At 52.1% G+C, this 106,348-nt stretch overlaps 2 protein-coding genes across 11 annotated transcripts; one reads left to right on the plus strand and one right to left on the minus strand.

The window, feature by feature from the left end:
- Positions 1–6,037: 6,037 nt before the first annotated feature.
- Positions 6,038–50,787, minus strand: VRK3 (VRK serine/threonine kinase 3). 9 transcript variants are annotated; one of them, XR_011646396.1, is made up of 15 exons: positions 50,616–50,768; positions 42,145–42,284; positions 37,641–37,787; positions 36,220–36,414; positions 32,638–32,702; positions 30,025–30,091; positions 28,948–29,032; positions 28,550–28,655; positions 24,839–24,931; positions 23,588–23,720; positions 20,852–20,972; positions 16,674–16,732; positions 8,802–8,969; positions 7,569–7,665; positions 6,038–6,513 (listed from the first exon to the last, which is right to left on the minus strand). XR_011646396.1 is itself a non-coding variant. In XM_058280662.2 (14 exons), the coding sequence occupies exons 2-14, from the start codon at positions 42,281–42,283 to the stop codon at positions 6,451–6,453; spliced, it is 1,479 nt and encodes a 492-aa protein (XP_058136645.1). In that variant the 5' UTR covers positions 42,284–42,313; positions 50,616–50,787; the 3' UTR covers positions 6,301–6,450. The 9 variants fall into 9 exon arrangements, 8 of the variants coding, with proteins under 8 accessions (XP_058136645.1, XP_058136644.1, XP_058136646.1 ...); XM_058280662.2 differs by lacking the exon at positions 16,674–16,732 and having other exon boundaries at positions 6,301–6,513; positions 42,145–42,313; positions 50,616–50,787; XM_058280661.2 differs by lacking the exon at positions 16,674–16,732 and having other exon boundaries at positions 6,301–6,513; positions 50,616–50,753.
- Positions 50,788–51,364: 577 nt separating this feature from the next.
- Positions 51,365–70,135, plus strand: ZNF473 (zinc finger protein 473). Of its 2 annotated transcripts, none has more exons than XM_071209401.1 (6): positions 51,365–51,481; positions 54,859–55,062; positions 57,763–57,889; positions 63,418–63,507; positions 65,889–68,280; positions 68,954–70,135. In XM_071209401.1, the coding sequence occupies exons 3-6, from the start codon at positions 57,790–57,792 to the stop codon at positions 68,979–68,981; spliced, it is 2,610 nt and encodes an 869-aa protein (XP_071065502.1). In that variant the 5' UTR covers positions 51,365–51,481; positions 54,859–55,062; positions 57,763–57,789; the 3' UTR covers positions 68,982–70,135. The 2 variants fall into 2 exon arrangements, with proteins under 2 accessions (XP_071065502.1, XP_004457800.1); XM_004457743.4 differs by having other exon boundaries at positions 51,375–51,481; positions 65,889–66,014.
- Positions 70,136–106,348: the final 36,213 nt, after the last annotated feature.

Here is a 106,348-nt window from a genome sequence, read left to right on the forward strand (position 1 = left end):
AACGGGAAACGCGCTCTCCTCCCGTGCTGCTCCGCAGCCATGCAGGGCATTACTTGTGCTCCCCAAGGGCGATTCGGGCCTCTGGCCTCGAGGAGGTGGACGGGAGGCCCCGGGAGAGCCGCCGTGGGGTCCTGCCCCGGGCAGGGGGCGCCTGGCATCTCGAGCCTGTCCAGCTGGGTCCAGCCAGGCCCCGGGTGGCGCTGGGACTCTGCGGTGGCCAGGATGGACCCCGTCTTGTCGCCTGGAGTGTCCCTCCAGCAGAGAGGCAGGCCACCAACAAACCCAAGGGCAGACGAAGGGCAAACGCTGAAAGATGGGGGCGGGGCGTTCTCAGCAGCGCGTGCAGCCCGTGCAAAGGCCCTGTGGCAGGCGGGAGAGAGCCGGGGTGGGGAGAGCCAGCGTGAGCCTGGGTGGGTGCAGGGGCCAGCCGTGACACACTCTGTCCTCCAGGTGTCTGCAGAAAGGAACGGGCTGTGGACTTTAAAAACAGACATGATTCCTTAAGGACGGATTCTATAATCTGTCAAAGCTGTAGCCTCCAGGCATCCCACGGCGCGTCTACAGAGCAGTGGGCCCACGCGGACCCAGGAGAGGCGCTGCCCACCTCAGGGGCTCAGAAGGAGACCCACCCCCTTCCGCTCCACCTGGCAGATCCGGGAACCTGCCGGAACCGCCCGCCCAGGGCTCTGTGTCCCCTGGGCCTGACGTCCACTGACACCGTTCCCAGGCCCCTGCGCTGGCCGCGGTCACGCTCCTCCGGTGCCCGCTGGGCGAAGCTGCCCTGCTGGAGGGCGCGAGGCCACGCTGACGCCATGAGGACGGAGCCACAGTCCAGAAAGGAAGTGAAAACCAGGAGACACACGGAGAAAAGTGAGAGGATCCCACCCAAAACGGCAGCCCTGCTCCACTCGCAGGACAATCAGGAGATCAGCGCTGGGGGGCGGCTGTGGCCCAGGGGTTGAGTGCCTGCTCCCCATGTACGAGGTCCCAGGTTCAATCCCCGGTACCTCCTAAAAAAAAAAAAGGAAATCATCATTAAAGTAGTTTAATCGAACTGCACAGCATGTTCACATGTTGTTTGTTTGTTTGTTTCTAATCCTCCAGGACTCTGGAAAATTTGGTTCTGCTTTTTGTTATTTTCCCTTTGTTGTTTAAGGGCAAAAGCAACAAGACAAAAATAGTGGGCTCAAGTTAATAGCATAATCATAAAAATATTGTCTCATCAATTGTGACTAAAGGTACCGCACTCACGCAAGGTGTAGGGTATGTGGGAACTCTATTTTCTGCATGATTTTTCTGTAAACCTACAACCGCTCTAAAAAAAAAATATTACAAATGGAAATACAAGTAACCCAAGTAAAATAAGGGCGAAGCGTCCGAATGGACATGGCTCCAATGATACACAAATGGCCAACACGCCCGTGAAAGGTGCTCAGCCTCGCCCATCACCAGGGAAACGCAAAGCCAAGCCAGCACGAGGTGCCGCCTGCCCCTGCGCCGGGCCGGCTTTCCACTGCTGGACGGGCCAGCGCGCGGACACCGAGCCCCTCGGGAAGCGGCTTGGTCCGCATGTGGACGACTGTGCCACAGCGTGCTGTCTGCGGCTAAGGAACTCACGGCCTGGAATGATATCAAAAAGGTCTAGGGAAGTGGACTTGGCCCAGTGGTTAGGGCATCCATCTACCACATGGGAGGTCCGCGGTTCAAACCCCGGGCCTCCTTGACCCGTGTGGAGCTGGCCATGCGCAGTGCTGATGCGCGCAAGGAGTGCCCTGCCACGCAGGGGTGTCCTAGGGGAACCCCACGCACAAGGAGTGCGCCCCGTAAGGAGAGCCGCCCAGTGCGAAATAAAGTGCAGCCTGCCCAGGAGTGGTGCTGCACACATGCAGAGCTGACACAACAAGATGATGCAACAAAAAGAGACAAAAATTACCGGTGCCACTGACAAGAATGCAAGGGGACACAGAAGAACATACAGTGAATGGACACAGAGAGCAGACAACGGCGGGGGGAAGGGGAGAGAAATAAAAATAAATAAATGAATCTTAAAAAAAAAAGTCTGTGCTTCTTAGTGAGCAAGAGCTGGCAAGGGCACAACAAGAAACCGTCACCGCGTCTGGCGCAGGGGACCCTGTAGCACCTATCATGGAGACAGCGTGGTCCCCACGGCCTTCGCAAACAGCCCTGGGATTATTCGGCTTAGCACAAGCAGCCGAGCATTTGGAAGCTTGCTCCTGGTGGGCTCGTGGGACGTCCCTGCATTCGGAATGAAAGCGCTTTCCACACGTCAGGTGAACTGTGGCTCTTGGCGTAATGCTGCCTCCCTCCAGAGTAACGACAGGGAAGTGATGTGGCTCAAGTGATGAGCCACATATGCCTACCATATGGGGGGACCCAGGTTCGATGCCTGGGGCCTCCTGGTGAAAAAGAAGACGAGAAAGTGTGCCCGTGTGGCAAGCCAGTGCCCGCGTGGTGAGCCAGTGCCTGCTCGAGTGAGTCACGCAGCAAGATGACAATGCAACAAAAGAGAGACAAGGGGAGAGTGAAAGTGAAGTGCAGCAGAGACCAGGAACTGAGGTGGCACAATTGACAGGGAATCTCTCTCCCCATCACAGGTCTCTAAGATTGAATCCCCGTGAATCCTAGAGGACAGAAAATGAGAAGACAAAAAAGAGTAACTACAGTCTTCCTGTCCCCAAGATGATGGCTATGGACCTTAGCAGAATCTTTTTTTTTTAAAAGATTTATTTATTTATTTAATTCCCCCCCCTCCCCTGGTTGTCTGTTCTTGGTGTCTGTTTGCTGCGTCTTGTTTCTTTGTCCGCTTCTGTTGTTGTCAGTGGCACGGGAAGTGTGGGCGGCACCATTCCTGGGCAGGCTGCACTTTCTTTTCACGCTGGGCGGCTTTCCTCATGGGCGCACTCCTTGCGCGTGGGGCTCCCCCACGCGGGGGACACCCTTGCGTGGCACAGCACTCCTTGCGCGCATCAGCACTGCGCATGGCCAGCTCCACACGGGTCAAGGAGGCCCAGGGTTTGAACCGTGGACCTCCCATGTGGTAGACGGACGCCCTAACCACTGGGCCAAAGTCCGTTTCCCTCTTTTTTTTTTTTTTAAGATTTGTTTTATTTATTTCTCCCCACCCCCTAGTTGTTTGTACTTGCTGTGTGTTGTCTTTAGGAGGCACCAGGAACTGAACCCAGGACCTCTGATGTGGGAGGGAGGAACCTAATTGCTTGAGTCACCTCTGTTGCCTGCTTTGTTGTGTTTCTCATTGTTTTTTCTTGTGTCTCTTGTTGCGTCAGCTCGCCATGCCTGCCTGTAGCTTCAGCTCATTTTTCTTTAAGAGGCACCGGGAACCTCTGCTCCCTGCTTACTGAATCTCTCGTTATGTTTTTCCTTCTTGTGTCTCTTGTTGTGTCAGCTTTCTATGCCTGTCTGTCGTGCCAGCTCGCTGTCTTCTTTAGGAGGCACTGGGAACTGAACCATGGACCTCCCATGTGGTGGGGGAGCTCAGTTGCCTGAGCCACTTCTGCTTCCCCTTAGCAGAACCTTGGAAAGCCCCGAGGTCCAAAGAGCCCTCTGTGCACCATGCAAGAGATTCATTGCCAAGTCCTAAAGAAGAACCTGCTGCAAACGCTGAGAATCGTGGTGAAACTAAAGCCATATGCAAAGACTATGTGCTGAAACATCATTCTTCTCTGGCCCAGGTCTCACCAACTCAGGGTGGCTAAAGCAGCACTAGAGGCCAAGTCCAAAGGGAAGGGGGTTCCAAGCAAGAAGCCTGCAGTGGGGAGGAAAGAAGGGAAGAAGGAAAGAAGGCTGTTGGTGTTAGGAAGACTTTGGGAAAGAGGCTGCAGTTACGAAGACGCCAGCAGAAAAGAACCCTACCACAGAAGACAAGACGCCTGCTGCTTCAATTGCTCATTCCGTAAGTCAAGTCACCTTGCACAGCTTATTTGGAATAAAGACCAGATCAAAGGGGCAGTAAGAAAAAAAAACACAAAAAACCACGAGGAACCACTTGTCATCCACAAGGATGGTTAGGATAAAAAAGACAACAACAAGTGTCGGTGAGGATGGGGAGAGATCAGAAGCCTCACGGGCGGCGGGTGGGAATGTGAAACTGCGCAGCCACTCCGGAAAACAGTCTGGCAGTTGCTCGCTCAGAAGGTTTAACACTGAGTTACCCTATGATCCAGCAGTTCTACTCTTCCATATCTATGCAAGAGAAATGAAACCATATTTTTGCAACAGAACAAAACAGAACAAACCTCGTACCCAGATGTTCCCAGCAGGTGGAGACACCTGCATTTATGACAGCTCAGAGGTGCCCTGCAGGCCCAAATACATTTCTTAAGACCCCACCACCCTCACCACTAATATCTCTTTAAGCCAGGATTTCACGTGGGGGCAAGCGGAGGTGTGCAGGGAGGAGGTGGGCTCCGGCCATCTCCAGCCATGTGGCGGTCGCTGAGCCACAGGCACCCTGCGCTCAAATCCTTCATCCAGTGCCGAGTGTCGGGGTGGGAGGGGAACGCAGGAGGCGTAAGGGCTAGGGTTTAGGAGTTGGGAAAACCGGCTTCAGCAGCGTGCGGAAATGGCCCGCGCTCTTCCTACTCCGGCCCCAGCATGGAATTCTTCAAGTGCCTGAGCTGGGCTGGACCTGGTGGGCTTTGCTCACCCAGGGATGAGGGTGCACGTGGGGCCCCTGGCACCTCTGCAGCGGGAGGGGGCGGGCTGCAAGGTGGGCCTGTCCTCTTGGCGGATCTGGGGCCTGAAGGGCCGCTGTCTTCCCTAATCTTTTAGACTGGAGACCCGGGGTCAGCAGCTCCGGGCCGGGTTTCTCCCTGGGGAACCTGCGCCCCGGGTGGGGTGGGCACACCCACGCTCAGCCAGGAAACGCCCACCACGGGCTGATCCTGCAGCTTCTCCCACGGGAAACACCCTCCTGGGCGGCCCCAGGGAGTCGAAAGGCTCTGCAGTGCCCCTGTAGAGCCCACCTGCCCCTCCCACCCAGCCTGCTTCTCCACCCTTAAGACAAAATCCGGGAGGCGTGTTGAGCTGCCTTTCTTAGGCCTTAGTAATGCAAGCTGATTGCGATTTCCTGGGATGGCGGTTATCTCCTCCAGCCTTGAGGGGGGGACCAAGGGCTGCAGAAGGCTGGGAAGTCACACTGTCCCATCACCCAGGCTGACACTGTGGGTGGCGGCACGTCATTCCCGGGAGAGGGCCGGCCTTCCTTGGTCCAGGGGGCAGCCAGTGCAGAGGGTCCTCGCCTGCAGCGGGCAGGGTGCCGGTGCTCCCTGAGGCGGGGGCAGCAGCCGAGGCGGGGTGGTGAGTGCTTGGCGCGGCTCATTCTTAACTGGATGAAGCTGCTGCCGCCCCGGGAACTCCCCCGTGGTGTCAGCCCCCTCTGCCCAACCCCGGCCCTGCAGCCTCGCCCCGGTGCCCGCCAGTCTGCCTCTGGAGTCCCCGCAGGCCCCTCCCGCCACTCGCTCTGTCCCTGCGCCCCGCAGGGCTCGGCCGGCCTACGGTGTGGACCGCGGCCCGGCCTCCTCCAGTGCCGTCTCCCGCCTATGCCCGCCGGGGAGCCCCGGGCCGCCCCCGCAGGCGCCGTGTCTCTTGGGAGCGCCCGGCGCCATACCCGAGGTGACAGCTGAGCTGGAGGACCTCGAGGACCTCGCGTGCCCGCGCTCCCCGGGCGCTCAGGAAGCACCTGCAGAATATTGCTGAAGAAAGGGAAGGGCAGATGCGGCGGAGAGGAAGGGAGCAGGAGAGGAGGGCAGCAGTGACGGTGCGGTGAGTGGAGGCCGGCCCGGGCGGATGAGGTTGACGCGGGAGGAAAGGGTGCCTGGCGGGAGGAAAGGGTGCCTGGCGGGAGGAAAGGGTGCCTGGCGGGAGGAAAGGGTGCCTGGCAGGAGGAAAGGGTGCCTGGTGGGAGGAAAGCTCGATGGATGAATGGGTGGTGGGCGCCTGGGGAAAAGGAGCTGAAGTTTTCCCATGGGAACTTGCTTAGACCCTAGACTCCCCCAACTCAAATAAAACAATTTATTACCAAGACAGAGTGGTGGCAAGGCAGGGAGGGTGTCCGTGAGCCCGAAGCCTTCCCGTGGCAGCCCCGGCAGCGGGCCGAGGGGACCCCGCAGAGGACAGGGCGCCGGCGGGAGGGGGAGGGGCGGGGTGCCATCGCAAGGGGCGGGGCATCGGGGAGGGGAGGGGCATCAGTATAAGGGGCGGGGTGTCAGTATAAGGGGCGGGGCGTCGGGGAGGGGAGGGGCATCAGTATAAGGGGCGGGGTGTCAGTATAAGGGGCGGGGCATCAGGGAGGGGCTTCACATTTCCGGGGCGTGGCCGCCAGCTCTCGGCGCCCCTCTGGGCTGCGGAGGGCTGCCTGAAGCAGTGGCAGAACTGCACATTCAAGGGATCTCTCTAGAAGCTCATCTGTGATTAAACAGCAGGCCTGAAGTCACATTTCTTCTTTTTTCCGGTTTCAACTGTGAGCTGAAAGTTCTAGAAGACAGTAAAAATGGCTGTCAGTGTTGCATTCATTCAAGGAGCACCCGTGAAGCCCCTACTCTGTGCCAGGCAGGACCGCGGTCCTGGGGACACCACCACGAATGAGAGAGGCGAGGAGCCTTGCTGCGCTTACAGCTCGGTGGAGAGGCGGGTGGAAGGACGAAAACGAAACAAACGCTTCCCAGCCGGGCCCAGGGCCGGGCAGGACAGCGGGTGCTGAGGCGCGGGTGGGCAGGAGGGCAGCTCTTCCCTGGGATGGGCAGGGAAGGCGGAGAGCTGCGTGAGGAGCCAGCCGTGCAAGAATGAAGGGAGAAACCGTTCCAGCTGGTGGGAGCAGCAAGTGCAAAGGCCCTGAGGTGGGCTCGAGCTTCCAGAATGTGAGTGGAGGACAGGGGGCGCTGAGTGATCGGGGCTGCGGGGGGAGGGGGACAGGCACGCCCTGTGGCCAAGGCAGAGGCAAAGGAAGGGCTCAGGGAGCTCCTCCACAGCAGCTCGACCACGTGTGCGGCTCGCTGGGTTCCCGGCGGGGGAAGCTGGCTGCTGAGTGGCCCCCCAGGTTATGCAGGTCTGAAGCCAGGATGACCTGGTGTTATGAACCGAATGACAGGAACCCTCCGTGAGCAGGACAAGGGGCCCATCGGCGTCCGGGGCCCCAGTTTGCTGGGAGTGGGGTCTGTAGGAGGCTGGCCTTTGGGCATGGTGGGGGGCAGGCGAGGCAGCCAGCGGTGTGACAGAGGCCAGCCACTGTCCCCGAGGGCCACCGGCCTTGGAAGAGGCACTGCCTGCCGGTGCCTGGACCTGGGACTTCTGCCTCCAGAGCTGAGGCGGCGCTGGGCGAGGGGTGGTCTGGGTGTCCGAAGGCCCGGGGATGGACAGGCCAGCAGGTGACCGTGTCCTGTGGCGGTGGCTGAAGCCCTTGTAATCACAACACGCCCACGACGGGAAGCCACGAAGTTGCCTGAGAGGTGCCTGGAGGCGAGTGGAAGGAGCCAGGTGCACAAGGACAAACACTGATTCCGCGTACCCGAATCTTAGGAAAACAAACTCACAGGGACAGAAAGGAGGTCACAGGGCGCCGCGGCGAGGGCCGAGGCGGAGGCACTGCTTGCGGGGTGCAGGGTCTCCATGTGGGGCGGTGAAGAAGTTCTGGTAAAGGAAGGTGGTGATGGCAGCACGGCATTAGAGTGTCATTCATGCCACCGAAGCAGGCACTTAAAAATGTTCCGCTCTCTACACGTCACCACGACTAAAGAGAAAAATAATGAGGCGCTTGGCCCGGGGTTGCAGCCTCGGCACGAGTGACGTTTTGGGCAGGACGACCCTGTTGTGGAGCCCCCAGGGCCCGGCAGGAGGCTCGGCAGCATCTCCGGCCTCCTCCCGCCAGTCGGCGACGAGCCCCGGCGGCGACACCTGCACTGTCCCTGGGCATCGCCGGGCTCGCCCCGGTTCGGAAGCACTGACTGGACAGCACTGAGCTTGGATTCCAGCCCCCGCGGAGAGAACTGACAGCTCCACGGAGAGAGGAGGGGCTGGGAGGCTCATCTTGAAAGTCCACCTGAGCAGCCCCCTCAAAGCGGACCGTCCAGTCCACGTAGTGACCCTCACCTGCCTGCGCGCTCTTGCCCAGGGCCGGGCGGCGCCCACTGGCAGAGCCTGGACGAGAGCTACCTGGCCACTGCTACCAAAATCACACACCCGCGCTCCCTCTGGCGTCAGGCCCCAGGTGCGGGTGCGCGGGCGCTGTGCCTGAGCCTGCAGGCGTTTGAGACGTTACTTGTGAGACCAGCCCCCAGGGCACCTGCACGTGGCCCTGCGTGGGGAGACGCAGCCTTCACCCCCCCCCCCCGACGGAGGCCTGAGCTGCTGCAGCCAAGGAGGACGGTGCTGTAGCCGCCCGGAAAGCGCTGGAAGATACAGGCCAAGAAGACAGCAGGGGGCAGCACGGTGTCCGGTGGGCCAAGTTTCACGTAAAATGGGGGGGTGGACAACGTGAAGGGAAGCAAAGACCACAGGTGGAGGGCGGAGGGAGGAGAGGGGGCAGGGGACAGAGAATTCAGTCATGCCTGCAGCTTCCCCTTGGGATGCTCTAGCTACAAGGGCTGGTAAGTTCCCCTTTTTCTTCAAGCCCGCCAGCTGGCCTTCTGCTACGTGCAACCCCCTGGGACTGGAAAACTCTGGCAAACTGGGAAAACCCAGCAGCTCACCGGGAAGCTGGCCCCTGGTGTGGACAGCACACAGCATCTGTGACGGGGGCGCTGGGCGGGGCTGGGGCTGGGACTCACCGGCTGCCCTCGCGGACCTCTACGGCACCAGCTGCAGGTCCACTGGGTCGTAGGCCGACCCCCGCAGCGCCTGCAGCCGCGCTTCCAGACTGCTCCGCAGCGTGGCGTAGGGCGGCTTCTCGTCGTACTTGAGGGCCATCGCCACCGCCAGGAACTCCTGCAGGGTCCCTGTGGTGAGACCCCCCCACCAAGGGAGAGGCCTGAGTGGGGCCCCTAGCCCTGAGCCTGGGGTGTGCCGGGAGCATCCAGGCGGGGTGTGGGTCCCGTGGCACAGGGCGCCCCATGCCCGCCAGCTGCGCCATGCCACACCACGCCACGCCACCTCACTCAGATTCCCGTCAGCACCTCTCCTCCACCCCTTCCCCTGCGTTCTCTCTCTGCCTTTTATTTAATGGGGGTTTCTCGTAGAAAATGTTGGGGCTTGCTTTTATTTTATACACTCGGTCAGTCCCTGTCTTTTAATTGGGGTATTTAGGCCAAGTGGGATATTCAAAGTGGTTACTGCTATAATTGGAGTCATCGTATTTGTACCTATGTTCTATTCCCTGCCCTTGTTCTCAGTTACTTCTCTTTTTCTTTTTTATCTTCCACTCTCGTCCTGTCTTCTCTGGTTTCAACTGAGCATATAGTTTGTCTCTTTTCTCTCCTCTCTTAACGCATCAATTACACTGTTTAAAGTGCCTTTCGAGCTTGCCCTGGAGGCGGCAGTATGCTCCCAGCTGAGGCCACTCTCCAGCAGCACGCTCCTGCTTCCCCGTCACCCGCGCCCCCGTCCTCCCTCCCCCGTGGGCACCCCGCTGTTGATCCTCCCTTACCCACAGCTAGCCAAAGGACTGTTCTTTTCAACAATGAAGCATCATTTCGAACAAAATGCTATTTGTTGCACTTAATTTTTAAAAATTTGGACATATCAAACAGGCAAAAGTAGCACGGTCTCCAGAACACCCTGTAGCCATGGCCCAGTGGCCATGACAACTAACTCACCAATCTGGCTTCGTCTACACCCCTGCCATTTCCCGCTCCTGCATCATCTGAAAGCAGATCCCAGCTGATTAAGTCCTTTTACCTGTAACTAGTAGCGTGCACCAGCAAACTTTTCCTATAAAGTGCCAGAAAGTAGTATCTCTGACGTGGGGGCCACAGTCTGTGCAGCAACCACTCAGCTCCGCACGGGGCGCGCAGAAGCAGCCCCAGGCGGCACGTGAATGCGTGGGCTGCGTGCCAGTAAAACTTTGTTTGTGGATATGCTGCGAATGGAATGTCAGGTCAAGTTTCACGGGTCGTGAAATAGTATTCTTTTAATTCTTTGCCCCAACCATTTACAAGCGTAAAACAACTCTTCACTCGGCACCTGGACCGAACAGGCAGGTGCATCTGTCCCAAGGTTGTGTTTTGCTGACACCTGCTTTAAAAAATAAAGGATCTTCCCCCCAATAAACACAATGCCATCGGCACACTTTACAAAGCACCGATTACGGCATGAGTAGCCCCAGTGACGAGCGTCCCCTTGTGGGACGTGGAAGCACGTTTAACAAGCGGCTGTGGCAGAAGCCGGCGCACTGGGACAGTTTGAAGCATTTTTTGTGGGCCCAGAAAAGACCATGTTCAGGAGCCGATCCGCTCCTGTGGGCGTGGGACCCTTTGCCTGGGCTGGATTCGGAGGGCGGGGGGCTTTGACTGGACGGCTTCAGGGAGGCGTGCCCCAGGGCAGGTCTCTGTCCTCTTGCTGGAATTCTTTATAGAGAGGACTGCAAGCAGCAGACACACAGACCGAAAGGAGGCAGATTCAGAGAAGCCCCGAGAGAGGCCCCGGAGGCCAGAGGCTGGAATCAGCGGAGCACAGAGGCCCGGAGTCCCCGAGAGCCTACAAGAGAGGAGGCCCGGAGGAGGTGGCGGAGAGATGAGCCACATGCCTGCTCGCCCACAGCTGGGCTCGGGGAGAAGGCAGGCAGAAGCGCGTGCCGTGCCGAGGAGCGGGAGTCCAGGATGGCCGGCGGCCGGCCTTCAGGGACGGCGTCTCTGAGGATGCCTTGACTTGGACGTCTCCACGGCCTCAGAAGGCTGGGTTTTTAACCTGATCAATCCCCATCATAAAACCAACCCAGCCGCTGCGTGCGGAGATGAGATCAGCCAGACTTCTCCAAAGAGTCATCTACATCTGTTGCCTCCCAGTCATTCCCCAGCAGGGCCTGGCCCAGAGGGGACCCTCGGTGAGTATTTATTGATAGAATGAGTAGACAAGCACAGGACAGACCATGAAGCTTGTGGACTGGAGGTTGGAAGGGAGTGCCCAGAAAACAGAGTCACACGTGCTGCGGGGCAAGAAGGCGTCCTTGAGGACAAGGCGCAGACAGCATCTCTGGAAGCTTCTGGCTTCTGCAGATTGATGTGGAAGGCAAGAGCTGGGAGAGACCCTGCCTACAGGCAGGAAAACACGGGGCTCGAAAATGTGCCAAGGAAACATGCTGGGAAAAGAAAGTTGCAGGCAAAGCAAAGCAAAAGCCAGAAAAAGAAAGAAAAACCAATTATGTGGAAAATCCAGGCATCTGCCCCCAGCACAACAAATGTTTTTCTGACATCTTTAACCAAAGAGAGACTTTTGGAAGCCAAACACTCAGGACCAAGACTGTGGACTGACTTGAATATGACCCAGCACACGTCTAAGAAGGAATTAAGTAGACTGGCTAGACAGATCCAAAGGTGGCCATATGGTTCAAATCAAAAGGCTGGCAGGCTGGGAAGCAGATGTGGCTCAACTGATAGGGTGTCCGCCTACCATATGGGAGGTCCAGGGTTCAAACCCCCGGCCTCCTGACCTGTGTGGAGCTGGCCCATGCTCAGTGCTGCCGCGCGCAAGGAGTGCTGTGCCACGCAGGGGAGCCCCATGCATAAGAAGTGCGCCCTGCAAGGAGAGCCGCCCTCACGAAAGACGCAGCCCGCCCAGGAGTGGCACCGTACACACGGAGAGCTGACGCAGCAAGATGACGCAACAAAAAGAGACACAGATTCCCGGTGCTGCCTGACAAAGAATGCAAGCAGTCACAGAACACACGGCGAATGAACACACAGACAATGGCAGAGGCAGGGGGAGAAATAAATTAAAAAAAAAAAAAAAAAAAAGGCTGGCAGGCCATTCTGGATTTCTGCCTCAGTGGACTCACATCGGACAGTCCCCTGTACGAAGAGTGTTTGAGGGGAAGCAGACTTGGCCCAGTGGTTAGGGCGTCCGTCTACCACATGGGAGGTCCGCGGTTCAAACCCCGGGCCTCCTTGACCCGTGTGGAGCTGGCCATGCGCAGCGCTGATGCGCACAAGGAGTGCCCTGCCATGCAGGGGTGTCCCCTGCATAGGGGAGCTCCATGTGCAAGGAGTGCGCCCCGTAAGGAGAGCCACCAGCGCGAAAGTGCAGCCTGCCCAGGAGTGGCGCCGCCCACACGGAGAGCGACACAGCAAGATGATGCAACAAAAAGAAACACAGATTCCTGAGCCGCTGACAATAGAAGTGGACAAAGAAGACGCAGCAAATAGACACAGAGAACAGACAACCGGGGTGGAGGGAAAGGGGAGAGAAATAAATACATTTAAAAAAAGAAAAAAAAAGAGTGTTTGAGGATGAATGGATTTTCTGTTCCCCGCTAGGCATAACAGAAGAAGAGGACTTTCGTTTGCTTCCTCTGGAAACCCCTGTGCACCTGACTCCTGACTCAGAACACTCTTGAAGGTGTTTAAACCAAGTCCACGTCCTCGGTGGACCTGTGGAGGAAAGCATTCACAAGCAGGAGGGGGAGCAGATGGAGCTCAGTGCAGCACCTCCTTCTCGGGTGTGAGGTCTTGGGTTTGGTCCCCAGTACCTCCTAAACAAACAAAACAAAAGAGACGAGAAAACCAACTCCCGTGGGGGGCAGATGGAGCTCGTGGTTGAGCGCCTGCTCTCCACGTACGAGGTACGAGGTCCTGGGCTCCATCCCCGCACTGCCTTAAGAAGGGGGGGTAGAAGGTGACATTTCAAAAGGCCCAAGAACACTCTGTGCAGAGGCTGTCTGCCAACCTGGGGAGTCAGATGCCAGAATGGGAAAAAACGGCCATATGGAGATACTGAACATCAGTTGTTTGAGAGCGCGTCTGCTTAGCTGAGAATCACAACTAGCCTGAAGCACTGAAGAAAGGAGTTTCTTCCAGAGAAGTCTGTGCTCCTCAGGACTCAGGGGGATGACGGGCAGCTTAAGACTGCAGCTGCAGGTGAAGTGCTGAACTGGGGAGACACGTTTTTGCGGCAAGAGGCAGCCCTGAGGGGCCCTGCTGGCGCCCCCTCCCTGCCTGGGTACAACCGGCCACGCTGCTCACCCCTGTAAACTCTTCTAGACCCCTGAACCACAGGAGAAGCAGCAGAGAGTGCTGGAATTTCCTTGGACTTAGCACCAGAAAAGCCAGGGTCCAAATCCCAGTTCCACCACGTAAGTCACTGTGGGATGCTGCATAATTCATCTTTCCTCTCTAGCTGCAGTTTTCTTAAATTTGAAATGGGAATCATGCTACCTCCCTTTCAGGGTTGTGAGAATTAGTGAAGAGTGTGTGGTGTCTGTTAGCCCCATTTAGCAAAATAACCCCCCGAGACCCCGCCAGTGCCGGCAGGTCTCCCCTGCCCTGATAACAGATGGCCCCAAACCCCCACCTCTGTCCCTAAGCCAAAAGGCTGTACTAGGCACCTGTGCAATCATAAATGATACTTGTTTTATGTTAACCAAACTGGGCAGGAAGAAAAAAAATCTTAAAGTCTTGAAAGGAAAACATGGAAGTCATTCAGTGGGCCCGAAACAACAGCTGTGGACATCAATCATGGTTATCCTCATTTCGCTCTTACTTTCCTCACCCCTAAATCAATCCTTTTACCCATTATAACACCATTCCTGATAGTACTGCTGCTGCTGCTTTTTAGTCCTTGCCTCTTTCAGCTTCTCGTCCGATTCATAGGCCGAATCGTACAATCAACAGCTCAGAAATATGCGAGCAGCGTCTTCTTGCTACATGAACACAAATACCAACTTCTTTGGGACCCGAAATGAGAACCCGCTGGACAGGATGGAGGGCAACCCTTCGCCACCCCGACAGCAGGAAGCAGCGAGGCTGAGTCGACGTCCTGAATCCCCTCGCCCTGCCGTTCTGCCCCGTGCTCCCATTACTCAGGTCCATCATCATATATATATATATATATAAAACATATATATATATATATATATATATATTATATATATATATAACATCGAAGAGGTAGAAATGTGCGTTTGCCCCTTGCGAGGTTTGCAAGGTCAGAGGGCTGCGGCTGCATGCTGGTCGGTGCAGCAAGCCGCCTAGTGTGGAGGACTGCATATTTCCCCCAAGGATGAGCCACATCCCAGGGGGCATGGAGCAGGGAAGGACCTCACCCCTTCCAGGCCAGCAGACCTTCGCATTCCAAGCACACCCTACCTCCTGGCCCACGGCCCTCAAGCCGTGCACGAGAAGTCACTGTTACAGCCCCCTGCCAACCACAGGCTGTGCTCTACTCGAAGCCCCCCCCCACCGACTAACACTTGCCCACCTACTGCTGTGCCGGGTAAAGTCCTACCCGCTACCTTCCGCCAGCGGGCTGAAGTCTGAGCTTCAGAGCCCTCCATCGGCAGAGCTGCCCAGTAAGCTTCCTGCCTGCCTCAGCAGTCTCTGTGTCGCAGCGAGCGCCCTTCTTCTCTAACAGTGTCCTCAGTAAATGGTCACAGTTATAGAGTGTCCTGGCACAGAAGACGGTGGATGGACATTTGGTACATTATATATTAACACTGAATTGGTTTTCTTTTCTTTCCCAACCTATCTAATTAATAAATCCATAGTATTAAAAAAAAGAAAAGCCAGCCCCCAGCTGGTGTCTTGCTCCCAGCACCTTTTAGCAAACTACACCATACACCTGGAGCTCGTGCCCTGGGCCCAGCTCCCTGCACAGTGAATTCTTTGGACAACCCCGAGGGAGGTGCTGCTACTGCCCCATTTTACAAACGGGGAAGCTGAGGCCGAGGCACAGCTACCCACTGAAGGCCCCCCGGCGCGCACAGGCAGGTCTGTCTGACTGCAGACCCTGAGGTGGGATCCCTGGCCCGCAAGAGTTGGCCCCACGCTGCCCGGACGCCACTCCTGGTGAGCAGCTAGGGGTCGTGCAACTCCAAAACCCCTACTGCTGAGGAAGCTCCTGAGGCGGGAGCACGGCCCGACCTGGGCAGCAGAGCTGCGAGCGGAACGGAGGGATGTGCTGTGATTTGAAACGAGCCCGTACAGGCTGGAGGGGACAGGCCAACTATCTGTTTCTGTTTCTACCTCGGACTCACAGAGCAACTGCAGAAGCTCTGCAGAAGCGACCAGAAGGGAGGGAGGGAGGGAGCCTAAGTGTCCACTAAGAGGGGACTGGCTTTAAAAATTACAGTTTATCCAAACCATGGAATATTGTGCAGCTGGAACGAAAAGCTGGGTGGATCTATGAGCCCCCATGAACTGTGAAATGGAGAAGCAAGACAGCGAACAAAGTGTCCGCAGGGTGGGCCCATCCTGATGACCAGGTCAGGGCCAGCCGGGAGCGCTACGTGTGCGTGTGTGGGAGCTCATCGACAGCACAGAGCTGGACGCCCCGGGGGAGGCTGCAAGGGGTTCCGGTAGCTCTTCCCAGCCCTTGTGACTGTCCCGTGGCCAGGGGACCTTGCTGCCCCCCATCAGGTGGAGCCTGGTTCCCAGCTCTTGAGGCTGCGGCTGGCTTGAGCCCTCGAGTGCGGCGGAGGTGCTGCCCTGGGCCTCCCCAGCCCCACTGCAGAGGCCCTGCGGCCTCCACTCCAGCGCCCTTGGAAGGCCCCCCAGAGCGCCAGGCGGAGAAGCCCAGGTCCCACTGGAGGGCGCTGAGGCTTCCCAGACCCCCCAGGACTGGCCAGCGCACTGCTGTCCTGGTCGAGCCCCAGGCGGCAGCACCAGCACACAGGGGCAGCAGAACCACCAACCAGACCCGGTTCAAACTGCTGAGCCAAAGAATCGGCAACTGATGGAAGGGCTGCTTGTTTAAGCCTCTAGGCTTTGGGCTGGCTTGTTACGAAGCAGTTTGGTGACTAATACAAAGACTCATCATTGTATTAACAGGGACTTTCACTTTTTCTGTTCTACATTTTGGTTTGGTTCTAATTCTTTTATAAGCAAATATTATGTTGGTATATAAAATAAAGCCCAATAAAGAAAAAAACAGAGTAAAGAATTTATAATTTCAGGAAGTTGGAAACAATCTAAATGTTTATCAGTGAGGAATTAGCTAAATTAATTATGGTATATTCCTATGATGGAACAGCCTACAGATGACAGACCACTGTTTATCAAACAGTTTTGGACTGAGATCTACCTCGGGAACCCATTATACATTATAACTCGCCACCTGTACACATACATATGAATATGAATCTGCAGCACTGAAACAAACCTTTTACAAAGAATCTCCATCACTCTATGTAAGGCACTTGTAGTTTGTCCATTTTTATTTTTAAAATCCCATTGTTGACCCACTAAATTGATTTTGTGCCTAATGGGTTGCAACCACAGTTTAAAAAATAGTGATGAAAATTCTGTAATACTAGTGCTGACCCAGAAAATCTCCTAAACTCTTCGTAGATGAAAAAAAAGACAAGTTGACACCAATATAGAAAATAGGACCCCATTGAAAAAGCAAATGTGGCTTTTTGTTAGTGTTGGTCAGAGCCACTTCTGAATGTTCTGGAAGGTTTGTGCCTTTCTACCACGGGCACATGTTACATATGCACTTTGCAACCCCGAGCTGGACCCGAGCCAGCCTGGTGCCCCCGGGCCCTCCGGACGTACCTGAGGGCCTGCTCCGGCCAGCGCACTGTCTCAGGAGGGACTCTGGGTTGTCCAGGGACCTGACAGGACAGGGGCAGGTGGGAAAGGTCTTTCAGGTAAGGGACCTCGGCCTTCATAACCAGGCTCGTATGTATACGTGTGAGTTTATACACGCGCGCCCCCCTGCACCACCCAGGGAGAGCAGAAGCCAGTCCTCTGCCTCTCTGGCCTGGGCCACCCCGGCCCAGCAGTCCCCACACCCTAGCCCGTCCCCAGCCCCTCTCCTCCCCACCCCACTGTCCCCACAGCTCAAGACCCAGCACAGGCTCCTCCTCTCCCCGTGGCCCCTGGCCTCCTCCCTCGCGTCTCCCCTCCAGCCTGTCCCCACCCAGAGCTGACCCACCCCTCCCTGCTCACAGCCCCTGGTACCCCTCACTGCCCTTGGGGTCAAGATGTGCGTGGCCTGGCACATACCTCGGCCCCGTGCCCCCACCGCCCGCCTCCCCAGTAGGAAAGGCCGGGTCTGAGCCCTGTCTGTCCCCAGGGGTCTACACCCTGGGCGCTCCCTCCGCCCTGGGCTGCTATCCCGTGGCCTCCCTGCCTTCTGGGCTGGGACCACATCGGACGCATGCCTGTGTCTTCCCCAGCTCTGGGCCTCGCACGCCAGGAAGCCATGGGGCCTCAACTTTTCTTCTTTTATTCATTCCCTGTGTCCTGGGCTGGAAAGTTCAAACATGATAAATAATTGTTGGGTGGAGAGAAAAGGGCACGTGCACCAGTCCCAAGGCCAAGGAGGAAGACGCCCTAGGCCAGCGGGTCATGTACCAACAGTGCTCCAGGGTGGCCCCTGGTTACTGCTCGAGTCACTCTGGAGGCCGGGCCAGCGAGCCCAGGAGGAAAACCCGTCAGCAGACAGCAGCCCCCGGCGGGCGTCCTATGGGCCGGGTCCTGGGGCTCGGGGGGGACGCTGTTCCCAGGGGGTTCAGAATCACTGGTATTAGAGTGACGATCTTGCCCCATTTTATTTACTGGGCACCAGCTCGGCTCACTTGTGAAGGGGGAGGAGGGGGCGTGAGGAGGAGCCCTGTCTATATCAGGAGGAGGGGGGACAGGGAGTGGCCAGGAGGGTGTCCTGTCTGTGAGAACGGGCCGCCGCAGGCACCTGAGCTGACCTGAGCCCCGGTCCCCAGCACGTGCCAGTGGAGGGCACAGGGACTGGCACACAGATGCCCTCGGGAAACAGGCTCCGGATGGACAGGTGGACGGAGAGGGCCTGCCTGCAACGACTGGGCTCAGGCGGCTCCTCCTGTGCCCAGCCACACGCCTTCTTCCTGCTCCCACCGTGCCCTGGGCCAAAGGGCCGTGCCCGCCCAGGAGCCCAGGCTGGGCCCTGTGCTCATTCCCGGGAGCCGGGAGCCGGGAGCAGGGCTGAGGCGGCGGACGCGGTCAGGAAGGCACCGGGGCAGCCTGCTCCCTGCCGCCCAGCACCACCTCTCCCTTTAAGGCAGAACACCCAGGAGTCATGGCCACAGGCTGGACACAGGTGTCCCTGGCCCGCTGCAGGCTGTCCGGGAAGGGCTGCACGTGCTCCCCTCACCACGGCTGGGAGGCGGCAGCGGCAGAGCGGCCTCCTCAGACCCGGAGAAGGAAGCTGAGCTCTGGAGGGGGCGTGAGGAGCCAAGGCGCTCCCCTGCCCTTGGCCTCTGTAGCAGTGTGATTTTTTTGTGATATTCGATTATGTTTGTAAACTGCTCTGTTTCTCTGAGTGTGACACCCTTCGACTGCATTAGATTTAGCTGAGATGCCTTGGATTAAATTATGTACGACTAGGGCTTTGATTTGATCATGTCGTTAGGGCGATTCAGTTTGAGTCCCCACCCCCTTGGTGGGCTCTATAAATGGAGACTTAATCAAGGAGACACACAGTAGACAGGAGAAGAGACGGGAATAGAGAGAGCCCCACAGACACAGCAGGGGAGAGAGCTTTGATCCCGTGGCCTCGGGGAGACCTGAGCTGTTCGCCTGATGGTTTGCAGCTGAAGAGACCAGAGCAGCTGAGTCCCAGGCCGGCCTGCAGCTGGGATTGAAGAACTGGGCCCAAGGAGCCTGAGAGGAGAGGAGGGCTGGACCCCTGAAGGCATCACCCGCCGTCCTGCTTCACACGTGGCAGCAGACTATGGTGAGGAAGTACCCCTTACGGTACCTTGAGTTGGACTCTTTATGGCCTGGTAACGGTAAGTTTCACCCCAAATAAATACCCTTTATAAAAGCCAACAGGCTCCTGGTGCTGTGCATCAGCACCCCTTTGGCTGAGTGGCACAGCCTCCTTCCGGCGTTGGGATTGTTGGTGAGAGACAAGTGGGTGCCATCTTGTTTGGGCCACGGGGGGGTCTCCCTGTAAAAGCAGCTTAGTCCTGTCCTCACCAACACAGCAGAAGCCGCTTCTCTGCAGCCCTGGCTGCTAAGGGGAGGCTCCCTCCCTTCGCCTGGCTTCCTCCTAAAGGAGCCTCACACGCACGGCCACCAGCGGAAGCAGTTGTGAAAACCAGTTCCACGGACACAGGGATGGGGCGCGGCACAGCAGGCCCTGGTGATGGGGAGTCTGACCCGATGGGCCGGTGTCTCCCCACTGGCCTGTCAGCTTCCCCCGGGCAGGGCTGGCTGTTCCATTCCAGAAGGCCTGGCCCGTGGCAGGTGCTCCATAAGTAATTGCCGAGGGAAGGAGGGCTGTGTCTAGGCACCACCACCCAATCACAGCACCTCCCCCCGCCCGGGAAGCACTGGAGTCGACATGGATAGGGTCTCTCCTCCAGGGCTGATGGCCTAAGCAGCCCGTGCCTCGATGACAAGTGCAGGGACCCAGCACTCACCAGTGTGAGATAAACTAAGGACAGCCTCGAGCAGGGTGGGCCAGCCAGGCAGGCAAGAGGGACGGGGACTCGCCCTCCGCTGAGGCTGCCTGGGGCGAGGAAAGGGCTCCCTGAGGGAGGGGCGGTTAAGTTGGAGTCTGGAGGCTTGAGATGAGAGCGCCACATGCAAATTACACACAGGCAGCACACCAGACACTTTTTGAGAACGCAGATCATCTATAATAGCCTGATGTGGAGACAGCAGTCAGAAGTTGCCAACTAGAGGCACACTGTGGCACAAGTTCAAAACCACAGTGTTGAGGGAAGCGGATTTGGCTCAATGGATAGAGCGTCCACCTACCACACAGGAGGTCCAGAGTTCAAACCTAGGGCTCCTGACCCATGTGGTGAGCTGGCCCACACGCAGTGCTGATGCGTGCAAGGAGTGCCCTGCCACGCAGAGGTGTACCCCACGTAGGGGAGCCCCACACACAGGGAGTGCACCCAGTAAGGAGAGCTGCCCCGTGCCAAAAAGAGTGCAGCCTGCCCAGGAGTGGCACTGCACACAGAGAGCTGACGCGGCAAGACGACGCAATGAAGAGACACAATAATACAGTGCCACTGACAATAATACAGACACAGAAGAACACACAGCAAATGAACACAGAGAGCAGACAACTGGGATGGGGGGAAGGGGAGAGAAATAAATAAAAACAAATCTTAAAAAAAAACAAAAAACCACAGCATTGAGCAGAGAGCTGGAAACAGGTGAGACTTTTATTTTATTTTATTTATCATACCCTCCACCACTGCCTAATCATCAGACACAAATACATCCCACAGACAAAGCAGAAGAACTTAGAGAAAATATGCTAGGCAGGTACTCCTGGTTGAGGGAAGGAGGATGGGGGAGAAAGGGGAAAGGAAATGAAACCAGAGGCTTCACGTGAGCCAGTGACTTGGCACTGAGAAGGAAGGACTTGATGCTGTTCGCTGGAAAATGCTGGCAAACATGGTGAGGGGGACCCGAAGGCACCTAGTGCTTTAGAGGTGGAGCTGAGGGAGGGTTGCTCGAGTGTCTGTGAAGAGCCTGTGCTGGCCCCTGAGCTAAGCGCTGGGCCCCCCAAGACCCCCAAATCCTCCCACAGCCCCAGGAGGTGGCTGACAGGACCCGTTTTGCAGAGCGAGTTTCAGCTGCTCACCCGGCCCTCGCAGGTATCCAGTGCCCACATTCTAGACTGCAGGGTGGTGCCCGAGGGCCCCAGGGGCCGGCAGCCCTTCCAGCGCACTCCCCTCTTCCTGGCCCGTCTGGTCTGCGCTCCCACCCCACCTGCCAGCCCCCAGACTCACTTCTGCTTCAGCCTCATGATATCCTCGGTGTTGGGAAGGCAGTTTGTCCACGGCAGGAACCCGTAGAGCCACTTCACCATGCAGTAGCTCAGGGTCTGGAGGTCACTGCGGCGGGAGGGCCCTGGGAGAGGCGGGAAGAGGCTCCGCTCACTGGCACGTCCACCCCCTCCTCTCTCTAACAGCCATCCATCCCAACCTGGGCTGCCTTGCCCATTCTTTTTTTTTTAGAGGTACCAAGGCCAGGGATTGAACCCAGGACCTTGCACGCTGGATGCTGGCACTTAACCACTGAGCCACATCAGCTCCCCTGAGTAGACTGTTTCATTTGGTTGCTTGTTCTTTGCTTCTGTTTCTGTTTCTAGGAGGCACCAGGGACTGAACCCGGGACCCACCCCCCCATTGTGGGAAGCAGGTGCTCAACTGCTTGAGCCACATCTGTTCCCCTCATTCACTTTTTTTTTAAAGGTCAATTCATCTTATTTTTGAAAAGAATTTATTTATGTATTCCCCCCTTGCCGCTTGCTTGCTGTCTGCTTTCTGTGTCCATTTGCTTGCATGTTCTTCAGGGTCTGCCTGTCTCCCTTTGTTGTGTCACCTTGCTGCGTCAGCTCTCTGTGGCATGCAGGAGAGCCTGCCTTCACAAGGAAGCGAACCCAGGGCCTCTGATACAGTAGACAGGAGCCCAATCGGTCGAGCCACAGCCGCTTCCCCCCCTCAATCACTTTTTTTAAAAAAAGATCTTATTATCCCCCCCCCCCTCGTAGTTTGCACTTGCTGTCTGTTCATCTTCCTTGTTTCTTTAGGAAGCACCAAGAACTGAACCTGGGGCCTCCAATGTGGGAGGGAGGTGCCTAATTTGCCTAGTTGCTTAAGCCACCTCTGTTCTCTGTTTTGCTGTCTCTCATTGTGTCATCTTGTTGCACCAGCTTGCTGTCTTTTTAGGAGGCACTGGGAACTGAACCAGGACCTCCCGTGTGGTAGGGGGGAACCCAATTGCTTGAGCCACATCCACTTCTCCCGCATTCACTTTTCACTCACCTGCTCTTACTTTCTCACTTCCTCAATTACTTAGTCACTCTCAAACCCCATCACCCACTCTTTCACTAACTCCTCTCTCATTTATTCAGTGGGTATTCAGTGCCTTGGCCCACATTCAGAAAATCCAGGCAAGGGCTTGGCTGGGTCTCTGGACTGCCTGGCAGGGAAGATGGTTAAAAGTGCAGGGCTACCTGAGGTGAAAAGGAGACAGAGCTGCCCACGAGGAACCCAAAAGGATGGGCTGGACCTGGCCTTGGTGGAGGAGAGTGAAGGAGACCGAGAGGCTTTATTTTCCCTAAGCCTCCTAGCAACATAATTCAGACATGCCTTACATAAGCACTCAACAAACTCTGAGGGCTGATGCTACACCTGCCTAGTGACACTGGAGACAGGCACCATCATCCCTGGCAGGAGGGGCTCCGTCAGGTGGGAGACACAAGCTGGCACATTGGAAAGAAGGGCCGAGACCTCCTTAGAAATCCACCTTGGACCCTACTCCCATCCCGCAGCCTTTCCCTGGATGATCTCCTCTCCCAGGGCTTCAGCTAACAACTCATGAGACACCCCCGAGAGCTGGGCCTCGAGTCCAGACTTCCCTCCCGTGCTCCAGACAGGACAGCCAGCCGTCTCCTCGGCAGCCCCCCCCCCCCATGCCTGTGTGAACCAGACCCCCAAGACCTGCCTCGAGGAGGGGGAGCTGTCCTTGGTGCCGACTCCAGCCTGTCTGTGGCCTGCGGCTGCCCTTGGTGCTGACCACGCGCCCCCCCTCTGTCCCTGGTGCTGACCCACCCACCGCCCGAGCCCTGCCGCTGCCCTTGGTGCTGACCACCCACCCCCTGAGCCCTGCCGCTGCCCTTGGTGCTGACCACCCACCCCCTGAGCCCTGCCGCTGCCCTTGGTGCTGACCACCCACCGCCTGAGCCCTGCCGCTGCCCTTGGTGCTGACCACCCACCGCCTGAGCCCTGCCGCTGCCCTTGGTGCTGACCACCCACCCCCTGAGCCCTGCCGCTGCCCTTGGTGCTGACCACCCACCGCCTGAGCACTGCCGCTGCCCTTGGTGCTGACCACCCACCCCCTGAGCCCTGCCGCTGCCCTTGGTGCTGACCACCCGCCCCCTGAGCCCTGCCGCTGCCCTTGGTGCTGACCACCCATCGCCTGAGCCCTGCCGCTGCCCTTGGTGCTGACCACCCGCCCCCTGAGCACTGCCGCTGCCCTTGGTGCTGAACACCCACCCCCTGAGCCCTGCCGCTGCCCTTGGTGCTGACCACCCACCCCCTGAGCACTGCCGCTGCCCTTGGTGCTGACCACCCACCCCCTGAGCCCTGCCGCTGCCCTTGGTGCTGACCACCCGCCCCCTGAGCCCTGCCGCTGCCCTTGGTGCTGACCACCCATCGCCTGAGCCCTGCCGCTGCCCTTGGTGCTGACCACCCATCGCCTGAGCCCTGCCGCTGCCCTTGGTGCTGACCACCCGCCCCCTGAGCACTGCCGCTGCCCTTGGTGCTGACCACCCACCCCCTGAGCACTGCCGCTGCCCTTGGTGCTGAACCTCCAGGCGCTCTGCGCGCCGGGGACTGAGCGGCTACCGGTGGTTCTGAATCCCCAGCACACGGCCCCCAGCGTCTCCCGCCTCTGGCCATCGGGGTTCCTGCCCGAGGCACACGTCTTCTACGCCCTGAGCTCCTCCTCCGGCCTCTTACCACATCCCTTGTGCAGGTCCATGCTAATGAACTCGAGGTCCCCCTCATGTGGGCTCCTGCTGCCTTCGACATAGGCCACGTGCCTGCCACCTGGGCAATAGCGGAAGGCGAAGCCATAGCCCACCAGCGTCACCTGTGGGCGAGGGGAGAGCCGTAGGGTTTGGGGGTTAGGAGCCTGGACTCTGGAGTTCGTGATTTTCACTTGTGGATGCAACTTGAAACAAGCCATCCGTTATGGACGATGTATTTTTAAGTTATAAAACTAAAGCATGCATCTGGCAACAAGGTCAAATGGTATAGACAGCCTGGGTTCAAATGCCAGCTTTGACTTCTAGCACTGTACAACCGTGGAATTTACAAACTGTGTCTCCAGTTTCTCTATTTAAAAAATGAAAATAATAGTCCTCACTTCACCAGGTTAAGAGGCTTAAATGAGTTTAAATAAAAGGTGAAGGGCTTATCTGCCAGACAAGTCAAGCTAACTGCTTCTCTTTAAGGGCTGCAGACTATCCCAACACAGGGGTACTGACAGCTGTTGATTCTGTCTGTGCAGGACCTCTAACCCTTATTCTGTTCTCAGGTCCAGGACTGTTCTCTGAGAGCCCCCTCCCCAACTTTTAGTCCATGCGATTTAGGTGGGGCTCACCACTGTTTCCACTGGAGCTGCTAAGGTGAGGGATTTGAGCCTGAGTTTGCTGGTGGTGATTCTGTCAGCAGGAGGGGCCTGCCTGAAAATGAGCAAGGCAGAACCAGCAGGAAGAGCCTAAAGCCTCTCATCAGCTTCCCGATTGTGGGGTTTGATTCCCTGGCTCTAGTCATGCCCGACACCAGCAAAGTCCTGGAGTTCTCCATGCCATGAACCAGTAAAGTGCATCCTCTCCCCCCGCCCCCCATGCCACACTAATCTGGTTTCTGTCATTTGCAACTGCAACAGTCTTGACTAATACAGGGTTAACCTCAAAACGCTATTTAACCAGTACCTACCGGGAGTATACTTTTAAGGTGTTTTCCATTATACTGTTACAATCACTGTGGTCAGGAGCATCCTGTACCTACATCTTTGCACATTCCTATGTATGTATGGCTAGGATACTTTCCTCAAGGAGGAGTCTTTTCTTGTTTATTCAAAAGAGCTCTTTATATAGAATGGATATCAATTCTGAGTCTGCAAGCACTGTGAAATGAATTGAGGCTTTGGATAGATGGTAACCGGAGCCCCGAGCCCTGGGGCGGGGAGGATCTAGCTTTTACCTGGGCCAGGTCCTCTGGATTCACAAAGATATTCTTGGCTGTCACATTTCCATGAACATATTCGTTTTCATGGAGGAACTCCAGGGCATCCAGCTGTGGGAAGAAGCAAGCAAGCGCCTCCGTGAGTAGCTGGACTAACAGAAACAGGCGCTGCCGCAAAGCCTAGTGCAGGAAGCCCGCCCTGAGGCTTGGAACCGCGCAGGACCGCCTGTGGGGGCGGCAGGGCGCAGCATCGGGAATGGCACCCCATGCGTGTCCTCTACCAGGCTTTTACAAAGAACCAGCAATAAGCTAGTATTTGGTTTCTCTTTACCTCCTTATCTTAGTCCATCACGATCTCAGGGGGTTATTTATTGCCCCCTCCCCAAATGAAAACCCAATACCCGCGTACATCAGAGAGTTCCTCTATTTCTCCCAGTGAACAGGAATAGAGTTCAGCAATTTCTATTATTCTCTCTGGTTCTGACTTTCCCACTGAGCTCCAGACTCATAAATTAAGCCTCTATCTTGTTATCTAAAAGACATTTCAAACCTAAAACGGTCAAGTCAGAATTTCAGGTTTTCACCCCCAAACTTGTTCTTCTCTTAGTCTTTCCCGTCTCAGCAGCCGGCTCAACGCTCACAGCCACTTAAACCAGGAGGCGCCCTTGTTGCCTCTTTCCTCCCCCAGCCCAGATCCAACCCATCCCCCGAGACTCGCCAGTCCCGCTGCCTGGGAATAGCTCACGGCCCTGCCCTGTCCAGGCCACCGTCACCCCTCCCTCCACCCTCGGCGCCCTGTGGCCCATCCTTCACCAGGTAGCCCAAGGGGCCTTTCGGGTATCTCTCAGATGTCACCAGCACAGGAGACCCCTCCACTCACCCTGTGACGATCAGCTTGCACTGAGGGTCTCTGTAAGGATTTGCATTCCTGGTTAATTTTACCTCTTGCCAGTTATCTTTACCCTGCCTACCACTGCCTGCAAGTATTTTGATATCATAAAACCTGGGGAGGCTGAGCCAGGCACACAGACTCCCCCAGGGTGGAGTCCCCATGTTCATTTTGCTTCAGCAGGGCCTTCCCATGTGGCTCGACAGAAGTCAAGCCTCAAGCCTCTCGAGTGAGGTTTTGCGTTTGCTTGTCAAGTATCTGGGACCAGCTTATATGTTAACTTCTCAGCTTAGGGGGATCCTACACCACCCAGGTGGCACACATTTGAACCCCAAACTCACAAGAAGGCAGGTTTGTATTGACAAAGTCCCCCAGACTTTGTATTGACAAAGGACCCCAGAAATGGTCCTATCCTTTCCTGCTTTTGCGGCACTTCTCAACAGCCCCAGCTTCAAGCAGGGTCTCTGCCCCTCTTCTCACATTGGCCCAGGGGCTCGTCTCTGGGGTCCACAGCTTTCAGTCCCAGCTGGAAGGCACCTGCTCCTCCTGGTTCACTCTTCATTTAGGGACCCTGGGGACCCCCTCATTGTCTTGCCCCTAAATTATCTGTTGCTATAGACATACCCAGTGGCAAAGGGGCAGGATGGAGGCAGCTTGCTCTCAAATAATTCAGAAAAATCATAGATAATAAGCGGGGTAAATGTTAACAAAGGTGAACATGGGAAATTTGTACTTTTCTTGCAACTTCTGTGCCAGCCTGATATGACTTCCAAATGAAGTTTTGCTGTATCCTATCCAGCAGCTCTAGGTGCCTTGTGGAAGGTTTCCCGAGCCACTGATGCTGCTCTATGGTCATGGATGGAAATCTCCCACAGAGGGCAGTGAGAAAGCTGCGGAGCACTGGGCAGAGGTGGGGATTCCTCCGCCTACTCTCACCATTATCTTGGGGGGAGGGGGGTGACTTGTTTTTGCCAACAGCTTGGGGGACAGGGTCCTTTCCCTGCTATAAACCTGCCCTCTGCCTGGGACCCCGTCACTGTCCCTGGCAATGCTCCCTCCACAGGAGGTGGCGGAGGCAGTGACTGCGTGGGAAGCATGGAGTGAGCAGAGGTCTTTGCTCCTTTCCCAGCTTGGCATTTTCTCACTGTGACCTTGGGTGACTCCACCTCTCCAAGACAAATTCAGGAAAAGACCCCGACTCGCCAGGGGCTGTTGGGCTGGAGGAGCCCTGGGTGCTGGCCTGGCAGAGAGCAGGTGCTTGGCAGCACTGTTCACATCTGGGTTACCCCCTCCCTTGGCCCCAGGGCGCAGCTGACCACCAGGTTCTGCTTGTCCCACGCCTGCAAACTGTCCTGTCCTCTCCCCCGCCCCTCCTCAGGTCTCACCCTCGCCCCAGCCTCCTCCCAGCCTCCGTGCTCTCTCCCCCAGCCCATGTCCCACATGGCCCCCCAGAGTTGACCTGCCCCTCCCCCGCCCCAGCCCTCCCGCGGCCCCAGCACCCCCAACCCGACAAAGTCCCAGCCTCTCAGCCTGGCAGTCAAGGCCTCCTGCGATCTGGCCCTGCCGACATCCCCAGACCAAGGCACCTCTGGCTCCTTCCCCACACGGGTCATGCTCCATGCCGAGCACCTAAAATGCCACTCCCTTGGTGCTTCTGTCCCTCCTCCGTTTTCAATAGTGTCCTCCTGTTCTCCAGCACAGCACAGCATGGGACATTTCTGTTCAGACCGCTGTTCAGTTTGTGCGACTGCTTGGTTGAAACTCACCACCTCCCACCAGACGGGATGCTCTGAGACCCAGAAACTGTCTGTGCTGCTTGGGGGAGCCCTGGCCCAGGACAGGGTCTGGCACCCATCAGGAGCCTGGGAAGTATTTAAGGAATGGGGGGAAGGACGGCATGCCTTCAGCTCCTGCCTATACAAGCCTCTGCCCATGCCTCAGCCTAGAAGATTCTCTCCCTAGTACCCCCCACTCCCCCCACAGGTCTTGGCTTAGCGATTGCCTCCACTCTACCCCTGAGATTCAGGCTGGGGCGACTCCTCCAGCCCCCACGGCCTCCTGAACGCCCCCACAGTATGCTCATCCCTCTGCTTCTGGTGGCCTGCTTTTCACCTGCCCGTGTCTGTCTGGAACGGATTTGGCCTCCAGAAAGAGTTCTGGCCTTTGTCCTGGCTCGTGCGGGGGGATGGGGGGGAGGCTCTCAGTCTCTGGAATTTGCCAGTCAAAGTGTCCTGGCTCTTCCTGAGGCCCCCACCACCCAGGACAGCTGATGCTGACACGGGCCAGCCGGGGGCCCCTGCAGTCTTGGGGGAGGCACGCCAGGTGACCAGGGGCTTGGGGTTTTGAGTCACATCACATCTCCTCTGGGAGGAGAGAGGGCTGCAGACAGAGCTCCACCACATCACGAGACCCCAGGGAAACTCAGGACCCCGAGCTCCACGGGGCGGTCACACACGAGGTGCTGGGTGGGCGGCATACTCTGGCATGGGCACTCGCGTCTGAGACCCTGAGTCTCCTACTTGTATCCTTTCTGGCAATAATAAATCTGTACTGTGAGTAGAGCGCTTTCAGCTCTGTGAGCGGTGCTGGGAAATACCAAGCCCCCGAGCGGCGGGCGGCTGGGCCGAAGGGGCCCTGTGGAGGCCTGTGCCTTGGGGGGTGCAGCCTGGCCTGGCTCCAGGCCGTCAGTCTGAAATGAGTTGGGGCTGGTGCCAGAACTGAAGGAGCATCAGTGTGCTGCCCCTGGGGTCTGGCCAAGGGGGGCTGCTGAATGGGTCCCTGCCTAAACCTCTGACTGGGATGTGGGCGGCGCTGGCACAGGCGGGCGGCTGGGCACGTACCAGGCGGCAGGCCACCTGGAGCACGCCCTTCTCCGACATCACGTGCTCCGGGGCGCCGTCCAGGGCCGACTGAAGGCTCCTCCCCAGCATGGGGAACACCAGGAACCTGGAAGACACGGGCGCTGACTCGGGCAGGGCAGGGCTGAGCCCATCCCAGGGGGCAGGGGAGACGAGCGGGGACAGGGCAGGACCCAGGCCACCGAGGATGCGCCACGGCTGGGCGGCTGCAGGGCCTCGTCCAGGGGAAAGGAAGAAGGGTTCCGGGTGGCCGGGCGCCAACCTGGCTCCACGCTGGGGAAGGCGGGAGGCGGCCGGCTGGCCGGCGGCTTCGGGCTCCTGCCTGTCTGAGGCAGGGAGGGAGGAAGGGGCAGGAGGAGGGCGGCGAGGGGGCGGCTCACCTGTACTTGTCCTGGTGAACGCCAAAGCCCACACAGGTAGGGATGGCCAGGAGCGGGGTCGAGTGCAGCTTCTTCCACTTGTTCACTGGGGGAGGGAAGGGCCGGGGAGGTCAGAGCTCGCCTGAGCCCGGGCCCCTGCAGACAGACCCAACCTGCGTCTCTGCGGGAGGGTGGCAGCGTTGGGGGTGGGGGACCCCCTGCAGGTGACACTGGAGAAAGCAGTTACAAATGGGGAATGAGGGAAGCGGCTGCGGCTCAAGGGACTGGGCTCCCGCGCACCACATGGGAGGCCCCGGGTACGATTCCTGGGCCTCCCAGTGAAGGCAAGCCGGCCTGCGCTGCCACAGAGAGCTGAGAGCATGCACAGAGCACAAAAACAATGGTGTGTGTGGGTGCGGGTGGGACTAAAAGTAAAAAAAAAAAAGGGGGGGGAAATCGGTGAAGGGATGAGAAGGCAGAACCACTTCTGGATTCACGCGCGCAGCTGGTAAGATGGCTCAGTGCGTAAGGTGGCCGTGCTGCCACTCGGATTTGCATCCGCTTGTCTCTGGGACCTCAGCGGATGGCAGAGATCCTGTGACGGGCTGAGGAAAGTGTAACAGCTGAGGTGCAGTCACAGCAGCCCTCATGGGCCATGCTGACCTATTTCTGTAAGTAAGTGCTCTACTCCCCGCCATGGCCAATCTCAAGGCACCAACGTGTCATCGCCGGACGTGGCGCTGGGAAGAGGTCGGCAGCTGTGCCTCCGTGTGGCACTTCCACCAGACAGACTCAACAGACGCGAATACCCGCAAGGGCGGAGATGAGAGAAATGTAGGGAAATGATTAGGAGGCGATGGGTTTTGAGTATTGGTTACCTTTGTGTTTAATACGATCTATTTGGTTGCAAGTTTACATAATTTAATTTTTAGATAACGGCTGTATTGGAAAACCTGCTTGCGATATTCTGGCAAGTTCAATAATCCACTCTCCAGGGCTGGGAGGAGCCGGCCCACGGGCACAGCTCCCGCGTGCGGCAGAGCCCGGCTGTCCCATCCTGGCTGGCCCCGCCCCTCCCGCCCCTTCCCTGCCGAGTACCTTGCAGAGGCTTGGCGGCGCGCTGGAAGAAGTTCTGCTCGTTGAACAAGCGCCCGTCCTTGGCGTCCTGGTGGGGGACGGCGGGGAAGGAGGCTGTCACGCTGGACTCTCTGACACGGAGCCCCAGGCATTGCTGCCCACCTAGCACTCCCCAGGGCAATGCCAGCGATGACGCAGGGTCCCCTCCACATGCCCACGTCAGAATCAAACACCCTGGAGTGCTGCGCTGAGCACACATCAGAGACTGCGCGCTGTGCCTCAGTACCCCGGCTCCCCTTCTTTCTTTTATCATAGGATGCAGAGAGTTCCTCTTGACATATGGGCATCGATTAAACACGACATTTCTCAGTCTCCCTTGGCATGAACACAGAACTAAGGTCTGGCCAGCAGGGATGTGAACACACAACTTCTAGGTTATGCTCTGAAAGGACAGGGGCAGGGTTTCCCCTTTCCCTTCTCCTGTTCCAGCTGGCTGGGATAGAGATGAGATGGTGGGAGCTGGAGCAGCCATCTTGAACCATGAGATGGACGCCAAGGGTCGAGGATGTCGGCACAAGAAAGGAGGAAACTGGGCCCCTTGTTTATGGAACCTCCATATCAGCCCAAGAGATTTAGAAGGAAAAGGAGCTAGATGGCCAAGAGGCAGAAAGAAAGAGGACTGGATAAGGAAAGATTTTAAATAATACTTCAATCTTCCTTTGAAGATTTCATGTCTTTCACATCTTCCATGAAGACAAACACAGTGCAGAAAAATGGAATCGGTGATGTGGAGGACAAACTTTAAAAGATCCCCCAAACTACTGTGATTAGTAAGGGAAGAAATTGTAATAGTGAGGTGGAGAGGGTGGCCACAGCGGCTGCTGATGGTAAGGAGAGAGAAGAGATATGGTGTGGGGGCGTTTTCAGGATTTGGAGTTGTCCTGGGTGGTGCAGGGATGGATGCCGGACGTTGTGTGTCCTGCCGTGGCCCACTGGGTGGACTGGGGGAGAGTGTGGACTACAATGTGGCCCACTGTCCATGTGCTGCAGCAGAGCTCCAGAACATATTCACCAGGTGCAGTGGATGTGCCGCAGTGATGGAAGAGGTTGTCGATGTGGGAGGGGTGGGGTGGGTGGGGTGGCGGGTATATGGGGACCTCATGTTTTTTTAATGTAACATTTAAAAGAAAATAAAAAGAAGAAGAAGAAAAAAAAAATCCCCCAGAAGGTAAAGAAAAAAACCAAAGAGATGGAAACAGTGAATGAGAAGTGAGAGGAAAGACTACTAAGAGACAACATACAAATAACTAGTGTTTCTAAAGAAGAGTCAAGAAGAGAACCAAAGCAATAATCTAAGATAAGTAGAAGAATTAAGCCTATATATTTTGAAAGGGATCATTAAGTTGCAGGCAAAAATACTGAAAAAAAGCTAATACATACTCTATTAAATTAATTTTTAATATAGAAAACTATCCTCAAAGCAGACACACAGAAAAAAATAGGTCCCTACAAGGAGAAACAAAACCAGCCTTAGACCCTTGCTCCAGCACTGCCCTGTCGAAGGCAGCAGCCACGGGCCACCAGGACGGTGATGTGCTCGAGACGGCCGGGCGTAAACGACACGTGCCCGGGGGAAGGGCTGCCGAGCGGGGTTGAGCTGGGAGGTGGGAACGAGCCCCTGCCAGGTCGCCGGCACACTGGCTTTGACTTCTTTCTGGGGTGCGTGTGCGCAAGGCGAGGAGGCAGCCGTGGAGTCCCAGGGTTAAGAGCGCCCAGCAGGGACGCCAGGCCCAGCTCCACCCTTGGACAAGAGGCGGGCTACCTCCCTGTGCCTTGGTTTCCTCCTCTGAGCTCATGATAGCAGCTGCCTCAGGGGACGCCTGTGGGGCCTCGGGGAGGTGACTGGCCCTGTGCGTGGCGGCGGCCCGTGCACAGCTAGCACCACCCAAGCGTTAGGTGTGCACCAACGGCCTTTCCTGGGGCCTGGGGGCCACGGAGGGAACCTCCTCTCAACAGTGACTCGCAGACTCGCGGGGGCCACCGGCCCACCTTCCCAGGCCAAATGTCCCGGGCCAGCTTGTTCCCACAACACTGTCCTGGGCAGGACCAGGCTCCTTGGGCCTCAAATCCGAGAGGGGCCTGAGTGCAGGCGACGAGGTGCCCCTCACCAAGCCGGGACCCCCAGGGCTTCACCCACGCAGGCCCCACCCCTCCTGGATGGACGACCCTGCAAAGCCCACCCTCCAGAGAAGCCCCTGTCCAGCACACATCCCGCCAGCACAGGTCAGGACCCACTGCGCTGCCTTTCTCAGTCTCGCCTGGAGGCTGCGGAGATGGGGACACGAACTCACTGCAGTTTCCCAGCGGCCTGGCAACAAGCTAGACTTATTCTCACCACGACAAAGAAGGGGAAACTGAGGCCCCTGAGGAGCTGCTCACGACACAGCAGCGCTCTGCCTGACTAAGCCCGCCCTCTGACCCACTCCACAGCCTCTCTGAAGAGCTGAGAGGGGCTCCGGGCCAGCCAGCCTTCCTCTCCTGGAGTGAAAGTCCAGATAAACCAAAAAAGACAATGGAAATTGCCCTCCCCTCTGGGCGGCCCGCCCCCGCTCCCTGCCCCCAGGGACCACTCACTAGTTTGAGCGAGAATCTTTGTTTCTGGGGACTCCACTTGCCGGCGGAGGCCAGAGCGGGCTGGGCTGTGGAGGAACAGAAGGAGGGCAGTTAAACCCTGCGGGGGAGGCCAGCGTCCACCTCACACTCCCAGAAAGGAGAAGCAGTTCCGGCTCCCAGTGCCGCCAGGGTCAAGTGCACGCCTGACTTTCAAGGCCCAGTCCTTCCTTCCCTCTGACCTTCCTCTCTTCAAATAGTCTCTCCTCTTCTCGCTATTTGGCCATGCTGCAGGGTAATGCAGCACTTCTGCCATCCCTCCTCAGAAAGCTCTGACCACCATGCTGGCCCCTGGCCGGCACCCGGGAGCTTGGATTTCGGGGTTTTCCACCGTTCCCGGAACTGAAAAGAGGGCCTCGCTGCACCTAAGCTGGCAGTGTGGTTTATTCTGCACACCTGCTCTCCTCCCGGGGGCCTGGGATCTGGGAAGGTGCCCGGCAGAGGGCGCCTGCGTGAGCAGCCCCCAGTTACAACCCCGGCGCCGGGTCGCTAGGAGCTTCCCTGGGGGACAGCCCTGCACACCTGTCGTCACAACTCCGTGCTGGAGGAACTGAGTGCCGCATGCGGCTCCACGGGGAGGGCCCTGGGGGGGGGTACCCACCCCACGCCTTCTGCCTTTGCTGATTTTGCCGTATCCCTGCAGCTGCGGAGGGCCTCATCCGAGGCCACCCCCGGGACGGCTCCCATCCAGTGACCAGTTGAGGGGGACACAGAGGTCCAGCCACCCTGGCCCAATGTGGGACCACGCCAAAGTGCCCAAGGACCATGTCTGCCCGGAGCCCCCGTGGCGTCAGCACCACTCTCCCCCTGCCCGGCCTGCTTCCCTCCCTGCCCACCCCCAGGCCCTGACCCCGGGGGACACCCTGACCCTGACGACAACCGGAACCACTTGTCCGGCGCTCGCCATCTCCCCAGGCACCGTTCTCACTCACGTCACCCCCATGACAACCACCCCGTGGGGTCTGGGGTCGGCGCTATTTCAGTCTCCACTCTGCAGATGAGGAAACAGACGCACAGGCCACTGTGTGGTCTGACAAAGCCAACCACTGGCAGAGGCAGAAAACCAGCCCAGGGTGCGGGGCTTTGCACGCGTGGCTGGTCTGCTGGGCGCGCCCGCGCCCGCCGCGCCACAGCGTCCTCCTGGCCAGCCGCTTCAGCGTCCCGCTGCTCCTGCTCGGGCGACCTGCAGCAGGCCGGGCCCTCGCTGGGCATGCCCACCCCGCTCCACCTCGGCCGCGAGCGCTCAGCCACAGCCCGACGGGCCCTCTACGCTCCGAGGCGTGTTCGGGGCGGTCTGACGGCGCCTCCCAACGGTGGGCGGCTTTGTGCCCCCACTCCCGCCCCAGGGGGCCTCTGGTAAGTCTGGAGACAATTTGGGTTGTCACGAATGGGGTGGGGTGCTCCCAGCCTGGGGAGGGGCGAGACCAGGGATGCTGCTAAGCTCCGACAAGGCACACGCAGGCCCCCCAACTACCAAGGATGGCCCAGCCCCAAAGCTGACGGCGTTCAGGTTGAAAAACCCTCGCCCAACTTCAAAGGGGCGAAGGACATACATAAAACTCATTCCGGGGGATTCGGGAGGGGGACCCCTCAAAAAGAGAGGCAGCCATTTTCACAGAACAGCTGCAGTGAGGAACAAGGAGAGGCGTGGGCGCTGCCACCGGGAGATGCACTGGACATGCGCAGGGACCGAGGCAGAGCACACAACAGCGGGGCGTGGCGGGCGGGTGAAGTCAGGTTCCTGAGCCAATGCAATCCTGGCTCCTTACAGGACGGACACAGAGGCTGCAGGGATGGAAGGAGGGCCGCGAGGCCAGGCACGTGGGTGGCCTCTAGACATGGGAAGAGCTGGGAAGCAATTCTCCCCAGAGCCTCCAGTGGAGGAACCCAGCTCAGACTTCTGGCCCCAAGAACTGTTAAGAGGATAAATTTCAGCCACTTCAAGCCTGTGTTCATGTGTTGCAGCAACAGTAAGAAACGAATGCGATACTCTCGCTCTCTTTTCTTTCTTTCCATGGTGACATGGGTGCATTCAGGCTCTGAAGTTGGATGGCCTGGGCTCACGTCCCCGCTGTGTGACCTTGTGAGTGCCTTGCCCTCTCTGTGCCCAGCTGTAAAATGGGGATGAGTGGGAACATCACAGCATGGCTGGGTCAACTGGGTCAACACACAGGGAGCCCCAGAGCGATGCCTGGCCCAGGCACTGCCCCTCACCTCGCTGCGTGTCAGCCTCGGGCCCTCCCCTCTCGCTCACACTCCTTCCCACGCTTGCCGCACTGGCCTCCCCCGTCTTCTCTCCCACTCTCCCTCCACCAGCGACTCCACCCGCCTCTGCTGGAGACCCCTGTACAGATTTCCAAACTCTTCCCCCACCCCCTCTCATCACTGGGAACCAGCAGCCCCAGGAGGCGGGCAGCGCATGGCATCATATCTCGTTTTTCCAGGGGAGCAGGGACATCGAGGCACAGGGCGCCCCTGCTGCGTGCCCACACGCACTGTGTCACAAGCTCCGGGGCCCATCTCCTTCTGCCTGCCCTTCCACCACCCGGACTCTAGGGCGGGGTGGTCGACCAGAGACTGGCCCCAAAGCTGCCCCCACGCACGTCTGGCTGGCCGACACCGCCAAGTCAAACATTTCCAGATTTCTGGTTTTCCCCGGAACTGGTCCAAATCCCAGCCAGTTATCGACCTCTCTGGGATCTGGTTTCCTCATTCGTACAGTGGGGATAAGAAGCACCGAATCCATCAAGGTGTTGTGAGGGCTAAATGCTTTTAGTCTGAACAGGCCTACCCTCGAGCGCGCACTCAGTTAACGCTCGGCACAAAGCACCCGCCTCGGTGGTTCTTCTCTGCACCATAAAGCAGAGGCCTCCCAGTTTTGGATGTCTGACTCCTGACTGCTTTTACGCCTCACCCCTCCTCCGCCCCTCTGCCCCCCATCTGGGCAGGCTGATAAGAAAGCCCGGGGGTCTCTCCTTTGGCACTGGGGGAGGGTCAAGCCGTGCAAGCCCCTGCGCCACACGTAAGAACCCCACGCCAGTCCTCCTTCCTTGCTCTCTCGAGCCCGCCTGGACCCGCTTGGGAGGCCTGCCCTGCTCCCCCCGCAACCGCAGTCACTAAGTGAGGAATCTTTGTCATTTCCTCTGGCTCAAAAGACCTCTGCACCAAATTCTGGGTGGGAGTTTATTCTGAGTCTGTGAGGTGGCCACCCTGGTGGCCCTGCCCTTATCACTTGGCACCCAGGCAGGAGGTGGGCCGCAGAGCCGCCCTCTTTACGCAGGCACACGCTCGGCGGGTGGCCTCGTGGTTGGCAGCAGGCTCCGCCCCTCCTCCCAGCCACCTCCTTCCCTCCCAGCCTGCTGCACTGGTTGACACCGCCCGCCCCGCCCCCTGGGGGCCAGGTGTGCAGTCCCAGGCCTAAGAGAAAGTTGCCTGGAGGCAGGTCTGCTTGGGAACATGGCTTCCACCCCATGCCATTCTCAGAGAGGGGCCTCCTGCCCCTGCCCGGCTCTGACCGGCCCGGCCCAGCCCAGGGATAAAGTGCACCTGCGTAGAGGATGCCCCGGCCGTCCCTGCTCTGGAGGGCCCCGAGCATCCAGTGCTGCTCACTCTTGTCCGTCAGCACCGTCCCCGTGGGCAAGGCCTCGAGCGAGGTGGTCGCCCGGCTCCGCTTCCGGTTCTGAGGGCTCTGCCGGGCGGCCTGTGGGCTGCCTTTGGGGGTCGGGGGGCTGCTCCAGGACCCTGGAGGAGGATGGTCAGAATGAAAGTTGCATCTGGGATAGAGGAGTCAGATGGGAGATGATGCTTGTAATTAACCTTCACTTATTCATTCGTTGTCTCAGCAAACGCCTCCTGGGACCCCCCATGAGCCAGGTCCTCCGCTGGTGAGGTGGGGGGCCAGGACGGGAGTCAGGGCCAGGCTCTGCCCCTGGGAGCCCCCAGTCTGGTGGGTGAGACCTGGCTGCAGTCAGTCGGAATCGGGTCTGAGACAGGGCAGTGTAGAGGGATGTGGGGGTAAAGAGGAGGAAGAGACTGGGTCTGCAGAAGGCAGGGCAGGCTTTCTGGAGGAGAGGACATTTGGGCTGGGTTTTGTTAGGTGAGAAGTTTACTAGAAGAAAAGGGAATTCTGGACAATCAACCAAAAACATCCTGAAACATCCCGCGGACCTGGTCCTGTGCTCAGTGTGACGAGGGCCCAGCAGCGAGTGGGACTGCAGCCCTGGCCCTGGAGGGCTCCAGCCAGGGGAGGAGACAGGCCCAGATGGGGGAAAGCCGGTATGCCCTGTGCCCCCACTCCCACCCCGCCAGCCAAGGCCCTGAATGGAAAGAGGCCTCTGGAGCTCAGAGGATAACAAGGGGGCCAAGGAGAGGTCCCAAGGACTGAAACTTCAGATCCAGGAGCCCGAGGGGCTAAGAGAGGTGACTCACACCTGGTCCCTGCACACGAGGGATTCTCGGTGCAGAAAGAGAGGCAGAAAGGGGCGTGGGGCCTGGAGGAAGTCACACACTCATAAGGGCAGCACCGGGCACTGTGGGAGCCCAGAAAAAGAGGAGGTGATGAGGAGGCCCTACACTAGCCCAAGAAAGGCACCCCAAGACCTGGCCTTTTGAGAGCTGGGAGCATGGCAGTAGCTGGGCAGAGAGGACAGCCTTTATCAAGACCTCAGGGGTGACAATCCAAGAAAGCATTTCCAAAAAGTGAGTGTTCTATGCTACATGGGGTCTCCAGTGCCAGGCTGGGGAGCTTGGACTGTGGGGTAACGGGCACAGTGGGGGGCTGGGAGAGGAAGGGTCAGTTTTGGGTGCAGAAAGACCCCTCTGGGTGGAGATAGACTGGAGTGGGAGACTGGAGGCCAAGAAGTCAGGAAGAGGGTTGGACAAGGGTGCAGGCAGGGGTGGGTGATGTCTGGGCTGGGGCTGCGTGGTCAGATAACCAATAGTCAGGCCAGAATGACCCCCACTCTTACCTCTGGGCCTCACAGATGGACTCAAGGCATCTTCAGATCCAGAAGTGTCACCATCTGATAAGAAGGATGATGAAGGGGTGACAGTGCTGGACCATTTCACTTTCTTGGGGGAGATTTCAGAACTGGAGTTCAGATCTCTCCTTGAGCCTAGAGAAAGGCAGACAAAAGGCAGACTGCAGTTACAAAAGCTCTTTCCAAATACCTTCAAGCCATAAACCCTGAAGTCATATTCAAACACTCACATCCCCTCAGCCTCACAGCCAAGTTCTGCTTCTTTCACCACCTAAATAGCTAAGAAAACTGTTCCTGCCTTTTGGTTATTCTCTTCTCCACATGTATTGGTCTCTCTTTTATCTCTTCTATCACTTTGTCCCTCTGTGTTCTTTTCCAGATATTCTTCAGATCCAACTTCCAGTTCACCAATTCTCCCTTCAGCTGTGTCTAATCAGCAATTAAACCATCCATCGAGTTTCTAATGACAATGACTATATTTTTCATCATCAGAGGTTTTATTTGGTTCTTTTTCATATCTGCCTGGTCAATTGTAACTTTTATTTTTCATTATGCTTTCAATTTCTTTTATGTTTTGAAGACGGTTTAAACATCCTTAGTAAATATTCTGATATGTTAATTCAAAGGACTGTGGTCTTTGCTGATCTGAATCTGTTTGTCATTTCTGCTGACTTTCATGGTGGCCCAGATTGGGAGCCCATGTTCCTTGGAAGTTTACCTGGGTGTTTCTCTGAGGTCAGTCTTCAAAAAAGGTTCCCCAAAAGATTTACTTCTTTGCAAGGAGACACCAATCTCACCATCTGAAACTAAATTTTCAGCTTTGGTTTTTTTTTGAGGGCCATACACATCAGTAGGAATTTTGGCCCTAAACTGGTAAGAATGTGAATTTTTTATGAATTATCAGGAAACACAGAAGGAAGTCAGCAGACATGGCTCAGAGTTCAGCAACATTCATTTATACTTTGGAATTGCATCTGGCTGCACATAACAGGAAATACCACAAGGGAAGACATTTTTTCTTTTTTCATCCACAACCAAGGCTAAGGCAGACAAATATCTCCACCAATTTCCTCTGCAGAGCAATATCTTTTGTTCTAGTATACTCATGGAGAACTCTTCAGACTTGAGAGGTTTCCAATCTCACCACCCACACTGCTTGGGCCCTAACCTTTGTCTCCTGTAGCCCCTTAAAACCCAGGCTCCAGGCCACAAACTACCAGCAAATACCACCGGGACCAATGCCACCAACGGCACTTGCTTAGCCCTGCAGCTCTGTTTTCCCTGTTTCTCACCACTATGGAATTCCCTTATTTTCCTTTCAGCCCTAAATTTAAAAAAAGGATTTTTAAAAATATTTTACCCAGCATTTTTGGGTATGTGAACCATAAGACAAGTTTTTGCCTATTATCTGGCATATTGTCACCCAGTTGCTATAAGCTCCTCACTACGACGACGACTGAGGGCAAACTCATTACTCATGGCCAACAAGGCCCTGCACATCCGCCCTCAGTTGACACTGTCCTTCTTTATTCCTCCAATACGCCTGACTCCTCCTCCCTCACGGCCTTGCCCCACACCGAGCCCCAGAACATGGAACACTTGTTTCAACCCCCACCCCTCACTTTCCAACTCTTTACTTTGCTAATTCTTACTCATCCCTAGATCTTGCATCAAAGGTTATCCACTTAGGGAGGCTGTAGTGGACAAAATAGTGTCCCCTCAAAACTCACATCAACCTGGAACTGCAGAATGTAACCTTATTTGGAAATAGGGTCTTTTCAGATGTAATTAGCTAAGCTAAAATGAGGTAGATGGGATTAGCATGGGCCCTAAATCCAAGGGCTGGTGTCTTTTCAGGAAGGTCATGTGAAGACACAGAGACAGAGAGAGAGGAGACAGCCTTGTGGAGATGGAGATAGAGACCGGTGTGATGCATCTATAAGCCAAGGGATGCCAGATTGCCGGCCACCACCAAAACCCAGGAGAGGGGCAAGGAACAAACTTTCCCTCAGAGCCTCCGGAAGGCACCAACCCTGCCGACACCTTGACTTCACACTTCTGACCTCCAAGTCGGTGAGAGAATAAATTTCTGTTGCTTTATGCCCCCCAGTTTATGGCAGCCCTAGGAAACGAATATAGAGGCCTTCCCTAATCCCACCCGCCCCCCGAAATAGAGTCCATATATCCCACTACATGTGTTCCATGGCCCACTTCCCCTCTGTTATCACACCCTCCGCTGATGTGCTTCTTCAGCGTCTGTCTTCTCCACTGTATCCCTGGTGGCAAATATAGTGCTGAGCCTGCAGTAGAGACTCAATATTTATCTGTTGACCAGTGACTGGGTGAATGAATAATGCACTGGGCCCCACTTGGCATTAGGGAAGGCAGTGGTTAAGAACTGAAGTCAGGCCAAGGTGAAGACTGTTGGCATCTGCTAGGAATGCAGACATGATGCTGGAGATGGAGACCCATCTTGAGACCTGGACGGTCCAGCGGAGACAGGAGCCTGCGTCCTTATGACGTCATGGGGACACCACCCCAATACTGGACTGTCTCTCCAGACTTTGTTAGTAAGAATAATAAACCTGCTCACTTGTTTAAACTCTTGTGGTAGTGTTTTCTTTTACGTGCAGACAAACATAATCCCCAATGATAAACGTTGCTGAACTCTCAGCCCTGTGTGCCAACTTCCTTCTGTATCTTTCAGCTAAGTAAACTTTCTTTGATACACCAATAGAGCATCTGTGCTTGGGCTTTCCACTGGTCAGGACGCACTACTGACGTCTCGCTTGTCATTCAGTCAACAATACTTCTCAGCGTCCAACTCAAGGCCAACCACTGGCTCTGGATGCTGAGCAACAGTAGTTACAAAACACGATAATCCCTTTCCTTGTGGAGCTTTCAAATAAGAAGCAATAGATAAGAGGTACAGTACTGCATTTACTGCTCCCTACTGATAGGTACCAGAGATAAATATAAATGTGGAAGGGGTTGGCTGCAGCAAGGCAAAGACACAGTTTACCAGGGACAGCAGGGAAGCCTCTCTGAGAAGGGAATGATGGAATAAAGACCTGAAGGAGGCGAGGGAATGGGTTGCACAGACAGAGGAGGGAGGCACAGCCCCGACAGGGAACAGCCAGTGCACAGGCTCCAGCCCCAGCCTGCCTGTGGCAGGGAGAACAGCGAGGAGGCCAATGTGGTTGCAGCAGGACAGGCAACAGAACGAGCATTAGGAGACGAGAGAGTAATGGGGACCTGACCACGGAGGCCTCGCGTGGGAAGGGAAAGCGGGGGGAGCACAGGACGTGACTTGGGTTTTAACAGGACCGCTCTGGCTGCCTGGGGAAGAAAACCGAAAGGGCTAGGGAGAGAACTGGGAGAGTAGGGGCAGGAGGCTTCCGCCCTAACACAGGTGAGAGATGGGGGAAGTGAGACCAGGGCGGTAGCAGAGCAGGTGGGAGCTGTGGTCAGGTCCTGCCTTCATCCTAAAGGGAGAGCCACTGGGATTCGCTCAAGGTCTGGATGTGTGTGGGGTGGGAGACTGAAGAAAGAGAAATCAAGGGCGACTCCTGAGAAGCTGGAGAAAGAGTTGTCACTGTGAGGAGGAAGTCTATGGAAGGGGCAGGTTGGGGCGGGTGCGCAGGGCAGTCATCAGGAACTCAGTTCCGGCCTGTTCCATCTGAGATGCCTACTGGACACCCATTGGGAAACGGCAAGTCGGCCGCCTGATGCACGGATCTGGAGTTCAGGGGAGACGCCCAGGCATGAGCTGTCAACAGAGAGACGGTGTCTGTTCTGGATTGAACTGCATCCCCCCAAAAAGACACGTTCACGTCCTAGCCACCAGTCTCATGAAGCCAACCTTATTTGGAAATAGGGTCTTGGAAGAAGTGATTAGTTGAGGCGAGGACAAATGGACTGGGGGAGAGCCTAATTCAATGACTGGTGTCCTTATCAGAAGAGGACATCTGGACACACGGATGGACAGTAGGAAGACAGCCATGTGGAGAGGGAGGTCAGGTTGGAATTATGCTGCTGGTGTCCCTTGGCTCCAAAGGACCAAGGTCCAAGGACACCAAAGAGGGGTGGCAAGTGTCAGAAGCTGGAGGAGGCAAGGCAGGCTCCTCCCCTACCGGCTTCAGAGGGAGCCTGCTCTGCCAACAATCTGATTTTGGACTTCTGGCCTCCAGGATTTGAGCCACCTAGTTTGTGGTATGGCATTCAAGGAAAACTATGGCAGTCTTTTTTTTTTAAGGAGGTACCAGGTTGAACCCAGGACCTCGTACATAGGAAGCAGGCGCACAACCACTGAGTTACATCTGCTCCCTTATGGCAGTTTTAAAGTTGCAAGATCACTGAGACGCCACAAAGCTGAATGTAGACAGAGCAGTCTGCATCTGAGACCAGACCAGGGCTTCCTCCCCACCAAATGCACACGCAGGCACACGCCTAACCCTTACCCCAGGGATCAGCTCAAAGCCCCGGTTCTTACCTTGGAAGGATGACACAAATGGTTCGGCGAAAGTTTGGGACTCCTCATGCTCCTGTGTAGGCAAAGGTTTTCCACAGTAGGGGCAGAATTTGAATGCTGCTTTGATACTTTTGCCACACTCTGGACAGAAGGTGATCATGCTACAAAACAGAAGGGGTGGGGCAGGAAGCTGAAAGAAAAATTTAATCCACTGCTGATGAGTCGAGAACATCCCTGTTTTCCAAGTTCCCCACGGTCATGAGGTTGCGAAGGGGAGGAAAGTTGTCACACCCTGAATGTATTTCCTATGGACTGGCCATTTCTAAGATGTGTTCCTTCCCATGGCATTGAGTCTCCAGCCATCTATCTCTCCATAACGGTCCAGGGGAGGTACAAAGCAGAACAAATGCAAAGTGAAACTGTGGACCTCACAAAAGAAGTGGGATGCCTTGAAGCCAATGACTGTGACATTGGGAACTGCTCCAATCACAGAATATGCACCGAGGATACCACCAGGGTCCTCAGCTGTATTTGTGAATGTTCATTTCTTAAACTATTGATGGGTATGGAAGAGACAGGTAATGCTCTAGCCTTGTGTAGCTCTGAAACATTTCCTCATGTTTTTTAAAAATAAAAAACAAGGCCACACACAGAACCTATGACACACGAGGATATGGCAGGGTCACACCATTTAATACATGAAGGGGAGAAAATTAACAAGGTTGAGAGTACAGCACATCCTTCCAATGAATATCTTTTGAATAACAAAAGAAAAAAAGAGACATCCTTTTATCTGTTCTTTATTCTAAGACTTAGTAAAGGGCAGCAATTAAAAATTGGAATATCAGGGAAGTGGATGTGGCTCAAGCAGCTGGGCTCCTGTTTACCATACAGGAGGTCCAGGGCTCGATGTCCAGGGCCTCCTGGCGAAGGCAAGCTGGTCCGTGTGGTGAGCTGGCCCACGCAGAGTGCCGGCCCATGAAGGGAGTGCCGCTACATGAGGGAATGCCACCCTGTGTGGTAGTGACCCCTGTGCAGGAATGCCAGCTGATGTGGAGAGCTGGTACAGCAAGAAGATGCAACAAGAGACACAGAGGAGAGACAATAAGAGACTTAGCAGAAAAGGGAGCTGAGGTGGTACGAGAGAATGATCGCCTCTCTCCCACTCCTGAAGGTCCCAGGATTGGTTCCTGGAGACACCTAATGAGAATACAAGCAGACGCAGAAGAACACACAGCAAATGGAGAGAGAGAGCAGACAATGGGTGGGGGGGAGAATTAATCTTTAAAAAAAAATTGGAATGTCAAACTCTAAGTCCAAATGAACTTGTGCTCATTTCATTTCACCCTGTAAGAGAGTGTTCTAATCAATTCCTTTTCCATTATTCACTATCAAGGCTGGTCTGTTGTAACTGCAAAACAGTGGAGTCCTTTAAAGGACAGCTTTGGTTCCAGGGTGCCTGGAGTGGAATTCCAGATCTGCTATAGGCTGGGCAAGATCCAGAAATTACTTAATTTCTCTGCGCCTCAGTCTGCTCAGCTATAAAATGGGGCTTATTATGGTACCTAACAGGGTGCCTGTGAGCCTTCAAGGAGCTCATCCACATGTGAGAACAGGACTGGGTCCATGGAAAGCCTTTCTGTTAAGGCCTGTTACAGCAGGTCCTGTAATCCATTTTCTCCATTTCATTTACTGATACTTCTATTCACTTTTTCATTTCCTTAAATTCTGAGCTCTGTGGGCCTCTTTCTCCTCTCTGTGCTCACTTAGGGAATTCCAGCACTTGCCCTTGAAAAGCACCAGCTGCCCAAACAGCTGGCAAAAGACACCTCAGCCAGGTAAGAAGAGAAGGGTTCCTCCTTCCCTTCTGCTGCCAAAGAGCGGAAAGCATGCTGTGGCATCAAACCACCTGTAACAGCCAGCCAAAGGGGTGCTGATGCAAAATATCAGAAATCTGTTGGCTTTCATAAAGGGTATTTATTTGGGGTAGAAGGTTGCAGTTACCAGGCCATAAAGCCTGAATTATTTCCCTCACCAAAGTCTATTGCCATGTGCTGGAGCAAGATGGCTGCAGACGTCTGCCAGGGTTCAGGCTTCTTGGGTTCCTCCCTTCCTGGGGCTTGTTTTTCTCCAGGCTCAGCTGCTGTGCTCTGTCCACAAGGCCAGCTGTAGACTATCAGGCAAATAGCTCTGTCCTTCTCCCCAGGGCTTCTGCCACATCTAAGGAGCCGTCTCTATTCCTCTGTGTTCTTCTCCTGTGAGTTCACCTCCTAAGATCCAGCTCAAAACTCCCTACTCTATACTTTGCCATGTCTTTTTTCTGTGAGTGCCCACCCACTAAGGGGCAGGAACTCAACGCCCTACCGATATGACCCAATCAAAGTCCTAATCATAATTTAATCAATTAAAGGTGATACTTCCAACAGACCAGTTTACAAACATAATTCAAAAACTATTTTTGCAATTCATAAACAATGCCAAACTGCTACACTGTCCTTCTGTTATTTCAAACAAAGGAGATGTGCAGGACACAGTTGGACTGCAGAGTGTTGCCAAGTGTCCTTTCCCTTTAAGAAGTCTGGAATTTCGGTTGGTGGTCGACCTTAACAATATGCTGTTCTGAGAATGATACATAGGTGGATGCTCTGGCCTTCTGAAAGGTATAAACACTGGTGAGCATCTTTGTTGAGCTGGGAGAGGCACTGTCAATTCCCCCTCCCCAATCACATGGGGAAAAAGAAATTGCCCTTGGCATTCACCAATCTGTTTCCTAGTTCTCCTTCCGGGTTGCTCAGAAAATGACGCTAACTGGCCTCCTTATGGTCAGGCAGGGCCATGTTCTAGTTTTGGCCAAAGGAACGTAGGTGGAAGTGACACCTGTCACTTCCTGACTGAAGAAGTGAAAAGCCTCTAGCAACCCTCCAGGCTCCCATCCCTTGCGGTGTGTTGAAATGTGGGTGCTAGACATAGCCTAGGGGTGCAGTGGCCCTGGAGAGGTGCCCAGACATTGTATCAGTGAGAAGTAAACTTGTGTTTGTGCTAAGCCTCTGAGATGGAGGTTATGTGTTAACGCAGCCCAGCCTAAGACATCAAGAGCCTGCTAGATTTCTTAGAGCAACAAAAAGTTTAGGAAATCCACGGAGCTTTTAAGTAGATTCACTTCAGGCAGAGTTTCCCCAGGTGCCAAATGCCCTTGGATAAAGATGGCCTCAACGATTAAGTCAGGGTCTTTCCCAGGGAACCCTGCCACCTCCACGAAGCTTTACTCCAGGAGGGAAGTCTGTGAGGGATGACACAGGCGGCGAAGCAGGAGCCAGCTACTGCTGGAGAACGGGCCTCCCGGGGCAGGAGCCCGAGAGGATGGTACCTTTCACGGGACCTGGTCGGGTCCTTGGATTCACTGGGCTGGAAACGCCATCTTAGCAGTGTCCTATGAGGGAACAAGGTGCAGAGGCCACATCTCAGGTAAGTTAGAGGTCGAGTGGGATACTGTGCAGCATTTGCCGTGGAGCCAGCGTGGGCTAAGCCCCTTCATTCATTCAACGGTTTACTTACTGAGTACCCAGTGTATACCTAGCAGAGGGATCAAATGGACCCTGACAACATGAAGCTCACGCTCTAGGTAATCTGGAAGCTGTTGGCGAGTGTGGGATCAGGCCGGGAGAGGCAGTGGGATAATTTTAAACTATGGGTCCCCGGCTCAGGCACTGTGCCACCGGCCTCGTGAAGGCCACCATCTTATCTGGCTTGGACTAGTGCAGAAGACTTCTAGCTAGACTTCCCGCTTCTACCTGCATCATCCCCCTACAATCTAGGGATCCATTCAAAATCTAAATCAGACCTTCTTCCTCCTCTGCTCAAAACTCTCCAAGGGCTTCAAATTCAGATAGAATAAAAGTCAAAATTCTAACCGTGGCTCACAGGGTCTTATCCGATCTGCAAAGATCCATCTCCTCTCTGACCTCATCTCCCACCCTCTCCTGCTTTCTCACTTTCTCAAACATGTCAAGCACATTTCTACCTCAGGACCTTTGCACTTGCTGTTAAGACTGCTTGGGGGAAACGGACTTTGGCCCAGTGGTTAGGGTGTCCGTCTACCATATGGGAGGTCTGCGGTTCAAACCCCGGGCCTCCTTGAGCCATGTGGAGCTGGCCATGCGCAGTGCTGATGCGCGCAAGGAGTGCCGTGCCACGCAAGGGTGTCCCCCACGTGGGGGAGCCCCCACGCGCAAGGAGTGCGCCCATGAGGAAAGCCGCCCAGCGTGAAAAGAAAGTGCAGCCTGCCCAGGAATGGCGCCGCCCACACTTCCTATGCCGCTGACGACAACAGAAGCGGACAAAGAAACAAAAAAGCAGACAAAGAAACAAGACGCAGCAAATAGACACCAAGAACAGACAACCAGGGGAGGGGGGGGAATTAAATAAATAAATAAATCTTAAAAAAAAAAAAAAAAAAAAAGACTGCTTGGAAGGCTCTTCTCCCAGAGTGCCCATGGCTCACACCCTCCTTTAGGTCTCTGTTAAGGTATCACCTACTCAGAGAGTTCTTCTTGACACTAATTTATGAACAGTATGCCCTATCCTCCTTAACCTGCCTTATTTTCTTCACAGCTCGTTACCACCTGATATATTCTAACTTAGTGGTTTATTGCTGATGCACCCAACTGGAATGCAAGCTTCAAGTGGCAGGAACTTTTATCTGATTTGTTCACCACAGTGGCCGCAAAGCCATTTATATGTTGAGTGAATGAATGAGTCTCCTTTGCAGAAAGAGACCAGCCGAGAAGGAAGGACAGTCCCCTAGGAGCATGTGCACATTTTCACCCAGCAGGCAAGTCTAGGTAGCATGCTGCAAAGCTCAGGGACAAAGTCATTTAGCTGAATGATCTTTAAAGAAGTTCTTTCAATTGGAGACAGGGTAGTAGAGTGCTTAAACACATGCTGTAACAGTTTGATATGGTTTATGAGTTCCAAAAAAGGATAATGGATTATGTTTGCAAACTGGTCTGTTCCTTTGGGCATATTAGATTGTATTTGGTTCAGAGGTTTCACTTTTACTTGACTGAATTAAGATCAGTGTTTTCATTCCACCACGTCCATAGGACATTGAGTCCCTACCCATCAAGGGAGAAAACAACTTGGCAGAGAAGAGAGTATAAGTTTTGATGCTGGAACCCCAAGAAGTAAATATTAGGTCGGTATAAAAGTAATTATGGTTTTGGACCATGAATCTTAATCATTATAACTAGACTCAAACACATCTTTATTAATCAAAATAGGAACCATTACAATCAACACATTTTTGTCAATGAGAAAAAAAGTTTGTTTATTCCCGTAGTGTAAAAATCTGTGCTTCAGGAGTTAACGAACTCTTGAAAAGCATTCTCTGCATCCTGCTGGTTGTGTAATTGTTTTCCCTGCAAAAAGTTGTCAAGATGCTTGAAGAAATGGTAGTTGGTTGGTGAGAGGTCAGGTGAATATGGCAGATGGCAAAATTTCATAGCCCAATTTGTTCAACTTTTGAAGTACTGGTTGTGCGATGTGTGGTCAGGCATTGTCATAGAGAAGAACTGGGCCCTTTCTGTTGCCCAATGACAGCTGCAGGCATTGCAGTTTTCAGTGCATCTTGTCAATTTGCTGAACATACTTCTCAGATGTAATGGTTTCGCTGGGATTCAGAAAGCTATAGTGGATTAGACCGGCAGCAGACCACCAAACAGCGACCATGATCTTTTTCTGGTACAAGTCTGGCTTTGGGAAGTGCTTTGGAGCTTCTTCTTGGTCCAACCACTGAGCAGGTCTTTGCCGGTTATCATATAAAACCCACTTTTCATTGCACGTCACAATCCGATCGAGAAATGGTTTGTTATTGTGTAGAATAAGAGAGGATGACATTTCAAAACGACAATCTTTCTGATTTTTGGTCAGTTCATGAGGCACCTGCTTATTGCGCTTTTTCACCTTTCCGATTTGCTTCAAATGCTGAACGACCGTAGAATGGTTGACATTGAGTTCGTCAGCAATTTCTCATGTAGTTGTAAGAGGATCGGCTTCAATGATTGCTCTCAACTCGCCGTTGTCAACTTCTGATGGCCGGCCACTATGTTCCTCATCTTCAAGGCTCTCGTCTCCTTTGCAAAACTTCTTGAACCACCACTGCACTGTACGTTCATTAACAGTTCCTGGACCAAATGCTTTGTTGATGTTGCGAGTTGTCTCTGCTGCTTTACGACCCATTTTGAACTCAAATAAGAAAATCGCTCGAATTTGCTTTTTGTCTAACATCATTTCCACAGTCTAAAATAAATATAAACAGCAAGTAATAAGTTATTAGCAAAAAAACAAAGCAAGAAATGCACATTAAAATGATGTGTAACATAACCACATTTATTTAAGAATGTATGCCAATATCAAACAACGAATTTCAACAATGCAAAAACCACAATTAATTTTGTACCAACACAAAGTACTAGAGACACTGCGGAGGCTCTGGGAAGAGAGAGCACCTGATAGTCTATAGCTGACCTTGTGGAGAGAACAGAGCCACTGAGCCCAGAAAGAATTGAGCCCCACGGAGAGAGACAAAGCCTTATGCCAGCCTACAGCTGTGAGTGGAAGGAGATGGGACCACAGAGCCTTCAGAGGAAGAGGAAGGCTGAAATCTCACAGAGAACGGCAGTATCTTGCTCCAACGTGTGGCAAGAGACATTGGTGAGGGAAGTAACTTATGCTTTATAGACTTTTGGCTGTAAGCGTCTACCCCAAATAAATACCCTTTATAAAAGCCAACGGATTTCTGGTATTTTGCTTTAGCACCCTTTGGCTCCCTAATACACATGCCTTGGGACCCAATGCACCTGGGTTCGAAACCTAGTTCTGCTACTTCCCATGTGCCCTGAGGCCAACTGATTCCTACCCCAGGACCTTTGCATATGCAGTACTCTCTGCTAAGAACGCTCCTCCCACTATTTTTCCCTATGGCTGGCTACCTCTTCATTCTTTAGGGCTCAGCTCAGGAGTTCTGTGACCAGCTGACAAACTGCAACTCCTACTCTATCCCTCCCTCCCACTCTCCCTTTCCTCTATAGTACTTAATGCCATCAAACACAGGTTTACAGTTCCTCATCTTAATCACCTGGCAGCAGGTATGCTTCCAAGTCCAGAATTTTGGAGATTTTAGAAAAATTACACCACCACCCCCAGCAGGATCTAAGGGCAGCTTCCCCACGTCAAATACACTATTTGTGCAGCAAAATCTTTCATGATTATAAACAGTCACACAGGAGTGGGGGTTGGGTTTTCGCCAACAAACAAGTTCAAAGCCAGTTCAGGTTTGCACCAAGTTACAAAAACACACACAAATCCAAACTTTCAGTTTTAAAACTTTTTGGATTTTAAAATTGTAGACAAGGGATTGCAGACTTGTCAATACTCTATCATTTGCTTATTTATTTTGTTAGCGCTTGGCATCCCCAACTATCATTAGAATTTAAACTCTGTGTAGGCAGAGAATTTTGCTTTAAACACGATTATATCCCCAGAGCTTAGAACTGTTTCTGTCACAGAGACACGGAGGATAAATAGCAGTGCCTGTTGCACAGGCTCTTACAATAAATGCCCAGTAAATACTGCTGGGAGAAAGAAGGGAGTAGGAGAGTGCTAGAGTCTCTGCTGTACTCAGGACCATCTCAAGGCTTCAACTCTCAGGCCAGTTTTTAACACCCACCCATCCATTTATTTTATTGAGTCAACTACTATTTACTGAACATCCATTATCAGTGAAGTCTGGTGCCCCTCCTAGAAGGTTCTGAGAATTAGCACAGCAAATGCTCACAACATTATGAACGTGATTAACAGCACTGAATTACATATTTGAATGTGGCTCAATGGGGAAAATTTGATTGTTTATACGTTACTAGAATTAAAGAAAAGCACATAACTGTACAACATAAACAGGAACCCTCATGTAAACTACGAACGACGGTTAACAGAACAATTATAATATCCTTTCATCAATTGTAGCAAATGCACCACACTAAGGCAAGGCGTTAATTAATAGGGGGCTAGATGGGAACTCTGTATTCTCTGCACTTTTTTGTAAACCTAGAACTTCTCTAACTGAGGAAGAAAAAAAAGTGGGGGAGAATAAGAGCCAGACTGCAACCTTCGGGTCAGAAAGGTGGCCCCCAGGACGACAGCGTCGCGCCCTCGACCCCGCCCTCCACAGAAAAGCAGGTACGACGTGGCCGCCAAGGCGGGGCGTTTGTCAAACGCCCCGTGAGCCCCGCCCACCCCCGCCCACCGCCAAAGAGCCCCAAGGGGCTTCGGGACGCGCGAGGGGCCCCACCTGGAGCTCTCCCACCCCGACCCCCGCCAGCGGGGGCGCAGGCTCAGACAAAGGCCAGCTGACGTCACAGGCTCCACGGGCGACGGGGGCGTTCAGAAAAGGCCCCCTACTGTTCCGCCTCGCCTCCGCACCCTCACCCCCCTACCTGGGGCGTGGCGTGAAGTGGAGGCCCAGGGACCGGTGGCTTGACCCTCGGGTCTTCCGCGGGACACGGAACTCGCCTTCTCAGCTGCCCCGCAGAAACTTCCTCTCGGGCGGACGATGCGCTGCGCGCGCATCCTCCGCCCTGAGGCGGGACTGCGCCCGCGCAGCCGCAGTTGACCGTCCGACCGCCCCCGGGCTGCGCTATCCCGGAACCTCATATCCCAGACGCCTTCGCGGCAGGCCAGCCCCCTGCCTCCGGGCGCGAGAAGGGATTATTCCCTCCTCGCCCATCCCCTTTGAAACGCGTCCTGTTCTGCGCATGTGCCAATCTAGAACTACTCTTAGGGAGGGTTGAATTACGAAGTATTTTCCCACCAATCAGAAGCCACATGATCTCTTCTCCGAATTCAACTCCGCCTCTTACTTCCGTGGGTCTTTTCAGGGACCCACCTTCCCTTAACGCGTTTCCATGGCAACCGGCAGGCTGTTCTCTTCAGAAGTGCTATCGCCTCAGTGGTTTCTAGGAAAGCCAAGCAGATGGCTGGTTAGGTAGCCCCTTAATGCTGGACTACAATACCCAGATGCCACCTGCTCCTGGTTCTGTTTCTACTCTCTTTCCCAGAGTGCTCAGCAGGGCCTCGAAGGACGAAGATGCGGTTGGAGAGGGAAAGACAGGGACCCGCGGTCGCACAGCCCTCTGGGAAATGGAGTTCCGGCTGTGGCGTGGAGGCTTCTGGGCGGTGTAGCCCTGAGTCGGTTTGCGCGGGACCGGAAGTGGCTGCGGGAAGGCGCGTGGGAGAGGAGTCCGGTCTCCAGCTCCCTGGGAGCTGGCGTCGCGTCTGTTAGTCGGCGGTCGGCAGTCAAGAGGTGCGGAGATATTGGAACTGGGGGCGCTGAGGAACCCAGAGGTCGGGGCTCGGTCCTTCCTGAGTGTTGACGTGATGCCAGTGGGGCGACTTTGGCAAAGGGCGCGGCGTCTTGGGCGGTGGGTGTCCGGGTGGAGTCTTGAACTCTTGCAGAGCCTGTTGCGGACCAGACTCTTATGAAGATGGTTTACAGTTCTCACGGCCAGCCCGGAGAGGAGCGATTTTATTTTCTTGTTTTATTTTATTTTTTGGTTGAGGAATCAGGGGCCGAAGGAGGGGAATGAGTTGGCTGAAGTCATTGGCATAGCTGGGGGGGATCTTGGAGGAGGGACGGGGGTGCTTCAGGAGGCCCGAGGGATCGTAATTAGTAATTAACATTTTTCTGAGCGTCTCTCCCCACCCCCAACCTCAACCCTGCAAAGTCAGTGCCAGCCCTAGGTCTCTTATGGGATATCCTTGACGCCAAGATCATCTCGGAAATCAGAATTTTCTAGAGTTTAGAAATCAAATTCGGCAACATCCCACCACGGGCGGGATCCCGGGCTGTTCTGCAGCGAGAAGTATGAATGTTCATGTTAAATGGGATAAAGATTATAAATCCTCTCTTGCCAGTTCAGATCAAGCCTTGTGGCCAGGTTATGAATAAAGTTCTGGTTTTCAGAGGTTTCGAGATTTGGGAATTACAAGTAAGGGGCTGTAGGTTTGCCCTGTTTTGTACGTATGGAAATGGAGTTTGAGAATCTTCTCACGCTAAGAAGTGACAAGATTCGCGGACTGCAGGGCCCAAGGTTTTTTGGCCCCTGTAACTGGCTCGTGTCACTCTTAAGAAGCTGGGTGATGTGGACCATTGACCATGAGGTGCAGAGGTGCCCAAAGATGTATTTACCAAATGCAATGGATGTGTCATGATGATGGGAACGAGTGTTGCTGGGGGGGAGAGGTGGGGTGGGGGTGGTGGGGTTGAATGGGACCTCATATATATATATTTTTAATGTAATATTATTACAAAGTCAATAAAAAAAAAAGAAGCTGGGTGACCTTGGGCTTCATATCAGGGCTGCAGTTTCTTCCCTCCCAGGGCTTCCTAGAGTGTGTAAGATTTGAACATTTGGAAACTGGAGACAAAGTTCTCAAACTTGGATATCTGTGAGGAGCAGGCGTAGGAGAAGCTACTCTTGTGAGGGCTTTGGAGTATTGGAGAGCACTTAACATGTCAAATTTGGGTGACTTTGAATGGACTCCCACTTACTGACCTTGAGGGAGTGCACTCCCAGTGTTGCCAAATCTTAGGCTTTTTCAGACGCTGGAAATCCAATTTTTACGTGAGATTTCCCTATTTTCAACTTTGGGACTACTTAAAAGAATTTTTCTCTTCATAACATTCTGTCCGCCAACTCCTACTGCATGGGCCAAATAAAACATCTGTGGGCTGAATTATACCCTCAGATTGCTGCTCTGTCATGTGGGGGAACTCACTTTTCAGTGAATGTTAATACTTTTTACGGGTCTACCACATGCCCTTATCTGCCATCACAAAATCCAAAAAGCTCTTAAAACCAAACTTTTCCCCCCATAAATTTGGCACCCAAATCTGACCTAAATTGTTTTGAGGAATTTACAACCTTTAATTTTTCCACCTAGTGTGAATACTTACACACTTTTCTCTAGAAATATTAAAGTGTTCAGTTGTGAAATGCTGCCTGCCTCATATGTCATTAGGGTTTTAATGAAATACACACGGTACGTGTGCCATGTCATCTTTTTAAAATCTGAAAATTTCTGAATTTCAAAGATGTTCTGTCCCCTGAGGGTTCTGACACACAGCTGTGGACCTGAGTCATTGTTCAAGTCATCGTGCTGCTTTCTGATTGTCTGATAAACCTTTTCAACACTAATGATAGATGTATGCTATTTGAAAAATATGCAGAGAATACAAATGTGTGAAAAAAAAAACCAACCACCTACAATAAAGATCTTTGCCTATTATGGGTCTTGAAATTAATTCAGTGGGCAGCAACTATGATTAATTTTAATGAAAAAGAATAAGGTTGGAATAGAAAATATCCAAGGAGGGAAGCAGACTTGGCCCAGTGGATAGGGCGTCCGCCTACCACATGGGAGGTCCGCAGTTCAAACCCGGGGCCTCCTTGACCCGTGTGGAGCTGGCCCACGTGCAGTGCTGATGTGAGCAAGGAGTGCCATGCCATGCAGGGGTGTCCCCCGCGTAGGGGAGCCCCATGTGCAAGGAGTGCACCCCATAAGGAGAGCCGCCCAGCGCGAAAGAAAGTGCAGCCTGCCCAGGAATGGCGCCACACACACGGAGAACTGACACAACAAGATGACTCAACAAAAAGAAACACAGATTCCCATGCCGCTGACAACAACAAAAGCAGACAAAAGAAAATTCAGCAAATGGACACAGAACAGACAACTGGGGCGGGCGGCGGGGAGAGAAATAAATAATAATAAAATAACCAAGGACATCCTGTCTTGAAGGGTATTGTTTCATGATACTTTTATTTCAGTTATGTGTGTATGTGTATGAGTAGTCATGAAAAACATAGTCTTCATAACTGTGGATGGTTAAAGAAGAAAAAGTTGAAGTATTGCTACAAAGGAGTAGCAACAATTTTGGAGACCAACTCACCTCAACTTATATCCTAGAGACGATCATCAGAAATTTCAGCATTGTTGTAAGGATTCAGTTAAAGATAAGAGACACATATGTTCTCTCAACAACTATTTTATTTTATTTTATTTTTATCTCAACTATTTTATTTTATTTTATTTTATTTTTATATCTCCCCACGCTGTTGTCTGCTCTCTGTCCATTTGCTGTGTGTTCTTTGTCCGCTAGGATTCTTGTCAGCGGCACTGGGAATCTGTGTCTCTCTTTGTTGCGTCATTTTGCTGTGTTAGCGCTCGCTGTGTGCGGCACCACACCTGGACAGGCTGTGCTTTCTTTGTGCAGGGTGGCTCTCCTTACGGGGTGCACTCCTTGTGCATAGGGCTCCCCTACGCGGGGGATACCCCTGCGTGGCAGGACACACCTTGGATGTGCCAGCACTGTATGTGGGCCAGCTCCACACGGGTCACGAGGCCCTGGATTTGAACCCTGGACCTCCCATGTGGTAGGCAGACGCTCTAACCATTGAGCCAAATCTGCTTCCCTCAACTATTTTTAAAGCATCTGCTTTGTGCCAGTGCCACAGCAGTGAGCCAGACAAGAGAAGGTTCTGCAGAGGTGTCCTTAATAGACAATTACCTGTGTCAAGTGCTAAGAATGGTTGTGAATTTTCTTTATAAGTCTTGAGCACCGTGGAAACATGGTGCTCAATAAGTTTCAATAAGTACAATCATCTTTTCTGATTTCTGCAGGGAGACTCACACTGGACTTATCCCCATACTTCTGGACATTTTGGGAGCTCATCCAGCATGGACAGGGAGCCAACTGTAGGAAGAAGAGAGACTTTCTCACAGCTACATTGTCCTTCCCACAGCCCTGCTAGCCAGCAACATGGAGGGGAAGGAGGAGGAGCTTAGAAGATTCCTGCCCCTGGGCCCTAGTTGGCTGCGACTGAGGTGAGTTCAAGTGTCACAAAATTTTGGTGATCTGATTCTATTGTTTCTTTAAATTTATTAGTTGGGATAGTCTTATAGAAAGACATTCCCCTCATCTGCATCTCTTCCTTCCCCTCATCTACTATTACTACCCAGGGATACAGTTCATATAGGAGAGGTGGGATAATTGCTCCTTTCCCTTTATTTACCAGTTTTCAACATGATTAATTGGTTTCCCATCCTCTTGCAAAGAGGAGCACTTCATTTAGTAAATAAGTGTATTTATGTTGGCTCCTGTATTTATGTTCACGTCCTTTGGCCGTGACCCTTGTAGCCTAACACCTTTCTTTCAGGCTCATCTTGTACATTTCCTGTTCCAGACTGGGAATCAGCCATTTCTCCAAGAGACTTTACTTTCATTTAGTGAGAAATGGTATTACAAGACCATAGTCTGGGCCCTACGGATCTTTTCGCTACTGGGCATTTTCAGTGGACAAAGCTAGAAAATATATACCTGAGGACAGGGCACTGTGTCTGCCTTGTTCTGTGCTATATCTTGTGTTTGGCACAGAGTCTGGCTTATCATCAGTGGTTGGTCATCTTTGGATGGATGAATAGATAAAAAAATCATGACAGTGGCCGTTTGTCGAGCATCTTCCTAATGAGTTGGGTCTGTGCTGAGCGTTGTACACAGAGCACCCCATTTCATCCTTCCAGGAGCTGTATTTTAGAGATGAGGAAAGCGAGCCCGAGAGGAGTGGAATAGCGAGGTCCCACAGCTCACAAGCAGCAGAACCAGCATTTGAACTTGGGTCTGTCTGATAGACTCCAACACTGTGTTCCTAACCGTTCAGCCTCGAGGGCATAAAGCAGCAGACACGGGTCCATTTCCTGCACCACTGACTGCCTGCGTGCCTTTGGGCAGGTGACTTCTTCTTTTGTTGAGCCTTCTCTGTGGACTGGGTACTGTGCTGGGCACTTCCCAGCATTGTCTCAGTCATTTCTCAGAGCATCCCTAAAGAAATGGAGGCTTTTAGGCCCATTTCACGGGGGCAGGAATCAAGACTCAGAGGAATCTATGTATCTTTAAAAAAAAGACAATATGAAAAAATAAACAAAAAGGCTCAGAGGGACATGTGACTTAACGTACCACAGGACACACACAGAGGAAGGTAGCAGGGCCAAACTTCAGACCCAAACTAAAGAGCTGGTTTTTGTTCTTAGTTAGATGGTCTTGTCCCTAAAAGCTGTACTAACTCTAACCCAGAATGTGATCTAATTATCAGTTTCCAGGAAGTGCAGGGGATAGAGGAGCAGTTAAATGATACCAAGAGGAAGCAGTTTGCCATATCCAGTATGTGGGATGTGAAATTGGGAGCATGGAATAATCAGGGAGGGATTCTACTGTAAATTAAAAATCTTAAGAGCCATATCAGGGCAAAGCAGGGTCTGGACCTTGTTGAATTTGGATTCAAATGCCCTAACTATAAAAACACCACTGAGGGAGTGGATGTGGCTCAAGTGGTTGAGCACCTGCTTTCCACATGGGAGGTCCCGGGTTCAGTTCCCAGTTCCTCCCAGAAACAAAAACAAGCAACAAGCAAAATAACTGACGAAACCAACTCAGGGGTGCTGATGTGACTCAGTGATTGAGCACCGGCTTTCCACATACAAGGTCCCAGGTTCAATACGCAGCCCCTGGCACCTCAAAAACAACAACAACAAAAAACCATTGAGACAATCAGACAAATCTGAACATGAACTTTGAATATGGACTTGGGGTTCAGTGATACTAAGAAGTTAGAGTTAATACTGACATTTACAGGCCAATCCAGGTGGTGTCTGGGATAGCTTTAAAATACTGTAGCAAAAACAAAAAAAGATGGGGAAAGAGGCTTAGTAAGCAAGAAAGACAAATGTCAGTAATCGCTGACTTGGGTGATAGGTGCATGGGCGTTCATTGCAGCCGTCTCTGCTTGTGTGGATGTTTGAAATGTTCTGTAAAAATTTTAAAAAGCTTAAAAATTTGAATGAACACTAAAAAAAAAGTAAAAGCAAAATAAATGGGTTATAAGAGAGACCTGGTGTAAGTCGCTACCTGTGTGACCCTGAGCCCGTCATGTCCCCTCTCCAAGACTTCATTTCCTTCCCTACAAAATACAAGGATGGCAAAGTCTCTTAAACATCTAAAGGCCCTGGGAACCAATCCAAGATCCACAGAGAAAATGTGGCATTGGTGTGGGAAAAGTGGCCATGGTGGCTGCTGGGTGTGGGGAATGGGAGGAAGAGATGAGATGTGGAGGCGTTTTCGGGACTTGGAGTTGTCCTGGGTTGTGCTTCACGGACAATTAGGGACATTGTAGATTCCCCCCAGGGCCCAGTGGATGGATCGTGGGAGAGTATGGGCTATGATGTGGACCATTGACCATGAGGTGCAGCAATGCCCAGAGATGTACTTACCAAATGCAATGGATGTGTCATGATGATGGGAGAGAGTGTTGCTGTGGGGGAAGTGGGGGGTGGGGGCGTTGGGGTTGAATGGGACTTCATATTTTTTGAATGTAATATTTTTAAAAAATGAATAAAATTTAAAAAAAAAGCAAAAATAAATAAATAAATAAAGGCCCTGGGATACCAATAACAAGACAACTTATGCTAAAAACCTTGAAAATGTTGAGGGCTAGGAGTTCACTGAGTGACGGACAATGTGTGGCCTTTCAGGAATTTGCAGCCCTCAAGGACATAGCCATGGACTTCACTTTGGAGGACTGGGAGCAGCTGGGCATGGACCAGGGGAACCTGTTTTGGGACACGGCATTGGACAACTACCAGGACCTTTTCCTGCTGAGTGAGTATTCCCTGCCCTGCTCAGTGACCTCCCCGGCCCCTGTCAGCCACAGGATAAAGTCCAGCTCCTGAGCACCTCAGAGTCGTCACACCCTAGCCCAGTGGTTCTCAGCTGGGAGGGAGTCTGCCCCACCCCATCCCCCCCGGGGACATCTCGCACTGTGTGGAGACAGTTTGGATTGTCACCATGAGGTGGGAAGGTGCTACTCACATCCTGCAGGTAGGGGCCAAGGATAGTGCTGAACACTCTGCCATGCCCTGGACAGCCCTCCTCAGCAAGGAATTGCCAGTCCCCAAGGATCCATTGGGCTGAGCTTGGGAAGCGAATTTGGCTCAATGGATAGAGCGTCCGCCTACCACCTGGGAGGTCCAGGGTTCAAACCCAGGGCCTCCTGGCCTGTGTGGTGAGCTGGCCCACATGCAGTGCTGATGCATGCAAGGAGTGCCGTGCCACGTAGGGGTGTCCCCTCATAGGAGAGTCCCACGCACAAGGAGTGTGCCCCTGGAAGGAGAGCCGCCCAGTGTGAAAAAAGTGCAGCCTGCCCAGGAAGAGAGCTGACGCAGCAAGATGACGCAATAAAAAGAGATACAGGGAAAACGGACTTTGGCCCAGTGGTTAGGGCCTCCGTCTACCATATGGGAGGTCCGCGGTTCAAACCCCGGGCCTCCTCGACCCGTGTGGAGCTGGCCATGCGCAGTGCTGATGCGCGCAAGGAGTGCCGTGCCACGCAAGGGTGTCCCCCGCGTGGGGGAGCCCCACGCGCAAGGAGTGCGCCCGTGAGGAAAAGCCGCCCAGCGTGAAAGAAAGAGCAGCCTGCCCAGGAATGGCGCCGCCCACACTTCCCGTGCCGCTGACGACAACAGAAGCGGACAAAGAAACAAGACGCAGCAAATAGACACCAAGAACAGACCACCAGGGGAGGGGGGGAAATTAAATAAATAAATAAATCTTTAAAAAAAAAAAAAAAAAGAGATACAGATTCCCGTGCCGCTGACAAGAATACATGCGGACACAGAAGAACACACAGCGAATGGACACAGAACAGACAACTGGGGCAGGGGGGAAGGGGAGAGAAATTAAAAACAAAAACAACAACAACAAAAAAAACTAGGGCTGAGGTTGAGAAACCCTGGTCTGGCCTAGCTGCCTCCCCAGTCTTAGCTCCACCACTTTCTTACACATAATTATAGGGTAATTCCTCAAGCTGAAACTTCCTGAGCTTTTTGGCTGCTCTTTGCTCTCCCTAGAAGGTTCTCATCCTTTCCCCATCTTGGGGCTTCCCTTTTTTAAAAGTGTGAACTTTGACCCCAGCAGCAATCCCTCCCCCTCCTTCCTGCTTAACTTATTCTACGGCTCCATCACTTTCCTCCCCCTCCCCACCATGGCTCCCTTGTCTGTTTGCTCGTTGTTTTTGTTTATTGTTTGTGCTTGTTTGCTTGTTTTTCTTTTGCCTGTTTTTGTTTTTTGGTTGTTTTTGTTTTGCTCATTGTCCACTCGTTTGTTTGTCGTCTTTAGGAGGCCCTGGGAACTGATCCTGGGGCCTTCCATGCGGGAGGTGGGCACTCCTCGAGCCACATCCGCTCCCCTCCATCACTTTTCTACTTTTTTTTTTTTCCAAAAAGAGAAAGAGTTTATTGCACGGTGCCAAGTATGGATGCAGTCTGTCTCCCCAAGTCTAAAGAGGTTAGGATTTTCATGGGATTTACACCCTAACTACTTTATTTTATTATCTGTCTTCCTCTCTTATAATGTGAGCTTCGAGGGCAGGGATTTTTTTTTTTTTAACCTGTTTTGTTCACTGGTGTATTCCCAGGGTTTTGAATAGACAGTACCTGCTGTTAGGGGCTCAAGAAACATTTGCTAAATTAACAAATGAATAGCAGAAATAGCTGTGTTGGGAGTCAGGTCCTTGGCAGGGTGAACACTCAAAACTGTCTTTTCCCGTCTTGTAACGCACGAGGAAGTTTGATTTTGCCAGTGGGGGGATTCAGAGTGCGAAGTCTCCTTCCCAGCACTGCACAGTAAGCAAGTAGCAGGGCCAAGGTGCTAGGCTGAGTCTTGTATTAGTCAAGGGGGTGCTGATGCAGAATACCAGCAATTGGTTGGTTTTATAAAGGGTATTTATGTGGGGTAGGAGCTTACAGATACCAGGCCATAAAGAATAAGTTACTTCCCTCACCAAAGTCTATTTGGAGCAGAATGGCTGCTGACGGCTGCGAGGGTTCAGGCTTCCTGGGTTCCTCCCTTTCAGGGTCTTGCTTCTCTCTGGGTTCAAGGTTCCTTTCTTCCTAGGGCTGGCTTCTCTTTCCTCTGCGTGCTGACTTCCTGGGGCTCCAGCTTAAGGCTTCAGCATCAAACTCCAACATCAAAACTCCAACAACAGAAAACCTCCGCTCCGTGCTTTGCCATGCCTTTTCCCTGTGAGTTCCCACCCACCAAGGGGTGGGGACTCAATGCTCTAATCATAACTCAGTCATGCCCTGGTACAGATCAGATTACAAGCATAATCCAGTATTTATTTTTGGAATTCATAACCATATCAAACTGCTACAGGTCTCTCCAGCTCCAGGCCACACCACCCCAGTCCACCATAAGGTTTACTATAAGCCCAGTCAACCCAACTCACCTCTCCTTCTCCAGTTCCTCAATTGTGCCTTTACCAAGAAACAGAGGAGTAATGTATTCTAAAAGATGGTAGAAATTAAAGACTGCATGCTTTGGAAATTACTGTTTGGTGTCGTTTCATCACATTGGGGGAGGTCTTCTCCAAATTAAGGCTGCAGGTGCTGCAGAGCAGCTCTGGGCAGGTCCTCTCACAGTGCCCTTCAGCTTTTTTTTTTTATCTACAGCTCACAGTAAGAAATTTGTATACCTCAACGCCCTTACACACATGAATGTGTAAGTAGAGCATATTAGTTTCCTGTTGTTGGCTGTAACCAAAAACTTAGTGGGTTAAAACAGCACGAATTTATTATTTTAAAGTACCAGGGGTCAGAAGTCCAGAGTGGGCCCCGCTGGGCTGGAATCAAGGTATTGGCAGAGCTGTGTCCTTTCCTGGAGATACTGGAGGAGGATCCATTTTATTGTTTTTTCCAACTTCTAGAGGCTGCCCCCATTCCTTGGCTCGTGGCCCCTTCCTCCATCTGCAAAGCCAGAATAGGCTGGAGAGTCCTCACATCATAAAACGCTGACATTGACTCTCCTGCCTCCCTCCTTTCACTCCAGAGGACCCTGTGATGACATTGGACCCACCCTGGTAATCCCGGGTCAGGTTGTCTCCTCAACTCAGGGTCAGCCGATTAACAACGTGCAGTCCGTCTCCAGCTGTCATTTCCCCTTGCCGTGTAATAGAACGTATTCATAGGGTCCAGGAATCAGGATGTGGACATCTTTGGGGGGCCATTCTTTGCCCTATCACAAGTAGGTACACACACACATAAAACACAGAACAAGTACAGTGTTCTCTAACATTTTATATTCTTTTTCATTTAAAAAAATGCTGATTATGGCACATAAAGGGATTTGGTTTCTATGGTTTGGAAAACGTAGCTCTCAGAGTGTTTTTATCTCTCACAAAAATTGAAGGTAAAATGTCTTAAATGGTGAGGGGCGGGGAGAGAGAACCCTTATTTTACATAAGAAGTGCAGATGGAGGCCGTTTCAGGACTGGTTCATTCAGCAGCTTAGAGAATACAGTCAAGGGCCCAGGCTACTTTCCTCTCCTCACTCTGCCAGGAATGGCACCAGCCCTCCTGTGTTGGCTGGTCTCATAGATTGTAGAGTGATTATTTCATTGTTCTCTTTTTTTCTTACACAAGAGCTATTTATCTTTCTGTATGTTAATCCCTTATCAGTTTTAGTTGGCACAAATCCCTCCTTCCTTTTTTTTTTTTAAGTATTTATTTATTTATCTTTCTCCCATTTCCCCCTCCCCTCTCACCCCGGTTGTCGGCTCTCTCTGTCTATTTGCTGCGTCGTCTTTGCCTGCTTCTGTTGTTGACAGCAGCACGGGAATCTATGTTTCCTTTTGTTGCATCACCTTGTGTCAGCTCTCCGTGTGTGCAGCACCATTCCTGGACAGGCTGCACTTTTTCACGCTGGGTGGCTCTCCTTACGGGGCGCACTCCTTGCGCGTGGGGCTCCCCTACGCAGGGGACACCCCTGCGTGGCAGGGCACTCCTTGCGCGCATCAGCACCGCGCATGGTCCAGCTGCACACGGGTCAAGGAGGCCCGGGGTTTGAACCGCGGACCTCCCATGTGGTAGGTGGGTGCCCTAACCACTGGGCCAAGCCCGCTGCCCCGTTCTTCCTTTCTAATATCACTTTTGTGATCATAGATTGTTTCATATGAATAAACATCTTTTCCTTTTTGTGCTTTTGGAATTTAGCGTAGAATATTCCCGTGTGTTTTTCTTTTATAAACTTGATAGCTCTTTCACGTTTAGGTTTTTAATTCCATCACAGAGACCACAAAGCCTCATGTTTACTTTCTGATTCTTTAAGAGAAAAGTTTACAGATCTCTGGTTTTATTATCTAATTTATGCTTCTCTTTACTTTGTGAACTCCTTCTCATTTGTCCAAACCCACCTCAAACAATCCCTTCTGGAAGACTTTACAGATTTCTTCCTTCGCACAGGCAGTTGCTCCCTCCCTTGGGGTCCCCAAGCCCGTGTGTGGCCCTTGGTCAGAGCCCTGGTCCCTTTGGGTTGTAACTGATTGCTCATCAGACTTGGAAGTTCCCAAGGCAAGACCAGGCCTGATGGCTCAGCCCAGCATTTGAGGCCCATCCTTGCCCCGCCCCTCCGTCTCATCTCCTTCCCCTCCTGCAGCTCTAGATTTCTCCTTGCTTGCCGAGCCCACCCCGAGCCTTTGCCCGTGCAGCCGCTCCTCCTGGCACTCCCTCTTCTCTTCCTCGCTTGCCAAGCTTGTTGATTCTTTTGGGAAGTTACCGCCCCTGCCCACGTTGGCCGCTGCCCTCGACCCCACAGTGCCCAGTGCTTCCTCTGTCCTCACCTGCGTATCCCCTAGGGTCAGGACTCTGCTTGGCTCTGGCCTCCTCCCGCCGTGGGAGGTGGCTGAGGGCAGGGCCCGACTGACTGGACTCTGGATCCCTGGCACCTCCCATCCCAGGGCCTGAGCGCGGGGTTCGGGTGATGCGGGGTCCAGGGTGAGCGAGTGAGTGCTGGAGGAGTAAGAAGGTGCCCCTCCAGCTGGCAAGCTCTGCTCGTCCTTCAAGAGCCATCGCAAGTACTTTGTGCCCCACCCACAGCTGTCACAGCTCTAATCACCTTGCACTCTTCACAGTCTGGGCTGCGCTTTCCCCTTCATCAGACTGGGAGCCCTCAAGGGCAGGGCCGGGTCTGACTGGTGCTGGCGGCATTCCTGGAATCACCCAGCACGGGAGCTGGCCCACAGGAAGTGTGTGCCAGGTCAATTTTCAAAGAGTCGGCGAGGCCAGAAGGTACCCACTGAGCATCTGGACGAACCTACGTGCCCCGTGGGTGACTCTGCTATTCTCTCCCTGCAGACCCCTCCAGACCCACTCTGACCTCCCTTCATGATGATGGGGAAGATCTGGCGACCCTGGTGAGAGGAAGCCCCAGAGCAACAAGCCCTGGTGAGTAGGTGGGAACCAGGCCGGTGGGGAGAGGCAACCAACCAACTGGCGAGAGGGAGCTGAGCTAGAGGGAGTGGCCCTTTCTTACCCCCCGTTCACAGAACCTCCAGCCAGAGGCTGCACCCAGCCCTGCAGCACGTCTCCCAGACATCTCCACTGCCAGTGTCTGGGCTTCACTCTGCCCTGTCTGCCATTTCTCTGTGTCCCTTTGTTATCAGCACATGTCTGTCCTTCGCTTCTCCCCACTCCTTGTTCCTTCGTGGCTCAGGAAGGATGGACTTTGCATTCCCTGAGGTGAGTCTCTCCCCACTTCCTGCTTTGTGCACCCTGAGTGCCGTGGGTCCCTGGTGGACTTGTCTTATCCCTGTTACACAGGCCCCAGAGGGCACTGCCAGTGGCCCCGTGTTGGTAACTCATCCCCAGGCTTAAATGCCACCAAGAGGATTTGCTCTGCCACCTCCCAGCCCAGGGTCCTTCAGGTAGATCCGGTTAGGCAGTGAGGATCCCTGGGATGCTACTACTGTAGGAGGAAGCAGAGGCAGATGTTTTGCCAGCCCAGGTGGCTTCTCTTATTCTAGTGCCATTATCATGAAGGGGCCCCAAGCTAGAGGCCACAGGAGTGTTCCACAGGCGGTGGTCTTAGCCTCCACCCCCAGTCAGCTCCAGCTCCGTTCTTAGCTCGCCTCTCGGGAGCTCTGGAGTGAGAGTCCGCCACAGCCCCCATTCATTACACCAGTGCTTTCGTGTGTTTTACTAACGCAGACCTGATCTCCCCCACGACATCTGATTTCTGTTTCTGTTTCCATCATTTCCAGACATAAGTGGCCAGACCTTTACTAACAGCAGAACACATTTCTAAGCTAATCTCATCTCCCTTCCTCTTCCAGTAGCTGCAGTTATATTGCTAGGATTTGTTTCTCTTCCCCTCTTTGACAGCGCATTCCTCTAGGAAGTAGATGTAAGTGGCTTCATCTCTGAATTCTCAGCTCCTGTCACCATGCTTGGCACGTAAGAGGTGTCTGTTATGGGCCTGCTGATGCATTTCAGGGGTGAGGTGGAGAACAGAATGAGCAAAGGTATGCTGAAAAGAACGAGCCAGTTGATTGTGGAGACAAAGCAGGGGCAAGGTGGACAATCCAGGGCAGCACCTGGTCTCAGAAGGCTTCAGTTTGCAAATTTCAATTCCAGGCCGAAAGACATTGAGCAGTCTCTGAGCTACCAAATACAGATAGTGAACCAAGAAATTGCAGGAGAAGGAATGGGCTTGCATTAATGGTGCAGGATGGTAGGATCAGGAGGACGAGGGGAACCAGAGGCATGGAGGAAAGCAGTCAGATGGCAGTGCCTTGGTATGTAAGATGAGCTTGGGTTTGTATTCTAGCTTCACTGCTTCCATAGCTGTGAAGAGGGCTAACAGTGCCCACCTGGGAGGTACTGTGGCTATGAAGTAATGGAAGGTACATCTCAAGGGCCCCTCCCAGCCAGCAAGCACATCACAAATGGGAATTATTCTGTTCAGACAACATTCCCTGTAGCCAGCCTGCTATGCAGCAGGCCGGGACTGGCACCAGAAATACACAGTGAGGAATGGAGTGTCGCCCTCAAAAAGCTCACCATCTGGTCAGGAGTCAATACAATCCCACTAGAGGGTGGCAAGTGCTCGGATTGCTTTCTGTGTTGTCAGGGAAGGTGATCAGAAGGGAGTGCTACCCAAGCTGGACACCAGTGGGCACCTGGGGGTTAGCCCAGGAAGGGCAGTCCAGGAGGAGGGTCAGCAACAGTACAGAGATAGGAGAAAGTCCTTCAGGGTTCGTGTGGAAGAGTAGAAAGAGAAAAGGGAGACCAAGGAGGAGCCTGGGACCGGTGACAGTTGATGATAGAAAGGAGAGGAAGGAATTGAGAAACTGAAGGAGAACTAACAGAAAGTGGTACCTGAACTGAGGGAGGGGGAAAGTGATGACTGACTCCTGGGATTCTGGCTGGGGGACCTGGTTAGATGGTGGTGGATACGCAAGGAGGAGGACCCATGGCATCAGGAGCGGGATAGGAGGAGAGGAAGGAGACAAGTCCATAAGACTTCTTAGGGAGCTTAGGGAAGGTGAGGGTGATGTTGGAGAGTTGAGTGAGAGGATCTCCTTTCCTCCTGAAAGCCTGCTGTTCTCCATCTTCCCTCTTGGCCCTCCTGGATGTGTGCTGTTTGTTTCCAGTGATGTTGGTTGGAAGCCAGATCTCTGCCCCCAGCTTCCTCTCATTCATCCCCATGTCGCAGAGCCTCGACTTGACCCATTACCCATCCTCCCCCTTCTCTTCGTTCTCACCCTGCAGTTGCTGTCTTTCTTCCACAGGGAACAGGACACATTTGTACTTTCCATCTCTTTCAGACGTGGCTGAGACGGAGAATGACCCTCTTAAGCAGGACTTCTTGGAAGAAGGACTGTCCCAGGAGATAATGGAGACCTTTTCAAAGGATGGCCTCTGGAACTCCAGTTTGGGAGAAGCCTGTATCGGTGAGAGCTGGTTAGAAAATTTGCTAGGAGATCCAGAAAGTCTTCTGAGGTCTGATGTCACCAACAAGGAAAGTCCCACAAAATGCAGTAGTCCAGAATTGAAGAGAGGCTTTAGTTCAAGGTCCCTCCTTTTCACAGGAGAAGATTCCACAATGTATGATCTTTCTGAGAAGAGCCTTATGTCAGCAAAGTCTAAGGAATATAGGAATGACTTTGGCAACAACTCAGAGCAGAGCCAACAAAGCACAGTACAGAAGGAAGAGAAACCATATAAATGTAGCGAGTGTGGAGAAACCTTCAGTCAGAGTTATCATCTTATCCAGCACTGGCTTGTTCATACTCAAGAGAAACCCACTGTGTGCCAAGACTATGAGAAAGATTCCAGTCTGAATTCTTGCTCTTTTGTGTATCAGTTTACTCACACTGGCTATAAATCCTATGTGTATAATGAGTGTGGGAAAACGTTCAGTCAGAATACACACTTTCTGTGGCATCAGAAAATACACACAGAAGAAAAACCATCAAAGAGTCAAAATCATGACCTTCCATTCAGTCCCAGCACACAGCACGCTCAACAGCAGAAAACCCACCCAGCTGAGAAGTCCTATCAATGTAACGAATGTGACAGGAGTTTCAGCCGAATCTTTCATCTTACTCGACATCAGCAGACCCATACTCGGAAACGCTACGAATGTGCCAAATGCAGGGAGATCTTCAGCTTTCGTAAACACCTTATCCAGCATCAGAAAGTTCATGCTGCCAAAGGTGCCTCTGAATGTCAGGAATGTGGGAAGACTTTTAGGCAGAACTCATCGCTTATCAAACACCAGTCTGTTCATACTGGAGAGAAACCTTACAAATGTACGGAATGTGGGAAACCCTTCAGCCACAGCTCAACACTGAAGATTCATCAGAGGGTCCACAATGGAGAGAAACCTTACAAGTGCACTGAATGTGGGAGAGCCTTCTTCCGGAACACTCACCTTAGTGAACATCAGAGAATTCACACAGGCTACAGACCTCACAAATGCCACGCATGCGTCAAGAGTTTCAACCGGCCCTCACACCTTATTCGACATCAGTTGATTCATATCGCAGAAAAACCCTACAGCTGTGCTGAATGCAAGGAGACCTTCAGTCATAACGAACACCTTGTTCAACATCAAAAAATCCATGCTGTGGAAGCCCCCTATGAATGTCAGGAGTGTGGAGAACGCTTCATTTGCAGTTCAACCCTAAATTGCCACCAGACTGTTCACACCAGAGAAAAACAAGGATTGGATGAGACCGGGAAAACCTTGAATCAAAACATACAACAGAGAGAGCATTCAAGGATTTGCGAAAAGCGCTATAAATGTAACAAATGCGAGAAAACCTTCAGCCGCAGCAAGTACTTAAATCAGCACCAGAGGATTCACACCAGGGTGAAGCCCTTTGAGTGTAACCAGTGCAGGAAAGCCTTTAGCCAAAGTACACAGCTTATCCGCCACCAGAGACTCCACTCTAGAGTGAAACCATACAAATGCGGGGAGTGTGGGAAAGCCTTTGGCCGCAAATCCTCCCTTGCAGAACATCAGTCCACCCACACGAGTGAGCATGCCTTTAAATGCAATCAGTGTGAAGAGATCTTCAGCCAAAATACACATCTTTTGGCACATCAGTTAATTCACACTGGAGAAAAAACTTTTCAGTGTAACAAGTGTGACAGAGTTTTCACACAGATTAATTATCTTATTCAACATCAGAGAGTTCATACCAGAAAGAAGCCCTTTGAGTGTAATGAATGTGGGAAAACTTTCCGTCAGAGTTCATGCCTTTCTAAACATCAGAGAGTTCACACAGGTGAGAAACCCTTCGAATGCCGTGACTGTGGGAAAACCTTCAGCGTGGGCACTCAGCTTGTTCGACACCAGAGAGTTCACACTGGAGAAAAGCCTTACGTGTGTGAGGAATGTGGGAAAGCCTTCAGCCAGAACTCATGCCTTTCTGTTCACCGAAGAATTCACACTGGAGAGAAGCCCTACATATGTGAGGAATGTGGGAAAGCCTTTGCTCAGAAAGCAAATCTCATGCAACACGAGCGGATTCACACTGGTGAGAAGCCTTATGCCTGTGATGTGTGTGGCAAAGCCTTTGGCTTCAGCGCCCACCTTAGTCAGCACCAGAGAATTCACACCCAGGAGAGACCTTATCAATGTCAGTACTGTCAGAAAGCATTCAGATGCTGCTCAGGCCTCAGCCGGCACCTGCGAGTTCATGCTCGAAAGTAAGTGGAAGAACAAAGGAAAAAAAAAAAAAAAAAAAGCTGGCTAGCAGAGTCAGTACATCAGAGAGGCCTAAAATTGGTACCTCCACATAGCAAGGTTTCTTCCCATACCCCCCAAAAGAAATCACTATTAATAAAGATTTATTATAAAATTTGCACACAAGAGTTTCATTGAAACAGTGAAAACACAAAAATTGAGAAGCAGTATAGCGTCAGGATGAAGAGGTAGACTCGAGCCAGTCCACTTGAGTTAAATCCCAGCTCTCGCACACGCTACCTCAGTGACCATGGAAAAGTTGTGGAACCTCTCAGGGCCTCAGTGTCCTCCTCTGTAAAACGGGGCTGATACTGGTCATCTACCTCAGAGGACTGCGGCGCGGGTCAGGTTAATGCATATAGAGCACTCAGAATGCGCAGCACATAATACGCACCAGGCGTGAGCTGTAGGTACCCGACAGATGTTACATAAATATACTCTTTTATATTAAAAGGAAGTATTAGCAACTTTCTCTTTACTGCACTTTTTTACTAATATTATACGTAGCTTTAATTCTTTTAAGTTTTTCTTCAGAACTACCCTTGGCTTAATTTGGTTCCTAAAACCCAACACCTTATGCTGATGTTTTCCTTCCTTTCCTCCATCTCTGCTTGGTCCTCGCTGTTTAACCCACAGGCAGAGCAAAGCACATGTGAATTCCTAACCTCAGATGTCTGAAACTTTCAGCACCTCGGCTTGCAAACCTCTCACTCAGAAAGGACCCCGCAAACACACCACCTCTTCCCATTGTCTTCTCTCTACCTCCCACTAAAGCTTTGGCCGCACAGTGTGAGAACCAGTGTATCATGGGCGTTAACCTCAGGAACAGTTGGCGTCAGTCAGGAAAGCTGCATTGAATATTGCCGCACAACACGACCTACCCGAAGAAGTGCTTGCTGGTGAAAATCATGCTGTATGAAAAGGCCGGGATGTCTATCATTAAGCAAACCTTTATCACAAGCAAGTCCTCAGCGTTTGGCCACTCGCTCTGGTGCGGGAATGCCAATATGAAAAGCACTTGGAATCCGAAACGGAAGGAAAGCCTCGTTTTCACAGCGCGGCCAGTGAGTTGCTGTATTCACTCACGTCACAGAGCACGGTCTGTGGAGAGCCAGGTGAGGAAACTTCCCTTCCTTTTGGGGCCTTCAGGGAAACCATTCGTGTTGGCCAAGCCTAGTACATGAACCAAGACTCCAAACCACGTGACAAGCCATCTCCTGATGGAGCCACCTCAACTCTGGGCATTGGTGCCTACTTCCTAAGCCAGCCACGTCACCGCGGAAACGTGAGAGGAGCTTCTGAAGATGCTGGACAATTTTGAACACGCTGTTCTAATATTTTTCAAGTTTTTTGGTGCTTAAAAAAAGTTTTGGAGTATATGCTCTGTACTCGGGCTTTTTAAACCTTGCGCTTGGGGTTCTGTTGGTTTTGTGGTTTAAGCTGTTTGGGAACTTCTTGACAGGCCTTTGGGCCCACACAAGAGTGGAGCGCACACAGTTTGTCAAATGGCTAAAATTTTGAACCCCTGCATGCGTCCTGCCCTCTGGCACCCTCTCAGTAAGCGAGAGAACTGCCTCACACACCTAACGTATGCTCAGAGGTGGGGCAGAGCGGAGGCCGGAGCACAGCTTGATATGTTTGTTCTCAGTGAGGGTTTTGACACCAAAGATAGAGGTCAGAGACCCTGTGGAAGGTTGGCAACTATTCGGGGAGGGGGGTAGTATCTGTATTTAGTTACATCTTACTGTGGGCCGCTGTGGAAATAATGCCCTCCAGGCGTGCGTGTTGGTTTTCTGATTAAAGTTTTGAAGATAAAAAGTGTTTGTTCCTTTTCTCAGCCTGGTGTCACCCTCCCAGCCAAATGCTGGGGATGGAGAGTCCCTGCCTGTAGGGTGCTCACTTTCCAGTGTGGGCAGGGGTGTTAGAAGTAAGTTTGCAAATAATTATTGACAGAAGTGATCATTTTTAGATGATGGAAGGGAGAAGGAAGCAGCATGGGCGAGAAGGCTTCTGGCTAAGGGTCGGAGAAGGCATCTGCGAACAGAATATTTGCGATAAGCCTGAAAGGACGAGGAGCATTTCTGTCTGGGCTCCGGAGCCCAGGCCGCTGGAGCTAAATCCCAGCCCTCCCGTCTGCTACCTCGGTGGCTGGGAAAGTTGTGGAGCCTCGCAGGGCCTCGGTGTCCTCTGTAAAATGGGGCTGCACTCCAGGTCACGGAAAGAGCAAAGGGAGGCTGGAGGGAACACCGGGAGCAGGGAGAGGAGCTCTCTTGCCTGCCTTCCCAGTGGATCTTCCTTTTCCCAGTTACTCTTTTCAGACATGGGAAGCACCGTGTTTCTTCACTCGTCATTTGTTCAGCATACACTACTGTGTGTCACCAGCTGGCCCAGTTCCGGGAGCTGGGCCCAGTGGAGAGGGAGACCAGCAGGGCCCCTGCTGCCATGGAGCTCATGTTCTAGTGAAGCAAGCGATGCAGCGGCCAGGACGAGCCCAGGAGGGTGGCGTGAGAGGAGGGAGGTGCGGCCATTGCAGGAGTCTCTGGCCAGTGCAGTGGACACAGGGAGGCCATCCATTTGTTGAATGGATGGAATTCAGGCTAAAAAGGCAATATATGTGTATTAGCCAAAGGGGTGCTGATGGAAAATACCAGAAATGGGTTGGTTTTGATAAAGGGTCTTTATTTGGGGTAGGAGCTTATAGACACCAGGCCACAAGGCATAAGTTCCTTCCCTCACCAAAGTCTATTTCCACGTGTTGGAGCAGGATGGCTGCCGACGTCGGCGAGGGCTCAGGCTTCCTGGGTCCCTCCCTTCCTGGCCTGGCTTCTCCCTCCTCTGTGAGCTGACTTCCTGGGGCTCCAGCTTAAGGCTTCAGCATCAAACTCCAACATCAAAAACGCTTAACTCTGCCCTTTGCCATGCCTCTTTTTTTTTTTTTTTTAATTTCTCTCCCCTCCCTCCGGACCCCGGTTGTCTGTTCTCTGTGTATTTGCTGCATCTTGTTTCTTTGTCCGCTTCTGTTGTCAGCAGCACGAGAATCTGTGTTTCTTTTTGTTGCGTCATCTTGCTGTGTCAACTCTCCGTGTGTGTGGCGCCATTCCTGGGCAGGCTGCGCTTTCTTTCGCGCTGGGCAGCTCTCCTTATGGGGCGCACTCCTTGCGCGTGGGGCTCCCCCACGCGGGGGACACCCTTTGCGTGGCACGGCACTCCTTGCGCGCATCAGCACTGCGCATGGCCAGCTCCACACGGGTCAAGGAGGCCCGGGGTTTGAACCGCAGACCTCCCATGTGGTAGACGGACGCCCTAACCACTGGGCCAAGTCCGTTTCCCTGCCATGCCTTTTATTTGTGAGTCCCCACCCACTCAGCACCCTGCTGGCACAAGAGGTTTACATAATTACTTAATCAAGTAAACCTATGAATCCAATATAATTTAATATGCCCAGAGGAAAAGATCAGTTTACAAACATAATCCCATATTTCTTTTGGGAATTCCTCAATAATATCAAACTGCTACAACAGGTAATAAAGGGTTATGATCAGAATATGTAAAGAATGTCTGCTCTATTATCTACTACCACATAAATTATCTGAGAACACTACCTTAAAGCAACAAATATTACCTTTGGGTCTTTTTTTGTGGGGGAGATCTAGAAAACGGGAGTGACTTATGGCTCTGACTCAGGGTCTCTCGTGAGGTTATGGTCAAGATGAAATCATGACAGACCGACTGGGTTGGAGGCTTCCCTTCTGAACCCCCTCCAAGGCTGTTGGCCAGAAGCCTTAGTTCCTTACTACGCAGCTTCTCCGTAAGGTTGTCTGATGTCTTCACAGCATGGCAGCCGGCTTCCTCCAGGGCCAGTGATCAGAGAGAGAAAACCTCAGTGCCTCCTATGGCTTCATTTCTAAGTCACACATCACCACCTCCATCTTATTTTATTCAGTAGAAGCAAGTCATCAAGTTGAATCCACATTTAAGGGAGGGAATAAAAGCCCCACCTCTTACAGGGAAGAGTATTAACTTTTTGGACATGTTAAAACTGCCCATGCCTACCAATCAATACTAAGACAATCCAAACAGAAAGTGGGCAAAGGACACAATTAAAAAGAAAATTGCCGGTAAGGGGATGTGGCTCAAGCAGTTGGGTGCCCACCTGCCACACGGAAGGCCCCAGGTTCAGTTCCTGGTGCCTCCTAAAAGAAGGCGAACGAGAGTGGGCTGGCACGGTGAGCTGACACAACGAACAGACATAAGAAAATATAAGGAAAAACACAACAAGTGGGAGTAGAAGTGGTTCAAGCCATTGGGTGGCTCCCTCCCCACGGGAATTCCCCGGTTCAGTTCCTGGTGCTTCTTAAAAAGAAGACAAGCACACAATGAACAGACACAAGCAGGCAGCACAAACAACAAGGTGGGGGTGTATGGAGAAATAAAATCTTAAAAAAAAAAAAAATTGGCGGCAGGCAATGAACACATGAAAAGATGCTAAACCTCATTAATAAAAAAAATATAGGGAAGCGGACTTGGCTCAATGGGTGGAGCGTCCGCCTACCACATGGCAGGTCGAGGGTTCAAACCCAGGGCCTCCTTGACCTGTGTGGAGCTGGCACATGCGCAGTGCTGTTGGACGCAAGGAGTGCCACGCCACACAGGGGCGTCCCCCGCCTAGGGGAGCCCCACGCGCAAGGAGTGCGCCCCGTAAGGAGAGCCGCCCAGCGCAAAAGAAAGTGCAGCCTGCCCAGGAATGGCACCGCACACACGGAGAGCTGACACAACAAGATGACGCAACAAAAAGAAACACAGATTCCCGGTGCCGCTGACAAGAATAGAAGCGGACAAAGAACAACACATAGCGAATGGACACAGAGAACAGACAACTGGAGTGGGGGCGGGAAGGGGAGAGAAATACAAAAATAAATCTTTAAAAAATTAATTTTTTAAAAAAAGAAAATGTAGATTAAAACAACAATGGGAAATTTGTCAGATGGAAAACATTTTAATTTTCCATAGTATCAAGTGTTGCTTACAGGGCTGAGAAGTTGATATCTTCATATGCTGCTAAGAATATAAATGGTTTAGTCCCATTAGAACCCAGAAATTCTACTTCTCGATACGTTGTGCTCACACTTCTGTATAAGAATGTACACTGCAACACTGTGAAAAGGAAAAAGCAATCCACCGAAACATCTATTAATGGGATGGATAAACAACACATGGCATATTTAAGCAATAGAAAATTTTACAGTGGTTAAAACCAACTAGCTCTGTACACGAATAGGCCTAAAAACGTCAATGAATGAAAATTTCAAGTTGCACCAAGTTCCACATGTGATTATTTACAGCGTTTTCTATGGTAAAACAGGTGTGGATGCAGCTCATGTGGTTGAGCACCTGCTTCCCATGTGTGAGGCCCCGGGCTCGATCCCTGGTACCTCCTAAAAACAAGTGAAAAAACCAACCGTCATTGTGCGGCGGCTGCAGCTCAGTGGTTGAGCGCCTGCTTCTCCGGCACGAGGTCCTGGGTTCAACTCACATTAGAGGTTACCTGTGGGAGGGAGCAGGGTAGAGGCCTTTTGGCAGAGCGTGTGCTTACACACAGATTCCAGGACGGAATTCCTGGTTTTGAATTCTGGTTCTTGCCGTACGGCCTTAGGCATGGGACTTCTCTGTGCCTTGCTTTTCCTCCCCACCTCTGAGGACTGTCTTGAGGCTTAAATATGGTAATTGTTTAGTGTCTGGTCCATAGCAAGCACAGTAAAACCTAAGCTATCATGTTTACTGAAATATAACATATATAGAGAAAAGCACATAGGCCGTGGACTAGTCAGCCAAAGGGTGCTGATGCAAAATATCAGAAATGGGTTGGTTTTTATAAAGTATTTATTTGGGGTAGGAGCTTACAGATGCCAGGCCATAGAGCATAAGTTCCTTCCCTCACCAAAGTCTATTTCCACGTGTTGGAGCGAGATGGCTGCCGACGGCTGCGAGGGCTCAGGCTTCCTGGGTTCCTCCCTTCCAGGGTCTTGCTTCTCTCTGGGTTCAGGGCTCCTCTCTACCTGCGGCTGGCTTCTTCCTGGGGCTGGAAGCCCCCTCTCCCTCCTCTGTGAGCTGACTTCCCAGGGCTCCAGCTTAAGGCTTCAGCATCGAACTCCAATTCAAAAACCTTCAACTCTCTTCTTCCCCGAGTCTTTTATCTGTGAGTCCCCCCCCCACCAAGGGGCGGGGACCCAACACCCTATTGACGCAAGAGGTTTGCTTGATTACTTAATCAAGTAATCATCTGAATCCAATATAATCTCACATGCCCAGAGGAAAAGACCAGTTTACAAACATAACCCAGTATTTCTTCTTGTAATTCATCAATAATATCAAACGGCTACAGGCTGCAAACTGACTGCCTGATGAATTTTCACACAGCGAACACACTGCGGTAGACCCTGGTAATAAATGCCCCTCATAAATCCTCCCTCCCTGCGTGCATGCCCTTTGCCCTCTGACCTTGCCGCTCCTCCCATGAAGAGCTGCGGCCTCGCTCTGCCCGCCCTGGAGTCGGCAGGGCACCTGCGGTTTTCCTGTGAGCAACGTGGCGGTGTGCAGGGGTGGTGCAGGGCTGGGCCTTCCTGCAGAGGCCTCGCCGTGTCCTCGCTCGTCCTCCTGGAGCCCTGAGACTGCCACGCCGTGTCGAAGCCGCGCAGGGGGATGCGCGGCCCCGTGGGGCACAGAGGGGGCAGCCGACAGCCGACACCGACGCCCGCCTGGGCGAGCGAGTGAGCGCAGGGTGCACCTGCCAGCCCGGCTGACCCGCCAGCTGCACGCAGCCGCACGAGCGACCCCGGGCGAAACCAGCGGAGGAACTTCCCAGCCAACCCCGAGAATCATGAGAAAAACAAAGCAGGCTGTAAGCCACCGAGCTCTGGGTAGTTGGTCAGGCAGCCGTGGCTCACAGAACACCCAAGTTACCAGCCCCCAGACGGAGAGCGGGAACGCTCTCAGCCACCCACAGCCTCCCCGGGCCCTCCCCGTCACTAGCCCCCGCAGATCAGCACTGTCCTCACTTCTGTCGCCAGTGATCGGTTTTCGTTTTGAAGTGGACTCATCCGGTAGGTCCTATTTGCTCACCTGCCGGCTCCCCTTCCCCCGCTCCAGTTCTAAGGGCCAGATGTCTTCACCAGATGTTTTATTGTATCTATTCAAGGGAGCACGGGAAAATGGACGAGGCCCATCACAAAAGGACGCTGCAACGGTGCAGGCGGCTACCATTCTCCCTTCTTCTGGAAAGAGCACCCCAATCATTGTCTGGAGAACCGTCCCTGCCCCGCTCAGTCCATGTAGTTTGGGCGGTACTGAGCACATCCCCCTCTTCCAGGACAGGGTGTTTGACTAGTCAGCTCCTCCCATCCCCAGAGGGGCTGGTACTGGATCCCAATCGTGACCCAAGCCAGGTCAATGGGAGTCAGTCTGGCTTGAAACCATGGACGCTAGCTTAAGCCGAGCTCCCTGGCAATCCTAGCCAGATAGGTAACCCCCTTAGGAATTATTATCAGCTGCTTTAACAGAAGCCCTAACAGGACTAAACATCATAAAATGAGAGGCTTATTTCTGCCTCGTGTCAGGCAATGCTGGTAAGCAAACCCAGGTGGGAAAGTGGGGGCCCAGGCGCCTCCTGGCTCATGGCTCTGCCATCGCCCAAGGGGGCGCCCTCATTTGCACGGTCAGTCTGGCTCGACACACACCCGCATTCCAGCTCCAGCTAAGGAGAAAGAGCAGCGGGCAAGCAACCTCCTTTTAAGGTCATGGGCCAGAAGTCGCACTCCTCACTTCAATTCATGTTCCACTGGCTCGAGCTTTGTCACATGGCCAGACCTCCACTGAAGGGAGGCTGGGAAATGTCACAACTAGCTAGCCATGTGCACCCCTAAGACTCGGAGGTGTCTATTATTGAGAGAAAAAGAAGGAGAACGAATATCAGGGAACGGTTATATCAGCATCAGACCCATCAAGCATGAACGGAGCAGTTTTTGGGTATAAGAAGATATGCAAAGGAAATTACTGGAGAGGCATACTGGAAATTGTGCACGACGCCCATTTACTGCAGCCTTAGCCTGTAATGGTGAAAACTGCCCAGCAAGACAGCAGGTAAGTTTGTTTTCCCAAAGTGTGGGCGAGGCATGGATCCATGGTGAACCACACAATGATTTTAGTTGGTCTTCAGACACGTCATCAAATAACCCTTTTCAATTCTAGCCTAATCCTAGTTGTTCAGGGAGAAAGCATGTACTGCACGTTAACTCCTCTGGGCTCACAAAGAGAGCAAACCTCGGGCCTAGGCAATAGTTTTTGTTTAATGTGTGTGTGTTCCAATAAAACTTTATTCATGAAAACAGGATGGATTTGTCCTGTGGGCCATAATTTCCTGACCCCTGCTTTGGACCAGTAAGTTTCAATTTTGTTTTTTAACTGAGCCTTGGGGCAGCTTGGTGATAAAGGGGAGGCTAAGCAGGTGGCGATCTGAACTATCCATGCTTCTACTAGAACAGTTACTTTATATGTGGACTTTTGTATGAAATGAAGTTTAATTACAGGCAGCTAAGAAACTAAAACACTTCCATTTCTAATAAGGAGAAAAACTTGAAAACCACTGCCTTGGCCTAAACCTAATGCCTGCTGCTTTAAAACTCAAAACAGGTGTTTCAGGCAAAACACACATCTTTTGAAATCTTTAAAAATGATGACAGGAGGTACACATATGTGTGTTGATACTTCCAGCAATTCACATTCTCATACAATTGATAACAGCATTTAAATAGACAATGTTATTAGAGCAGTGGCGGGAGGACAGGCTGAAATGCCTGGGAAAAACACCAGAGTTGGTTCACAGGCAAGGGCTGGCCACTGCCCAGAGGAGGGAGAGACAGAGGAGAAGCAGCCCCCACAGCAAAGACACTTGAGAATCCTCAGGCCTCTGGGCTGCAACAGACTAAGGGGCCCCAGGGATCCACCACCCCAGGAAAGGAGAGAGAGGGACACGGCCTAAGGCTGACTCAGCTTCTGACCCACAGATCTGGTCTGCTGTGTCCCAGGAGCCCTGCCAGGCTGGGTAGGGCTGCACCATCGTTTGCCTTGGAGCCAGCTCGGGACTAGAGAGAGCCAACCCTCCCAAAGTCCCTCCTACTGGCCAGAACTGATCGTTGAGGACACAGAGACGAGTGGAAGTGTTTCCTACCCAGGAAAAGGGGCTGGGGGAGGGACGGGGCTGCCAGCGAAGACTAAAGAACTGTCTCTGAGAAAATTCGAATTGCAGCGCTCTTAGCCTGCAAGCAGGAGCCTCTATCACGCTGATCTGGTCCACGTTCCAGCAAACACACCCCAGCCAGGCCTTGAACTAAGAGGCTTCCAAAGAGCACCATCTGCTGGCAGACCAAGGAAGTACATGAGAGGAAATTAAAAGTAAATAAGCAAGAGAGGCTTTTTCCAGCCTTTATAGCCTCCCTCGCCAAGGCCCTAGGAAGCAGGTTTGCAGCCCATTACTGGGTCCAGAGCCCAGTTTTGAGCAACCAACAAAGACAATCCTAATGAACCAGGTTGAACCAAGAATCAGAGGGGAGCAACCTCCCACCACTAAATCCTGATGAAAGAAAGAGAAATTGAGCATCTCTGTAAACTACCATCATAATCAGATGCCTGGACATCAGCAAAAAATTACTAGCCATACTAAGAGAATGGAAGACATGGCCCAAGAAAAGGAATATATCAAAGCCCAAGAAGAGATGCAGGATTTGAGACAACTAATAAACAAGATGCACACAAATTTCCAAAATCAAACCAATGAGTTGAAAGACAGTATGACTAAAGAGATAAATGACTTCAAGAAGACACTGAGCAAACACAGAGGAGATTTGAAGTCCTGAATAGAAAAGTAGCAGAGCTCATGGGAATGAAAGACACAGTAGGTGAGATAAAAAACACATTAGGAAAAAAAAACAAAAACAACAACAAAAAAACACACATTAGAGGGAAGTGGATGTGGCTCACGCAGTTGGGTGCCTGCCTACCACATGGGAAACCCAAACCCTGGCTTCGGTTCCTGGTGCCTCCTAATGAAGACGAGCAAGAGAGCAAGCTGATGTGATGGGTTGGTGTGGTGAACTGACGTAACAAGGAGACACAATAAGGAGATACAATGAGAGACACAAAAAGCAGGAAGTGAATGTAGTTCAAATGATTGGGTGCCTCTCTCCCAAATGGGAGGTCCTGGGTTCGGTTGCTAGTGCCTCCTAAAAAGAAGACAAGCAGACACAGAGAGAACACAACAAACAGACACAGAGAACAGACAGCAAGTGCAAACAATGAGGGAGGGGGAATAAATAAAAATAAATCTTTAAAAAAACATATTAGAGGGGAGCAGATGTGACTCGAGCAGTTGAGCACCCACCTCCCCCATGGGAGGTCCCAGGTTTGGTTCCTGGTACCTCCTGAAAAAAACAAAAACAACAAGCAAAACAAACAATAAAACTAAGGCTAACCAATATGGCTCAGTGGTTGAGCACTAGTTCCCAACATATGAGGTCCCGAGTTCAATCCTCAGCCCCTGGTACCTCAAAAAACAACAACAACAACAACAACAACAAAACCCACAAACAGAGGCATACAACAGCAGACTCATGATGATAGAAGAAAGAATAAGTGATACTGAAGACAGAACAGCTGAAAATGAAGAGAGAAAAGAACACTAAGAGAAAAGAATGGAAAAAATTGAGCAGGGCTCAGGGAGTTGAACGACAACATGAAACTCAACAGCATATGTGTCATGGGAGTTCCAGAAGGAAAAGAGAAGGGAAAGGGGGCAGAAAGCATATCGGAAGAAATAATGGCTAAAAATTTCCCAACTCTCACAAAAGAAATTAATTTAATGTCCAAGAAGTGCACCATACCCCAATCAGAATAAATGCAAATAGATGTACTCCAAGACACAAGGTACTCAGGATGTCAAATGTCGGAGATAAAGAGAAAATTCTGAGAATAGCAAGGGAAAAGCAAACCATCACATAAAAAGGACACCCAGTAATACTTAGTGCAGATATCTCATTCAGAAACCATGGAGGCAAGAAGACAGTGGTATAATACAATTAGGACACTGAAAGAGAAAAATTGTCATCCAAGAATTCTTTATCCAGAAAAATTGTCCTTTAAATATGAAGACGAATATAAAATATTCATAAACAGAAACTAAGAGAGTTTGTAAAAAAGAATTCACCTTTGCAGGAAATAGTAAAAGAAGCATTAGAACCTGAAAGAAACACAGGAGGGAGAGAGACTTAGAGGAGAGCAAAAAAGAAAGAATAGCAGAAAGGATAACCATAAGAGTAAAAAGACAAAACTATGATATGACATATGAAAACAAAAGATTAAAATGGTGGAAGTCAATAATGCATTTACAGTAATATCATCGAATGGACTGATGGACTAAACTCCCCAATCAAAAGATATAGGTTGACAGAATGGATTTTTGAAAAATGAGCTGTCCATATGCTGCTTACAAGAGACTCACCTTAGACCCAGGGATACAAACCAGCTGAAAGTGAAAGGTTGGAAAAGATACCCCACGCAAAGAGTAACCAAAAAAGGGCAGGGTTAGCTATACTAATATCAGACAAAACAGACTTAAAATGCAAAAAATTAAAAGAAATACAGAAGGCCATTATATATTAATGAGAGGGACAATCCATCAGGAAGATAAAACAGTCATAAATATCTATACACCTAACAAAGGTACCCTAAAACACATGAGGCAAACTCTGGCAAAACTGAAGGGAGAAATAGACATGTCTACAATAATTGTTGGAGACTTCAACACCCCACTCACATCATTAGAAGAACAACTAGACAGAAGATCAGCAAGGAAACAGAACTTGAACAGTATGATAAACAAATTGGACCTAACAGACATACACAGAAAGTTGCATCCAAATTCAGTAGGTTATACAATCTTCTCAAGGGTCCATGGATCTTTCTCCAGGATAGATTACATGTTAGGGCACAATGAAGCTCTCAATAAATGTTAAAAGACTGAAATCATACAAAGCATCTTGTCAGATCATAATGGAATGAAACTGGAAATCAATAATGGACAGGTAAAAATTCAATTCACAAATGTGTAGAGGCTGAACAACACACTCCTAAATAATCAGTGGGTCAAATAGAAATTGCAAGTGAAATCAGTAAATATACTGAGACAAATGAAAGTGAGAACACAACTTATCAAAACTTATGGGATACAGCAAAGGCAGTCTTGAGAGGGAAATTTATAGCCCAAAATGACTATATTAAAGAAGAAAGAGCTAAACTGAAAGATGTAACTGAACAACAAGAGAAACTAGAAAAAGAATAGCAAACCAATTCCAAAGCAAGCAGAAGAAAAGAAATAATAAAGATTAGAGCAGAAATAAATAAAATTGAGAATCAAAAAAGTAGAGAAAATCAACAAAAGCAAAAGCTGGTTCTTTGAGAAGATCAAGAAAATTTACAAACCCCTAGCTAGACTAATAAAGAAAATAGGAGAGAAGATGCAAGCAAATACAATCATAAATGAAAGGGGTGAATTAACAACTGCCCACAGACATAAAAAGGAAATAAGAGGATATTATGAGAAACTGTATGCCAACAAACAAGACAACCTAGATGAAACAGACCAATTCCTAGAAATGCACAAACAACCTACACTGATGGTACAAGAAACACAAGAATTTAACAAATCAATCACATTTAAAGAGATTGATCCATCATCAAAAATATCCCAGCAAAGAAAAGTCCAGGATCAGATGGCTTGACAGATGAATTCTACCAAACATTTCAAAGAGAATCAACACCAATCCTGTTTAAACTCTTCCAAAAATAGAAGAGGAGGTAAGATTACCCAGCATACTTTATGAGGCCAACATCACCATAATACCAAAGCCAGATAAAGATGCTACAAGAAAAGAGAATTAAAGGCAGTCTCTCATTTATGAGCATAAATACAAAAATTCTCAACAAAATACTTGGAAATCAAGTTCAATAGCATATCAAAAGACTTATTCATCATGACCAAGTGTAATTCATTCCCAGTATGCAAAGCTGGTTCAACATAAGAAAATCAATCAATGTAATAAACCACATTAACAAATCAAAGGATTAAAAAACACATGATAATCTCAGTTGATGCAGAAAATGCATTTGACACATTCCAGTATCAATTCTTGATAAAAAAAAAAAACACTTTAAAAGATAGGAATAGAAGGAAAATTCCTCAATATGATAAAGGGCATATAAAAAACCCCCCACAGTCAGCCTCATACTCAATGGGGGCAGGTTGAAAGCGTCCCCCAAGATTGGAAACAAGACAAAGATGCCCACTATCACCATTGCTATTCAACATTGTACTAGAAGTTCTAGTTAGAGCAATTAGACAAGAAATAAAAAGACATTCAATTAGGAAAAGAGGAAGTAAAACTCTCACTATTCATTGATGAAATGATCCTATATTTAGAAAATTCTGAATTGTCTATGACAAAGCTACTTGAACTAAGAAACAAGTTCAGCAAAGTGGCAGGATACAAGATCTACACATAAAAATCAATAATGTTTCTGTACACTAGTATTGAACAATCAGAGGAGGAAATTAGGGGGGAAATTCCATTTACAAGAGCAACAAAAAGGCTCAACTACCTAGGAATTGATTTAATCAAAGTAGTACAGAACCTATATGCAGAAAACTACAAAACAATGCTAAAAGAAATCAGTGAACCTAAACAAATGGAAAGGCATTCCATGTTCATGGATTAGAAGACTAAATATCCTGAAGATGTCAATCCTACTCAAACTAATTTATAGATTCAATGCAATACCAATCAAAATTCCAACAGTCTACTTTACAGAAATAGAAAAGGCAATCACCAGATTCATTTGGAAGGGAAAGTGCCCCAAAATAGCCAAAAGTTTTCTAAAAGGAAGAGCAATGTGGGAGGAATTTCACTGCCTGACCTTAAAACCTATTACAAAGCTACAGTGGTCAAAACAGCATGGCACTGGCATAAAGATAGACACATCAATCTGTGGAATAGAATTGAAAGTCCGGAAATAAACCCTCACTTCTATGGGCAACTGGTTTTTGACAAACCTACCAAGTCCTTGTTAAAGGGACAAAACAGTTATGCAAAAAATGGTGCTCAGAAAACTGGATGTCAATAACCAAAAGAATGAAAGAGGACCCTATCTCACTCCTATACAAGAATCAGCTTAAAATGAATTAAAGACCTAAATGTCAAAGCCAGGACCATAAAACTACAAACAGAAACATCCTCAAGAACTTGTGGTTGGTGTTGGTTTCTTGGACCTTAAACCCAAAGCATGTGCAACAAAAGAAAAAAATAGATAAATGGGACCTCCTCAAAATTAAACTTTTGCACCTCACAGACCTTTGTCAAAAAGGATCAAAAGGCAGCCAACACAATGGAAGAAAATGTTTGGAAATCACATGTCTGATAAGGATACCTAGGATATGAAGAGATGTTACAACTCAACAATAAAGACAAACAACCCAATTAAAAAATGGGCAAAAGACTTGAATATATAGGCCATATTAAATTTTATCAGATTTTATAAAAGTATATGGTCCAAAATGTAAACCATAATGTGAACCAAAAAATAAAAAGACTTGAATAGACATTTGTCCAAAGAAGAAATATGAATGGCAAAAAAAAAAAAAAAACATGAAAAAATGCTCAACATCACTAATGATTAGGGAAATGGAAATCAAAACTACAATGAGATATCATTTCACATCTATCAGAGTGGCCACTAACAAAAGAAAGAAAACTACAATTTGTTGGAGAGGATGTGGAGAGATGGGAACACTTATTCACTGTTGGTGGGAAAGCAGAATGGTACAGCCACTGTGGAGGACTGTTTGGCGGTTCCTAAAGAAGTTGAATATAGATTTGCCCCGTGACCCTGCAACACAACTCCTGGGTAAATACCGAGAAGAACTTAGGGCAGTGAAATGAACAGACACCTGCACACCAATGTTCATAGTGGCATAGTTGGGAAAAACCCAGGTGCCCATCAACTGATGAATGGATAAACAACTGTGGTGAACTCACACGATGGAATATTATGCAGCTGTAAGAAGGAATGAAGTTGTAAAGCATACGACAACATGGATGAACCTGGACGACATTACTTTGAGTGAAGCAAGCCAGACACGAAAGGACAAATACTGTGTGACTGCATTACTATGAACTAAATGTATTGAGTAACAATTTGTATGATCCCATTTATATAAAATGAAATATAAACCAATACAGAGGGAAATTGAGGCTCAGGTAATAAGGCCTCCTCCAAGGTTCGATCCCTGGGACCTCCTGGTACAAAAGAAGAGGAGAAAGTGTGCCTGTGCAGTGAGCCAGTGTCCACGTGGTATGCTGAGTGCCCATGTGGTGAGCCAGTGCCCGCACAAGTGAGTCACACAGCAAGATGATGACGCAACAAAAGAGAGCTGAGGGAGAGTCAAGGTGAAGCACAGCAGAAACTAGGAACTGAGGTGGTGCAATTGACAGAGAACCTCTCTCCACATCAGAGGTCCCCAGGATCAAATCCCTCTGAATCCTAAAGGAGGAAGATGAGAAGAGAAGGCAAAAAAGAGGAATAGATACAGAAGACCACACAGTGAATGGACACAGCAAAAACAGCTAGAGGAGGGGAGGGGAAAAATAAATAAATCTTTTTAAAAATAAATTTAGAAAGATGAAATTTGATTAGTAATTATGTAGGGCTAAGGAAGGCATGCTAAGGAGTATAGAGTTTTTCCAAAATTTTTTGTCATGATGAATGCACAACATCATGATTATACTAAAAGCCATTGATTATACACTTCAGATAGATTGTAGCCTATGTGAATATATCTCAGTAAAACTGCTTAATAAATAAAAACTTGTTCAAGAACAGCAAATAGCAGCTGTGTACAGCAGGGGAAACAGAGAGATTGAGAGGTAAAGAATTTTGTCTGTCTTTTTTTATTATTATTATTGAAATAATGAAAATGCTCTAATAATGATTGAAGTGATGAATGCACAACTATGTGATTATACCAAATATCATTGGTTGTACACTTTGGATAAATATTATGCTTTAATCATTTTTAAAAAAGATTTATTTATTACTCCCCGCTTCCTTGTTGTTTGTGTTCAATGTCTATTCATAGTCCTTTCAGGAGGCACTGGGAACTGAACCCAGTGCCTCCCCTGTGGGAGGGAGGCACTCATTGCTTAAGCCACCTCTGCTCCCTGCTTGCTGTGTCTCTCATGTTTCCTCCCCGAGTCTCTTGCTGCATCACCTTGTTGCGTCATCTCACCACGCCAGCCCATCACATCAGTGCATCATCTTGATCGTCTTCTCTAGGAGGCACAAGGAACCGAGCCTGGGACCTCCCATGTGGTACGTGGGCGCTCAATCGCTTGGGCCACATCTGCCCCCCTGCTTTAATAAATTTAAAAAAATACATTATTAGCTTATCATACCTATTCTATTTTGACTTTTTCTAAGTATAGTGTTAAAGCACTTTTTAAAAAGTTTCTCTCCCTTCCTCCTTCCCCTCCCCATTGTCTGCTCTGTGTCCATTCGCTGTGTGCTCTTCCATGTCCCCTTGGATTCTTGTCAGCGGCACCGGGAATTTGTGTGTCTTTTGTTGCATCATCTTGCTGCATCAGCTCTCTGTGTGTGCGGCGCCACCCTGGGCAGGCTGCACTCTTTTTTGTGTGTGGGGCAGCTCTCCTTACAGGGTGCACTCCTTGCGTATGGGGCTCCCCTACGCGGGGGACACCCCTGTGTAGCACAGCACTCCTTGCACACATCAGCACTGCGCATGGGCCAGCTCCACACGGGTCAAGGAGGCCCGGGGTTTGAACCGTGGACCTCCCATGTGGTAGGCAGATGCCCTATCCATTGGGCCAAGTCTGCTTCCCATTAAAGCATTTTAAAAGGTGCAAGGAGGGTGGTATGGTTTCTTGAAAAAAGGACCAAATTAGGACTCCATATTTGTCTCCATTGCTGGATTCTGGGCTCCTGAAAGACAGGAACCACATTGTCTTCGTCACCTTTGAACTGTCTTCAGCACCTGTTCATTCCAGAGGTAGCTGTGATTCTCCCCCATTTGCCGTCGCCTTTTCCATGAGGCCAAGGAAATAGATGACAAAGTCTACATTAGAGAGAATGTGGTCTCTGAGGGCCACTGGACAACGTCGGCAGCAGTTTTTAAGCTAGACTTTAATATTGTTTTGTTATTTCCTTTAACTTCCCCACCCTCCCCCCAGATTTTCCTTTACTGACAAGATACTAGCTTCTGGCTCATGGTGGTGGTATTAGTGCCTCTTTAAAAATATTTAAAGGAAGCGGATGTGGCTCAAGCGATAGGGCCTCCCTCTACCATACGGGAGGACCGGGTTTGATCCCTGGGGCCTCCTGGTGAAAAAGAAGAGAAAGTGTGCCTGCATGGCGAGGCGGTGCCCACACAAGTGAGCCCCGCAGCAAGAAAAACACCCGATCAGGACCCCCCAGTGCCTCGAAGCCTCCTCTCAACGGGTTGAATTATGTATCCCCCCAAGCCATATTGGAGGGGAGACCCCCCGTTCCATGACTACCCTTATTGGAAACAGAGTCTTTGAAGCGGGGCTCAGTTAAAAGGAGGCCGAGCCGGAGGAGGGCGCGCCCTCGTCCCGACAGGCCTGGCATCCTCGTGGCAGCGGAGCTGGAACGCCGAGACGGGGCGGAGCGAGCCCCAGCCGGGCCTCGCGGCGTGCAAGGGCGCTCGGCCTCTCACCCCGGCCGCTGGCTTCCGGCCTCCAGGACGGCGAGCCAGTCCCTGCGTGCTGGTCGCAGCCACCAGTGTGTGGTGCTTTGTCACCAGCCTGGGCACCCGGCGGGGTCACTGGAGAGCCGCTGGTCTGGGTTAGAGCTGCGGGGTCACCCTGAGCGCAGGCTCTTCCTTGCAGGAGCCTCGTGTCCTAAGTAGGTTCCGTGCTCCCAACCTGACCGCTGGGGACGGGGCTCGGGGAGGCCAAGGGACACCCTCACCGACACCAAAGAGGGCCGGGCTCCCACGCCCCGGCCCCGCACGCCTTCCCCGCTCCTCTGCCTCCCGCTGTGCCGTGGGTGGCCCGGCCGGCCAGGTGACGCCTTCGTGGGGGACAGACCACGGGTTTCGGCCTGCGCCTTTCACCGCAGGGAGACACGGCCTCGAGCTGCATCGCCTCCGCCGCCACTGACACCAGCACGACGCGGGGGCACGTCATCCCGACCTGGAGGTTTCCTGAAAATTTCACCTTGGTGATGAGGGCCGGCAGTATGATCAGGCTCTCCGCACGGGGTCGGGGTCAGGAACCCCACTTTCAGGCCTCCGAGCACGGAGAGCGGGCCATCATCCCCAAATTACCCTTCCGGCTGCCGCTTTCAACCAGAGGTGGAAGAGTTTTAGGCCATGAAAGAAAGGAAACGGCGAAAGGAGCCCACGCCAAGGAAGAATGGGTGGCCAAACCCGGCACCCCGAGCTGACTCAGTGGCAGGTGACCTCACCTGGGGATGAGATACAAGGTCATGGCGAAGTCCTCCGCAAGGCCGAGTCGCCCCCAGTGGCTCCAAGGTAGGGACGCCTCATTGGGAGCAAAACCCCCACTAAGAGCACCCCCAGAAATGCTGGAACCGGGAGGCCCCAACAGGGCCCCACTCCCCCTCCCCGCCTCCGGCAACCCCGGCCCCAACGGCACAGAGAACATTTTCTGCGTTAGCGGCCACACCTCCCCATCCAGATGCCACAGGGGTGGGGGGCGGTTCACTGCCCGTAGCTTCGGCAGCTGTTCGGGCTCGGGGATTCGCAGCCAAACCAGTCCTGGTTTGTGTGACCAGGATCCTGCCAGGCTGCCACCAAGATTACAGACATCTTGGCAGGTGATGAGCTTTGTTGTTTTTTTTATGGCACTGGGCCTGGGCTATGAACCTGGGACCTTGAATGTGGGAAGCCAGTGCTCAACCACAGAGCCACATCGGCTCCCCTGAGCTGGTCTTTTCATTTCTTTGCCTGTTTTTATTTTTAGGAGGCACCGGGGACCAAACCCGGGATCTCCCTGGTGGGAAGCAGGCACTCAAACACTTGAGCCACATCGGCTGCCCTGTAATGAGCTTTTTTTTTTAAAGATTTATTTATTTCTCCCCCCACCCCCCTGCCTGTTGTCTGCTTTCTGTATCCATTCGCTGTGTGTTCTTCTGTGTCCGCTTGCATTCTTGTCAGCAGCAATGGGAAATCTGTATCTCTTTTGTCCCATCATCTTGCTGCAACAGCTCTTCCTGTGTATGTGCCCCTCCTGGGCAGCCTGTGCTTTTTTCGCATGGGGTGGCTCTCCTTATGGGGCACACTCCTTGCGCGTGGGGCTCCCCTACACGGGGGACACCCCTGCATGGCAGGGCACTCCTTGCGCGCATCAGCACTGCGTGTGGGCCAGCTGCACACGGGTCAAGGGGGCCTGGGGTTTGAACCACGGACCTCCCATGTGGTAGGCGGGCGTTCTATCCATTGAGCCAAGTCCACTTCCCTGTAATGAGCTTTAGGACACAGCGGAGAGGGAAACGGACTTTGGCCCAGTGGTTAGGGCGTCCGTCTACCATATGGGAGGTCCGCGGTTCAAACCCCGGGCCTCCTTGACCCCTGTGGAGCTGGCCATGCGCAGCGCTGATGCGCGCAAGGAGTGCCCTGCCACGCAGGGGTGTCCCCCGCATAGGGGAGCCCCACGCGCAAGGAGTGCGCCCGTGAGGAAAGCCGCCCAGCGTGAAAAGAGAGAGCAGCCTGCCCAGGAATGGCGCCGCCCACACTTCCCGTGCCGCTGACGACAACAGAAGCGGACAAAGAAACAAGACGCAGCAAACAGACACCAAGAACAGACAACCAGGGGAGGGGGGGAAATTAAATAAATAAATAAATCTTTAAAAAAAAAAAAAAAAAAAAGACACAGCGGAGACCCACTGATCATCAAGTCCAAGTGACTTGGGCCAGCGCTGTGCCGGGACTGGCCAAGGCGTTTGCCCACGAATGCGCACCGAGCGCGTGGAAGCCACAGCGCCGGACTGCCCCGCTCAGAGGCCGGCGCCTTCCCCTGGACCACACAACCTCCAGGCGCCCGCCCCGCCGCTACGGTGCGCCTCCAGGGCGCTCGCTGGTGGCGCGCCAGGGTGGCCCCCCGGGTGAAGGCCTTCTCACCCCGACCACACGCGGGGGGCCTCTCGCCCGTGGGCACGGCGCGGTGACCCGAGAGGGTGGAGCTGCGCCTGAAGGCCGCCCCGCCCCCCGCCCTCGTAGGGCTCCTCCCGCGCGTGCGCCCGCCGGTGGCGCCGCAGGTGGCGCTGTCGCCGCGCTCGGCGCGCTCCGAGGGCTCCTCGCCCCGGTGGGCGGCCTGGTGCGGCGCATGGCCGCGCGGGGGCGGAAGCTCTTCCCGCACCTGCCGCACGCGCACGGCTCCTCGGGCAGGTGGGCCCTCCGGTGCGGGCCGGGTAGGCGCCGGGGAGGAAGGCTCTCCCGCACTCGCCGCCGGCGAATGGCCCGTCCCGGCTGTGGGTCCTCCGGTGCGGGCCGGCAGGTGCCGCGGGGAAGGCCTTGCACGCTCGCCGCGCACGGCTTCTCCTCCACGTGGGGCTGCAGGGGGGCCGTGCGGTGGGCGCTGCGGCTGAAGGCCCTGCCGCAGTCGGGGCACGTGTAGGGCTTCTCTTTGGTGGCCGCGAAGGGACACTGCACGGCGGGGAAGCGGGTCAAGGCGTGTCCCTCGGTCCTGGCCCCAGCGGGCCTGTCGGTGGGAGGCGTGTTGTTGTTGTGGAATTTAAGAGAAGTTCAATTATTTGAGTATAGAGAGGCCAGGACTCAGGAATGATTTTGAGAAGGAAAAATGGTTTATTGACGGCCGGCCGGACTCGGGAGCTTTCAGTTTGAATCCCGAGCCCCGAACAAGATTTTCAAACGTCTTTTATACAGAGAGGAAAGGCCAAATGGTCCCTTTGTTTCAGTTCTCAATAGGCTTCAATTAGCATATATCTCTTCCACATCTTAGGTAAGCTTTTAGCATGGACTCCAGACATTCTAGATAAGCCTTGGTTTTTGCATTTCCCCTAAATACTTAAAGTTTATAGCCCTTGCATTGTTAAACATTTCCTGGGACTGGAGCCACTATCACTGTCCCTAAGGGCAGGACTGCAGCCTCTTCCCGTTCCACACAAGTCAAACAGCTTAGTTATCTCTGAAGAGACAAAGAGCCTTCCACCCATAGCCCACATCATTGTGACATCGCTGCTCGCGCTTTAGCTGAGATCTCGTCCGCCACCCGGACACTCAAAGCGTTCTCCCGTGTGACTGCCTTGGGGTTCGTTTTGGTCTGAACGGGGCTGCGGGCTCTGCTCACAGGTGCCGTGGGAGGCGGGCTGTGCTCCTGGGGAGAAAAGGCGCGTTGGTTCCTGCCGCGGATGTTTATTAAAGACCGTCCTGGGGTCCCTGTGGCCACCCCCGGGTTCCATCATTTGCTCGGAGGACTCCCAGGACTCAACATGGACTTATACTCATGGTTATGATTTATTACAGAGAAAAGACAAACAAAAACCAGGAAAGAGAAGTGGATTTGGCTCAAAGGATAGAGCATCTGCCTGCCGCATGGGAGGTCCAGGGTTCAAACCCCGGGCCTCCTGACCCGTGTGCAGCTGGCCCATGCGCAGTGCTGATGCGTGCAAGGAGTGCCTTGCCACACAGGGGTGTCCCCTGCGTAGGGGAGCCCCATGCAAGGAGTGTGCCCCATAAGGAGAGCCGCCCAGCACGAAAGAAAGCAAGCCTGCCCAGGAGTGGAGCTGCACACATAGAGAGCTGACGCAGCAAGATGATGCAACAAAAAGAGACACAGATTCCCGGTGCCACTGACAAGAATGCAAGTGGACACAGAAGAATACACAGCAAATGGATAGAGAGAGCAGACAACGGGGGGCAGGGGAAGGGGAGAGAAAGAAATTAAAATAAATCTTAAAAAAACAAAAAACAAAAAACAAGAAAGAGAAAAGGCACATGGAGCTGAAATCCAGAGGAAAGCAGACGCTACCTTCCACGAAGCCTCTCCCCACGGGTCACACAGAACACACTCGGTTCCTCCTGTTGTGACAAGACACGTGAAATGTCTGCCAGGAGGCTCGTCAGAGACCCAGTGCCCAGGGTTTCTACTGGGAGCTGGTCCTGTCGGCGCCCTCTGCCTGGCTCATCTCCAGCTTCCAGGCCCCCAGAAGGAAGGCAGGTGTTGCCACACACAGCTCGGGCACGTGACCCAGGTTTATCAGTTCTGCGAGTGCTAGGAACCCCCAGAATCCAGGTTCCCAGGCTCCAGCCAAGGCAAGCAGTCTCTCTGAGCTGAGCAGGGGGGCTGCTGTGGGGACCCCTTTCTGCATAAGGACCCGCCATGTGCCACGTGCATCGGCATAGGAATGTGAGGGGGAACAAGACAGATGCAGTGCCCGCCCTGGCAGTGCCACCCGCCCAGCAGAAAAGAGAAATACCTTAAAATAACAGTAAAAGTGGGTTGACTGGCAAAATTGGAACACCCACCATAGATTAACAAGTACTGTCTCGGTGTGAGGTTTACTGAACTTGATTACTGAACTGTGGGTACGTAAAAGGAAGCCCTGTACTGAGTGGTTGTACAGAAAAGGGTTACCAGGGCAGGCCTGAGACCGCTGCACTTAGAAAGGCCGTAGAAAGTGCCGGAGTTGCAAACTGAACATGGGAGATGGGCTCCAGAGTCCACACTCTCACCCACTACCCTGTGCTCTCTACAGCTCCTTGTCCACTATGGCAGCCACATGTGGCTATTTAAATATAGATTTAAATTCATTACAGTTAAAACTCCAGTTTCTCTACCCCAACACCCATAGCAACATCATTCCCAATAGCCAAAAGGTGGAAGCAGCCCAAGGGTCCATCAACAGATGAATGGAACAAGAAAATGGGGTCTATCCGTACAATGGAATATTACTCAGCTGTAAAAAGGAATGAAGCTCTGATCCATGCCACAACATGGATGGACCGTGAAGACAGCACTGTGGGCGCGCTGCTGAGGGTCAGCGGCTCACGGAGTCCGGGTGGCCTTCCACGGCTCGGCGGGGAGCCCCTAGGCTAAGGTTTTAGCCTAGGTTCTCCAGGTGTGGGGGACGCGTGGTAGAAACCACGGAGACAGCCTGAGCGCAGGAACAAGTCTGCTTTATTGCGGAAATACACTTGGTTATATAGGGTTGGGTAGAGGGAGGGGCAGGAGCTGGGGCGGATTAACTACGGGGCGGTAGTGGATAGGCGGAGCCGTGCAGGCGGCTATGAGGTAGGCAGTAGCTAGGGAAGAAGGCAGATTATATATTGAGTGAAATAAGCCAGGCACGAAAGGACAACTATTCTATGATTTCTCTTATATGAAATATCTAGAATAAACCAATTCATAGAGATGGAAAGTAAAGGAGGTTACAATGGGCTCAGGGAAGGAGGGAAGAATGGGGAGTTAGTGCTTAATGGGGACAGAGTTTTTGTTTGGGGCAATGGAAAAGTCTTGGGAATGGGTGGCAGTGATGGCAGCGAAATATCGTAAATGCAGCTGATATCACTGAATTGTACACATGAAGGTGGTTACAATGGGATGCTTTGTGTTGTATGTATGTTCCACAATATTCTTTTTAAAAAAGAGATCACGCCGTACACTTTAAACAAGCCAAACTCCAGTCCAAGTGCTCGTAGCTCCCTGGGGCCAGTGGGCCCCACCCCACAGATCTAGAGCGTTCCCGCCCTTGCGGAGAGCTCTGCTGGAGAGCACCGCCCAGCGTGATACACCGACTGGGCGGGGGAGGAGAGGACAGAGTGGAAGGGGCCCAGGCTCCCGGCCGGACAAGCGGGCGCATGGGGGTGGCGCTCACGCGCTCCCCGCAGGCGGCTGCCCCCCACCCCGAGCCCATCACATCCCCCTCCTCTTCCCCCTCGCAGTGGCTCCGGCTGCTCTCACCCTGAGAATTTCCACCCTCTCCGCTGGGACGGGGGGAAGGCACATCCGTCTCCGTGGTCCCTGACCTCGCTCTTCAGAAGGGCTTGCCTTGGCAGGTGACCCTGTGGCCGCGGCCCTGGACTTCCAGCCTGAAGGAAATGGAAGAGAGAAATGTCACCCATCTTCTCGGTTTAGTATCATGACCCGGATGCCTTGAATGGGACAGGAGCCTTTGACCAGAAACCCCACACGGGGCCCGGCTGAGGTGGGGTCAGGGAGCCGAGGCGAGGTATGTGCTCGCCATCCTTCCGGGTATTTAAAGAAGCTCCGTGCTTCCGCACCAGACTGACAAATCTCAGAAAGTCGGAAAACCCTGTGCTGGTGTGGCTGTGGGGAAACAGGCGCTCCCAGTCACTGCTGGGACCATGGACTAGGAGAACCCTGAGGGAGGGCTCTTTGGCGATGTCTGTCCAAATCCCCCGTGGACACTCTTGAACCCTCCGGTCTGACTTCCAGAAAGGCATCCTTCAGGAACACTGGCACAGATGGCACTTGTAACAAGGCTGGTGACCATGCCACCTCTTAAAATAGCAAAGGGCAGCAAGCACCCAGACATCCACCCAAGGGGCTGGTTAAAGAAAGAAAGGGTGTCCGTGCAGTGCTCGCCAGAAAGAATGAGCTGATGTGCAAGACCTCCAAGACATACCGCTGAGGGAAGAGAGCGAGGTGCTGGCAACTTCGCATCATGTGTGATGGAAACAGAATCGAACAAAAGGCTCCAAGTCAGAGCTTTGCAGATTGGCATGTTCTCTCTCTTTTTTAGCAGTTTTATTGAGATATATATTCACGTATCTTATGAGCTATCCGAAGCATACAACGAATGGCTTTTAGTATAATCACAATGTTGTGCATGCATCACCACAAAAAATTTTAGGACAATTTCTTTACTACAAAAAGAAAATTTCTACACCCCTTAGCAGTCACCTCTCAATCCCTCTATCCTTCCCCAGCCCTACGTAACCACTAATCTAAATCTGTCTTTACAAATTAATTTATATTTACATTTTATATAAATGGAATCATACAATATGTGGTACTTTGTGTCTGGTTTCTTTCACTTAGCATGTTGTGGCTTTCTTTTTTCCTGCTAGTGACATCTTGTAACACTAACATACATTCATTCACTTTCAAAAACAGACTTATATTTGCAATATTACCCATATTCAGATTTCACATGAGGTTTTACTATGCTATACAGTCAGATGTTACAGTTTTTAGCTTTCCTTCTAGTAACATACATGACCTTGGACTTTGCCTTTTTTTTTTTTAAAGATTTATTTATTTAATTACTCCCCCTCCCCGGGTTGTCTGTTCTCTGTGTCTATTTGCTGCGTCTTGTTTCTTTGTCCACTTCTGTTGTCGTCAGCGGCACGGGAAGTGTGGGCGGCGCCATTCCTGGGCAGGCTGCACTTTCTTTCACGCTGGGCAGCTCTCCTCACAGGGCGCACTCCTTGCGCGAGGTGCGCGTGGGGCTCCCCTACGAGGGGGGCAGCCCTGCGTGGCAGGGCACTCCTTGTGCGCATCAGCACTGTGCATGGGCCAGCTCCACACGGGTCAAGGAGGCCCAGGGTTTGAACCGCAGACCTCCCATGTGGTAGACAGATGCCCTAACCACTGGGCCAAGTCCGTTTTCCCATGGACTTTGCCTTTCAGTCACTGTCAAACCCATATAACAGCACTGCTGGTTACAGAAATTATGGTGTGCGTTCACATTTTGGGTATGGTATTAGTCAGCCAAAGGGGTGCTGATGCAAAATACCAGAAATCAGTTGGTTTTTATAAAGGGTATTTATTTGGGGTAGGAGCTTACAGATGCCAGGCCATAAAGCATAAGTTACCTCCCTCACCAAGGTCTATTTATTTCCACGTGTTGGAGCAAGATGGCTGCTGACGTCTGTGAGGGTTCAGACTTCCTGGCTTCCTCTGGGCTCAGCATCTCTGGTTCCTCCACAAGGACAGCTGTAGCCTATCAGGCGAATGGCTCCGTCTCTCTCCCGGGGGCTCCAGCTTCAGCATCAAATTCCAACATCAAAACGCCAACATCAAAAACCCTTAACTTGGGAAGCAGACGTGGCTCAACAGATAACAGTGTCTACCTACCATATGGAGGGTCCAGGGTTCGATCCCCAGGCCCTCCTGACCTGTGTGTGGAGCTGGCCCACATGCAGTGCTGATGTGCGCAAGGAGTGCTGTGCCGTGCAGGGGCGCCCCAGCGTAGGGGAGCCCCACGTGCACCGAGTGCACCCAGCAAGGAGAGCCACCCTGCGCGAAAAAAGTGCAGCCCACCCAGGAGTGGCGCCGCACACATGGAGAACTGATGCAGCAAGATGACCAATGAAAAAAAGAGACGCAGTTTCCCAGGGTCTCCTGATAATATAAGCAGACGCAGAAGAACACACAGCGAATGGACAGAGAGAGCAGACAATGGGGGGAAGGGGAGAGAAATGTAGAAAATAAATCTTTAAAAAACAAAACAAAAAAAACCCTTAACTCTGTCCTTTGCCATGCCTTTTATCTGTGAGTCCCCACCCACCAAACGCCCTAGTGGCACAAGAGGTTTACATAATCCCTTAATCAAGTAAACCTATGACTCTGATATAATTTAATATCTTGGAGACTGCTCATCCCAGGGAAGAGGAGACCCAGACCCGGAGATTCCTAAGGACAGAAGCTAAGGCACGCCTGCTCACATGCCCACCCTCAGTCCCCTGAGAGGGAGAAATCACTATATGGGGGTGTCTGGGCAAATCAGCCCTCATTGGGGGCTTTTCCCAAGTACTGCCCTTCCTGAAAGTCGAAAAAGAAGGATTAACTAGACAGAGAGAAGAGAGAGGGTGTGTGTGTGCTGGGCAAGTTACTTCACGTCTTGTGCCTCAGTTTCCTTGCCTATAAAATGGAGAGAGTCAAAGGAAAACGATCCGAATGTCTGTCAACTGATGAAGAGAAAAGCTAAACGTGGTCTATCCAGTCAATGGAATATTATTTAGCTGGAAAAAGCAAGTTTGATATATGTGACAACACATAACCTTGACGGCATCATGCTGTTTTCAAGAAACAGCTCAAAAAGTCAGTCATTAAAGGACACATATTTATGATTCCATTTAAATGAAGTGTTTAGAATAAGTAAATTCATAGAGACAAAGTAGATTAGAGGTTCCCAGGGCTGGGGGGACGGGGGAATGGGGCATTACTGCTCACAGGGTGCAGAGTTGCTGTGTGGGGTGATGGAAAAATTTTAGTAATGGAAGGCGGAAATGGTGGCGCAACATTAAGTACAAGTACACTTAAAAATGGTTAAAATGGGGAAACGGACTTGGCCCAGTGGTTAGGGCGTCCGTCTACCACATGGGAGGTCCGCGGTTCAAGCCCCGGGCCTCCTTGACCCGTGTGGAGCTGGCCCATGCGCAGTGCTGATGCGTGCAAGGAGCCCCGTGCTACACAGGGGTGTCCCCCGCATAGGGGAGCCCCACGCGCAAGGAGTGCGCCCGTAAGGAGAGCCGCCCAGCACGAAAGAAAGTGCAGCCTGCCCAGGAATGGCGCTGCCCACACTTCCCGTGAAAGAAACAAGACGCAGCAAATAGACACAGAAAACAGACAACCGGGGGAGGGGAGGGGAATTAAATAAATAAAAATAAATCTTAAAAAAAAAAATGGTTAAAATGGAAAATTTGATGTTATATATATGCTAAGGGGAGGGGTAGAGAGGAAAAAAGAAAATACCTAAATACGATTCACTCATTTGGCCCAGGTTAAAATACACACACACACATAGAGCAGCAGCCACAACTCAAGTGCCAGAAAAAATACAAGAGACTCTATAATAAACCCCAGCCAAGATGTGTTGTCCCAGGTACGGCCATCTCAGGGTGAGGATGTCTCAGGTGTTAGGTGCCTGCTGTGAAGCAAAGCGCCCAGAGGGCAAAGCTACCCGGTCTTGCCTGGAAGGCGGGGTGGAGGGAGCTGGGCAGGGGCCAATGACAAGAGCAGAAGCTTAGAGGGGTGGTGGGGCCAGGGGAGCTGGCCAGGAAGGCGTGGCCCAGGGAGACTAGCTCCACCCAGGGGCGGAGCTGGGACTGGGCTGGCCAATCAGCTTGTCCCACCCCAGGCCCACGATTGGTTCGGCGATGGGCACATGATCGAGTCAGGCCAATCAGAGCCATAGGACTTAGTTTGGTGATCGGATTTTTAAGACAGGCCTAGGCCATCCTTTGCCCCCTCCTGTTCTAGAGCCACGATCTTATTTCGTGTCCAAAGTCCAAAAGGGTCTGAAAACAGGGTGTCTTCATAACTCACCTGGCAGCAAAGTCTGACCTGGCCTGAAGTTATTTGGTAGCAAAGTTTGGCTTGAACCGAAGGGAGCTCTTCGGTTTCTCCCTCTCCTTCCGGGAGTAAAAATCCCTCTGGTTTGCTGTAGAACTATCACTGTTCAACCACAGGGTGCTGCTCCCAGCTCCCGCGGGGGCTACAGAATAGGTGGGTGATGCCCCCAGAGGACCTTCCTAGAACTGGAAACATTCTAAAGGCCCAAGCACGTCTGGCTCTGAGGGCGTCCCCGGAGGATCTGGTTTTGCCTGTGAAACCGAGCCCTGGGGGATGCGAGTGTTGACACTGCTGCCTTCAGTCTTGCAACCACCAGAAGCCAGAGAAAAAGTGAAGGCAGGGAAAGAAGAAAGCAGAGCGCGATGGGAGAACCCAACCCGATGGCCTCGCCGGGGTCCTGCCTCCTGAAACCTGGCTTTACCTCCAGGTGCCTCAGTTACCTGAGCCGGGAAAGTCCTTTTTCCACTTGGCGTGCGTCATCGGCCTGAGGAGTCCCGGCCCTGAATCCTACGTATGACTTTTTAGGCACAGCCATAGGTCTCATGGGGACAGCGCACTGCAGTCTCCAGAGCAGGGCTCCTTAACCTTTTGTTCCACGGACCCCTCTGCCAGTCAGGTGAAAAGCACAGAGCCCTTACAATTCCACACGAAACTGCATATTGTTTAATAAATACATCACACCCGCACCAACACATCCCCACGAGAATAATGTTTTTTGCATTTTGATATAAGCTCATGAGGCCCTTGCTAAGAACCCCTGCTTTAGAGGAGGTGCAGTGGAGGCCCCTGGCCCCTGGCCACGCTGGCTCTTACCCCGCTCTGCTTTCCCAGAGGCCTCTGCTGTGACGTCCTCTTCTAGGGGCAGGAGGGAGAGACCTTGAAGACATGTTTCTTCGCTCTCAGAACTCAGGACTTCCTCTCCCAGTCCCCATCACCTCCTCCCAGCCCCCAGGTCCATAAAACCGTGGGGGCCTTTGGTTCGGGCCTCCCCCACCTGCACGGCTGCCTCTGGTTCTCAGCCGGGGGGCAGGTGGCACTGGCAGCAGCATCCTGAGGAGGGAGGTGGCAGGAGAGTGGGGGCTTTTTGGGCTAGCCCCTTGCTCATGCCATGGCAGTAAGTGAGGAGGGGCTTGCCTGCTGCTTCTGTTCTGGCTTCTTGTCCCTTCCAGTGTCTGGCAGCTCCGCTCAGCGCTCGCCACTATCCCCTGTACTTGCAGAGTGATAAATGCCAAGTCCCCCACCTGCCGAGGGGAAGACTGACAGGAAGGCGTCTCCAGATCTGGTGGCCCGGGGTTGACTCGGTTTCTTTGAGGGGCATGCAGGCGGCCCCAGCCTCCTCCTGGGTCGCGAGGGCCGCGCAGCCGTCCCCGTGGGTGGCCTTCGGGCCTCAGGCTCTGTGGACCCAGAACCCAAACTCCTGCTCCTCCCCTGCGGGCCTCCCCATCCTTGAGCTCCTGGCTCAGGAAATAGGTCTGAAGCAGGCTAGTAAGATGGGGACTCAGACGGATCTGGAACCTGGCAAGAAGCCCACGTGTCACTCAGTACCCCAAAGTCGGCTGCTGGAAGACCCGCAGGAGATTTGGCCATTCGGAGGAGACATCCCCCAGGAGCCAGGAGAAGCCCCGGCCAGTCCCCAAAGACCGCATCACCGGGCCCTCCCGGGGGATTGAGGCCTGTGGAAATCAATCAAAACAGCAAGCAGCTGCGACTCCCCTGTGTCATTAGCCAAGGGGTGGATTAATGAATGGTTTAAAAGGCCAGCGCATGGGAAGCAGATTTGGCTCAATGGATAGAGCATCTACCTACCGCACGGGAGGTCCACGGTTCAAACCCCGGGCCTCCTGACCCGAGTGGAGCTGGCCCACGCGCAGCGCTGATGCGTGCAAGGAGTGCCCTGGCACGCAGGGGTGCCCCCCGCGTAGGGGAGCCCCACGCACAAGGAGTGCGCCCCGTAAGGAGAGCCACCCAGCGCGAAAGAAAGTGCAGCCTGCCCAGGAATGGCACCACATACACAAAGAGCTGACGCAGCAAGATGACGCAACAAAAAGAGACACAGATTCCCGGTGCCACTGATAAGAATACCCACGGACATAGAACACACAGCGACTGGACGCAGAGAGCAGACAACTGGCAGGGGGGAGGGCAGGGGAGGGGAGAGAAATGATAGATAGATAGATAGATAGATAGATAGATAGATAGATAGATAGATAGATAGATAGATAGATAGATAAAAACCCAGTGCAGAGGCTTTTGCTCTCTCTTGCCTTTGCCGGTGCTGGCGCCTGTTCACGCCCTGTTCTGGCTTCTTCACCCCCACCTGGATCAATACACGAGTAACACCTGGGCATTTACAATCTATAACGGAGCTGTAATCCGTAACTCAGCCGCTTTGCCGCTCTTCAGCCCCTTCCTCTCTGCCTGGGACCTATGATCTGTTATTTTCTCCCATTTCTCTTCTCACCATTCCTTAAGAAGTCAATGGCCTGAACAACCTGACGTGCTCTTGAAATCCATTTCTGCGGCGCAGTCAAGAACCTAGACAAAAGCCGGCAACAGGTCCGAGCTCCCCCAGCCAGCGGTCCCGCTCGGCACCTGGGGGTCATCTCGGCTCCCTTCTTTCCAGCAACCCCCGACACAGCCAGTCAGTGAGGACACCTTGTCAGCTCTCGAAGGAGCCAGCATCGGACCCCTGCTCACCATCCACTGCCCCGGCAAGAGCCACCACTGTCCTGGCTCAGGCTCGCCCTCGCCCGCCTGGACCCTTGCCCCAGCCTCCTCCTGCCCTTCAGTCTGTGCCCTCTAGTCCACCTCCCATATGGCCCCAGAGGGATCCTTTACTGCCCCTCCCCCTTCACAGCCCTCCCGACTCCCCAGCACCCCCAGGAGGGAGTCCAAGCCCTCTCAACCGCGTCCGAGGCCCTGTATAACCTGCACCCTTCAGAGCCCCTGGCCCACCCTTGTCCTTGTCTCAGCACTGTTCCCTGCACTCTCCCACACGTCACCTTCCCAGTCACGATGAGTTTCTGTGTCCCCTCCTCTCCATCCCACAGAGGCGGAGGCTTGTCCCCTCCCCCTGGACCACCCCCAGCCTCCCTGCCTCCAGTCCATCTTCAGTACTGCTCTCCGTGTGATTTCTCCCCGTGGACCAACGGGGAGACACCTGCTGCATCAAAACGCTCCGTGCTTGCCAACGTTAGCTATTACCAGGGGCCAGAAGGACTCGATAAATGGACCGGGAGAACATGGCGCCACAGACTTGGGCCATCCCATTCCCACGAGGTTACAAGGGCGGCCAAAATATGACACGTGCAATCAGTCTTGGCACCTTGCTCTTTGTCAGGAGGATTGTGAACCTGCTCCTGCCTTAGGAAGACAGAGGAGATCCAATTCACGGGGCCCCAAGTGGGAAAGGAAGAGTCTGATTGGATGTCATCACTGTCAATCATTTAGAGGGTGCAAGAGAGAGGTGGATCAACTTGCAAAGAAGAAAAGCAGTGACTGGAGATATCCGTGGACCATGCAAAATATTTCTGCCCTGCCCACCCAAGGCATGGGAGGAGTACATCACCATCGTCACCCACAGGAAACGTTCCAGCAAAGAGGAACGGAATACCCAAATGGGTCAGGGCAGGTCAAGAATGCTCGTGTATAGAACACAAAGGTCCAGTGACAGAAACAGCTGTTTATGCTCCACAATAGCCACCATCCCCTTCCCTCTCAGGAAGAGAGCCCCAAGTGCAGCTGTGAGGAAGACTACATTTCCCAGCCTCTCTTGCACCTGGCTGTGTTCCTATGACTGAGTCTGGCCAATGGGATGGGCCCTTTAAATGAAGGCATGAACCAGGCTGAGGAGGGCAAGCTAGAAAGAACTCTTTTAATAGTTGGAATTAATATTTTTAAAAAAGATTATGGCATTTGGTTTTGTGAGATAGGAATATGATTAAGCATTTTTTTCTCTTCTTCATGTTTTCCACTAATAAGGAAAACTTGATTGTGCTATTTTTTTTTGTTTGTTTCTTTTTTTTTTTAAGAGGGCATTACTATGAACTAAATATATTGTATAACATACTATATGATTCCATTTATATAAAATGTAAAGATAAGTCCATTTATAGAGGGGGGAAAAAAGGATTCATGCAAGAGTAGCCAAAAACGGAAGCTGTGAACAGTAGGGGAAGCACAGATGGAAAGGTGATGAATTTTCTTGTTTTTTCATTATTGTTATTGAAATAATGAAAATGATCTAATAATGATTGAGGTGATGAATGCACAACTATGTGATGGTGCCAAATACCACTGACTGTGCACTCTGGATGAACTGTATGCTTTGTTGATATGTATGGATAAAATTGATTTGTTAAAAAGACAAACAGCACTTCAGCAAGTTCATGGAAGCCAAAACTGGAAAAAAATACAAATGCCTATCAACTGGGGCTTGGATAACAAAAGGTGGTACATCATAAATAGCTCTGCAGCTCTAACTAGGTAAGTTCATTAAATTAACTTTCACAGAATAAACAAGTTATCCGTGTCTGGAAAAATGCTAAAGATTGAAGCAGGCCCCGCCCCCCGCGAAGGCAGCCCCCCAACACCTCGGCCCAAACCGCAGAGAGAGGGGAGGCCGGGCGGGGCGCGCACCACCGTCCAGCGAGCAGGAGCCTAGCGGCGGCGCGGGCGCGCGCTCCCAGAACGCAGCACGGGCAGAGCCGCTCGCCGCTTTTCCGCGCTTCCCGCGGCCCCGCAGCCCGCGCCCGCCGCCGCCGGGTTGGGTCCCACACGCACCCGGCACGGAGCCGGGGCAGGCGGGCGTCTGAGGGGGCGCCGCGCTCCGCCTGAGGGCTCCGGTCCCGCACTCGCTGCCCGCCCACCCGCGGGCCAGACGCGCCCCTCACCGCGCACCTGGAGGCCCGCGCGGCGTCTCCGCCAGGCCCGAGCACCAGCCACAGCGACCCGACCCCGAACACCCCGAGCTCCGAGAGCTTGATTGTGCTATTTAACTAATCTGTGTTCATCTGCGCATCTTTCTGAACACTAGAGGAACAGTTGAATTAGTGGTTGGAATTAGATGACATAAAAGTGCCTGGACAGGGAAGTGGATGTGGCTCAAGCAACTGGGCTTCCACCTACCACCTGGGAGGTCCCTGGTTCAGTTCCCAGTGCCTCAAGACAGGGAGCTGGCATGACGGGCAGGCATGGGGAGCTGATGCAACAAGAGACACATGGAAAACATAACGAGAGACACAACAAACCAGGAGCGGAGGTGGCTTAAGTGATTAAGTGACTCCTTCCCACATTGGGGGTCCTGGGTTTGGTTTCCTCCTAAGGAAACAAGGAAGACAGACACGGCAAGGGTAAACAATGAGTGGGTGGGGAGAAATAAATAAATAAGTAAATCTTAAAAAAAAAAAGTGCCTGGACAGAACTTTTTTTTTCTTTTTTTAAAGATTTATGCTGTGTGTTCTTCTTTGTCCGCTTCTGTTGTTGTCAGCAGCACGGGAATCTGTTTCTTTTTGTTGTGTCATCTTGTTGTGTCAGCTCTCCGTGTGTGTGGCACCATTCCTGGGCAGGCTGCACTTCCTTTCGCGTTGCGCGGCTCTCCTTACGGGGTGCACTCCTTGCGCGTGGGGCTCCCCTACGCAGGGACACCCCTGCGTGGCAGGGCACTCCTTGCGCACATCAGCACTGGGTGTAGGCCAGCTCCACATGGTCAAGAAGGCCCAGGGTTTGAACCACAAACCTCCCCTGAGGTAGGCGATGCCCTATCCATTGAGCCACGTCCGCTTCTCGCTTTCTTGTCTTCTTTAGGAGGAACTCAGGTTCCTGGGTGAGAGATTTATCAGAACTAGGTTCAGGGGTTCCTGGCGCTCAACCCCACCCGAGGTCCAGCCCTATCCCTTAGAACACACCCTCTCCTATTCCAGCCAATCCTCATGCTACCCGCCCTTAGTCCCGCCCCCACCCACCCCGCCCCCTGACGCAGCCCGACCAGTAACCCCGCATCCGCACCGCCTCAGGTCGCGCCCCAGCCACGCCCCTGCCACGCTATTGGCCGCTGCCAGCTCCTCGCCCCTCCCCTAGCCCTTCTTGGCCTAAGGCCCAGAGGTGCTCGGGATGGCTCTCCCGGCCAAGGTTGGGGAGGGTGAGGACAAGCGTCATAAGACCTTCGGGCCCTCAAGGACCCGGCAACTGGGGAAAAGGACCTCAGGTCGGCTTGTCACGAGGAGCTCGCTTCCCACGGGCCATCCCCTCGCCGGAGGCGCCACTGCGCCCTGCACGCCTCTGCGCCTGCGCAGGCGCCCTGGAGACCTACACTTCCCAGAATGCCGCGGGATTTGGGCTCCTCAGGGCGACTGTCGTCTGCTGGCAGGGGCTGGAGGAATCGTGGCATCCGGGCGGCCTGCGCTTGGGGTTCACGTTCTCAGAGCCTTCTCCTGGCTTCCGCGGGCGGAATGGAGAAAGAGAAGGCGACTACACCGGGCATTTCCTCTAGGCCAATCACAGGCCACGTTCTGTGAGCCACACCTTCCCCCCCTGGCTACCCTCCGCGTTCGTCTCCAGGGCAACCGCCAGAGCGAGAAACGCCGGAGTCTGTTGCCATGGCGTCTGCCTACCGCCTGGCTCTGAGCCAGGGCCACTTCATTAGAGGCGTTTTTCAGCAGTAGGGATGCCTTCCAAAAATGCATGATCTGCGCATAAAAAAATTGATGAAAAACATGTTAGAGCACAAAGAGGGGAGGAAAAACTGGGTAGGGTGGAACTGAGAGTTGATGTGAGGAAGGTATCTCAGAGGAGGGGGTTGAGGCATTGAAGGATGAGTAGAAAGTCGCCCGAAAGAGAAGAAAAAAATACTTAAAACACAAAACAAGACTGTCATTTCCCTATATGGCTGGTGGGAGCGTTGAATGGCTGCAGCCTTGGAGGAAGTAAATGAGTCCGTCAGTCAGTGACTGTTTTCTAAGCACTAAGTGCCAGGCAGTTCTAGGCACTGGAATTACAGTGGTGAAAGGTACGCCGGGACCTGCCTTCAGGAATTAGGCAGTAAAGAAGAGACATGGTTGGAAATTATAGTAAGTGCTATTATGGAAACAAGTAGAGGGCTGAGACAGGAAATGAAGGGAGGGAAGATAGGATCAGGAAATATGATCTTTGAGTACAGAAATGTCCTATAAAATCATATACATCTCAAGAGAATTGTATAGCAGCTACCTGTAGTCTTCTTCCTAGTGTTCATGACTATTTGGGTGGGTTTTTTGTTATTGTTTTTTTACTTGTAGCTCAAGGCACCCTGATGATCTAGGATAAACAGGATGGATGCCATGCTTTGGGCACTTTGGGCTACTCATGCCAGCAAATTATCAGTCTTATTTTCCCATTTAACAGATAAGGAAACTAGGTTAGACAGCAAGAGCAGAGGGGAGGGTCAAAATAAGGCTTTTCAGACTTTAAATCCAATGTGTTTTCCATGACTCTATGTTACTTTGTTTATAAAAGGGTTGAGAGTGATCTACATGCATGTGAAAGTTTGCGAAGTATTGCTGTAGAGTAGTGCTGCCAACAGAACCTTCTGCCATGGTGAAAATGCCCCCATCTGCACTGTCCAATGGAGGCCACTAGTCACAAATGGCTAGTTAGCATTTGCAAGGTGGCTAACATGACAGAGGAATGGAATTTTTAATTTAATTTTAGTTAAGTATACATGCAAATAGCCATGCGTGGCTAGGGGCTGCTGAATGGGACAGTGCAGTTCTAGTGCCTTGCTTCTGACTGTGGTATCAGGACTGGCAGCAGCATTGGGACTGCCAGTAAGAGGCTGGAAGAGCACAGGACAGAACCTGATGTGAGTGCTTGGCCCCACCCCAGTCCCACTGAATCTGCAATCTAGGATGCTCAAGTTGGAGAAATATTGGTCCAGAATGGGCAAGATCATGGACCCCTAAGAATATGCCAGCAGCATAGTTGTGTGTTTTCCTCCTGCTCTGTCCAACCACGTGGGCGCTGGTGCTGAGGTTGGGAGGGGTTGGGTTTGATTAGCAAATTCAGTGGGTCTAAAGGGAAAGAGCAGCAAGGAAGATGACGATTTACGCATGGAGTGATTACTGCGATGGACTGTGGAATCTGTGTTGGTTGGTAGTGAGGACATGAGGGAAGGGAGGGCCCAGAAACAATGGATTATCAATCCCACTGGGGTGAAGAGTTGTCAGAATCAGGATGCTGGAGTGAATGAGCTGGAGGAAGAGGAAGTGGTAGGTGGGGTGTTGGATTCTTGGAGGTGGGATTTTGGAGGGGAGCAATCATTGGCAATGATGTCCAAACCTGTGGCTTTCAAGTCCCATTGTGAATGGAGTCTCTTGGGGAGCTTTCAAAGTACTGTCTCCAAGTTCCACCCTAAAGATTCTGGTTTGGTTGGTCTGGAGAAGAGGGGCTAGGCGTCGGTAGGTTTTAAAAGATTCCCAGGGGATTCTAATGTGCACGAGGCTAAGAACCTCTGGGTATGACCATGGGAGTGAGTAGCTAAGCTATGTTGGAGAATAGGGGAGGTCTGGGTAGGAGAGAACATGGCAGGAGCTTGCAGGGTTTGGGGCTCCTTCCTCACTTCTGTTACTGGCAGTATAAAGACCATGATTTCATAGATAAGTATCTTAAATATCGGGAAAATATATGAAGATAACTCATTAAACAGCTTTACTTTTCACCAGCAAGAATCAAATGGAAAAAAGTGGTGGGTGGGCGGATTCCCAATATCAATAGAACATATATACCTTCTGAGAGTACATTTAATAAGAAATGTGCCAGATGTCCATGAAGAAAATGGTAAAACTACTGAAGAGCAGTACAAGATATCAATAAATATAGAAACTGAACATGTTCCCATGTGGAAGTCTCAATATTCAAAGGATATTAATTCTTCCCAAACTAATATATCAATTTAATGTAATTCTGGGGAAAACAATGAGATCCTTTTGGGGATTTGCAGAGGGAGTGGCAGGGTCTTGACAAATTGATTTTAAACTTTGTCCGGAAGATGGGAGACAATGGTCAAGGAATTTGATGGAAAGATCAATGAAGTAAGCATTACCTTCTATATGTAAAGAGACTGTCATCAAACAGCATGGTATTGACATCAGAAGAGAAAGGAAGATGAAGGGAACAGGACAGAAAAGTCCAGAGGCCACTACTTCAGAAATTAGTTATCTTAACAAAAATGAGGAATGTCTAAATATGTCTTAACAGCTTTGCTTCCCATCAGCAAGAATCAGGTGGAAAGTGTAGCTCATCCTATCCATGGTTCTACCTTGTATTATTGACCCCAGTTCTTCTCTAGCCCTACTCATAAGAGGATGACACTATCGTGCGACTTGCAGAACAGACTCCCTGGTTTGAAGCTCCAGGCTTGGTCATGAGTCTTGTCATGCCCAGTGAAATGGGAGTGGAAGTGCCTGCCTGTGAGTTCTGAGCAAGAAGCATATAGAGCCATTGTGTGTTCAGTCCACCAAGGTTCTCTTCTGTCGCTGCCAAAAGGGTGGCGTGGGAACTGTCCCTTTCATGGGGCCTCTGGAATGAAGAGGAACACACCCTCCACTTGTTCCCACGT

Source organism: Dasypus novemcinctus, chromosome 18 (assembly GCF_030445035.2).
Source record: "Dasypus novemcinctus isolate mDasNov1 chromosome 18, mDasNov1.1.hap2, whole genome shotgun sequence".
NCBI classification, from domain to species: Eukaryota; Metazoa; Chordata; class Mammalia; order Cingulata; family Dasypodidae; genus Dasypus; species Dasypus novemcinctus.

Excerpts from the sequence above, each read along its gene's own strand:
- VRK3 (XM_058280662.2), bottom strand. The coding sequence starts at position 42,283 with ATGATCACCTTCTGTCCAGAGTGTGGCAAAAGTATCAAAGCAGCATTC. Across the intron at positions 23,721-24,838 it reads ATCCAGAGGACCTGGCCCAG|GTGACGCTGGTGGGCTATGG; the intron begins GTAAAAGCTAGA and ends CCTCGCCCACAG. Across the intron at positions 6,514-7,568 it reads GTGACCTCCTTTCTGTCCCT|AACTTTCAGCTCACAGTTGA; the intron begins GTGAGTTTGTTT and ends ACTGTCTTCTAG.
- ZNF473 (XM_071209401.1), top strand. The coding sequence starts at position 57,790 with ATGGACTTCACTTTGGAGGACTGGGAGCAGCTGGGCATGGACCAGGGG. Across the intron at positions 57,890-63,417 it reads CCAGGACCTTTTCCTGCTGA|ACCCCTCCAGACCCACTCTG; the intron begins GTGAGTATTCCC and ends CTCTCCCTGCAG. Across the intron at positions 68,281-68,953 it reads CTGCGAGTTCATGCTCGAAA|GCAGAGCAAAGCACATGTGA; the intron begins GTAAGTGGAAGA and ends TTTAACCCACAG.